Consider the following 125914-nt stretch of genomic DNA (forward strand, 5'->3'; position numbering starts at 1 on the left):
AAGTACAGATGCTGGAGAGGATGTGGAGAAATAGGTACACTCATTCATACTGGTGGAAATATAAAGCAGTGCACCCACTGTTGAAGAGAGTTTGGCCCTTCCTTAGAAAACTGAGTATAGAGCTATCATTTGATATAACATTCCCTCTGCTAGGTATATACCCAAAAGAATTGAAAGTAGGGACTCGAACAGATATTTTCACACTGATGTTCATTCTGGCATTATTCACAATTGCCCAGAATGGAAGCCACCCAAGTGCCCATGACGAATGGATAAAGAAAATGTGGCATATATACACACAATAGAATATTATTCAACAATAAAAATGAATGAAATTCTGATAATGTGACTACATAATGAACCTTGAAGATATCATGTTGTGAGAAATAAGCTAGACACACAAAGGCAAATATTGTGTGATCTCACTGATACAAAATAATTTGAATAAATAAACTTATAGAATCAGAATCTAGAACATAGATTACCAAAGGATGGCATAGGGATAGGGAATAGGTAGATAAGGCTGAAAATGTACAGATTCTCTATCTGAGATGATGGTAAAATTTGGTAACGGATGGTGCTAATGGCAGCACAATATTGTGAACATCATTAACAACACTGAATTATATATTTGAATGTGATTAAAAAGGGAAATTTTATATTGTACACATATTACTAGAATAATTTTTAAAACCCATGGAACTGCACAATACAGTGAAACCTAAGTTAAACCATGGACTATAGTTAATAGTACAATCATAAAAATGTACTTTCATCAATTTTAATAAATGCTCCATGCCAGTGCAAGATGTAATAATAGAGTGGTATATGGTAATCTTGTATTTTATGCATAATTGTTCTATAGACCCAGAACTTTTCACTTTAAAAAAAAAAGGAAGGCACAGACTGATTGAGAAATATGAAAGGAAAGGAGCAGTGACAGTAATGAACAAATCAGATTTCATGCTTATTGCTCTTAGGTAGATGTTGAACAGTTACCACTTTTGAAATCCATAAAACACTAGGTTTTAGGACCATTCAGGGGAGAATGTTTTCTAAAATAGGGGGATATCGGTATACAGGGTATACAGGTAATGAAAGTATCAGCTCATTTTGATGTAAAAAAAAAGTTACACGAAAATAATTCTCCCTCAATTTAGAGGGATACTTCAGAAAATTTATCATGCAATTCTTTCACTGGTGTTTTGGTTTGCTAAAACTGCCAGAATGCAATATACTCAGAAACAGGTTGACTTTTACAAGCGATATTTATTAACATACAATTTATGTTCTTAGGCTGTGAAAATGTCCAACTGAAGGCATCAACAGGATGATACCTGGTCTCTGAAGACAGGCTGCTGGCATCTGGGATACCTCTGTCACATGGGAGTTGGCTTCCTCTCTTCTTTTCTGTACATCCTCTAACTTCTTCAGGGCTTTTCTGTAAACTTCGCTTGGACTTTATCCTGTCTTTTATCCTCTTAGAAACCCAGTAGGAGGATTAAGAACCACCTTACGATGCGGGTCATATCTCAGGTGCAATAACCTAATCAAAAGGGTCCCACACACAATAAGTCTACACCCATAGGAATGGATTAAAAAACATAATCTTATTTTAAATTTTCAATTTTTGTGTGAGACCAAAGGGAGATACATTTATTTGGTGCAAAATTTATATTTTAGGTAGCATATTACCTAATTTAACTGGTATGGTCAGTTTAGTTGAACACCAAAGGTACAAGGAATCTTAAATAGAGTATCAGCTCTTGGTGCTTTGTCCAGGTTAGTAATGACCCAATATATCCTAGAGTAATTTTGACAGTGAATAAAAAAGTATTTACTAAATCCTCTTGGGGGACTGGAGAGAAAGGAGGAAATATTCAACTTCCCCATTTAGAAAATTCCTGAAATTCTCACAAACAGAGGGGATAACCAAATCAATAGGCTGAGCCATAAACCTTGGGGTTCACCCCTTTGAAACTTATTCCTGCAAAGGATAGGCTAAGCCTACTTATAACTATACCTAAGAGTCACCCCCAGAGAACCTCTTTTGTTGCTCAGGTGTGGCCTCTCTCTCTCTCTAAGCCAACCTGGCAGGTGAACTTAGTGCACCCTGGCCCCCAACATGAGCCATCACTCACAGAAGTGTAAATCTCCTTGACACTGTGGGACAGAATTCCTGGGATGAGCCAGGACCCAGCATCATGGGACTGAGAAAGCCTTCTTGAAGAAAAGAGGGAAGAGAGAAATGAGACAAAATAAAGTTTCAATTGGAATAGCTAGAGGGAAAGATCTGAGAGGATCGTGCCGTGGCCCAAGACAAACTCTGGGATCTGTCCTATAGCTACTTGTTGAGGAGGGCTTTGAAAACTATTATGTTTTTATTTCTTTACTTTGTATGTATGTTATATTATGCAATTAAAAAGTTTTAAAAATAAATAAATAAATAAAGTTTCAGTGGCTGAGAAATTTCATACAGAGTTGAGAGGTTATCCTGGAGGCTATTCTTATGCATTATATAGATATGCCTTTTTTGTTTATGATGTATTGGAGTGGTTGGTGGGAAGTACCTGAAACTGTTGAGCTGTGTTCCAGTAGCCTTGATTCTTGAAGACAATTGCATGACTATATAGCTTTTACAATGTGACTGTGTGATTGTGAATACCTTGTGTCTAACGCTCCTTTTATTCAGGGTATGGACAGATGAGTAAAAAAATATGGATAAAAATAAATAAATAATAGGGAGGATGAGGGTGTGTTAGTATGAAAGCTGCTGGAATGTATTATAACAGAAATGAAATGGCTTTTATAAAGGAGAATTTAATAAGTTACAATATTACAGTTCTAAGAAAGTGAAAATGTGCAAATTATGCCACCAACAAGAGGTTACCTTCACTCAAGAAAAGCTGATAGGTCAGGAACACTTCATTCAGCTGGGTAGTCACATGGCTGACATCTGCTGGACCTTGCTCCTGGGCTCAGTTGCTTTCAGCCTCTGTTCCTGTGGGGGTTCCTCACTTTACTTCTCAGGGCTGGCTTTCATTTCTTGGCTTCTCTTGCCTCTCTCCAGGTTCTGGGTTCCTTAACCTCTCATGGCAATGTCTGCTGTGCTCTATGCATCTCCATATATCCATGTCTCTGTTCCCCACCTGTCCACATTTGTGTCAGTTCTGCTGCGAAGTTTCTGTCGGCTCTGAGGCTTGTGTCATTTCTGGGTCTCTCCAAAATGTTTGCTCTGTTAAAGGATTCCAGTAAACTAGTCAAGACCCATCTCGAATGGGTGGAGTCACATCTCTGTGGAGATAATCTAATCAAAAGGTTCCAACCACAGTATTGAATGAAGATTAAAAGAAATAGCTGCCCTCACAAGATTGAACTAGAATTAAAACATGGCTTTTCTGGGGTACATGATACTTTCAAACTGGCACAAAGGGATAAAAAAGTTGGGGTAGACTGAAATACTAGTGGTCAATAAGAAGAAGGCATAAGGGGCATGAGAAGTATGGGTTTTTCTTTTTTCTTTTTATTTCTTCTTCTGGAGTGATACAAATGGTTTAAAAATGATGGTGGTGATTCATACACAACTACATGATGATGTTGTGAACCATTGATTGTACACCATGTATGGACTGCATGTATGTGAATATTTGTCAACAAAAATATTAAAAAAAAAAAAAGACCATGATTTCTCTGGGGTACATAACAGCCTCAAACTACCACAACTGGTATTATGTTTTGTTTTGTGTTTTTTTTTTAACTTTTGTTAAACCCCGATCCAAAAAACAGAGTGTCTGTTAACCCATACATTTTTTTTTTTTAATTTACAAGTGTTGCTGTGAAGGAAACAAAGTGATTAGATACACAATTTTGGAAGCAAAATGACCTATTTTGGCAAAAGAAGATCACATGAAAGACAAGACAAGAGGAGGAATAAGAACATTATGAAAGGAAACTACCGGTTCAAAAGCCCTGAGACTGAAAATTGTAGTGTATTTGGGTATATTCTGGAATGTCAGCATGGAGGAGATAGATATAAGATGTAGTTGGGCAGATGGATAGGAGCCAAAATCTTCAAGGAGAAGAATTTTATTTTATTTTAGGTGCCAGAGAAAATCATTAAATGATTTTGAGAAGATAGTCAAAATTATCAGATTCACGTGAGATAGAAATTATCAGATTCACATGGGATAGCAAGTAGGAGATTGTTCAAGTCAAATATGGAAGAAATGATGGTGACTTAGACAAAAACGGTGGTGATGGTTATAGAAATAAAATGAGAAAACTATGGTTATGGCTGAAGAAAGATTCCAGAGGTACTGATAGATTCTATGTAGAAACTGAGGAAAGATAAGGAATCAAGGATTATGCCTTGTTTTTGCAATGAGTTAGTGTGTTTGCAGCTCATCAAAAAAGAGATTTGCAGGCATTCATGGTGGCTCAGCAAGCAAGAATGCTTACCCGCCATGCCAGAGGACCCAGGTTCGATTCCTGGTGCCTGCCCATGTAAAAAAGAAAGAAAGGAAAAAAAAAGAGATTTGCAGGGCCAAATAGTCCTAAAGAAGGAACAACTGAGATTTGTGTTTTAGGCAAAGTAATTTTGAAGACGTCAACCAGTGTTTCTCAAAGTTTCCCAATGAAAAGAATCACCTGAGGGAACTTATTACACATATGAATAACCTGTTTTTTCTGCTAGAAATTCTGATTCAGTAGGTCAGAGCTAATTTCAAGTACTGGGTTTTTAAGCCCTCCAGGGATGTTATACAACTATAAAAAAGAAAGACAAAGATTTCTATCAACCAAAATATGATTTCTGCAACACATCTAAGTTCAAAGGAGTATCTATAGTATAAAAAAAGGTGATATGAGAAAATGCACCTGTATCTTCTCATTTGTGCAATAAGAAAGGCAGGAAAGGTAAGCCGGAAACAATGCAATTTATTATCTATAGGAAGCAGATGAGAATCTGGTGGAAAGAAGGGAAGAGTGGGGATGCAGTCGAAAGGATGAGGAAGATCTATGTGCATGCTTTTTTTTAATACAGTTCTGATTTTAAAACTGTGGCAATGTTTCACATATGCAATTAAATTAATCATTCAAATCAAGCAGGATTTGGATGGAACCCAAAATGGATTACAGACAGTTGAAAATAACCCAATTTTATTACAAACTAATAATAAAATCACACTGAAGGAGCTGGGAAGAACTAGACTAAGTAATGTTGAAAACCAGTATTTTGACTACACATATATATCGTAAGGCTAAAGACATAAAGATCTGCATGAAAATATTGTATGAGCTATAAAATTTGTTTTTCACACAGGTATGAATTAGCAATTTTAAAACTATTCTATATATATTCCAGGATTGAGCAAATAAGTAAATATACTGTGGCTAATGGGAGCAGGTAAGGAAAAGAGCTACAAATAAAGGAAGAAGGGAAGCCCAAATAAGCCCTATGGTGTTGGATTGGAATTATGTAGGTATCAGTTTGAGGTCATATTTTTAATACATATATACATATAAATAAATTAAAAGTAGATAAACATGTGTGTGTGTGTGTATGGTGTGTGTGTGTGTGTGTGCATACATGTAATGGCAATGAGTACATTTTATGCCAAAATACTGGTTTCTTAATACGATTATTCAATAAAAAAGAACCAGAATTCCCTGGAGAAATGACTGATTCAGAGCTGGGACAAGAGAATTAAAAAATGGGACTGGAGAATTTTGAAGTAGAAGGAAGTAGGGTGATACTCAAAAACGTATAGGGTCATATAAAAAGATGGGAGCCAATTGAAAGAGGATCAATGACCAAAACTGGAATAATTTTAACAACGTATCTTAAATGATTCATACATACCAATTGGTAAGTAACATGAAAAATCCCAAATTATTTCATTCTTAAAGAGTGATTGTGTTATATACTTATCTACAGTGTGCAGGCAATCTGTAATTTTCTTTCTACTCACTGTTTTGTGGAGGGGGGGAGGTATGTGTGTGTGCTGCTAACAACGATATGCATGCGAGATAGTCTGCTATGAACTAAGAACTGATGTATCTGATGAAATTCTTTGTTCCCAATACACATACACAATACATTTTTCTCCATCCTTCAAGTATTTTTCATCTTTATTATTCATCCACTAATTCCTAAGCACATTCACTAAACAATAACATCAAAGTAAATTACTTCACTTTACTTTTTATGAGATCATTATGCTTGCCAACTAGCGTGTAGCATAACCTTAGTGTAAGTCAGTAAAATCTAGAGGTTCAGAGAAAAGAGTCAAATTTGTGCAGACCTAGATTTGGACAAGTTACTTAATTTCTCTAAGACCTCATTTACTTATATGTAAAGTGAGAATAACTTCATACTGAACCCATAAGTAGATGGTAGAAAACACTTAAGTACGACTTATAAAGAGCTTACTTAGATTGCCTGGCAATGATTCTTTCACTAATTGTTAGCATGATGATAAGGGCAATGATGGGGAAGATGAGGTTGAAACTTACTGCACCTGTAAGAGTGGGTGACTATGCCACACCACCATGCTTGTGTACATTTGCTTTCTAAGGCTAGATCATTTTTTGCTTTCCAGACCATGGCTCCTATTCATTTGTTTAAAGACCTTCCATGACAGTTCTAGTCCTCTCTTTTATGAAGTTTTTCTGAACTACTCCTCTAGAATAAGTTGAAAATCTGTTGCTTCCATTTCTATCATGTATAAATTTCTACAATGAAAATTGCACATTTTCAACTTCACATCAGATTGAAATTCCTTTGAAGAAAGAAACTGAATCTTATTCCCAGAATCCAACACAGCACATAGTAAATTCTCACTAGATTTTTTTTATGAATGAATGAATAAATAAAAGAGCAACTGTTATAAGAATCTCCTTTCTCTCAAGAGTCAAGTCCAAAAAGCTTAGTGTTTCAAGTACATTGAAGTTATTTTTACTATGATGTTATAGAAAACGCTTAATGAAAGGTCAGGCTCATTGATGTTTAAACAACTTCAAGTACAGACTTTCGTTTAATTGGTATAATTCTATATGCAACTCTAGCAAGTGAAGATTAATCAGTGGCAAATTCTCCTTTATTTATATAATCTTAAGCCAAGTTAAGGAAAGTCACCTCATCTTTCTCAGTTAAGTTGCAAACATTAGTCCTGAAATAAGTGTGAGAAAACTCTCCTTCATAATTCTGTATTCTTGTGTTTAAAAAAGAATGCTGATTTAAAAAAAAAAAATTTAAGTACCATCTTCTTCCGGTTTCATTTAAAGTCCTTGACATAATTCCAAGGTTGGAAACTAATAGAAGAGAGGGGAAACAATGATTTGAACCTCTTTTGGTCGGTCAGTCTCAATATTTCTCTAAAAATGATTCACATTGACTACAATATCTGCACTTTTGGTCTTATTTTCCACTGGAAAAAAAATCATGGTGACAGTTCCAGGATCATACACAAGAGGGCAAACAAGCATCATGTGCACAATGAAGAAAAAGTTAGTGAAAATAAACTAGTTACACTGGAGAAGAAAAATGTAAGTGGAGCCAGTAATAATATTAGGCTCATGTTAGAAAGAGAGCAATGCTAACAGAGCTCTTTGAAGCAATGATGTGTTATTAATTTTAATTTTTATCTCTATTTTCAATGCTGGAGGAAGTCCACTTGAAATTTGGAGTCAGGTAAAAGCAATGCGATATAAATATCTCTTTAGGCAGAAAAGCAAAGCATTTGAAAACACTGCAAACTCTGATATTGTTGTGTCTATTTTGACAACTTTAATATTAAAAAGTATGTTTGTAACATGCATTTTGACATTATCAACAAGGCAGACCTCACCTAAGATGATGCCATTGATTTAAGAAATTACAGGTAGGAATTCAGCTAAAAGAAAGTTGGAGAATGCCTGTATAAATAGAACTATGGGGATTCTAGTTGTGTTACTGTTAACAAACTACTGTAAGTTAGGGTTTTCATACCACATGTAATCCAACAAAAGTTAAAATCAGTTGCAAGACTAGTGCTCGCAGGCTGGTCCTCATTTCCGTCCTTATCCAAATCAGAGTCCGTGGTGCACATTGAAATCATTCCGCTGTGTGCACGCTGACCTCCCTCAGGCCTCACTCTCACTTGTACTGGGTGTGCAAAATGCCAACCCTGATGAAGTAGAACCCTATGCCAAGCAGTAACCAACAAGCTAAACATGGCTGGAGAAAAAGCATCAATCTCACGAATTGGTCTCATTTAAATTCACAATCTTTAATTTTGTGTGAACCCTTAGTGTTTCCTAGAAATCTGACTACTAATCAATTCTCTCTCTTGCTGTCCTAGACAACTATTTCAGATACTCTCTATCCTCAAATCTCCAACATAATTTTCTCACTACAAATCCTCAGCTGTTTCTTATTTCATGGAGACTACTAGTGAGGCCAGAGTAGAATTCATGAGCTCCAAACACCAAGTCTGCTAACCTTCCTGGGTCTGTCTTCCCTCCTTCTTTGGCTGATGAAATGTGTACTCTCAGCATTGGACCCCTTTCCTCTGGCCCATTCAAGGACTTCTCTTCTACAATTGTCTCCTGCTTCCTGCATTATCAATGATTTGCTTTCTACTAAATCTTCCCATCACACAGATGGGAAGATTTTCCATCTAAAAAAAAAAATCATTGGTACCATTTCTCATTCTAATTAATGCACAATTGCTCTGCTCCTTTTTAAGATTATTAGCTATCTCTATGGTGCCAAATTCTCTACTAAATTTTATTTCTCATCCTATTCAATCTATTAGCAGCATATAGCCATTAACGCTTCTCCTTCTAACACCTTTTCTTTTGGCTTCTGGAACTGTTTTTCTTAACTATTTGATCACTTTCTTCAAAGCCTTTTCTTATCCTCCAACAATGTATATTCTATATGTATATTTACTTTTTAAAGTGATTTCATCTGGTCTAAAGATTTTTAATTACACTGTGATTCTCAATTTTGTATCTACAACATGACTTCTCTTTCTCCTTGACTCCAGATGAGTATATAATTGTCTAGTTCACATCTTCACTGAAGACTAAAACAAACTGCTAAACCCATAAAACTCTGCTCTGAACCACTGCCTTCAAGGCCCTGAATGGTCTTTCACACACTGACCTCTCTGACCTCATCTCCTAACCATTTCACCTTTTAATCAGTTACTACAGAAAAACTAGTGCTCCGTTTCTGGAACACATAAGGTACTTTCTCCCACCTCCTTTCATATGCTGCACATCTTCTTCAATGAATTCATATGGCTTGCTCCCACACTTCCTTCAGCTTTCTGCCCAAATGTCTCTTGGCTATCCAATATAAAATAGAACCTCCCCCACCCATCCCCCTACTCTGCTCTAATTTCTTTATGGCCCTTCACACCAATTAGCATGCCACATTTATTGGTCATCTTCCTCCACTAGAACATACGATCTATGAGAGAAATTGTGATGGTTTGAAGTTGTTATGTAACCCCAGAAAAGATTATGTTCTTATAATCCATTCTTATAGATCTATTATAGGTGGAAACTCTTTTTTTTTTTTTAACATGAGCAGGCACCAGGAATCGAACCCGGGTGTCCTCAGGCACGGCAGGCAAGCATTCTTGCCTGCTGAGCCACCATGGCCCGCCCCGTAGGTGGAAACTTTTGATTAGGTTATTTCAATTGAAATAAAACCCAGTCATTCAAGGTGGGTCTTAATCCTCTTACTGGAGTCCTTTGTAAGAGGATAAATGAGAGTGAGAAGCTGACAAAAAAAGTCCCAGGGGAACTGAGAAAGGACATACCGAAAACAGAGAGGAAGCCACTGAAACCAGAAGCTGTAACCCTGAAACTCAGGAAAGGACCAGCAGATGCCAGCCACGTGCATTACCATGTGACAGAGGAGTCCAGATATTGTCTGATGATGCCTTGATTTGGATATTCTTATGCTTCAGAACCGTAGACTAGTTTAACAAATCCCCATTGTAAAAGCCAACCCATTTCTGGTATATTGCATTTTGTCAGTTTTAGCAAACCAAAACAGATGTGTTTGTTTTCTGCTGTATCTCCCAGGCCTAGAATGGTAGCACATTTGAGGCACTCCATAAATATCTACTGAATGAATGAATATCAAACTGCTCACCAATCATAGTTCATCGAAACTTACTGTTTTCACTAAACTTAAATTTCCTTTCTTTTTTGATTAGCCTAAATCAGACATAATAAGGAATTGAATATTCTTTTTTCATGCATAAATGAAGACTAATAGAAAAGGACATAATTCTTTGTCAATATGTCTATTTAATAGTCTATGCATTGAAGCAGAAAAGTTTTCATTAAAGTATACTTTTCTGGAGAGGAGATTAATCAGCTTCATCAGATTTTTTAAAAGGCTTTAATATGAAAATATATTAAGAGCACTGTAACTAAGAAGTGAAGATTTAGGGGATGATTATGATTATGATTACTGAATCATTATATGGATACTCCTTTTTACTCTCTGGTATATTAGAGTAGACAGAGAGAAATACCTGGAATCTCTAAACTATAATCCAGCTGCCTGATTTCTGATCATGATTGTATAATGATATAGCCTTTATCTTGTGATCTTGTGATTGTAAAAACATTTTGACTGTCCCTCAATCGTACCCCTTTATCTCATTTTTCAACTTTAGATTCTTATGATCACTAAATACAGCCCCTAATGTTTATTAATGAAAGGTCTTGTGTCATCCCAGGACTAACCCACCCCAAGTCCACATCATCTATAACCTGGTTGTCTCAGGCCATTGTGCTCATTATCCTAAAACCTGCCCATTGTTGTTTTTAAAAAATTTTTTTTTGTATGCTGTATGGTGGGGGTCACATTTCCTTCTTTTAGCATGTGAGTATCCCATTATTGCAGCACGAATTGTTTATTTTGTTTGTTTGTTTTCTTTTTCTTTCTTTGCTTGTTTGGTTTTTGGGATGGGCATGGGCCAGAAATCAAATTGGGTCTCCGGCATGGCAGGTGAGAACTCTACCACTGAGCCACCTTTGCACCCCCCTGCCCATCTTTTGATAAAGACCATCAGAATTACTGCGTTTGGAGAGACAGATTTTTTAGGTCGATAGGCCATCTGATCTCCTAGCAATAAACTCTTTTTCTCTTCAAAAGCTCAGTGTCTCAGGAATCAGACATTTTGGCTGCATCAGGCAGATAACTCACTGATTTTGACTGGTATCATCAGCATTGCCTACATGGATTCTTTTACCTGATGACTTCGTAATGAGGATTTTTTTGCAAAACAGGTTTATGTGAGACTTCATTATACCTCATTATTGAATTTATCATGTGCCATTTACTAAGCATTTCCCATAAGTAAATATGCATTTCAAGACACAAAATTCCAACAGAGCTTAGTAATAGTACTATATAGATTCAGTATTATACGTCAACTCCTTACCAGTAAAAATAAAGTGAAATTTTTAGCAAATGTCTAATGAAACAGTTTATTGTATCACTTCCTCTTCTTTTGTTTTCTTATTTCTGGTGTATCTGCTGATGCTAGTCAATATCTGATACCAATCTTCATATAAGTTGATGATTTTCTTGTATCAATGCTTTTATATTAATGGACAAAATTCTTAGCCTATATAATTACTTAAATCCAACTCTATTTTTATTGCTCTAGCCTTGTTATCTCTGACTTCCATTTAGGGAAGTCATTTGATTTGTACAAATTTTAGATGATATATTTCCTCACCTTATTAAAGGAGTAGATCTTTCATTTAAAAATTATAAAAGTTGTATAGGGCATGATTAATCAACCAAAACCTACCAGCCACCACCCTGCCCCTGCAAAAAAAAAAAAAAAAGGAAAAGTTACTACAGAAATTCTTTCTTACCCGTTCTCTTAAATCAAATTTATATACAATATTACTGATGACCATGCACTAAGTGCCCAATTCTTTCCTGGTACACCAGCTTTGGGGAGACCCCTCTGGAGTGATAAATGCAGGAGAGCTGGCTGTCAGTGAGGTGACAGATGCTGGGACCAAATCACTCTAACAACTCCTCTCAATAATAAATCTGAGAAGCTCATCTCTGCTAAATTGTTAATGGTTGCTAATGAGACCCACAGTCACCCCTTAGCACAGTGTATTTATATCTAAATGAGCCCTTTTGGAAGAACTCCCTTAATCTGAAAGAGTGGTTCAAAAGCTGACAACTCCAGGCATAGAGACCCCGACTCTAGTTACAGATTATCTCTTGCCGAGAACCACATTTTCATTAGGCCATTTGATCTTTAATTCCAAAAAAAAAAGTATTGCCGGTTTAGAAGTTATGGTCCAAAGATTGGTTTTCAAGAAGGGTTATGCAATGAAAATCCAGAGAGCCAAGAATAACCTTTGTCACCCCACCCTAAACCATACTCCTTAAATTAAATTCTCTGGCTTCCTGGCATACATCAACTTCCAGACATATTCAAATTCTGTATGTTGAAATAAAATATTTCCTATTTCTTTTTCCATTCATTTCACTATACTTCTTGCCATGTTATCTGAAGCATTTAATTCTGCTGGGCCATTTAGCAGCTTTTATTTTTGTCTTTCCCTAGCATCAGAAACACACAGAGAAATGTCTCCGGCGAATCAGAATGGAACTATATGATTAATAAACCATGTCCTGGGACTGTCCCAAGTCACCACATCTATACCCCTCCTTGTCTCAGAGAAACTGAAGAAAGAGATCAACACCTACCATCCCTCTTAGTGATACTGACCAAAAGCAGTGGGTTCTCTGACCAATGTGGATGTAGTCAAATGACTAATTCCCAAGACATTGGGGTTTCACTGAGACTTCAAAAAGAGAGTTTATTGCTAACTGTGAAGCAGGAGATCAGATGATCTATTGCCTAAGAACCTGTGGTAATTCTGATAGTTTTATAGAACGAAAAGGTGTGCACAATTTAGGATAATGAGGACAATGCCTTGAGATGACAAGGTTAGAGATGATGTAATTATGGAGCATGCACACACTGACTACATGCTTAGTCAGAGAATGTATGTAAGAAAGTGGCATATCATATTAGATGATGGATATGACTTTTAGCATTATAATGAGATATAGGTCATTTGCAGGTTAAAATTTAAGCTACTATGCGTGTCAGGAGGACTGATTTTGATTAGATCCAACTCCATCTAGCAACACAGTTTCAGAATCGGGATGGGTTAGTTCTGGACTGAATCAAGGCCCTTCATTAATAAACATTAGGGGCTGTCTTTACTGATCGTAAGACTCTGAAGTTGAAAAATACGATAAGAGGGTATAAGTAAGGGTCAGTCAAAAGGCTTTTACAATCACGAGATAAACGCTACATAGCTATACAATCATTATCAGAGATCAAGGCAGCTGGATTACAGTTCAGAAAATTCCTAATACTCTAGAAAGTAGAAGAAATATCTATATAATGGCTCAGTAATCATAATCATTTATTAAACCCTAACTTCCTGGTTACATTAGGGCAAATCTGTATAAATAGCCACCATTCTCCCCTTTGCAGAAATGAGATAAAGTCAGGGTGAGTGGAAGAATCCAAGCTCAAGTCTGTTCAACTACAAAGCACCTGACGTTCAAAGTCATCTGGGTGTTCTTGTTTCCTTTCATCTTTTCATCCTCTCACCTTTTTACTTTATATGGATATTTACCTCCAACACCAGATACCTAGTAAATCCTTAAAATTATAAATTATTAGTATGTTCATGCTTCCAAGATATTTAGAACTTTAAAAAGAGATGGAACTCTGCCCAAAGGTAATAACCTTTATCAAGTGTGAGTACATCCTAATATCTATACTAGGCAATTTCACATCACATAATTGCATCCTCATAATAATCCTCTGTGGCAGAGAACCTAACTTTCTTTGTGCCATGGACCCCTTTTGCAATTTGGAGAAGCCTATGGAACTCCTTTCAAAATAATGCTTTAAAATGCAAAAATATAATATCTAAAATTGCCAAGGAAGCTAAATACTGTATTTTGAAATGCAATTATCACAATATTTAAGAAAACAAAATTGAGATAGAGAAATATACGGACATTTAAATTCATTAGACAACAAGATGGAACAGTGGTTGAAATATTATAATTAAAAAGTAGTCACGTTGGAGGTACAAGTTGACAATTTTGATGCCACCATACATGTATACCGGAACTGAGCAATTAAGTAAATCATGGCTGATGGTAGGATTCAGGTTTCTCACTTTGCAGTGAAAATTTACAGATAAGAAATATTCCATGTGATAATGAAAAAACAACAACAACAAACAAAATATTCCATGTGGTAATGTATTAGAGTTGGAGTCATAAGTATGGATTCATGCTTGCTGTAATGTGTATACACAATTATTTATAGATATGTGTATATATGTTACTGAACAAAGGCCATGGATTCTTTTGCCCGACATACTCAACAATCAGTTCCTGAGACACCAAGATTTCAAAGAGAGAAAGAGTTTATTACTAGGTACGTAGCAGGAGAGCAGATGATCTAGTGGCCCAAAATCTGTCTCCCCAAATTACAGTAATTCTGATAGTTTTATTAGAGAAAAAGATGGGCAGGGTTTAGGATAATGAGTACAGTGGCCTCAAATGATGTAATTAGAGTGATATAATTATTGGGCATGTGCAGATCGATAACATGCTTAGTCACAGAACATATGTCAGAAAATGGCAGAATGAAGTATAGCTGACTTGTAGGTTGAAGTCCAAGCTGCTGCTCATGTCAGGTGGGCCCATTTTGGTTAGATCCAGTCTTGGGTATCAAGATTACTTTGGTCTTGGGATGGGTTAGTTCTGGGCTGATCCAAGACCCTTCACTGATAAACACTGGGGGCTGTCTTTAGTGATTACAAGTCTCTAAAGTTGAAAACTTGGGTAATTGGATACAAATGAAGGTTAATCACAAAGTTTTTACAATCCCAGGTGTAGAAGATAAGGTCTATACACTCATTATCAGAGATCAAGGCAGCTGGATTACAATTTAGAGATTTCAGGAATTTCTCTCTGTCTACTCCAATATACCAAAAAGCAATATATGATGATTCAGTAAACAAAATCATCCCTTAAATTCTGATTTCTTGATTACATATATAGGGGTTAGAATATGCACATATTTCTTTGCACACTCAGTTGAGAGGGCTAAAAGGAATGATATCCTAGTAGCAATGATTACATCTAACGTCCAGATCTTGATTCTGGAAGAAAAGAAACCAGGGTTCCTTGGAAAAAAGGCTGATTCTAGAACTTGGGCAGGAAATATACATGATGATCCTGAATCATATTGTAATGCCAGAAAGTAAGGACATGTTAGAAACAAAACTAAACTAAACAACTCACAAGGATGAGGGATATGTCAAAAGAGCACAGGAGCCAACTGAAAGAGATCTCAGTTGTCAAAGCTGGAACAATTTAAGTAACAAGTAACTTTACAGTGGAGAAATCTGACAAAACACTACTTTATACAATTGATGCAGCCTTGGTATGATGTAATGACAATGGCCCTTTTCCTCTTTGATCTTCCTTCCAATAACCCATAACCCAAGGCTTATTGTGAGAAAAGCATCAAGCAAATTCCAATAACGGGTCATTCTACAAAAGAACTGTCAAGGTCATCAAAACAAGGAAAGTCTGAAAAACTGCCACCCCCAAGAAGAGTTGAAAGAGTCACGACAACTAAACGTAAAGTAGTATCCTAGCTGGGATCCTAGAACAGAAAAAAAGGACATTAGGTAAAATCTAAGGGAATTTAAATAAAGTATGGACTTTAGGTAATAATAATGTATTGGCGTTAGTTCATTAATTATAACAAATGTACCACACTAGTGTAAAATTTTAATTTAAGGAGAAACTAGATGTAGACTTTATGGAAACTCTGTATATTATCTTTTCAACTTTTCTGTAAATCTAAAACTCTTTTAAAAATGAAGTTTATTAAATAACACCAAAAAAACATTATTGGGTAATTTGATTGTAACGTCAGCATAGTAATATTCTGAGATATGAAATGATCTATGATTTTTTTATGACAAAGTCACAGGTACTGCTAATAGCTTTGTGCTTTGTTACCTACACTTGTAATTAAAGGAAATGCTAAATGGGGAATTTCAGTTAAAGGTCAGTAAAACTAATGATATAATTTTCCCATCCAAATTCCATACCCTTGAGTTCTATTCACATACTCCTTAGATAAATATTAAGAAACCCTGCTCTGTAGCAATATTAATGGACCGAATATTTGAAAGTAGGCTCAGATAGATGAATTAATTGTTCCAACTCTCAAAGATTATACATTCTAGAATCAAGAACTCTTGAGTTTTGCCTGGACATGTTTTTGCTATACTACCTCCAAATTTGGGAGTTAGCAATCAGAGAAATGGGAACATTTCTTTGAGCAAGTGTGATTCCCTGGCCTTTGTGCAACTACATTGTTTAAGGACAACTTTACATAGTTAAGTTGACCTGGACCTAGTGATGGCAATTCCAAATGCAAGGCAAGTTGAACGAGGAAGCTCCACTCTCACAGCATCCTAGAATCAAGGAACTACCTATTTAGAAATATCTCCACGATTGGGGAACAAATCCTTATTCAACTGCTTGGCTGCAGAAAAGAGAGCGAATCCCAGGTCTATCACTCCCTTAACCTCCCAAATTGTTGATCAGGCCAGCAGTTTGGACAGGAAACAAAGGAGAGATGAGAGAAAATTAGAGAGAGAGAGGTGGGGGAAGGGGGGTGGGGGGGACAACCTTGTTAGTAAGTGGTGCTAATTTAAAAGGGAAGGGTCGATTCATATTCTCATCTTATTGTTCAGATGAAGGAAAAAAAGGGCTATGTTTCGTCCCAAATTCTGATCAATCTTTTGGGGAAAAAAGTGATACAGCCATCTGTTAATGCAGATTCTACTTCTTGGATTCCAAGTGCTATAGTGTCACCAGCTCAGTCCACCAAATTAGGCGGTGAGGGGGAGGGGAGCGGAAAGAATTAGAGGTAACATCTGTCCACTAGAGCGCCACTAAACAGCAAAAACCTGGGGCGATCCTTCTTTGTATCCTTGAATGCTCTCTCTGGTCTACCCCACTTTTCCACTCCTTTGGGAATTTCCCGTTTCCATTACGTAGATGAGAGGCCGAGAGGTTCCCGGTTTTAATAACTAAGTGGCTTGGTTGTGTATGTGTACTTGTGTGTATTGGGAAAAAGGGGGACACTTAACGTGCGACAGGGGCCTTAGAAATACTGATTGCCAATTTAAATTATTTTCGGAGTGTTTGAATGTTTATCTTAAAAGACAACCCTAGCTCTCAAATTCGGTGAAATGAACAATACTGATCAGGAAGATGTAGAGGGTGGGAAACCCACAGTCGCATGGAGCTATCCATCCAGCGGGAGTGACAGGGGAGAACTGGGAGGCAGGACGCTATGCAGAGACAGACTTTCTGCATCTTTTCTTTCGGTCCACAATCCCGCGACGCTTCATTTCTAAAAGCGTTACTAAAAAATAAACCCGGAACCCGGCGGGGTAGCGGTGATCTCGCGCACATTCCAGGAGCCCTTTCCCAAAGCCGAGAGAGATCCCTCTCCCCCCGCCACTGCGGCGGAATGCGACGATCCGGCCCGGGGCGGGGATGACTTCATGCGGCCGGAGCTCGGCGGCGGGAGCAGCTGCTGCAGCTGGCAGGTGGGTGGGGGCGGACGGGAGCTGACCACGCACTCGGCCCGGCTCGTCGCGGCGCGGACTGCGGCCTCGGGGCAGCGGGCGCCGAGGACATGCGCTGACTTGGTCCTGGAAAGGTAAGCGGCCCGGCTATTATTAGCCTCGGCCACACTGCGCGGTGATTTCCGCTGGGTTAATAATGGGGCTTGCTAGACGGAAGGCAGAAGGGAAATAAGGCTGCTGCGTTCTGCAGTGGGAAACGGAGCACAACTCGGAACGAAATAAATCAGCCAAGAGCCTGAGATTGAAGAAACCGTGTTCTTGGGCAAACAAAGGAGGCGTTCAGCTTCTATACTCTATATAGAAGAATATAAGTTCTTCTATACTCTTACCTTTTTTTTTTTTTTTAAGATAATCGACCATTTCAATGCCAGACTTGCTTAAACACTGAAGAGAATTCAAAATGTAAAATAATTTGGGTTGCTCTTTTACTTCTCCACCATCTATCTACCTTCACTTGCTTATTTTCTGTTAGGGGCACCAGCCTGGGGAAGTAATTAGCAATCTTCCCTCCCCGTCTACTGTTCTCTGTCCTATCCCTTTCCAGTTACCAGAATGGGTCTGTGTTCACCTCAATCACAAATCACCGGCCTCAGTACTGAACCTTTAGAAAAAGTCTCTAGTTGGAGCAAAAACTTCTCTTATCTCCTGGAGTTCGGCTTGGGTTGAGCAGCACTTCACTCGACTTCTTTCATCTACCATCTTCTCTGTCAATCATTTCATTGATCTTTTTCAGGGATGCTGGGATCATTCCAAGGCCAACTCTTGTGAGCTCCTATTTGCTGCTTCTGTTTCCTGACTAATTTTGTCAAGAGCCTTGCTTTATGCTGGTTTCAGTACTTTCTCTATGTACTGTTACCTATGCCCTTCGCCCAATACTGGGGTATGAAAATCCCTACTTTTAGCCCAGAGCCAACATGGTTTCCTATAACTCTCTTCACTGTAGTCATTGTGAAGAATTTCACAATTTCAATTCAGAAGAATTGAAAAGACAAGCAGAATTTCTGCAGGTGTGAGAGAAGGGACCATACCTTATATTTTGCTCTGTGTGCACAGGCTTAGGTGGAAACAGAAATCTGAATGCCAGTCTATCCAGTTTTTCTTGAAGCTGAGTCGTGAGACATCTAACTGTTAGGATTTGGTGCAAGACCTTCCCTAAAAAGCAAGCAGTGTATTAGTCCTAGGATTTCCCAGTGGTCTCAAAGGAGTTTCCAGAGAGGCTTTTCCCTTAGGCAGTTGGAAAGCTAATGCCGCTGCCCAAATCAAAACCTCAGGTTATTTGAGCATCCTTAAGTCAATACCCCATTCATCTGTTCCTACCACATGTACTAGGATTTCCCCACAACCCCCTTACTGCTGAGCTCAGGTGCCTACTCTTGGTGCCCACCTAGGGATGTACATTTGAATAGTATGCTATGAAATGGTTAAGATGGCTGTTATAGAAATTGCAAAATGTGCCACTTCGCTGACAGAGAACAGTTGCAATAAACCAGACTGTGGAGTGTCTGTATGCCAATATTCTATATATATGAGATCTGTTATCTTTAAACTTGAAATTAGAGACAGTCTGACTCAACAGCCATGTCGTTTGATTTTAGCAAATGTTAACATAGGACGTCAGTGAAAAGAAGGGGCAGTGCTTACAGCTAAAAAATTTACCTCTGCTTACCTTCTTTTTTCAATACTCCTTTTAAACAAAGATTCTGATTCTAAAAATTCATGTTAATTCTATTATGTATTGTTATTGCTTTGCAGATTACAAATTCTCTTTTTATAAAATGCGTTTTAGAAAAATTTGAATTTATTCTTTGTCTCCACCTTCAGTATATGAGGCAGAGGGAGTGCCCTGGGTTCGCAAAACCTGCGGCAAAGTGGCCCGCTATAGAAACTATCTCCTGGGATCTTGAAAATCTTAGAGGGATTTGGTATTTTTTTGTTTGTTGTTTTTACTTCTTGTTGTTGTTTGTTGAGATTGACTTGGATTTGAAATATTGAATTTTCAAGACTGTAGGATTTTGAATTTTAGACACAGCAACTAGAAGAGGGAACAAAGAAAAAGAACAACAAAACCTTCTATTCTACTACCTTTCTTTCCTAATATTAAAATATTAGGAAGTAAATAATTATTCTGAACAACTGTGGTGATGAATATTAATATAATAATTCATTTTTAAAAATTAGCCCACGGTAGATGAAATATGGACTATTCCCATCTATGTTAGAAGTACAGTAAGAGTTTCTGTAATATTAAAAGGCATCCTTCTGATGCAAAGCAGTGCATTAGAAAATCCTAATAATCTGTAGAATTAGAATATGTCCATTGTTTAGATTCTTATGAAACTGAACAGTTTGGCAAGAAATAGGGCCAGAATCAGGGGCCTGGAAGCCTCTGCTACCATAGTATCTGTCAGTGATTTTGCAGCTGAGGTGAATCCCCAAAGACGTGGACTGGGGCTGGAGATACCTTGTGGAGAAGAAAGAAAGAAAATTGGAAATTGGAAATTTTCATTTAGATGCAATTTAAGAAGATAACTGAATTTAAGGGACTTTAGAATTTGAGCACTTTGATGTTTAAATAATTTCTGAGTTTCTAAATTCAGAACCCAAAGAAGAAATGTATTTATGTGCTTATGTGTGATACTGATTTATGACTTTATTTCCTTTTCTTTAAATACTTTCCAGAGAAAGGTAAAATGAGTGGGCTGTATTTAGAAATGGAGGAAGAATGAAAAATGGAAGATTGTACACTGTTGGGCGCTAAATTAACCTCAGGAACTTTTGTAGATTTGACAAGATAAAATCAAATTCAATCTATTGCTTTGCAAACATGTAAAAAACATATTTATTCTGACAGGTGGACAGTGTTACCAGCAACTTAGAAAGTACAAATTTAAGAGTCAGAATGGCTGTCTCATAACAAAAGATTGTCCTCTGGTGCCCCGTTACTGCCATTAACTGCAATTGAAATAGCTCCTGCAGATTTTTAAAAATGGAAAAAAATAAAAAACTAGGAAAAATAAGCCTGAAGAAAAAATGTCATTTGTATTCAACCACTGCCTCCACTGAGAATAGATAGGAAAAGTGCTATTTTGAAACTTGCCAATGACCTCTTAATTGCCAGATTTCTGTTATATTTCATCCTTTTCATTATATTTCTGTTTTTAAGTTCTCTCATATGCTTTTGTGTGTGTGATTAAACTCTTATTAGACACCAACTGTGTGTCAGGACCTTTGTTATATATTTATCTAGTTTCTCACTAAGCTCCTTAAAGAACCCCATGATCTAACTAAACCAAGTGGTCCATATTTTCTGTTTGTGCCCATGATGTTATTCCTATATGTCTTCATTTGCGCCTTTCTCCCATCTTGCTGCATGTTGAAGGCTTGCTCACATCAGATACAGCCTCTTCCATGAAGCCTTCCCTCAACTTAAACCCATATTCCAGCTCCCACTTGTATATACTTGCTCCCGTTCTCTAAATGTCTGTTGCACTTTCTCTCTTGAATTTCTTTCTTGAATTATCCTTATTTGTGAGCAAGCTTTTGATGCTCTTTCAAACTAGGCCTTAAGAGCAAAGTCTGTGGCTGACAACCTTGTATAATTTGCAACCCATAACAGAGCGTCTAGCCACCTATATGCACAATAGATTCTCAGCACTTTGATTTTAGTGCAAAAATAAGTTATGACTTCTCAGATATATAGATCTACCTATCCTTCTCTAGCAACCAAGTCAGGCTTTTAAAATATGTACAGGTATCAATTTCGTTTTTAAAACATCCTTATACAATAATATATATCGTGTGAATACATTTAAATAATTGTATTCAACAAATGGTATGATGATCTTCCATGTGCTTAAGTAATTATTAGCTCATATATGCTAAAAGCATGGTAAGCTTAACAGAACAAATTTTAAAGAAGACATTGTACCTGCTTTCAGGATGCTTGCAGTCTATTGAAAAAGATTAAGCAAAAAAATGGACCATATATATATATATATATATATATGAGCACCTATCATGTTTCTAGATACTCTGCTAGGTACTTTCATAGATGGTATCTAATTGATCCTACCCTTATATGCTAAATTTACCATTAGGAGGACTGAGGCTCAGAGATTCCACCAGACCCTTTCCACATTACCATGCTCTTCTGTAAAGTGTAGCAGAGTGAAGGAAAGCATTATAAAAACATAAGGGCAGAGCTATCAGGGTACTTAAAAATTGTTTTGTGATCTTTTCAGGGCTTCCTAAATTTTGGGTTGTTATAATCTCTTTGATAATTCATTAATGGCTAGATATCCTCTGCCAAATACACACACAAACATACGCACATATGTAACTTTGCATACTATTTGCTGGTGTTTAAGGACCCACTAAAGCCCATTCTTAGTGAATGGTTTAAAAATATCTACTCTGGGCTCACTCAGACAATTTGTGTGTTCTTTATTAGCCTATACATTTCTGGCCTCGATAGGTCCTCCTTCTATAGCTTTCACTGATTTTGGAGCTGAAATGGAAACTTCTCTAGCGCTGGCACAAAGGCAGCTGAAGTCACTGAGAAACAAGTGCCAGTGAGAACAGCAATTTAGAGAACCTTGATTCATAGGAAAATAACCCCAGTAGAAGCTCTGAAAGTTGCACATTCTGAGTAATTTGTTAAGGCTTTTCCAATCAAAATCATTCTTACCAAAAAGAAATAGCCCTCAGACTTAGATTACTGCACTGCCGAATATGTAGAACGACATTGCCAGCAGTGGAGTAGCGCTGTGTACTTTGAAAGGTTTTCGGTTCTCTTAGGATGGAATTATATCGACCTCAAAGTTACTATTTCTTACTGGGTAGTGCTGTCTGCGGTAAAATAGTTGTTTTTTTTTCAAATTAAGGAAAGAATGACAAGTTATGGTCATCTTCTAAAACAACTGCCAGCTTAAAAGAGCTACACATCATCATAATAGATGCATAAAAGTACATAAAAATCTTTAGCTGATACTTAAGAGAACCAATCCTGGCATGGTTCTTGCTAATGCTAGTTTTCAGTGAAAGGTGTGAGAAGAGCCGCATTATCTAGAAAAAAACATAACAGGGAGAGATGGAGAGATAGAAAACTCAAGAGGGCAGAAAACTTAACCTATTGACCTCTTTACAGTTCCTCAAATATTTTATTTTTACCTAAAATATGATAACTATTTCTGATCTGAAATTAAGTGGAATTTTATGGAAACTATGCTCATGTAATTTATTAAAAATGTACTTTATTTTATAGTAGATTTTTGTTACAATTTCTAGTTGCAAAACGTATTAGGTACATTGTCTTTCTGCCTACTGTATTAAACATCTAGCATTTAATGGTACCATATTATCTTTAATAGATGCCTAATAAAATGTGCGGTATGCCATAATTTATTCGATCAAAACCTATTGACAAACATTTATTCATTTCCAAATTGTTTTGTGGTTTCAAGCCGTATGGGAATGGACATAGTGGCACGCATGTCTTTATGTGTTGGTGCTTTTACTTTGGATGGAAGAATTCTTAGAGTAATGTCATTGCGCCGAAGAGTATACAAACACATTTATAATTTGAATACATACACTGATTTTAAAAATCGAACCCTTTTTTAAACAGATATTATTTATATATTTTATGAAGCCATTTCTAATATCGTAAAAAAATGAATGCAAGTAACATAAGGAAATCCATTTAATGTAGTCTGATCAAGGAAATAGTCTCATTTTTTTCTGTGTATAATTCATGATGTAGAAAATACTAAAGATAAGTTTTGGAAGATTTGAAGCCTCTCAGTCATACATTTTGTCACTTGAAAAAATTACAGTTTGCATCACAGAGATCATTCAAGTCTTATAAAAACAATGTAGAAATGTAGAAACACCTATAGGTAGCTTTAAAAAAATTCCAGCAATGGGTCATCTGTATCCAACCTAATCTTAAATTTTGTCTATTTTTTAGTTCAAATTTATGCACCTGCATTATAACTGTGAACCTTTTAGCAATGATTATTGTTTTTTTCTTAGTTCCTTTTAATTGTATCCTTTCTTATTCATCCTGAAACAGAATAAAACCCAATGATGAGTATCTTATTGAAGGAGAACTACAGATTATTTGGAATATCTTTGAACTATAAACAGAATTGGGTGGACATTTAACTCTTCTTCTCAGCAGAAGACTATGTCTTGATTTGCAGTGTCCAAGAGAGGAGAAACAGAGGGCTTGCCGGGGATTGCATCATGTTTCTAAAAGCCTACTCGAATAAGACATTAACGTGGTTAAAGGGTAAGAATGAAGCAACATGTCTAATAGCAGATTGTTGAGACACTACTTAAAGCTAAAGGGTTGCAAGGCCATCTGTTTAGACGGATTAACACACTTCACAGCATAGAAGGCCCTAGAAATATCACCACAGTATTTTAAAGTTCGCTTTTTCTTCGGGAAATTGGGCAGAAGGGACAGCTAGAAGACGGATTTTCTCCTATTGTTGTTCTTTGTTTTCATTGTGGTCTGAGCAAACCCTCTTGAAAAACAGGTTTAAAACAAATAAGCGTTCTCACCTTTGGCTGAATATGCAATAATACACCCCCACCCCCTCTTTAATGATGTACTGCAGTGCCTTTGGCACCAAGGGTAGAAGTATCAGTTTTTTGGGCATTGTGGTATAGTAGCCACATAATGTGATGCATTCCTTCTGTTGTTATCACAAACGCTGAATAAACCTCGAAAAGTCAGTAACATCTTTAATTTCATTTTATACATTCCTCTCCATGATCTTTCACAGTCAATTTCTCTGATAATTGAAATGTAGTAAAAAATAACCAGGACCTTGCTGCCTTCTATCCATTTTCAAAGCTTAATCTTTTTAGAACTTGGAGAAATAATGTTGAATCTGAATTGGCTGTCACTCGATGGAACCATAAAGATAATCTATCAGACACACCCAAATTCAAATTCAGATTTAAGTACCATCAAGTTTCAAAGAGTAATTATGATAATATATTAAAATTTTGGAAAACTAAAATGGTATGTATGTACTTCTAATTATAACTTATACTCACAGAAGGATAATACATTTCTTTTCATTCCAACTAGACTGCTTGAGCACTGTTTTACACACTACCCTCAAAAACAAATTTTGACAAATCATTATTCATCCAAGTTAGTGTCCCCTCTGCTTTCAAGGAAGTCAGTAGCTGTTGGGGAAATCTCCTTTCTCAGATATGTGCTTTCCTGCAGAGAGTCACGTTGAGGTGAAATGGGGCTGACATTCTTTTGTGACATACCCACATTTATTAGAATTAACCTTATGATCAGTCTGGAAGGATTTTAAGATAAATGAAAATGTACCCATTTAGACTCTCCATGATAAAAATTAACTTAGACACAGCTGGTGAGCCAATAAAGGAAAAATCTAAATTACACTTCTTTCATCTTCTACATATTAGAGAACAGCCCAGGATTGTAAAGCAAGAAACGAGATACTAGCATTTAATATATTTTATAAATGTGAGGATTTCTGGAGAGCTATCAGTAATATATACTATGGTAAATACTCAACAAATGTAAACTATATTATTGTTTTATAGCAGTAAAATATCTAGGGATAGATGTCTCAACAAATCTGGTGGTCAGTGTGGAATCTGGCTTATTTATTAGCATTTAAAAATATTTGTTGAATAATTTTTTTAGTTGACTTTCTAATACAAAGTAAATAGCATTATACACAAATCACTGTGGTTATTTTTGTAAGTGTGGTGCAGTGATGGGACTGCCATTTCCCTAATTTCTTCTCCCTGAAGATTCACTAAGGTGGGAATTAGATGATGCATATTAGAGATATAAGAAAGTTAGAGATAGATCTAGTAAGCAGATTAAGACAGTCAACCAAACACAGTCTGCTCAGGAAAAGAAAAACATATGACATTAGCTTTCCTTCTCCAACTACAATAGATCTGGACTTATAGAAAATTCAAAATGCAGGATAAGATTTTAATTTAATTTAATAAGATTAAATATAAACAATGTTTTTTTTTAGTCTATATATCCTTTTAAATACAGTCTATAATGAAAAACACAACTATAGAGAAAGCAAAATCTCCAGTCATTTGGAAAATCTGACCTATTTCTGTTCCCCCTGCTTGTAGGTTTGACATAATGGACCTGTATAGCATTTTCACGAGGCTTTATGAAGTCACTGTTTCACCACAAATTAAAGTTGGCATTAAAATGATCAGTTGAATAGATATAGTCCATTGACTAAGGAGATAGATGAAAGATGGCATCTTGGTCATCTGAAAAAGAAAAAGAAAATCACTAATCTGCTCAGGAAAAATACTTAGATGTTTCAATTTTCATAAACAAAATGAGAAATGAAATAAAATGGCATTATAGGCAGAAACAAAAAGACAAATATATTCATGCCTCACTCATATGGACTAACTATAATGTACAAACCCAGAGAATTGAAGTCGAGAGCATGGGTTATCAGGCTGGAGCCTACTGTGAAGGTCCCTAGATTGTGAGCTCTTACATCAGTCACAGGTATTCAGGACTTGTAACTATTATTTCTAAATTAGGAGATACTGAGGCCGAGTATAACTTGGTTATTCTCAGAGACTTTGGGTATGTATGTGACACCTGAGACTCTGAGTTAGGTCTCTGAAACTATGAAATCAGCATTACCCCATATAGCAACTGTTGAAAAAGTTACTGTCCAGGTCAGCGTCAATTAGAGATATGAATGAAGCTGATCTGGATAGAGCTAAGGTAAATCATAATACAGATAAAGGATGATATGGCCCATATTTTAAAACTTCCACTTCTGAGTGAGATCAAAGGAAGGGATGTTTATTTGGTGCAAAATTCATATTTTGGGTAGTGCATTTTCTAATTTTACTTGTATGATCAGTTTATTTGAGCACCTTAATTACATAGAATCTTGAATAAGGCATGAGGTTTTATTGGTTTGTCTAGCATAGTGTGATGCCCTGATACATCCCAGAGTAATATGGGCAGTGAGTAAAGAAGTATTTGCAAAGTCCCTTGGAGGACTGGGGAGAAAGGAGGAAATATTCAACTTCCCTATCTGGGGAATTCCTGATATTCTTGCAAGCAGTGAAGACAACCAAATCAATAGGCTGAGCCCTCGATCTTGTGGTTCATCCCTATGAAATTTATTCCTGCAAAGGAGAAGCTAAGTCTACTTATAATTATGCCTAAAAGTCACCCCGAGAGAACCTCTTTTGTTGCTCAGATGTGGCCTCTCTAAGCCAGCTTGTCAGGTGAACTCACTGCCTTCCCCCCATATGGGACATGACTCCTTTGGGACTCAATCTCCCTGGAAACGTGGGACAGGACCCCCGGATTGAACCAGGACCTGGTATCATGAGATTGAGAAAAACTTCTTGACCAAAAGGGGGAAGAGAAATGAAACAAAATTAAGTTTCATTGGCTGAGATTTCAAATAGAGTCGAGAAGTTATCCTGGAGGTTATTCTTATGCATTATATAGCTGTCCCTTTATGGTTAATGAAGTATTGTAGTGGCTGGAGGGAAGTACCAGAAATAGTTGAACAGTGTTCCTGTAGCTTTGATTCTTGTAGACTGTATGATGATAGCTTTTACAACCTTGTCCTGATGCTTCTTTGATCCAACGTAAGGACAGGTGAGTAAAAAAATAAGAATAGAATATAAATAAATGATAATGGGGGATACAGGGTAAAATATTGGGTAGCTTGCAATACAAGTGGTCAATGAGAGAGAAGGGTAAGGGGTATAGCATGTATGAGTTTTTTCTTTTTTCTTTTTATTTCTTTTTCTGGAGTGATGCAAATATTCTTAAAATGATCGTAGTGATGAATACACAACTATGTGATAATATTGTGAGCCACTGATTGTATATCATCTATGGACTGTATATGTGTGAAGATTTCTCAATAAAAATATTTTTTTTAAATGTCACTGTAGTGTTAGACTGTTAAACCCTATGAAAGTAAAGCAATTGGGTTGTTCTCAAATGTTTGTCTGTGAAATTACTGCATTTTTTTTATTAAATAAATAATTTTATTCTTAGAGCTCTCAGGAAGCTTTGGTCATTTTCAAGATCAATTAAAAAGTAGGTCTAAATACCTTCAATGTGTGTTGATCGCTGTCTCTCCTCTTCCCTTTCTCTTGTTATTTTAAATTTTTTTACTTTTTGCTTTTTCAGTGTTGGCTCTTTCTTAGGCCAAAACCATGTCTTTTATGAAATGTCAAGCTTTGGCTTTAGAACCCGTTTGCATCTCACCTTAATATTATTTATTATTTACTAGCTATGTGACTTAACGATACATTACTTAACCTTTGCAAGTTACATTCTGAGCTGCATGAGGATGATAATAGTATCTAAATCACAGGATGATTGTGAAGATGAAAGAAAGTAACATAGAAAGAGAATGTAGTGCAGTTGCTGAAGCCTAATAAGGGTTAACAAATGTTTTCAAGTTTCAGTGATTTTATTCTCATGGGCAATTTTCAACCAGACCTCATTACTACCTCTTTTTCCAAATGTTTATGAACTCCTTTTTCACTTCTCTTCATGTACGTTAAATTAAGCCTTGAAATGACTGAATCTTACTGGAAGTAGGCTCACTGCACTTAACGGCAGCACTGGTGGGAGAAGGTGAGGCTGTGAGAATTAGAATCTAGCTGTGGCTGTGAAAATTAGACTTGGCTTCTATTTTTAACTCTGCAATTGGTTGATTGGATGACCTGGGAAAAGTCAATCGGGAATTAGTTCTGCACCTTTTTTTGTTTCTGAATTGTACCATCTGTCTAATTACTCTTTTCACTGACTCATTATCAGAAATGCTATTTAGGTTGTTGAATAAGCATGTTGATTTCAGATGCAAAGTGCCATAGAAAATGTGAATGCTTCCTTACTTAGGAGCAACAGTTGGCATTTTATTTTAGTTCCAGTGTTGAAGAAGTTCTTGGGAAAGGAGTACTTTATAAAGACCTTTTAACTTTCACTTTCTCTAACGCAAGCCTCCTAATTAGTGATAACTCTCTAGCTAATACACAGATAGTTAAAAACAAAATGCATAACTATGGAGAAGTTTCCTATTGTTAATCAATATCATTAAGTTGTTAAGAAAATTAACATGTAACTCCATTTTGCATAATAAATAAAGAATGCTTTTTGATCTGTGCTACCTTTCTATTTTACTGAAACCCAAAGGATTGAGAGACCATGTAAGCATTTTTTTTTTATATACTGTATAGTGGGAGTCACATTTCACTCTTTTTCCATGTGAGTTTCCCGTTATTGCAGCCCCATTTGTTGACTTTTTGTTTGTTTTTTGTTTGTTTGTTTGTTTGTTTGTTTTGGGGAAGTGCATGGGCTGGAAATTGAACCCAGGTCTCCTGCATGGCAAGCGAGAATTATACCCCTACACTACACTCACAAGCCCAAGACCATGTAAGCATTTTAATACTCAAGCCCTTGGTCCTTACTAGGGTACCACTAACTAAATCTGATCAGTAGCAATGTCTTCAAATTGAAGAAAAAAATAAAGCTTCACTTTATGAGGAAACTTTAGTACCAGAAACATTCTCAACCTCTAAAACCAGCATTTTTAATGCACATATGCTGACAATTTTTGTTGGGTTTGAAAAGCATGTAGTTTTATGTATTTTCTTATATAGCTTTCTAGTATTGATATGGGCCATTGTCATTTAAGGAGATTCGTACACTAACTGCCTAAACCATAAGTTTATTATGTAAATCACAGTTCTTCACAAGTGAGAATTTGGTGGTCAATAACTCCAGCTAAATTTGCAATAATTTATTGGGATTGATAGAGTCTGTTCACATGTAGCCTGTGAGTTGAAATAATTTTACTCTTTCAAGTAAAAAGTGTAAAGTGTAGGTAGGGGTAAGTTTGTCCTAGATTTCCAAGCCAATATTATTTATTAATTCCTATTTGAATACTGAATTCATTAGCTATTCACCAAAAGCTTGGAGCTTAGATTTGGGGCAGAGTCTGGTTCTAAGATGAGAGGTCACAAGTAATGAAATTGCATGTTTTAAATATATGTATACATATATTTACATATATTTATATGTTATATGTTTATATATTTGTACATACATTTATCATTATAAATACATTTATATGTTTTATATATATTATATATTTATATTTAACTAATTATGTATTTTTATATATATTCACATCCTGCTACATGATGTTTTTGATTACCTTAAAGTTGGATGTAGTTTAAAATGAACAGACAAGTGTTTGGGGAAATATTCAAAGAATCTTTGTTTCCAAAGTCAAATTTTAGAAAGAAGCCTCATTTTTTCACTGCCAAATTGCGTGGATATGAGAATAGTGGTATGGTTTGAGAAATGCACCTATTTCATTAGGTTGTTTGTTATGTGTAAAGTCCTGCAGCCCCCATCAGCTCTTCTGCTCTGAGGGATACGTTGTCTAGGGCGTGACCCATTCTCATGTGCATCTGCATGCTCCACGCCATACTCTTCCAGCCCTCAGGAAACCCTAATTCAGAAGGCTCAGATTTGGATAGTGTTTCGAATAGAGACTTGTCTCATTGTGACTTGTCAACTCTGTTCATTGTTTTTATGTTTGGGGAATGACAGTAGAGAAAGGAGGGAAGGAAACTGTTTTCACTCCAGGGTATTCCAGCTCTTTTCCTATGCTACACTAATAAAATGCTTCCTCCTAGTAAAACTGGAAACGTGAGAACAGCAGTTACATTAGCCCCACATTAGGACTTAGACCAAATAAACTGTAAATTTTTCAAGTAAGAAAACAAACACAGTCTGGCATGCACTTCAGTCTTCTTCACAACCCTAATCCTAGTAGTATACTATTAACTAGGTTTTTAAAAAATTACCATTTGTGGATTAAATATGTTTTGGTTTTGCTTCATTTTAACTGTCATAACACTTCCATACAGAGGCTTATTTTAATAAGCATGATGAGCTGCGTTGTTGGTCTTCTCCTACTTTCTTTTCTGGACATTGTCTTCCTGCTTTTTATCTGATTAACTCTATGATTTAAAAATAATTAATGTCTAGAGGTCTTAATTAGAAGATGTAAGCACAATAAAGGCAATGTTATTAAAACTAATTCTGGAATACATTTCTCTTTATATTAAAGACATGGACTCTTTTATGTGTGTGTACATTTTAACACTTTATAAATAAAAGCATTAGGATTTATCATGTACGGGCAGGAAGCATTCAACAATAAAATATACCTGATAATTTACTTTTGCAAATTCATCGTACCATATTATATTCTTAAAATAATTGACAAATGACTATTAATGTTCAGCCATTCTATATAGCATACTTTCTTAGTTTCCTGGTTACTAATACAAATACCATACAGTGGGAACCTATTGGCTTGTGGCTTTGAGACAAAGTCCAAAATTAAGGCATCAGCAAGGCAATACTTTCCCCCTGAAAACTGTGGCATTCTGAGGATGGCTGCCAGCGATTATTGATCCTTGGCTTTTCCATTACATGGCAATGGACATAGTGTTATCTCCTTCCTCTTCTGGGTTCCCTCGACTTCCAGCTTCTAGCTGTTCCCAAGGCTTCTCCTTTGTGTCTCCTTTCCTTTGCTTATTAGGACATTAACCAATTGGATTAAGGCCCACCCTCATTCAGTTTGGGCACACTGTAATTAATAACATCTTCAAAGGTCCTATTTACAAATGGGTTCACACCCACAGGGCAAGGGGTTGCCTTTTGTGGGGGATATGATTCAATCTCCAACACACGCATGTAACCAATTATGAAGAGATGTGCAGCAGGAGGCAATTCTATAGACTTTATTCAGATTTTTATTTAAACTCAATTGTGGCCTTTATTTCATTGTGCTTTTATATCTATCACCTCACTCAAATTTAACATGTGAGACACTATCACTCTTGAAGTACATTTATGCAAAATGGTACCAGGTAATACCAGTATCACACAAAACAGCAATTCTGATTAACCACAAAGTTCACTGGGTAATGACTCTGGAATCTCCTTCTGATTATAAAAATTAGAATAACAGGGTATATAGTGACATTGGTGTGGAATGGGGCAAAATGTTATTCAATGATTTGAGTTTTCCACCTATAAATTGCAGCGTTCCATTTAGACAAACATTAGACAAATCAAATGTTTGGATTAAACTTCAAAGCTGATTATTGTAAGATTTTTTTTTTTCCGTAAGCACATTTCATGCACACATTGAATAGAAAAGATTCTTACCTTTCTGATTCAATTTCTAAGCTTTATCTAGAAATCATATAATGAATCACTCATCATTGATTAGCCGTCATGTTAGTACACTTCTGACTGCCTTATAGGGCTTGAAAATTGAGATGTGTGACAGCATTTTCCAATGTAATTTTGATATCACACAATGAAAGAAAATGGAAAATAGTGAATTTTGAATTTTGAGAGGTTGTCTCCTATATAGAGTTCTTAGAGCCATTTAATTCAGTAGAATAGGTTCGACTGCTGAATACCAAGTTTTTTTTTAAGACAAATCATTTCAGTTTATTATAAAACTCATAATGTTTTCCAAGGTATTCCAACCTGTTTCTAGAGTTTTCTTTTAAGCTATATTTTATATAAACTATTTTCATAAATAACCAAGATTTTCCAGAACTCGTTCTTTTTTCTAAACAGTAAATGGTTATTTTTTAGTTTATTGAATAAAGCAATGTTTTTCTCTAAAGGTATTACCTATAGTTGTGGTTTTGAAAATTGCTTTGGCCATTTCCCTATTCATTTAATTTAATGAAAACAATGCTAAAATGCCTGTTCAAAATGTTTGTTAATAAAAATCCATTCTTGTGAACAAACTGTCTGTAAGTTTTCAATTTTTAAACCTACTTTACAGGACAGATCTAATATGAATTGTTTTATTTAATGTTTGATTATAATTTTAGGGAGGAAAGCAAGCATAATAGTAGTTTGGAGCTTGCTTTCAAAGTAAGTAAAAGGAGCTTTTCTGGAGCTTTTATGTTGGCTTTCAAGTGGCACCGTCTCTTAACATTTTTATTTTAAAATTCTAAATGACATTTTACATAGTCTTTAATTAAATATAAATATTGGACTAGTTTGTGGAACATTTGAAATAAACAAACAAAAACATGGGGGGATCCTCTAAAGTACATGGATTTCTAATAAATTACTTAGGTTTTCTGTGCTGGTCTTCATTTTATTTATGTACATGGTTACTCACAGGTGTTGCCTTTATTATTTTTTTAAGTATTGTAAGATGCTTAGAGTGATAAAGAGTATAGAAGCTACTTTAACTGCAAAAAGCTAGCAATTAAACAATAAATAAAGCATATTCCATCTTAGTTTCAATTATCACATACAAAGAAGAAAAAAGATAAAAGTAGTTATCCAGTTTAACTCAAGAAGTAGAGAAATCGGGATAATTTTTACCTCTTCATCTCATTCCATATTTCCAAATTCATTAAATTTTTGTATATTACTTTTGGAAACTTTTAAGGAGAAATGTACAAATTGGGATGTATTCTTTAACATCTAAACATTGCTAAAATGTTCAATTTTTATGTAGATTTCTGCAATATCTATGTCCCTTGAGACTACTGGATATATTATGGAAAGGAAAGTTTCCCCTAAGGCTGGAAATAAAAATGATAAATTTTCTTTAAAACAACTATATAATTCTCAAAGCCCTTTTATATTCGTTCCCTCATTTAGCCATCCCAACTCTCTAAAGTTAATAGGGCAAGGGTTATCCTCATTTTGAGAGGAGAAAATTGAAGTTTGTGAAATGAACTCATTTGCCCAGTTAGCTAGTGAACAATTAAGTGGCGGGGCTACGATTCAAATCTGTTTCCTGGGAAGGTCAGGCTAGTGCTCTCCTCTATGCTTTGAGAGGTAAGCATGTTTGAGAAGAGAGCATGAAAATAGGAATGGGCCTGGATCCGCTGCTAGTTACAAGTTTACCTGTAGACCTTACGGGAGCCTGAACTAAGAAAATCTATATGGATTACTGTCATCAACTCGAAGGCATGGGCCTATTAAACAGGTTCCTAGGTTTAATAAAAATACAGACTGTTGTTTTGCCATATTCCAAATATAACTGAAGTGTACTATTTTGGAACATTGTTTAGAAGATTTGCAACCTAATCATAGTACATGGTAGTTTGTTTAATCTACCATTCTAAAACGTAATAACTATAATTCACAGAAAATTTCCCCCTATACCAGCGTTGAATGATTTTAGCCATTCTTCCTAAATTTCTAAGAATAAAATTATTTAAAACAGGCCATTTATGAGATCTGCCTTAGCTTTTCATGCTTTGAAATACCACCACTATAACCTGTTTTTAAAAATAGTCTGACACCTACTGAGTCCTCTTTCACCTCCTACAAGAAAGCAAGAAAAAGAAAGCATTTATGTTTTTAATTCTAGTGAAGGGTTTTTGATTCAAGCATTAGTCATTTGCTGTCAGTTGAATTTTAAGTATGCTGTGAGCACTTGAGGTTCTTTCTGTATGACTTTACTGCAGAGTTTTCACATATTTCACCACTGATTTCACTTTTCACTTGGGTGAAAAGTCAAAAAAGTTTATTTTCTATTATTTCCTGTTGCCCTTAATTTCAAGTATTAAGAGCCTGCTCAAAAATAATTTTATGGTTTGGGGGTGTTTATCAATAAAATAATGCCAGGAAATGGTGATTTGGGTTTTCAGTTAAAAAGAAATCAAATAATCAACAGTGATTTTTTTTCCCTCTAGCTAATCAGCTGTTCATGCCACCGAATGCTACATTTTGATACTATAGATACAAGTACAAAATGTTTTACATTTTGATACTATAGATACAAGAGAAATGAAAACTAATACATATTGTTTTTATCGTGTATTAATTTGCTGTTGTAAAATCAAATGGCTTTCCCCTCACAACAATCCTAAGGGATATGCACAATTATTACCTATTTTACAGATGGGCAGATTGAGGCACAGAACCCTTAAATTGGTTATGATCACAACCAACTAGTAAGGCACGCAGGTAAGATTTAAAGCCAGGCCATCTGTTATTGTGAGAGTCCACATTCCTAACCCCTACAATGAATATATGGATTTGTTATAGATGTTTACTTGCTTTGTGGAAAGACAAAGAGGGAGGGAGAGAAGGAGAAAATGGAATGGGAAAGAGAGATAGTGAGGAGAGAATAAAAATATCAGAATTTTGCCAGCTTGTTAGTATTGTGTGCTACAATTTATAATGATGTCTTAGGGTCTTGTAGAGACTTTAATAGAATACTTTTAAATTTAATCAAGAGACGGCTCTGGTAATATTAACAGATGGTGACAGCTTGTGAATTTCTATTTAATTATAGCCATAATTACAATGCTGTAGCAGTTTCATATTTGGAACAAGAAATTTCTGGTAATTTTACAGCAGTGGTTCCACTTCTTCTTAAAATTATTATGTATTTTTTCACCCTCAACACTCCCAGCTTACTTGATTTTACTACCTACTCTTTTTTAAAAATTCCACAAGTTTAGTAATGTTTTAAGTTAGACAAATCATAGGAAAATTGAAGAAAAATTAGGTTTTGTAGCAGAAGGAAAACATCTTCCCTCCCAAGCCTACCAATGTCCATTACCATTAGAAATTATAATGTTTCCATTATACATTATAATTATAATGGAAATTATCCATTACAGCTACTCCACTATTAAGCAGGAATTATTCTGATTGTTTGTACTTAGTTGAACATTCCCTGAGCTACATTTTACTATTATGTAGGGTCACAGTGTATTCACAGTAATGATTCTGAAATTCTTTCTTGCCCACTGGTCTTATGAGAGTAGGTGAGGAGGGTGAGGGCCTTATTGACTGAACCCCGGGCTTCAGTCTCTTCTCTCTCTTCCTTTCCTAGCAACAGGTTTGGGCTTAATCCAGCAGAACCAACTGACTGTTCTCTGTCTTATTTCAGATGATCTTACATGCCCTCCCCTCAACTTCTTTCTTTCCAGAAAATGGTATCCAGAATTAATTGCAAATCTCAGATGCATACCATTATCATTTTCATCAACAGAAATAACTTGTGCCTATGGTTAAGACATACAATGAATTATTCACGTGTTCTTATGGACTTGGAGCCTATTTCTGTCTTCATGTTTTTAAAGGTAGGGTAGGTACGGGCTTTTATCAAGATAATTTGGACATTTGTACTGTGTTTATTATGTACTAGACACCGTTCTAGGTGCTGTGGTACAGTGTCAAAATAGAGTGGTAACTATTCTAATCTTCAAACAAGATTATTAAGAAAGGACACTACTTTATATTAAAATTCACACGGAAAATGGTACAGTAAACACTGATAAAAAAATTTCAGTTTAATATACTTGTTTGGCACTTTAAGGCTAGAAAAATCTAGCCAAGTCAAAACAAAAAACCACTGAAGGTAATTAACCAACTCTCTAGTCCCTTATTTAATATAGATAGGGTGCTTTATGCTAGCATTATTCTTTAGAGAAATTAAAAAACATTTTGAAATGAGATTCTATAGTTGATAAAAATTCTAACATTTACACATCAATTTTATTACTGTCTCCAAAAGCAGATTTAAGTGAAAAAAAAAATGACTTATTGACTGTTAATTTTAGGGTTCCAAGATTCATCAAAAGAAAAAGTAATTGAGAAGAATTCCTAGCTCGAAAGAATACCCAAATTCTAATTCTGAAGCTCTTTTGACTGTTTGGTAGATAAATTGGCATTGCAATGTCATCTGCAGTGACAGAGAACATGGGCAAGTTGTTATCAGCCTTCTGTCCAACACTGGGTTGAGAATTTCATTGTTTTAACCCCCTTTGCTCCTCCTCCTGTATCACAGGACATCTCCAACTCTAAAAGTGTGTCTCTCATCGACTCACATGCATTCAAGAAATAGTTACGGAGCATATACTTTGCTGAGCTTGATGCCAGTTAAAGATGATTTAGGCCCAATCATGGCTCTCAAGGAGATGCAAATCTGCACCTACCCCAGGGAATCAGAGGTTAACAGGAGGAAGTAGCATTCTTACCATATTTAAATGTAGGTTGGGTCGATAATTTTTGAAAAATCAGGTTCAATCATTGAAAGAACCTGAATGTTCTTTGGATTTGCCCTTGATGAGTATCACTATTTTTGAAATATAATAACAGAAGTCAGCAAATGACCCATCAAATATAGCCCAGTGGGAAACAAAACGAGTAATTTTTTTTTTCTTTCAGTAATTGACTTTCTACAGATATAGTCAAGGCACTTAAACTTTCCCTACCAAGAAATCACCAGTAGGCAGCCATGATATAGGTACGGGCTACCTACTGCCATAGGGTTGAGAAAGCTAGTGAACTACCTTTGATAGCTTGTCAAGCATTTTGACTTTTGGTGATGAAAAAGTGCTTTTTTAAATAAAGGGTATTTTGTGCTGAATTGCTGTTAAACTTCCCTATGAGTAGATGGACTCTAAAGTAAGAAATTGGGGTGGAAGAGAGGTGCCTTGACTGATTTCTGCTAGAGTCCTTTAAAGGAACTATGTGTTTCAATATGTGATTGCTTCCAGTCATTTGTAAATTACCCATACTAAATATTCAATGTTAAAAGTTACTGAGGGCAGGCCACAGTGGCTCAGCAGGCAGAGTTCTCATTTGCCATGCTGGAGACCCGGGTTCGATTCCAGGTGCCTGCCCATTAAAAAAAAAGTTACTGAAATCTACTTCCCGACCTACTCTTTTGGGCATTTCCCCCCCCTCTCGGTTTCTCTTCTCCACCAAAGGGAAGCAGTGGTTCTCATGCTTTAGTGTGCCTCACAATCGCCTGGAAAGCTTGTCAACACAAACATTGTCTGATTCTGTAGGTCTGAAATTTACAATTCTAATAAATTCCCAGGGAATGCTTTCCCTGCTAGTCAGGGGTCCACACTTCCAGAACCACTGCTAAGTACAAAGATTTGGGGAGGGGAATGGGAGCTTTATGGAGAGCTAAATCCCGCTCCGATCTTGCTAACAAAGCTACCCATGCTGTTGGGAAGATAATCACTGCTGACCAGTACCATTTACTTTTCAAATGGCCCTCTTGTGAATGGGTGAGTGGCCTGGGGTAGCAGGCAGAACACTGCTAAGCACTCTGAAGCACAGGTTCACAGATGATGAATCGTTTGACCTCCCTCTGCTCCAGCTTTTTCCACTTCAGAATAGCAATAGTAATTTCTGTTCTCTGTTATTAAAAATCAAAACAAACAAACAAATAAAAAATCCTTATAGATTGGTAAATTAAGCTCTGTGCTTTATTTTTAGCTTCACAAAAACTCCCTCGATTAATATTTAAAATTAGGTGTATGTCTTTTCTATTTCAAACATGTAATAAATATGATTGGCAATTGATACATGTTCCTTACCCAACATTGGTTATAAAGGAAAAAGCAATGCTGAAGAAAAATAATGACAACAAAACATGAAAAACATATATTCTGTGAAATACATTTATCTGCCTCAGGGACCATGAAAGACCATTAAAATACTGCAGGAAACCCTTTTGTTCTCTGGTTAGAGTTCTCCGAGGTAGGAAAGATAAAATGCTTTGAAAGAAAAAGAAATAAGAGGACTCTGATGCAGGTGGACAGTCCAGTTTGGTTCTTATCTTTGCTTATCTAGACTGGTCCATATTCTAAAAATGCACAAATACTTCTAGTGATCTGAAGAAATGGTGACAACTGCATCTAATTCTGAAATAGGAAAACTGCCAAGAAAAGTTAGAAGAAGCAATTGAATGAGAAATAAATTAATCTTTAAATTTCAGTGTTTCAAAATGTTTTGAACTTTGAAACAGCACAAAGCATTTTTATTGACCCCAAATATTACATAAATTTTCCCATAAATATTTATGTATCTAGCTAGGGTAATGGATTGCAAAATATATTACAATCCTAATGTATATAGCAAAATGTGTCTTTATTAAATCTATAACTGAACTGGGCTACTATCTACTGAGTAGCTGGAAAACACACACACACGCACTTTTTCCCAATCCTGGCATCTCCTCTGATTCCCAGATCTGAAGGGCTTTGTTAGGTAAATGCTTCAGAGTCTCACTACAATCAGAAATTAAAGCATTGTAAACATCATTAATATCAAAGTTCAACTACTATTTTTTCTGCAATGATTAATACTGAAATAGTAGTCTGTTTCTTTCCAACATTTATTATATCTCTGCTAACTGCCAGGTTTCATTTTTCCCCCACAAATAATGACTTTTTTCTATTTGTTTTCCAAACACAGAATGACAGCTCAGTAAAGAATGTTGTTGTTGGCGCCAAATACCAAGATGCTTCCTGCCCATTTCATGTTTTGTATTCCCACTCACAACGTAATTTAGACCGTTGTTGCTTTTCAGCTCAAACTTTTACAGTAGTCTCTGTCTACTCACTCCTGCCTCTATCCTTATGTTTCAGTTCCTGAAATACAGTGATGACCAGTTGTGAGGGGTGATGCTCGTCACTAGATGGCTAGTTGCTTTGTTTGAGGACACTTCATGATGCAGAGTTCTGGACTGTTCTTTCAGGGAAGGACAATTCCCATCACCTGATGCCTAAGGTCTCGGTTTGGATTTTCCTTCCTCTTTCAGAAATGGGGAGATCCAACACAAGATTGGCATGAGGAGAAATTAAAAGGAGACAATACTTATGAACTTTAAATGTCTTCTCAGAAAATGTCCATACACACATAACATGTGTACAGAATTTTCAGTATAACTTTAAAGGGGTTCTCAGAACCCCTATGTTTTGAACACTAGCTTAAGAACCCTGGTTCCACTTATTCAAAAATGTACTTAAATAATGTAACCCAGAGGCTGTGCTTTTGGACCAAAATGCTTAGATCACTTATACTATTGCCTCTATGAACTGCTCCACCCTTATGCCTTTGGCTTGCACTGAGAGACAATTGATGTCAAAAAGATGTCTTTTCTGTCTATTGAAGAGATGCCATTGAGGTCATCCTGATAGCATCCTTTATGCGTAGACTGTACAGGTGCACACACATTTTACACAGTGTTTCACAAGGTAAGAGCTATTCAGAAATCCTTCTTAGAGGTCCCTGGACTATAGGCTAAATAATAAACTAGATTTTTGTAACCCAAGCTGTTCATATATTTCTCATATTTTGTATTTCCCAGTTATTCTCCCCTATCATTTTGTAAATATTTTTGAAGTTTCAGCTATATCATACATATAATAGTGAAATAAATTAAGATGTTGCTTTTGTAGAGTTTGCCCACACCTAGACCAAAGTGGAAGCCTAGAAGCTAGCACGGTGGTGGCATTAATAATCCAAAGGGGAGAACCTCCAAATGGTTTTGGTATTCCTCTTTCATCTACCCAGAGAGTATTTTACAGTGGTGGAACTGGGAAATTCTAAATTTTGTTTTAATTAAATGAAAACTATTCCTTTTCATTATGATTTCATTTCCTCTAAAATTTTTGGTATTTCATTATCCATTGAATAAATCTAACGTGATTTTCTTAGCTAGAATTCAAGGCATTTCTAGTGTTCCAACTTATCTCTATTTCCATCACCTCCTCTTCTCCTACACATAGGCTTGTGCTGCTGCCAAACTTCACAACAGTCCCTTCTCTCAACAGCTAGGGAGTTTTCTAATTTGTGTGTCTCTGTGTATGCTATTGAGTGTGCCAGGAATTTAAGTTCCTCAGATGCAATGCATATTAAAGTAATTTTACTCTAATATACTTATAAACCTTATAAATTGGACAAAAACTGTTAAATGGCACCAATAATGTCTATTATGTTTAAGACTGGTATACATATATACTATATTCTACCCTTTGGCAAACAGGACCTTTATGTTCTCGCTCCAGCTTACTTTTCCAACCCCACATCTTTCAAAACTTAACCTCTCATTTTATATCCTCATATTATTGAAAATCTCTGGATGTGCCTTGGTCTATATTTTCCAGGCCCTTGTGTATGGAGCTTTCCTTGCTGGAATTCTCTCCTTACTGCATACCTCACCTGCCTGCTGCCGCTTATCCCATGTAATGACACCCCTTTGGGGAAGGCTGGTTTCTGCCCTTCCCTTGGGTTCCCATAGCACCCCATTCTGAATCCTTTTACATTACACTGTATTATAACTCCCTATTCATTGATTTATTTCATCATTGTAACCTCAATGCCTATTTGAGAACCTAGCATGTAGAAGGCGCTGAAATGAGTGAATGTTGGTGACATTGAAGTAAAGGTAATACTAGTTTTGAAGAGTTAAATGATAGCAGTTATTGAAATTCACAAAAGTATTTATACCTTTTGCCCAGTTAATCTGGGGTCAAAAACAGAAATACCTTCAGGAGTAAGGCAGATAATGCAAATATGTAGTGTGGCCTGGATGAAGAAAATGAAAGTACAAGCCACTCTAAACTATTCTACTACCTGTTCTACATACCTAACGTGTTCAGTGTTACTTTTTTTTTTTACAAACACTATCCAGGCCAAACAAACTATAAACCCTATCTCAATAGTACTAAATAATTGAAGAAACACTTCTTTAGAAGGAAAAAGATATATTCTTTTAAAAGGTTGCCTGTGACTTTATCTGTAAGAAAGAAAATAAGTGAACACCATTCAATAGCTAGTAATAAGGGATTTATTAAATTAAATATAAATCATATATAATCAATGTAATATATTCCTTAACATTAAAATAATTCCCCATGCTGTAAAATACGAAAAATACTTTTACTATTTGAAAGAGTGGAAGAATAAAGCAAAACTGTCAGTTTCCTGTAATTGCAACCACATAAAAAAAGTTGCATCCGTGTTAAAAAATTTGAAGGGATTAAGCAAAATAAAAATAAGATTCTATAGTAGGGTGATCAGACTAGAAATGAATTTTTTAAAGTTTGACATTTAATACCGCTATTGTTTTTCTAATCCTAATCTTTGGAGTAAACATTAGGAATATCTTTTAGAACTTTAGGAGATAACACCTAGCAAATAACCTGGTTACTTTGGATAAGAACTGAAGAATATGAATTGTAGGCTGAGATAGAAATACCATTGTCATGGCAACCACCAAAGATTTCATAGAAAAGGCATTTCTTGAAATTTTTGTAATGGAGATGACTAACGGTATTGAAGCAATGAAGAATTAGATATATGAAGTTTGATAAAGGTTTTCCTGGAAAATTAGGATAAACTTGCCATGACCTTAAGATTGAAAGTTAGCATATTTTTTTTGACTGAGTCGCTTTTATTGACATAATGCTGGTAAGATGTCAGGCTCTCTTCCCTGCATCTGATAATTATATATTAATATTAAATTATTTAATAATAAAAATGTAATTATATAATCATAACAGTTGCTGTTACGATGAACAAAAAGGCTCAGTTCTCCTTGTCAAGAAAAATGTAACTTAATTTTCTGATTCTTTATGAAGACTCATTTATGTTTTTTCAGAATTCTTCTGTGATACTATTTATGACCTCCCAGAAACAGGCTTGTGGAAATACTGACAGCATCAATAGAAATTATTGTGACTTCCTCCTTGGAAAGGCATATTCGAGCAAGCCCATCACCTCCCTTGTTAAGCTGAATTGCCATCCATGTGATGAATTTTTTCCATCTCCAAATTTCTTGCCAAGATGTATGTATTTAATCCCATTCTGGTTTGAGTTTAGGTAGAGAATGCCCCTTAGATTATTTTAGAGCCCAGGTTTGCTATCCTTCGCAAAATCTGGCCCAGCCCACAGGGCTGCATATTAGTTTTCCTTAGACAATGCAGGTTGCCTGAATAGTGAATGACACCCGTGGCACAGTCCAATGTAACAGCTAATGCAGTAAAACTGCTAATTTTGCAATCATGCTGGAGCCATGAGTGGTTTCTTTGTTTCACTTGGAAAAGCTGCTTCTTTGCTGACATGCTCCTGTGGCGATAGCTTTGGTATCTTGTATAAATAAGCCTCCTAGACATAGGGACATATGGTTGAAGAGAAAGAGATTGTTAGTAATTACATGTAAGGAGAAAATTCTAATTAGCGTTTTTTTTTTCAGTTTGAGGTAAAAATATGCAAATCTGGGTTTATCATAAATAGCAGTATACCCAAAGTATGATATTTCTCGTTCCACTTACAAATTTTGTCTCTAGTTTTTGTTTCGCTCTGTGTCAACCTAGTAAATTTATAATTAGCACTAAAAAGTAAGAAACAGTCGAATCACCTTTACTTCAATATAAGGGGCTCCACACCAGCGTCAAGAGCCATTGTGAAGCAAGCCCAAATTAAACAAGGTAAGGACCTAGTTTGAGGCCAGCACAGTTCACACATCCCTCCAGTGGCCTCATCTTTGTGACACCTGACTGTTGTTAGAAGTCACCCCTGGCTCACTCAGCTGTCACACCAATTCAGCATACACCATAAATACCTTTGTTCTTCTAACTCATTTAGTATTTGTCTACTGTTTTCTGAAACCATGGTAAAACTATCCTTTCTGACTAGCCACTGGAGGACAGAAGTCATGTTATAAATCAAATTGGAGTATTGACATTACATTCCTTTTTAAATCATCTAACCACAAAATTAAAATTTGGATTCTTCAAGAAGAATTCAGTCTTTATGATGGCATGTCAATCATATTGGTTCATTCATTCATTCAACACATATTTATGGAGCTTCCACATCATATATAAGACTGCACTAGTAGGTTCAAAAGTGGTCTTTGAGGGACTCACTGTCCAATTAATCAATACAACTAATCATCACTCTTGCTGAAGTTTTGAATCAGAAAGAAGAAAAGAATTGAATCAAAATTTGTTAAACATTGCACGCGAATAGCCATAAGGAAGACATTTTTCCATTGGAAATCATATGCTTTTTCTACAACAAATGAATATATATCTTAAGCACCTATGTTTCAAGAAATTGAGGAAAATATTAAATGCCCTAACAACCTTTGGTAATGTACCACTTCCTTCTTAACAGTGGTTTTAATCATTCAAGTCATATGAAAACTTGTTGCTAATTTGAGGCTTTCTAAATTTAAAGTCATAGGATAAGTTGAGTAATTAATAACCTTGTGTAACTGGGAAAGTGACTGAGATGGACTGGTCAGGATGTTGTTATTATGCTGCCCTAGTCACTTCTTTACAAATCAGCCAGACAGTAACAATTCTGCACCTTCAAATGAATTTTGAATGTGATGAAAGAATGGGGGTAGTTTCCTTAACCCACTGATCAGCACTTATCTTGTCCAACTGTAGGATCTTCGTATGTACAGTTTGAATCAGAAGAAATACCTGTGTTGGTCCACTTGTTTTCCAAAATTCTAGAACTAAATAAAGTATTAATAGATTATTTCCATCATGGGAAAGGGGAAATATATGAACTCTCTCCTTTCTGTACAATTTTCCTGTAAACCTAAAACTGTTCTAAAAGTCAATTAATTTTTTTAATTTCATAATTATCTCACAAATATTTTGAGATTAAAATCTATGAATTAATGTAAATTTCTAAAAATTTTTAACAACAAATTATTACAAAAACATCTCAGTTAAGGGTATTAATGTACAAGTATTAATGTATAAGCCACTTTCTTAAAAGTTAAGAACATGCTCATATATATCATAAATATATAATATGTTAATAACTCCATTAAGGAGTTTAGATTCAACAAGAAACAATTGGGGATATATGAGGGATGCTTTACTTTTTTTCTTTACCTGTATTAGTATGGCATATCCTATCATGGTCTCATAGTGTAATTGCATTTAAAGTGACCTCTTAACCAACAGAAAGATCCAATTGAGCTTGCTAAGTGATGTAAAAGTAATAAAACCTGCAACTCATTGGAATGTGGTATGTAAGACAATTTTTGTACATCCAGCTCTTAAATTAATTTGTTTTGAATTCTGGCAAATTATTGGGTAATGTGGTTAAGGGGCTTGTAGAGAAATTTTGATATATGCGTCCACTTCAAAATGAGCTAATAACCATGTGTTTGCAAAGTTTTTTGTGGCAAGAAAGAATTAAAAGTCAAGGAGAACTGGATTTCCTGAAGAACACCGAATTGTAATGTGTTTATAAAGACTGGGAAATTACTATAAAGAAAGATGCTCACCAACAAAAGCCAAATACTTGCAATTCCCTTCTGCTGAAAATCTGTCTTGGCAATTTTATGTTAAATTATAGGTTAAAAGAATACTTCATTTTCAATACTGCTATTGTTATAATGCAGGGGATATGTTTCTACCCAAGATTGTGCATCCACAATATATGATTAAAGCAAAGATTACTTATAAAACATCATATTCAACTCATTTGAATAGGCAAAGTATATTATAAGTCCCATATAATGGACAAACATATGGCTGTAAGGTACTTACATGAGTGCCTGGTAGAATTGAAAAAGGTGTACATTTTGATATTAAAACCACATTGCTACTATGTCTTTAATCATTACTTAAAATTAACACATTAACCTTAATTTTTTTACCCCAATATAGGTTTTTTCCTCTAAACAAGTAAAGCGTGTCTACATGGGTGCTTGTGTGAATTAAATGACTGGCCTCTTTTTAAAAAACTGAGGAAGTTTGCAACAATGCACTGTTTTATAAATAAACTACAGTGTAGCATGGGGAAGTAATCAAAGTCATTCTCTCATATTTCCTTAACTCTATGGTGCCATATATTATATGCTTTGCTCTCAAATTAATAACTTTTTGGATAGGAAAAAAAGCCAGTACAGGAAATGTACATATTTGAAGGTAAATTCTGGCTTCATAAATCTAAAAACGACAGTGTCAAAGTGGAGAAAATATTTTTTTAATCTTATAACTGAATTCAAAAATTTTAAAACTTTTTTATTGTATAATATAGCATAAATACAAAGCAAAGAAAGAAAAAAGCAGTAATTTTCAAAGCATTCTTCAACAGGTAGTTACAGAATTTGTTTGATCCCAGAGTTTGTCATGGGCTACAATTCCATCATCAGAACTGAATTCAAATTTAAGCTCAACTTCTACAGCAAACTTAAGAAATTTTTATATACAGTCCTTCTTGAAGATCCTTTATAATTTATTATGTTTGGTTTGGAAAGTTTGTATTAATTGTTAGAATCCAAAATTTGGGACAAAACCTTCAAATACCTGTAATCATCTCTCAATCCAGATCATCCATGATGCTTGGTGCCTGAGTTGATTCTATAATGAGCTTCATAGAGAATACAGCAGGGAGTGTGTTTATTAAATAATAGATAAATGATTAACATGGTGAATTGTTCCCAAGTCTACTCATGACTCCAAACCCTTGAAATCATTCAAATACTAAGAGAATGAGCATAAAGCTACAAGGAAAAGTGAATACTTTTGCCTGCAGCCCTTTGAAGCAAAGCCCATTTCTGTGCATAAATGTTAAGAAATATGCATTTAGAAAAGTGATTCTAGTTACAATTAGAAGATGATGAACTCTGATATTCCATTTATGGCTGATGAAAGCATTCTGAAGCCATTGTAAATTGTTCCCTTTAGACATTGCTTATTTTCATCAGCAGTTGCAAAAATGAACAAAATTCTAAGCATCAATGAGTAGAATATTGGGCAAAGAAACAGAGAACCTCCCCCTTGGACAAAAACTTAAGGCATCTGAATCTGGATCTGCCTGCCAATGAGAAAGAAAAATCTCAGAGGACAGGAGGCGCCCCTGAAATCTCTCTTCCTCCTTAATGTGATTTGGATAGTTCACTTATGTGTTCCATTAGCAGCACAGGCTTGCCAATATCGCAAAATTTATCAGCCAGCATTGTAATTTTTTTTTCTGTTTACTACTCTTGACACTGGACTATAAGCTTCAGAAGAACAGGGATCTGTTCACATTTGAAACCTCAGGACCTACTGTAATTGCCTCTCACTTCATAGTCAGTTAACTTGCTAAAATAAACTGAGCTTTTTAAAAATCAGAAAAATGTTGTTGGGTAAATAGCAAATGAAATGGTGGGAATGACAAAGGAATTAAGAGCCTTTGGTTTGGTAAAATGAAGATTGTAAGGAAATATGACCAGAGACCATGTATTCCTGGAAGCTATGAATGTTTCCAGTAACTCCTAGAAAAACTAGAAGTGAGCCACACCCAATAATTATAGAAAAGATCATCATATTTAATATGCACCATTGTGTTAATCTTTGATCTGTGAAAAAAGCATAGTGATCCCTATTTTAAAACTGAGAAAACTGATGGAGCAACCATACAGCTACAATACAGTGGAGCCAATATTTAAACTTTCCCCCAGTGGCCCAAGTCATAAAGCCAATAAACCTGGCTGCCTTAAAAGTAAATTATAACAATTTAATTTTGAGAAGGGGAAACATAATCAGAACTTTTTATTTTGCATATGAGATGACACCCTTAATAGTGGATCACTCCAAAATTATAAATAGAATCAATAAAGTATTATATTTATCTACAAATGCTATAGCTATGGAATGTTATCAAAGAAAACAGGTGACATTTGGGGGCACATTCCCAAACCTTTGAAGGTGCTATCAACAAGGAGCCTGTCCCTTGACAGCACCATCAGTGTGCAATACCAGATTGCACAGACATGAATCTGACATTATGGGACTCTTTTCCTTAGAACATGCTCTGTAATTTTTTAGTGATGAAATATCTCTGGTTTTTTATATTCCATTATCACTGAAAATAATTCTTTAAAGGAACAACAGTTTTTTGGTTTTTTCTTCAGATATGCATTGGGAATGCTACATGTTAACTCATATTATGTGCCGAAGAGGTGTTGACAATCCCCTCATACACTCCTGCCTATCTGGACAGGGAATATTAAACAGGTCCCAGTCCCATGTGCCTAAACAAATGGTTTAAAAGAGGACATCAGGGTCTGAACTGAGGAGAGGTGTTTTAAGAGAAAAGCAAGCAGTGTAGATAGAATTTAATTGAAAGCCAGGCCCATATGGAACTTATGTTTTCAAAATAATATAGGTTGACAATTTTTCTTAAGAATTTGGAATGAATTGAAGAAAAAACCAATCTGGTCAATAAATGAACTCTATCTTTTCCTCACATTTCTTTGAAATCCTTTGGGAGAATTCCTTGACTTGTCATCTGACTGGTTTTATACCTTTCCAGAAAAAAAAAAAGCACGTTAGGAGGAAGACCTAGTCCTTCTCTGGTGCACTGTTGGCATTCCCCCAACTCTTCTGGAAAGCCCCATTTGGTCATTTATATTTCCAGAGAACTAGGGGTTGAAGTGAAGAGTCATGTACAGCTTCTTTGACAAAAGAATCAGGATATTCTTAAAGAGACCATATCCTAAAAAGTAGATGGAAAATAATTATTAGTTTATCATCATGCCCCAACAAGAATGTGAGGTTGCCTAGCAACAGAATCAGGCAATCTTGGCAGAAACACGTACGGGAACAATGAAGAAAAGTGATCGAAACTTAAATAGACAAATTCTTTTAACTAAATCTTTATGAAAAGATAATACATTACCGGAAGAATGAGTTCTTTGACCTAAGAATTGTTTTCTTATACTGGTACAACATTACATTATAGCTAAACATGAACTGTTTCCATAAAATAGATGTAACAATGGTACATTTAGTCTTTATATAATTTAGAACACTTACAAGGGTGTATCAGGGTTAGCTCAAAAATTCATAGTGACAGCTCTATGCTGCCCCATTAGTTATCCTTAAAACTGTAGCAATTGCTAAAGAAAGAAAAGTATTGGCATGCTGCCAATACCTCAGCTGAGAAACTGAGGTCAACACTGAATTTGACAACCCTACACAGCATATATTTCCATCTGAATATGTGCCGATTAATTTTGACGACTGCACCAGTTATCCTGGTGGAGAACTGTATACTCTAGGACTTTTTCATATTGCAGGGCAAGAGGGTTATGACAAGATTTTGACCATGAGTTATCTACAAACAGATCCATTTCTAGTCTTTTTGCCAATGGTCTCTCCATCCTCATTTGAAAATGTGAAAGAAAAGTGGGTACCTGAGAAAAATCACCACTGTTGATTCCTTTCTTGCTTATTGGGACCCAAGTGGATCTGAGAGGTGACTCCTCTTCTATTGAGAAACTTGGCAGAAACAAACACTATTATTCAAGAGACAGCTAAAAAGCTGGCCTATGACCACAAAAAAGTAAGTGGAATGTTCTGTGCTCACCCAGTATGGCCTAAAGAATTTCCTGAAGCAATATTGGACACCTGGAGCCTCCAGAACCAAAGAGCCCTAGATGTGTGCTGCTCTAGAGCCCTTCCTGCCCCGCCATTGTCATCAAACTAAAACAATGTTTTACCCTTTCCAACGTAAAAAATTTCTTTTGAGCATAGCCCAAATACCTCTAAAGATTGGGAAAAAGATCAAAGGAGAAGGTGGAGTTAAAAGGGAAGATAGGATTTTTAAAATGAATATGACTGCTGAATCGTTGTATTGATATTTCTTTTAGTCTTCAGTGTCTTGGTGCAGCTAGAAGGAAAAATCTAAAATTGTAGAATTGTAACTCATACCAAACTTTGAAATTTGTTCTATAGCTAATTGTTGCAGTGTGCTTTGGAATTTACTGCTTTATTGTACATATCTTATTTTTCAGAATTAAAAAATAAATAAAAGCAGTGTTTAAATCAAACTAGAGTTAAAAATTAAAATTCCTTTTTGCAGTAATGATGAGTGCCCTGCGTTTTCTTATGGCACTCTGTTGAGTCAACGCCCATAGATATGGCTCCCTGTCCCCTCACGGTACTCATGAATTTTGAGTAACTGTATTGCCAGAAAAGTTCTAGTTTCTGTTTTGTTGTTTCAAAATAATTTTTCATAAATTAGTAAATACTACAACTATATTTAATTAATTAAAAGGGTTCTATTCTCATGGCATCACATATAATCAGCTACTCAAAAATTGTATACTTATCTTCTCAATTTGAACAGCATGTAATTATAAATACACACACATAATCCGTCTATATATCTTTTTTCTCTATCCATTAGTTATTTATCTTTCTAATTCCAATTTCCAGTAAAATCCCTACAAAGCATGTCTCTTTGAATGCACTAAAATTTACTATTTTGACAGAGTGGGCTGATTTTATACTACAGTATCTATGCACTCTTGAGGAGAAGAACTGACTTGCTTCTGTTACTAACAAGGAAACAGATCTTTTACATGTGGGCACAAACATCAAAAAAATGCAGTCAAGAATGAACTCAGCGTCCTGGGGGGAGGCAGAAAACTCCAATTCTGCAACCAGTTCTATCTCTGGCTTGGACTAGACACTTAACTGTTCTAGATCTCATATTCCTCACCCATAAAATGAGACTTCCAAGACCCTATTAAGATCTAATACTTTCAAAGTCCATATCCATCAACTTTTAAGTATTGCCATTTATTGTTTCTCATGGAAAAATTCATTGTTTTATTGAATTGAGTAGTTGGCCACTATCTTTAGGTGGACATTGGACATTAGAAGTAGCCAGACTATTCATCAATTATGTTCATCCATCAGGCAGAATAATTTCACTTTTTTTTACTTTTCTTCATCTGATTGTATGATGCAGAGCTGATTTTTTGTTTTCTGGGAGCTGAAATCAAACAGGTGCAGATGCGATCTGTTGCAGCCCTTTCTATCCTACCTTTTTTTTTTTTTTTTTTTTTTTTGTTAAAGCAATTGGCTTTTTGCACAATCTTTAGAAGATTAGATTAGCAGTTCTGTTTCTTTTTCTCTTGAGAAGTTTTATAATGTCACCAGAAGGTTGTCCTTAAATAATTAGACATGTTCAATAACAAAATCTTGGGGATAAAACCAATCTACCCACAGCTTTACAAACTTTAAGTTTAAATAAATTGTAGAACACAAGGAAGGGGGAGAAATACTTTAAGAGGTAGCAAAGATGGAGCTTCAAGAAGTGCCCCGGTGACATTGAACTGCTGGGAATCAATATTAACAAATAAAGCTGGCCCCCAGTAATTGGTGAGCAGTGTATTTATAAAGATATTGGAAGCAATAAGTCTAAGGTCGTAAGTCAGAGAAACAGAATCATGCCATGGCCATACTGTTCTACATGTTACTTTTTAACAAAAGGAGAAATTGCTATAAAACATTTAAATTGCAAGGAAGTGAAAACATGTTTTTTAAACCTAGAATTTGATGCAGACTAGGTTTTTGATGATACTACCCAAGATGTAACCCTAAAGTAATACTGATAGCTAATTATTGGGGAAGATGTTCTTACCTTTCCATCAAAATACCACTGCCCTTACTAATGAATCTAAAGCATTTAAGAGAGAACACATTGCAAGAGAGCCATAGATATTTAAATCCAGGAATTTAACATTGATCTAAGAATCAAGCCGGCTTAGGAAGAGAGCAAGCTACAGATAACATTGATGAAGGCTTTGCACTTTGAATTGAAATCTAAGAATTTATTAATAGAAATGGAAAATTAGCTTGAATTCGTATTTTATTCATGATTCAAGGAAATGGCCTATTAGGAGTTTATCAGGATGTTTGAGAATGAAAAGTAACCTACTGGAGAATACAGATGACACAGATGTAGAAACAAAGATCTAAGACAGAGATGCATTTTTGTAGCCAAGGACTTCACCAGCGTCGTAGGAGATGTCTTTACAGTTGACATCATAATCATATTGTTGTTACACCAATACAAATTTTAGTTTATGGAATACACAAATATAATACTTAGGAGAAGTAGTCAATAAATTGCACATAATGTATTGCAATAGAAAACATTAAGTACTCCTTAATGAATAACTTCATGTCTTTTTTGTGGTCTTTTCAGTGAGCCTAGTTTAAAAAAAAAAACATGTTTCAAGTTGGGGAATAAGAAGTTTAAAATAACAAGAACCCAATTTCTACAATCCGGTTTTGATGCTCAAAATGGGCAGGCTACAAAGTGGTGCCTAACTGAGGTATACGGAAATGTGTGTATTCCTTGCTTGAATCATTACATTCTGTAATATGCAGGAGTTCTCATAGGTTATGCTTATCAAGTAAACTTTTAGTGGAATAGTAGTTGCCTTCAGAACCTGCTTTTTTAACTAATTAGAATAGGCCTTGGACTAAACTGTGATGATTGCTTAAGTTTTCTTAAGCTCTACTTGCTGAGTTCCTTTCCCATTTGAAACTATTTATGACTTTATCCTCTCTGTTACCTAATACCCTCTGCAGAAACCTTACGTCCCCAAGTTTTGCTTCCTCCTCCACACCATCAAAACTTGCTTTCAGATCGTTCAGGCTGAGGCTAAAATGACTAAGACTAAAGTATTTGAATTTTAATGGATAAGAAGATGAAGCTAAAGGGATGAGGTTCTGAGCTAAGGGAATGAAAGCAGACTGCAAGCTTCAGTTAGTAGCTGGGAAAGAAATGTTTGGGCATCGGAACTTTTCTGCACCCTCTTATCTAAGACTAGTTCTCAGGATATATATTTGGGTGCGAGTAATTGTACAAAAGGCTCAAGCGATCAGAAAACAAAAACAAAAATAATTTCTCCTTAGTTCATAAATAGGATATAGATTCACTAAAGAAAACATTAAAATTGCTCCCTGTTCCTTGAACCCAAACCAGCTAGCAGGGAAAGAGTTGCATAAAGTTGCTTTGGTGTTGGTGACTGGCAAGGAAAACACAGTCTAGAATTACAAAAGAAAGATGATGGATGTGTGTGTGATCATGTGTGTTTGTACAGAAAAAACTCATTTCTGTCATCTAGGAAAAGACATTTAAACCTGCTAGTTATTAATGCACTGAGATGAAACTATAAACTTCAACATCATTTTATTGCTAAATTGGGTCATAGTTGAAGGATGAATCAATAGAGATGACTTCCTTAAAAGGTCTCCCAAAGCTATTAATTTTTTTATAGCATTGCTATGCAAGTTCTGAGAAAACATAATCAAAGAATATTAACTGCCTACTGCATTTTGGCAGTAGTTGAGCAAAATAAGCTATGATAGAAAGTACAGTTGCTTTTCTTTGTCTCATATGCAAGTTAAAATGAAAAAGGCCTAAATTTTATGATTTTATATTTAGCAGTTATGGAAATTAAACAAACTGATCTTACTGTTCACTGATTTTCAGTTACCAAAAGAATACTTGCTTTGAAAATGATTTCTGAAGGGTACATTTTGTTTAACACATAGCAAAAGAAGCCTTCCCTGTATGTGCAGAAGTGAAAAGTATATAGGACAGTACTTAGTAGTTATTGACCATTTTTCATGGAAATTGGTAATTTTCTTTTCTAACATTCCAGCAGTTATTATCATTTTTAACAAAAGAGGGATGTTTTTCTCATCAGAATTTGTAATCATTTGGAAGTGAGGAAGAAAGCACTTTCTTATTCTAAGTGAGTTAGCTTCCTGACTTGCCTGATGATTATGAATATGAATAAAGGCTTTCTCCACAGTCTGGTAGGTCTTAATAAAAACAAAAAGACTGGTGTTAACATATTCTACAAAGGAAAGTGTGTCAAGACATAGTCAGCAATCTTTTAATTTTTGAAGGTTAAAAAAATAACAGCGTTTGTTTGTGTCTTTGCCCTTACACAATAATACCTAATTGTAAAGTAATCATGTTAAAACACTGAATGAAGCTGCATCTGAGCTATAGGTTTTTGTTGTTGTTGTTGTTGTTGTTTTGTTTTTTGTTTGTTTTTGTCTGTCTGGTTGTGTTTTTTTTGTTTTTTTGTTTTTTGTTTTTACTATTATTATTACTTTTATTTTTTTTCTCTATATTAACATTCTATATCTTTTTCTGTTGTGTTGCTAGTTCTTCTAAACCGATGCAAATGTACTAAGAAACGATGATCATGCATCTATGTGATGATGTTAAGAATTACTGATTGCATATGTAGAATGGTATGATTTCTAAATGTTGGGTTAATTTCTTTTTTTTCTTTTTTCTGTTAATTAATAATAAAAAAAACCAGCGTCCTTTCCATGAATTTTACATTTCTCCTAAATTTTTACCTAGAATTTATGATGCTATAATACTAAATTTAAGAAGAAAGTTTATAAGCTTCACATATCTCCAGATTTTACAGTGGTAACATTTAAACTTGAACATTAAATTGTTGTTTCATACACTAGTAAATAATTGCTCTGCTATCATGCAGAAGAAGCTGGCAGGAACGAGAGATTTTCCACCCATTGATTTCAGTTGTTTGTGAGCATTAATTGACTCGAGTTGGCCAATTAGTTGCAACACATGACAAAATTTTCCTGACTACTAATTAACTGACTCCAATTTCACTAGCTTTGTTACTGACAAAGCTTCCACTAATTCTATATGGAAATATCTTACCCTACTAATCCTTTTCTTCCTCTCTGACCTTTCTCACATTGAGATAGGATTTCTAATAGTCCATCTCTAAAATGTAGAGTCTGATGATATTTGTAACACTCAAGGAAAAAGCAAAGAATGAATGCAATGCTGACCAGTCTTAAAAATTAATTAGACTCCCTACATGGAACATGACTCCCATGACCCTGGCAACATGGGACAGAACTCCCAGCATTTGCCGGGACCCGGCATCAAGGGATTGAGAAAGCCTTCTTGACCCAAAGGGGTAAGAGAGAAATGAGACAAAAAGTTTCAGTGACTGAGAGATTTCAGAGTTGAGAGGCTATCCTGGTGGTTTTTCTTACGCTTTATATAGATATCCCTTTTTAATTATGGTGTAATTGGAGTGGCTAGAGGAAAGTACTGAAACTGTTAAGTTGTGTTTTAGTAACCTTGATTCTTGAAGCCGGTTGTATAAAGATATAACTTTTACAGTGTGACTGTGTGATTGTGAAACTTCGAGTCTGATGCTCATTTTATCCAGGGTATGACAGATGAGTAAAAAAATATGGACAAAAATAAATAAATAATAGGGGAATAATGGGTAAAATAAATTGGGTAGATGGAAATACTAGTGGTCAATGAGAGGGAGGAGTAAGGGGTATGGTATGTATGAGTTTTTTCTAATTTTTTTAATTTCTTTTTCTGGGTTGATGCAGATTGTCCTAAAAAATGATCATGGTAATGAATACACAACTATGTGATGATATTGTGAACCAGTGATTATACACCATGTCTGGCTGTATGTGTGTGAAGATATCTCAATAAAAATATATATTTTTTAAGTTTAAAAAATTAATTAGAAGCAACCTTTTCAGGGTATTAAAACAGAGGAGGGATAGGAATGGTAATAGAATTGTCTTTAGTTTTAGGAAAGCCAGAGTATACCAATGGAACCAAAAATGGCACCACAGAGAATTTTCTGGAGACTCAAAACATATACTTAATATATACACTTACCAATTTGTGCCTAGGAATAACGAGATAACTAGTAGTGAAGGCAGGTCAAACCATGCCCATATTGTCCAAATTGGGCTATCCAAATGAAGTAATAATAGCCCTGTTTGCCTCAGTAATCGCTTTGGCTTTCTTTATTATTGTAAGGGAAGTTACGTGAGATTATCTGAGTGAAAGCACTGAATGAATTCAGCACTATGGGACATGAAGCCAAAAGAAACATTAGGGAAGGGAACGAAATGAGTACAGAAAAAAAGGGGAAGAGAGAGGGGAAAGAGCTGAAAGATTTATTACTTAACTGTCAGGTTCTAAGTGAGTTTGTTTATGTTCTGTTATTTAATCCTCAAGATGCTTTTGTCAAAATGGTATTAACATACTCATTTACCCATTTCACAGACAAATGACTGAGGCTTTTCAACAGTAAGATGCTCTTGGTTGCCTGTGATGGGGCAGTCATGTTAGGAACGTCAATCCCAGTCAAACCAAGATCTGGTGGGGACGCTATTATGGAAGCTAAAATACGGGTAATCTAAGAATACCCATATTTTGACCAGATTAAAATATTGCTTGTCCTTCTCAAGGAATGTAGTCTTTTTTTTTTAGAAAAACTACCATTCCATCCTCAGAAGATATTTTCTGAATCATTTGTGCCAATTAAAGACTTTTATTTTATTTTACAGTTTGACCTATCCTTATATGTATACATACAACTGAACATACATTTTTATGTAAGTTGAGATCACAAAGAATGTATCATCTTTTTCATGAATATTTACCAATTCAGAGTCCCAAAGTCATATGTGTTGTGATAACCAAGAATACATGAGACCAATTCAATCGAGAAAAAAAAATGCATTCCTGCCTTTCTTGGGGACAAAAATTTCATAAAAGACAAAAGTGGCAACAGGCCTCTATAGATATTGGCAGTTACAATTGCCGTATTCCCTTAATATACTCAATTTAAAATGAGACATAAAGAGTGCAATAAGTACAGTGCATCGAAGAGAATTCATTATCAGAGCTATACTGAAATATTAGCAAGAAGGTATATTTCCAGCCAGTTATTTAACAATGTCTTCCTTTGGTTCAGCCAAGAGACATGCACCATGTATGATGGTTACATCAAAATGGAAAAATTACCACGTGTGCATATATATCCCTCCCCCTGTGCTTCCTTCTGCCCTCTGCAGCCAAATTAATGAACAAGTCCTGTTGCATACTGCTCAAGGTGGTTTAACAACTCCATGTCAAAGATGCTTCTTTTCTAGTAATTTAACAAAAGCACACATACATTTAATTCACTGACTATTTTTTATCATATGCTGTCACCTCAAGATATCTAAAAATATTAGATGTTGTGAAATAAAGAATGAAACTTATCCACAATGAACAGGTATTTTACAAAAAATGCACATAGAACTATAGTTATAATCTAAAGCTGTCTTCTAGATACAGAGATGCTAGCAAAGAGTCCTTCCTTTTGCTGTTCATTTTCTTCCTCTTCCACCATTTCAGTGACTAAGTATAGAAATAGGTCTAGTGCCAACAGGTGAATTAACAAAGGTCACTCCAGAGGGCAGTCCTTGCTATAAAGTAACACAAGAGCATTTATATAGGGATTATATTACTACCTCTATTTTTAATATACTTTCGACACTGGTGCTGTATAGAAGAATGGGCAGACAATTTAAACTTGTCTAGCAATGCACCGGCAAAGAACCCTTCCGTCTGCACTGCCTTCCCTGCCCCCGTCACCACCCCATCAGCATACTGCTCCAAGATATCTAGTTTAGCAATGCCGTTCTCAAAACAGTCATTCCTGTGTATTGAGAGAAAAATATTTAAAGAGTTATTTTACACTCACTACTTATAACATATGTTGTATGTTTTTAAGTATCTAGAAAGACTAGATGTTTCAAATAAGGACTTAAGTTTGTCCATGATATTAGCATTGAATACACCCCACACATTTAATAAAGGGTATAATCTGAAAGTGTCTTCTAAATAGGAACATTCTGGCCTAGACTCCTTCCCTTTCTCACCTCTGTCAACCCAGTGGTTGCATATGCAACTAAAGATTTTATTAGTTTCATATTAGCAAAGCCCTGGAATTACATGCACGATACTGTTAGGAGATTCTCAAACTTAAATCAAATAATCTAATATTTTACAATAAAGGAGATACTGAATGCCTCTTCTGGTTCCAAACACCGTTTTAATTATGCATAGCCCTTACAATATTCCTGAAATGATCTGCCACCTCCAATTGACAGTAAGGAAACTGAGGAGTAAAGAGGCCCAAGTAAGTGATAGGGCTGGCATTCAAACTTAGTCTCTCTCAGTCTTAAACACCACCAATTCTATACCCTAAGCTGCTTTTCACTGTAGATAATCCATAAATGTTCAGTTATTTCCCTTATCCCACTTGGGGACAAAAGACCACAGATTTGTGAAAGAAACCTAGAATCATAAAACAATACCTGCACCAATAACAGATTAGTTTAATGCAAATAATATAACATGAGTTAGCAGTTACTGGATGTTCATGTTGCATTAGGAGCTGAACACAAAGCACTTCACAAGCATTCTTTTGTTTCGATCCATATACTACCTACCCTAGAAAGGAAGTTGTAAAAGTACACGAAGACAAAAGATATGGAAACACGATCAAGTACCAGCCCTGAAATAGGAAAGAAGTTCCTGGGCTCCTGGTTGAACTTTGATCAGGAGTTCACGGCGAGAAGGACGAGTGGGCAGACTGGGCAGACTGACAGCTATTCACAGGCCGGGGAAGCACCAATGTGAGCATTAAAAGAACCGTGGACCCACCTAACCCAGAAAGTGTGGTAGCAATGAAAACCAAGTTGACTTCTTGCAATTTGTGAAAAATTAAACTGGTATCTATTTCATATCATGGTGGTTGATCACAACTTTTGTCTTGTGAATGTTTTGAAATGGTTGGTCTCAAGTTGTCTTTCAGATCTGGAATAAATGTCAGTGCCATGGAGGTAGATCCATCGAGCAACTTTCCCAAGTCCATAGATACATAGATGCTCCCCTGCCCCTTTTTTTTAGTGTTTTACATGATTGGGGCGGGGGAAAACCAAAAACACATTATTTTTGTCTTTACTTATCATTAATATAATCAATAAAATGCAATTTGATATTTTTATGCAGAGGTACAAGGGAAATCTTTATTCGATTAGTCTTTCCTGTAAAATTTTGTTCATTCCTATCACATGGTATCGTGTACAGATTTTTGGTAGTATTTTAGGATCAATGTGGTAATGTAGATGACCCGGCTTCTGCATTGTGCTGGTTTGAAAGGAAGTGTGCCCCCTAGAAAAGCCATGTTTTAATCAAAATCCCATTTCATAAAGGTAGAATAATCCCTATTCAATACTATATGTTTGAAACTAATCAGATTATCTCTCTGGATGATGTGATTTGGTCAAGAGTGGTTGTTAAACTGGATTAGGTGACAACATGTCTCCACCCATTTGGGTGGATCTTGATTGGTTTATTGGAGTCCTACAAAAGAGGAAATGTTTTGGAGAATGAAGGAGATTCAGAGAGAGCAGAATGACATAACCACGAGAAGCAGAGTTTACCATCCAGCGACCTTTGGAGATGAAGAAAGAAAATGCCTCTGGGGAGATTCATGAAACAGGAAGCCAGGAGAAGAAGTTAGCAGATGACACTGTGTTCGCCATGTGCCCTTCCAGATGAGAGAGAAACCCTGACTGGGTTCGCCATGTGCCTTCTCACTTCAGGGAGAAACCCTGAACTTCACTGGCCTTCTTGAACCAAGGTATCTTTCCCTGGATGCCTTTGATTGGACATTTCTATAGACTTGTTTTAATTGGGACACTTTCTCAGCCTTAGAACTGTAAACTAGCAGTTTATTTAATTCCGCTTTTAAAAGCCATTCCATTTCTGGTATATTGCATTCCGGCAGCTAGCAAACTAGAACATGCATTTTCCGTTTAAATAAAAATGTCACTCAATTTTTTCAGAAGGAATATGATAATAAATTCTCAAAGGTCATTTAAAATTCTACATGCTCAGCTTTCATACATTTGACATCATTTTGACTTTTGGTATTCTTCATTGTGCTTGCAGCCTTTTGTTAAAATAGCTGGTGCACATATAATTTTCTGATTGCCACATCTGGGATACTGATTTTATTTGCATTTTAGACTTAGGCTTTAAACTGGAAGAGAATCTAGGTACTTTTGCAGACAAACAATGCTTCTTTTTGGCACTTTCAGAAAAAGATATTTGTAATTTACATTGCTTTTTAAGAAAACCCAATTTATTTGTCATTCAGAGTTTATGTAACACTTCCTTTTAAACCAATTATAAACATGCAGATTAGACCAACTATAGGCTGTGTTGGTTTTCCCCCCCACCGGACGAGATGACAAAAACATTTTGCACTGAAAGAAACGTTTAATCTGGCCACAACTTGAATCGTTGTTCTCCTCCTATTTGGAAGCTATGATAACTAAAATGTATTTATATGTCATTAAAATCTTTGACAAAGCCAGTTTAATTGTCCTTTACAGTAATGATTTATCTCACATTGAGGTATCTTAAGCATATAAACAGTAACATTTCTAATATGGAGGATAGAGTCATTAAGAAATAAGTAGAAAAGCGGATGAACTGTGAAGAATCAAGAATCATTTCTAACTAAACATTCCCTTAATATTCAGACCACCGTCTAGGAAAGATCATGAAGAATGCGAGAATAAGTTTCAGTCATTTTAAGGAAGCAGATTATTTGCAGATCACTTAACATTTACTCAGTATGTTCTAAAAACCTAGACAGTATGCAGCATTTTATATGTGTCATTCAATTTCACTACATCTCTCTGTGACAGATACCATTATTATTCCCATTTGCACATAGGAAACAAGCCTAGGGAAATTAAGAAGTTAGCCTGACTCTAGTGAGTAGTATAACCTAAACTGATCTGATTCCAAAGAACAGCTCTTTCTACCGCATCAGTGTGGATCTTTATCTCTTTGGGACTGATGAAATCTACTGGCCTTTTTCTTTAGGAAAATTGCATAAATAAATTACATGAGTAGTGGTATATAATTACAGATCTCACTAAATGATTGGTGTAGTAAGACTTGCTTCTTCTAGCAGATCTTTTGCAAAATTCCTATCTTCTGAGATAAGGGACTTTGAATATTTTTCTCTAAAGATACTCCTAAATTATGCATATCTGAAAATGATCTTGCTTTAAGCTCAGGAAAAATGAAAGTTTATTTAACTACTCCTGTGTGCCGGCATCATACTATATATTGTACATATGCCAGAAAGTATGTGAAGGTGTGTGTGATTCCTAGGACCACAAACTCTCCGTTATACTTTGATTTCTTTCTGATACTGTGAAGTGGATAAAATTGTTAAAAGAAAATAAGAAGAATGCACAGGTGGCTCAGTGGTAAGAATATTCGCTTACCATGTGGGAGACCTGGGTTTGATTCCCGGCTCATGCTCCAAAAAAATAAATAAAAGAAGAAGGAAAACTCTTTGTGCAACTTAGCATCTCGCTAGGTTAACCTACCCTATTACCTTAGGTTAATTCTCTGTGCTTCTCCTGTGGACCCGTACTGCAGAGGACGCGCTTTTACTACCCTGTCCCTACATGCAGTCATCTCCAGTCCAAATGCATCTCATATAAACTCAGAGTTTCCCAAGCAGTCAATTTGGTCAGTCAACCTTAGGGTCAGTTGTTCCCATCCATGGATCATTTTGAGCTTCACAAATGGGGTCCACGCATTTAGTCAAGCACACTGATTAAGAGAGCTGATGCTAATCTCAGAGCTGAGTACAAATCCTGCTATACCTTGTTCTAGTTTGCTAGTTGCCAGAATGCAATATACCAGAAATGGAATGGCTTTTTTAAAGGGGGAATTTAATAAATTGCTAGTTTACAGTTCTAAGGCTGTGAATTTGTCCAAATTAAAACAAGTCTATAGAAATGTCCTATCTAAGGCATCCAGGGAAAGACACCTTGATTTCAAGAAGGCCAATGAAGTTCAGGGTTTCTCTCTCAAGTGAAAAGGCACATGGTGAATACGTTCAGGGTTTCTTTCTCTGCTGGAGGGCGAACACGGCATCATCTGCTCGCTTCCTCTCCAGCTCCCCGGGAGTCGTTTCCCTTCTTCATTTCCAAAAGTCGCTGGCTGGTGCACTCTCTGTTTCGTGTTTCTGCCGCATTCTCTGGCTTTCTCGTGGCTCTGTTGTCCTGCTCTCTCAGAATCTCCTCCTTTCTCCAAAATGCTTCCTCTTTTATAGGATTCCAGTAAAATAACCAATACACACCTGGAATGGGTAGAGACATGTCTCCACCTAATCCATCTTAACAGCCACTTTTGATTGAGTCACATCTCTAGGGAGATGATCTAATTACAGTTTCAAACATGCAGTACTGAATAGAGATTAGAAGAAATGGCTGCCTTTACAAAATGGGATTAGGATTAAAACATGACTTTTCTAGGTACATACATCCTTTCAAACTGGCACACCCCTATCTGTGTAACCTTGAAGAAATTACCTTAACCCTTAAAGGCATCAGATTTTTCAACTGGAAAATGGAAGAATAAATGTAACTACTTATTAAGATTAAGGTGTAAATAAATGATTGTAGCATGATGTTAAGCATTAGCACAGAGCCTGACTCTTAATAGTAACAATTGCTCTTATTAATTGAGCATCTTTTTATATCATGGAAATACTCTGTGTCCCCAGTTGAAGCACAGTGACTAACATGTAGTAATCGTCAAGCAAATATTTATTGCATTGAATTAGGTCTGAAATCTTGGCCATGCATCAATAGCAAAGTAGTCGCTTCTCCACTCTGCCCAGTGCCTTTCCCTGTAGAAAGAAGGAACACAGAAGCCAACCATCATACCCTCATTTCCTACCCTAACCTCTTTATCCAGCCCCAGTAATAAACATTCCTGAACCAAAAACAAGTTTGGGGATTTTAAAAAGCATGCTAGTTTGAAAATAGTTGGGTTTCCCTGATTTAAAATGTCCCAGGACTCCAGAGTCACCAAGCTTATATTAATGCAGTCTAGTTGGGACTAATGGTGACAATTAATAAGACACTTACTTATAAGTTCTTTGGGCTTTTTAAAAAAAAAAAATTATAGTTCCATCCATACTCTATAGAGGCAAACTATTTTCTTTTTAAGAGACTCAATGGTAATCTTTTAAAAAGCACAAATCAAACAAAACATGCTTGAAATTTCTAAAGGTTGTAAAGAAACTAAAATGCAAGCTACTTACCAAGGGCTTAGAAAGACCATGTACTCTGAGCACCTCCTAACTTCCCTCCCCAACCTTCTCTTGTTTTTAGGCTCATTTGCATTTTTCAGGCCTCAGTGTAGCAGGCTTGTTGCTAGCTCAGGGCTTTGTATTTGCTGATCCTTCTGTCTAGACCCCTTTCTCTCTGCCCATTTAGGTCTCAGTTTCCCTACCATCATGACTGCCTTGGCCAAGGAAGTCTGCCTCCATCTCATTAATTCTTTCATCATATAAAATCTGTTCATATGTGTATCCTTATCGCCCATCCCTGAAACATTTACTTAAGAACTAGGACTTTGTACTTGTTCACTGAACCTTCTAAGGCTTTCCACAGAGACTCCTATATGGTGAGTGCTCAGAAAGTGTGTTGAATAAATGAGTGAATATGTGAATGAATGAAAAAATGAAAATCACTATAACAAGATTATTTCTCTTTTGAAAGAATGGAGTGGTGACAAATAATTTCATTCAATATGAATCAATTGTATGTGGTTACTAAGTCATATGACTTAGTAGTCACATTAAATACAAAGTGTTGTTATTGATTTCTGGTGCTTTATCATTGATTAATTAAAATTTACACAACGTAAAGTCAAATTCTATGAGACATTATTTAACTTACCTGCTGTAAAACTTCAACATTAACTCAGCCAGGAGTATCACCAATTACTAGTTATGTGACCTTATGTCTTAGTTTCTTGGCTGCTAAAATAAATACCATACAATAATTTGGCTTAAATAACAAGGATTTATTGGCTCATGGCTTTGAGGCTGGAAGAAGGCCAAAGTCAGAGCATTAACAAGTTGGTGCATTCTGCCTGAAGGATGTGACTTTCTAAAGTCGGCTGTCAGAGATCCTGGATCCTTGGCTTTTCTGTCACATGGTGATGAACATGAAGATGTCTTCTCCTATTTCCTCTGAGTTCCCTCCACTTCCAGCTTCTTCCTGCAGCTTTCTCTCTCTGTCTGAAATTCATTCTGAAGAACTCCAGTAATCTAGATTAAAGCCCAGCTGATTCAGTTGGGTCACACCTTAACTGAAGTAACATCTTCGAAAGATCCTATTTACAATGGGTTCACACCCACCAGAATGGCAGACCAAGACAAAGAACATGTTCAAACTAGAGTACACGACTGAATCCACTACACCTTGGGTAAATTATTCTTAGCTTCTTGGGATCTCAACTTTCTCACTTGTTGTATGGAATTAATAATAAGATTCGTTTTACATGTATATGAGGAGGATAAATAAATTAATGCATGTAAAGGTCTTAGAATTGTGCCTGGCACATGGTAAACAGAACTGTTGACTACGATGTCTCTGGTAATTATGTTCACTGTTGAGAGTAATCCTCCATAAAGTTTTACATGTCATTGAAAGTGAATGAAACTAATGGAATATCTAGAAATCAGATTAAAGGAGGGGAGAAAGAAATAGTTACTGAGGAAGACTATCAGAGTATAAAAACAGAAGCATAGAAACAAATATATATGTTTTATATATGTAGTTTATGTATATATATTTATTGCTTATAGTTTTTATATATTTTAATTTATATATGTATGGTTTATATCTATTTACATATATAAATATATATATAGTTTTTAAATTTTTTTTTAAGAAGGAAAGATCCTAACATATGAGGACAAAACTATTTATTGGTTGTAGTGACGTGAAGTTTGCTGGGGACCTTCATAAGTGAAATTTTAGGGCAGTGGGTAAACGGATTGGAGTGGGGAAAGCCAGATGGAAATAAATTATAGAGTAAATGAAAAGTGAGAAGCTCAGCTATGACTGGGTAAAGAATATATGTGAGGGTCAAAGGAAGATTTTGTGCTGTATGTATACATTTTTAATCTGTTGTATGTAGCAGTTACTAATCTAGAATAAATTCGAATTTTGTTGGGAAAAATCCACACATGGGAGGAGGGTTGAAAAGAATGCAGTATTGTGAAGTCCTTGATGTGAGAAAATGGAATATGTGAGAAAATGGCCATGGTTGGTGCAAATATCCTTTTAGTTTTAACTCGTGTAATAAAAGGAAATAAAAAGCTCAGTGCAGATGTTAATAAATTAATGGATTTGATAGTGGGCCATTTACTGACTTGTATTTTCTTAATGAGATATGAAGTAGCTCATCAGCCTAGAACAAAGGAGGTAGGGAGGAATGTGGGAAATTTGAGGAGAGTGGGAAAGGTTTTTTTTTTCTTAATAGTCTTTTAGGAAAATGGCAAAGAACTTACTGGACATCTGAGTCTTAAAAGCCCATTTGAAGTTGGCAGTCAATTTATTGCAGTGCCGATTTGCCTTGTCACATGATTTTCTCCAGCTATATGGTCTAAGTTATGAAGAGGCAGAAAAGAATGGGGAAAGACAATTAACCAAGAGAAAATACCATTAGTATTACATATATTATGTTCAATCTCAGTTAGCAAAGAATTCAAAGAGATGGAACAGCTTATTAATTTAGCAAAATAAAAAATTCTGATATACTGACATAACCAATATGTAAAATATATTATATATATATTGGTAAAGTTCTTTGCAAACTAAATTGGCTTGATCTGAAAAGTAATTTGGCGATATCTAGCAAGATAAAAATATTCAGTTTTTTATACATTTATTCTAATTCTGAGACATTAATCTAATTAGAAAATCATCACATTATCATATTACAAATCATGACTTTTTTGTTATTACAAAAAAAAGGGAACACTTTTAACTGTCAACAATAAGAAAAATTGTTTAGTAAAGTAAATTATATCCACTTAGTAGAAAATTGTGCGGGCATTAAAATTCCGATTACAAGAATATGCAATAAAATAGAATAATACTTAGTGAAGAAAGATTTCAAAATTGTGCCTACCTTTTGATAATTATGAAGCCATATGAATATTGATTTTAAAATAAACTAAAATGTAAAAAACTGTGTAAAGGTAATGGAGATTATTTTCTTTGTTTCAAAATATTGCTTAAAATTTTTTTGATTTTGTTTTTTAAGAAGAGAATTGAAGAATTTCTGACCACTTTTTAAGACTTTTTGATTATTACATCATTACATCTAATACTTGCAAATAATGTCAATGATTCTATCATTAGAGAAAATTAGATTTATTTGCCAGTTCCTCATACCTCCATGTTATTGGTACAAAAGACCACATGTATTTTTAAGTGCTTTTAAAAAATCATTTCAAAATTTTTTGTTTTATTTTTATTTTATTTATTTTTTGCTATTATTCTTGATATAAGGATTAAGCAAACTACCTAAAACTGCTAGCCATTCTTTTCCACTCTTCTCATTTTTATACATTTATCTTGCCCTTTGCAGAAATGATAACAGAAGAACTGCATTTACCTCTGCCAATTTCTTGAGCTCCCTAATATCCACATTAGAAACTCTGCTGATATGCAAAACACCCAGTATTGCAAGAACTATTCAGTTATTAAATTATTTGGCCTACTAGTATTAGGATCTTATGTAAGTGTAAAATTTGGACTCTGCTTCTGGAAGACTTTTGATCTGTTAGTTCAAAACTAAGATCCTTAATTCAGTCCTGTGATGCACAATTATTTACATGGTTAGAAGCTCTTCAATTATTTCTCAGAATTTCTCTACTAGCTTCCCCCACCTCACACACACACACACACACACACACACACACACACACACACACAAACAAACACTCAATGACATAAACAGACATATTGTTAAAAGAATAGGTTCTGGAACCAGAAAGTCTAAGGTTCTAATTCCAGTTCTGCCATTTTTGGTCCATTTTACCTTAGGCAGCTAACTTAATATATCTGAGTCTTTTTATTTTCATCTGTAAAATGAAATGAATAAATGAATGCATGAATGAAGGGTTAAATGCTGTTCTTTGAGAAAGTAGAACAGAACATAGAAGAAGAGAGTCCATGGAGGAAAATGACCAATTAACTTACATACCCAGGGCCAGCTAGGAAGAGTTGGTCCATTTTGAAAAACATGATGGAAAAATATGTTGAATAACCTATTTTTGAAGTTTTTATAAATTAAGCACACAATTCACTGATGATTCCCGTATTTGTCATCAATAAGAATAATGTGAGATTAGCCATATGCAAGATAGAATGTTGACCTACAATTGCATTGAATTACATAGTCTAAATTTGTGGAACGTTTCTGAATTGGCTGATAAAAAGCAACATAGGTAGCTACCTTTGAGTAGCAGAGAGAGAAATATTTTCTACATTCTATTGTACCTCTGAATAAATGTTTGTAATCTAGCTACAAAGCTATAACTCATGTGGCTTTTGTTTGACACCTACTGTGTCAGATATTTCCCCTGAGGAGATCAGATTTTGCCATGGAAGGGATTTGTTAGAGCAGCTCATGTGCCAATATCAGTGACAAACACAGGTGCCAACAAACTGAACTCCAGTTTTTATTGATGATCATGCTATTTGATAGTACAATTTTCTTGAGATTTTTCAAGGGAAAGGTGGGTAAAAAAATGTATAAAAATGAAGCTTTTTCAGACTATAATAACAGTACATCACTTTGAAATATAAAATGTGTTAGCTAAATTTATTATAGTAACTTGCATTAATATTTCACTGTACATTAGACCTTGCCTACAATCACAATTTATGATCATCTCTGCCCACTAAAGTAGAATCATGCCCATGGTACACATTAATCACATAAAAGATCAAATGCTGGAAATAAGTGCAGCATTTAAAGACAATTTGCTTTGATTTATTCAGTGGGTTATTTCAAAAACATGATCCCAAGAATTATTGCTTTTCGCATTGGAGGTACAAACCCACTCAGGGTTATTTAGTTCTTTCCTTCAATATCAGAATCAGTGAAGGGGAACCAGATTTATATAGTAATTAAAAAATACAAGCGCATAATAACAAAATAAGAAAACAACAAATTAATAAACTTTATTTTTCAGAAAACTTTGTTTTACAGAAAAATTGAGAAGATAATACATAGACTTCCCATGTATCCCATATCCAGTTTTCCCTATTATGTTTCATTTGTTTCCACTAATGAACCAGTATTGATACATAATTATTAATTGAAACCCCTAATTTAGTTAGATTTCCTTAGTTTTAACCTAGAACCCCTTTTCTGTTTCAGAAGCCCATCCAGGATGCCACATTATATTTAGTTGTCACATCCCCTTAGAGTCCTCTTGGTTGTGACAATTTCTCAGATTTTCCTTGTTTTTGAAGCCCTTGACAATCTTGAAGAGTACTGGCAAGGTCTTTTGTAGGATGGCCCTTTGTTGGAATTTGTCTAGTGACTAGATTATCTCATAATTAGATCGGCATTATATGTTTTTCGGATGAAGGCCGCAGAGGTATTGTCATTTTGTCACATCACAATAAAGGTACATAATTTATGACATTGATCTACCTTAACCACATGGCTAAAGTACGGTTTGTCTCTTTCCCATTTACTTATTTTTCAGTCATTTATTTATATCAGTATGAACCCAGGGATATTAATTTTATATTTTGGATTATAATCCAATACACCTTATTCATTTTGTGGTTCAAATTGGTCGTTGACCATTGTGTGCCCTTTCAGTTAGTTCCTTTGGCAACTTTCATACCCCCATCACTATGTTGTTTTTGTTTTTAGCACTTTCTGGGACTATGGAATGGCCCAGGATCATGTTGTATATTCCCTGCCTTGTCTAGAATGAACCATTTCTCCAGGGACCCCTGGTTCCTTTTATTGGAGAAGGGTATTAGAAACCAAGATCTGAGCATTAGCTGTGTTCGTCACTAATGGTGCTTCATTGCTTCTAAGCCTTTTTAGCTGACTGAGCAAAGAGATAAATGTGTACATACTAACCCATGCATGTATGCATATTTATAGTTCATTTGACATGTAACCACTTGTATCTATAGTAAGCTAAACATGAATTCATAATGATATCTTCAACTCTAATCCATTACCACATGGGTCTTTCTAGCCTCCTTCTTTTGGTTATCTGTAAATTTCAACTCCAAAGTACACCTATTTTCTAATAGAGAAAACATCAAATTGTAGCACTTTTAACTCTTGGGAAACCACATTATCTAATAGAATAACACTGGAAGATCATGGTTTAAACACTGTCAAACATCAATTTACAGCCCAAAGCACTTTGTTTTAATTAATAAAACTCCAAACTTCCAATTCTACCAAAACAAAGCATGCCCATTCCTCTCAGTTCCTGCCACTAACAGCTTAAACCCTGTTCATAACTCAACAAACAAGCATAGGAGAGACTCTGAAATGTGAAAAGAAGGCAGGCCTACTATGGACCTTAGGAAATGTCAATCATGAATTCTCTATCTGCTTTCTTGTTTGACTTAATGTATTAATGGGCTACTAACTAATCTTTCTGTATCTAGGCTTGCCACCATTTTTATCCAGAAATCCAGTCACACTATTTGTAGAGTGATCTTTCTAAAACTAGAACAAATACAAAGTTTTAAAAAAAACCTAATCATGTTAAATAAATTAACTTTTCTCTCTTCTTTTCTTCTATTTGCAATTTTCCTGTTAAAATCTTTCAATAGCTTCCTATCTTCCTTAGGATAAAATCTCACATACTTAACATACAGATTCATGATCTGGCTTCCACCACCTTCTTCTTTGTCCTTTTAATTTATACCTGAATACCTAAATAATATTCCCTATACCAGTTGCATATGAGCTCCTTTCTGTTTTATTCCTCAGCCATTCCTTTTCTTGCCACCATGAATTTGCCTTTTTTCTCTGCCAGAAGCATCCACCCTTCTTTAACACTGAAGAGCCATTTCTGACATTGCCTTCTACAGGAAGTCCTACTAGTATTCCTAATTTATCACTGCCCTGTGGCATAAATTAAAGTCCTGCCTGTGTCTTCTATAGCACTCTGTAATGGTTTGTACTATAGTTGGGCAATTTATCTGGTTATCCCAATACATTGAATTCTAGATGGTAAGAAAATTATTTTAATGATGGCATCACTGGGGCCTATAATTATGCCTGGTATATATTAGATGTTCAGTAAATATTAAATAAATGAATGAATGGTCACCTCAAAATCTTGCTAATTTCACTTTTAAAAACTATGGCTCTGTCAAAGATCCCCATAATTTTCCAAGAGATAATTAATTAATTTAATTTCCAAGGAATTTAAGATCCTAGGCTTTATTTAATAGAGGAAATTGTTACTGATACATTAGTGCTTAAACACCTTAAAGTGAAACCATTAACTCAGGAACTTAAAGTTTCCATTTAGGCCTGCTAACCAATCATTAATAACCCAGCACCACTGTATCAGATGCTGTTAGTGCCTCCATGCATATCTTCCCAGAACTCATCATTCCAGACATACTGATAAAATCATTCTACCACTTGCAATTATCTGTGTTAGGGGAAGCAAGAAATGTCTGGAAGCTCACATATCTGGAAGTAGCTCTCAGCTAATGACAGATGGGAATTGTAGTATTAAGTATTTCCACAGTCCTTGATTGGGATAACTCTGAGACATGCTCTGTGAGTCTCACTGAACTTCTCTGCAGGATTGAGCCTCAGCTCTTTCCCCAAGAAATCTATTAGTAAGGTACCTCTAGTTACTTTGTTTCATTCTTTGCCTCAGTTCTCCACTCCGCACTGAGTTTCCTGGCACCACATCCCAGATAAACGATCTGTATTCACATTCTTGTGTCAGGGTCTTCTTTTGGGGGAACTCAACCTAAGACAATCTCAAACTCTTTCCACCCTCCTGCAATCCAGTGCTCCTGGCAGGGACTTCACAGGTCCAGGTACTAAGTCACATTTAGTGTCACTTCTCCTAGATTTTGATATTTACATCAAAAGAGCATGACTGTGAGAAATGAAATAACTTATATGAAAATTGCCAGTGGTTGGAGGGAAGGAAAGATACTGCCATTTGCGTTCCATTTCTGAGAGTATAGAATTTATGGGCGGATTTTCTATAGCATGTGACTACAATTTAAAGGGACTGCTCCCTTAGTTACTCAGGCAAATTGCTATTAGGATTTTAGATTCATAACCTCAGGACCTTATTGCTTCATTTGCTCTCAATATCTGTCTCTCTGAATCACCGACTAGTTATCGGAAGATATAGCCTACTTCCACCCCCCAATCTCAAAAAGAGCTACATGCACATACACACACACACACACAGAAAGATGAAAGTTCACTGTGCATGTAGGAGATATTGTACATTAAAGTCTTTGTGTAATATCCTTCTGCAAGTTCTTATGTTTATTTTGTGAATAAACTTTAATCAAATTAATAATTTCCTGAAGATCTTAACTTACTTAACTAGGCAAAGATTGATGAAAGGAAGTGAATTTTGGAGAAAAAGTCAGAATATTTTCTTTTTTTTTTGCTCTTACCTTTTGTCTTGATTTTAAAAGTCTAACTGGGTTTCTTTTGAAGTCTTTGCTTGACTTGAAGGCCCAGAATGCTGTACTCTTGTCAAAAATTGTTCACTTTGTAAGTACTCAAACTTGCAAGCCATATATTTCCCTTAAGGTACTATACTGTTTGGAAGACTTATGCTTAAATATTTACTTAAAACTTAAAGTGAAAACCATATGTACATATAATCTCCCTTGCTCTCTCCATTTCAGTTTCCTGAGTTTCTGGGAAGGCTGGTTTCCCTAAGGCAGCAATTTCCTGTAGAAGTTTGAAGGTCTCATCATCCAAGGGGGAAAAATCCAGGATAGCCAATGAATTAAGGACAAGAAACTTTCCAGTCAGGTAGGGACACATCAAACCTCCTTAAATATAGTGTACTGATAATTGGATATGATGTGACTCTTTGAAAAAAGTTGTATATCTAATATCAACTACTCTACTAGGAAACTGTTCACAATTCCCTTGGAGGTTGTGGTGTTTATCAGAGAATACCTTGGAGGGAAAAGAATACAACAACAGTATGATGCTTTTTTCCATTTTTAGCTCTCTGTTGCCAAGTCCAGTTAGTGATTCTTGGTGCCTGTGGTTTAATCCCTGGTGGTTAAGCATGTGAAGCAGCAAATTAATGCTTTTGATATTTTTCTCCTTAAGATAAATCATTTCTATAGGTTATGGCTAAGATCCTCCGGTTGCTTATCAAAAAGAAGGGCCTGATGGCATTAAGTGTCAAAGTGAGGAACAGCTTCAGTTCAGTGGTGCAAAGAAATCAAATTGTCTCTTGTTGGGACACATCTAGGCTTGGTTTGGCACAATCAGAAGCGTGTGCACATAAGGAGTTAGAATGAAAGGAATGAGACATGTGCAAGAGGTCTCTGGTTTCATTTAACTATGCATGTCAGGAACCCCACTGACCATTTTATTCTCATTCCCAATTCGAGATCAAAGCACGGAGGAAAGGAAATAATGAAGACAATCCATTATATGACAAGAAAAAGAGTAGTTATATTGAAATCAGATGCTTTGGTCACATTTGCAGTTAAATATCCAGTGTTTAGCATAGCACTCAACACACAGTGATACTCAACATGAAGACATATATTGAATGAATGAATGAAAAAAATGAATATGGTAGAAGAGGGGTCAATCCTTGTGCTTCAGTGTATGTTCACTTCTCAGACCCCAGTGCTATACCTGACACATAGTATGTAAAAAATAAAATTTATGAAATGAATGAATGAGCTTCCATGATGCTAAGTACCTTTTAAGTCAGACACTGACTTCAATCTTGCAAGTGTCTGTGGCAGAAGAATACATGCAATGAAAGCCTTGATCTCAGGTTAGTGATATAGCTGACAGAATTTATTTAGTCTTGAGACAGAATTTTTAATCATTTACATATAATCCATTACATTTAGGCATAGTACCAACAGCAGAATACTATTAAATGACTTGACTCTGGGTAGAAAATCACCCTGGTAAAGTTTCTGTACCATATTATTTGCAAAACATGTTTTTAGAGCATTTTTATAATGACGCAGTTAAGGGTAATTTCAGAAACACTAGCTGCTAAAATTGTTATTTATACTCTTTCTGCAGGTAGTACAGCCATAGCGCTGCCACAGCTGTTTCTTTGCAGTTTGCAGCTGCTATCTCCTGCACTCCCAAGGGAGAACAAAAGCCATTTCATTAAAGAAAGAAATGGAATGTTTAACATAATGCGGTTATCACAAAAACAAGACCCACACATGCTATCCCAGAATGAAGGCGAAGTCATCATCCAAAATAACACCCTGGAATTTATTTCTAATTAGAGGAAATCTGCTCAAATTTTAATATTTTATTCCTTTATTAATGTGTGATGTTAATATTCTTCTGTTCTTAATAAAAACAATTCTGAGTTGCTAGATAGGGGATTAGCTATGCATCTTTTGTGTCTATGTAAACGCGTATGTATGTATGAGATTGCCCACCTTGCTTCCGCCTTTTCCTATATTCTCTTGGGGGCAGGAGATGGCACTTTCAGTTGTTTTTTAAAATGTCTGAATAGCCAAAGGAAGACTATCATCTAAATATGGATGGCAAATTGCCCCAAAAGAGCAAGCTTCATTATGGGACATCTGTAAAGGATCTTTAAATATCAGAATCTCCTAAGAGAACTTTTCGTCCTCCATAAAGTCCTCATTTGAAAGGGAAAGAATTTCAGAGTTGAAGGTGTCTGATTACAAAAGATTTCTGAGAGTGAATATATATCTGTCATTTCAAAGTGGACCCTCTTTCTATAATTAATGTCTATGGATTATCATTGGTATCTAGAAGATTCCAATTGTAAAATGATATGTAGTATTAGACACATGCAAAAGTATATATATAAGTGATGATACATAATAAGAAAATAAACTCTTGCAAACTCACCACCAAAACTAAGAACTAAAACCAAAACTGCTGAATCTTCTTGCATGCTCTGTCCTTATCCCATCTTCCTGTCTTCACTAAAGAAGTAACTGTCATCTTGGTTTTTTATAGTCATCATTCAATCTAATTCATATGTATTTTTTTTTTTACTATATGTGTGATTTTTTTTTAACTAGAGAAGTTGCAGGTTGTAGAATAATCCTGCAGAAAATACAGGATTCCCATATACCACCCTATTATTAACACTGTATTGGTGTGGAGCATTCTTTACAATTGAGCTAGCACATAGTCCATGGTTTAATTTAGGGTTCACTGTGTTGTGCAGTTCCATGGTGTTCTAGTTTGCTAGCTGCTTGAGTGCAATATACCAAAAATGGAATGGCTTCCAAAAAGAGAAATTTAATAAGCTTTTAATTTACAGCTCCAAGGCTGAGAAAATATCCCAATCAAAACAAGTCCACAGAAATGTCCAATCTAAGGCATCCAGGGAAAGACATCTTGGTTCAAGAAGGCCGATGACATTTGTTTCCCTCTCAGCTGGGCACATGGCGAACATGGTGGCATCTGCTGGCTTTCTTGTGGCTTTACAAAAAGGACTGTCTCCAAAATATTTCCCTTTTAAAGGATTCCCAAGCAACTCCACCTTCAATGCGTGGAGATACACCTCCATGGAAATCATCTAATCAAAAGTTACCACCCCCAATTGGGTGGGTCATATCTCCATGGGATCAGTCAAAATGCTCTCACCCAGCAACATTGAATGAGGATTAAAGGACATGGCTTTGCCTTTATAAATACCCACACATGCTATCCCAGATATGAAGGCGAAGTAAACATCCAAAATAACACCCTGGAATTTATTTCAGATTTCTCTTCAGCATTTCTCCTCTCCAGAAAATACCCTCCTGACCTAAGACAGTCTTTGAAATAGTCCAAAGTTCCCATTTAAAATAAATGTATAGAATATCCTTAAAATAACATCTAATGGTGTCAGGGAAGAAGAATATTAAATATTGTGTTAAAGAGCATTCCATCAATAAAAAGATTAATCAATTATTCTAGCAATGAATCATTTTTCATCAAAACATTAATTATAATACTGAGCAATGCCCTATTTAGTAGATGAGAGGTACTAAATTGATATAGGAAACTAACATCTGCAAACTGAGTAAATTGGCAATGGTTATACTTATTTGAAATATGTTGAAACATAGTCATAGCAACTGTTTTTCTTTTTGGCTGAAAGGAGGCATATTGGAGTGTTCAAGCACTATTTCAATAGGAATAGATATTTAGACATCATATAGAAAATACTTGATGGCAGAAAAGCAGATACTAACGCGTGAATGTATGTGTTTAATCAATGAGTTTTCACTCATTCAGAAAAGAAAAGATTGTGGAATTAAATTTAAATATACTAAATGAAATGTCAAAGAGCTAGTTGTAGACTTTAAATGTTGCTGTTCCCTTTGTACTCACCAAATAGCACCATCCTCTTATTTTTCCAAGTTAGAAATCTAGAAACAATCCCAAGATTCTCATCCACAGATCCCCTTCCTTCATCCTCCCCATTCACCAAATCTAAATCTTGGTTCTCCTATACCAGCTTGCCCTCTCCAATGCTGTGCGCTCTCCTGCTCCCAGCCAACTTCTCTGCCTCAGCCTGCCTATCAGAGTCCACTCTTATTTAGTTAATTGTGAGCAGGGCCATTTTTAAACCTTCCTCAGTCCTGCGCCATTTACTTTTAGAAACTTTACAGCACAACTTATCAAATACATTAAAACATTAAAATTTACCTAAATTACATTTAATATAATATGTAGGTAGCTATCTGAGAGTTGAGTGGAAATGCAGTTGAGGAGCAATAATATTATTAGTATTGAAAATATTAATTAAACATGTTTTATCTCAATTTTTCAGGGTCTTTTATTTTCATGTTTTGGAACAATTTTCCAAATGTCAGATATTTTGTAGGTCCTCTTCAATTTCACAGAAACCTAGAGAGAGGGCTTTTACTGTCAAAAGGCTGAATGGAAAAACAATTAAAAAGGCAGTGCAACGGTGGCTCAGTGGTAGAATTCTCACCTGCCATGACAGAGACCTGGGTTTGATTCCCTGAGCCGGCTAATGCCAAAAAAATAGAGAGTCTGAATGGTCCTGACAATGGGACATTTGGACCATCACCTGGACGATTAGACCAGCCATACGAAGAGGGGGGAGTGTGGTTGGATTAGGAAGTGTTTGTAGAACAAATATAGGAATCAAGGAAGAGGTGGTGGTGCCAATTGATATTCTGCATATCAGAGATAACATTAAAGAGTCCAGTCTTGTGAGATGTCAATAAAACATCACCCTAAAGAGTAATATTTCAGAACAATATGTGAACTGCTTACTTATGAAAAGAAAAAAAGAAATATTGATGAAAAAGCACTGACAGAAAATGAAGTAAATTTAGTCTGTCCCCCCCAAAATGCTGGTAAGTGGTTAAATCATCTATTAGTTTCATAACTTAAAGACTGTAAACTTTTGTTATTATATCTTTAAAACTGAAATGATAAGCATGTCGCTTTAATAAGGTTATAGGAAAGTTATATAATTCACATTAACTGCTCAGTGCTGTATCTGTAACACATTTGATATTTTTGTTATTGTTAAAGCACTAATAAGCAATAATTGTCATATTATTATGGTCATTGTTATACATTGGAGTAGGCTAAAAATAAGCTACTGATTTTGACCCTTCTATATGACTATAAAGAAAGAAAAGTTAATATTGAATTATTCTGAGGAGAAATGTGCGCTTTGTGATTTTGATGTGAATAAACCCAAAAACTTATTCTAATGGCAGTACTACCACTGACTGTGTGAGACATTGGCCAAGTCGATTTACCTCTCTTGACTTGTCTTTTCATTTGTAAGATGCAAGTAAAATTACTTGTCGCTTGCCAGCCAGCAGTACTCCTTCAACTAATTGACTGTCTCAGTAGGGGTGTTGCAAAGACTAGCTGATAAATGATTTATAAGACCTTTGAAATATTAAATAAGTGATGTAAAAAGCCCTAACCAGAGAACAGAACAAATTATTCCAAGCACTAATTTGCTACTTTAGTCCTAAGGCGTTGATGAATACTCAAAAAGAGGGAGCCCTCGATAATGTGGAAAAGGGATAGATTGCTAGGAACTCTAGAGTGTTCTGTTTTAAAATCCTCTGTTGCAGTTGAAGATATACAGAAGTGTACTAGAAGAAAAGAGTACAGTGCATTTCCTTAAATGATGAAGTCTCTTTTTACTAGGGAAGAAAATGAACTAAATAAGGGAACACGTTTTTGCAACCTAGTTTCTTTGCTGACAAATGTATGACCTTGACAAAATTACTTAACCAATGAGGACCTTGAGTTAGATGATCCAGAACAAAATCTGCAAAATACATTTTGTGGATGTAAAAATAACATACAAAATTCTGTGCCAAACATTGTGAGAGATTAAAAACTCAAAGAAATGAATCTCAAGGAAAATATACTATAAGGAAGAAAGCGAGATGAAAATAATTAATTCTCACATCCTGCAGAATTAAATAAACACTAGAATGAAGTCATTCATTTCGCTCGGCCCTGGGGATATGGGGATATGTATGGCTTATGAGCTGAGCTTGAAAATTGAGATCTTTTGTTGAAATTGAAAAGAAGAGCGTCCAGTTTGTAAAAACAGCATGCGAAAACCAACAGACAAACCCCAGGGGTATTGGAATAATAAGCTATGATTGAACCTTAGTATGCATGTGAGAAATATTGTGGGTACACAGAGTTTGGTAAAGTAGCTGGTTGGTGCCAAACTACACAGGGCCGTGCAAAAATGTTAAACTCTACTTTACACATTCCTAAGGAGCCACTGGAGATTTTTTAGTGTATTTACATTTTATAAACTCAGTTCTGGTGATAGTGTAAAAATAAGAGAAGAGATAGGTTTAGGTCAGTGTGAATTGTTAGCCTAGAATTCCAATATTCAAAAAAGAGATGATGAAGGTAGTGGCCAGAATAAGAATGGAAATGAAGACTATTTAATGGACATTGAAGGGAATGAATGAAAACAACAAAGTTTCATAATTGATTTGTTGTGGAAAATTAGCGTGATGGAGCAATGGAAGACAATTCTGACATCTCAGCACAGGTGAGAATGGTCATAACATAACTAAAATAATGAGGAGGTGGAGGTAGAGATGGAGGGAACAAGAAAGTCCATTACAGACTTACTGAATTGAGTTTTTAAGGACATCCACAGTGTAATACCCCATAGTCAGGAAACATTCTCAAAGCTTCAGAAAATATGAAGCCCCAAAACTATAGAAGTGAGTGTCATCGATATACAGGTGACAGTTAAGGCTATTGGGGAAAATGAGATTACTAAACAGAACATCAATAGTAAAAGAGATCATTTTCTTTAAGAGACTAAGTGGGGAAAAGGCAAGAAGTACAAGAAGCAGATTATGGGGAGCAAGAACACAGTCTCTATAGTAGTTAGGGGAGAAGAATGTTTCATGAAGAAAGGAATAACAATGTAAAATGCTTTATGCGGTTTGACATGGATAACTACTGTGAAAAGGCTGTTGAATTTGGTGATTCATCTATAATGATTTTTCTTTGAGAAAATAATCCCCATGAATTGCTAGAGATGCAAGTCAGATTGCAAAGAAATGGGAAATAAAACAATGGAGAGGAATCATGAAAAACTAGTATCCATCTCTTTTCCTGTAAATTCAGGAGCCATTGAAAAAAAGAGTTAAGTATATCAAGAAACATTCAGAATTAAAGGATGAAAGAATTTCAAAATAGGAAGGCATTAGCAATTTGACAGGCATCAGAGAAGTAGCTAGGGAAAAGCAGAGACTCCAGAAAAAAAAGAGGCAGAACTGAAGGAATAAAAATGAGGCAGAATAAGAAATCAAAAGTACCAATCAGGGAGTAAGATGAGGCAAAAGCACTTAGAATAAAGAAATAGACAACTTTTGATGTGAAGATAAAAAAAGGCGAGTTGAAGAAATCCTTGTAATATGACCTTGATCTTCTCCAAAAAGTTGTTAGGCAAAGTTTGGGAGAGTAAGAAAATGAGATATAAATAGGATTAAGTATAGAGAAAGAAAGAAATTACTATTGTTGGGAATGGTAAAGATATTAGCAGATTTACTAGTAGCTTGAGGTCACTTTTGTTGCCGAATTAAATGGTAAAATTATTTCTTAATAGAAGATAACTAGTACTTCTGATTTTATAAGCATTTGCAGGACTAGATTTCTCACTTTAAAGTTATTTGCTATGTTCTATGGGGGAAAAAAGAGAATTTGAATCTGACTCAAGAATATTTCAGAGAAGATATTAAATAATGATACAATTGGCCAGGTCATGAATTTACAAAAAGAGTATGAAAATGTGCCCATATCAAAAAATATATATTTATATAGCATCCTGAACCAAGACTTCAGAGAGACAATTATCATGTCATCTGGGGATCAGAGATAAACCGATCAACAGGGAAAATCTTGAGAAGAGTAATCATTATTGCTAAGTATTGGAACCTTTTTTGAATTTGAGTGTTTTTATTTTCCACTGAAAATTGGAGAGGTAGGTAGATGAGATATTATCTCTAACAGTATTAGTCAGAAATATCTTGGGAAAACCATCAACATCCAATTTCTTCTTATATTGGACAAAATTTAATCTAGAAATATTTTATGATTAAAAAGCTTGATGCCTCAGATTTAGAATTTAAAAGAGAGTTTGACTTGACTTACCTAATACGTGTTAGCATATCTCTATGTTACTGTCCAGTATATGACATTATTTTTTAATATTTTTCGATACATTAACCAAACTCTTCCAGATTGCAATATGGATCCCTAATACATATATATATCCCTAATATACTGAATGCTAATGTAAGGTATGTGGTGTCATGAACTGGTGCAGGCATTATAATTGCTCCTTAACCGAGTAGATTTTGTGACAGTTTTCAAAGCAATGTGTTGCTAGTACTAGGACTGTTCTTTTTCTTTTCTTTTTACCAAATGGGAATTTAATAATACCTGTTTTGTACAAGCTTATAGTTCTAAGAAAGTGAAAGTGTCCAAATTAAGGCACCAACAAGAGGTTACCTTCATTCAAGAAAGGCCGATGGGTCTAGAACACCTCTGTCAGCTGGGAAGACTCATGGCTGGCATCTGCTGGTCCCTCACTCCTGGGCTCCATTGCTTTCAGCCTCTGTCCCTGTGGGGGTTCCTCACTTTGCTTCTCCGGGATTAGCTTTCATCTCTTGGCTTTGCTTGCCTCTCTCCAGGTTCTAGCTTGCTTAACATCTCATGGCAACATCTGCTGTGCTCCAAGCATCTTCAAACATTTGTGTCTCTGTTCTCTACATGTCTGCATCTGTGCCAGCTCTGCTGTGAAGTTACTGTAGGCTCTGAGGCTTCTCTCATTTCTGTAGGCTCTGTTCTGAAGTTTCTGTTGGCTCTGTCGTTTCTGTCGCTTCTCCAAAATGTTTCCCCTTTTAAAGACTCTAGTAATTAATCAAGAACCACCAGGAATGGAGGGGGTCACATCTCCATCTAATCAAAAGTTAATACCCACAATTGGGTGTGTCACATCTCCATAGAGAAAATCTAATCAAAAGATTCCAACCTACATTATTTGACTTAGGTTTGAAAGAAACAGCTGCCTCCAACAAGATTGAGTCAGGATTAAAACATGGTTTTTCTGGGGTCCATATCTTCAAACCAGCACATTCCACCCTCTGGACCCCAAATAAGACATATTTTTTCCATATACAAAATGTATTCATTCCATCACAAATCACAAAAGCCGTAAACATTTCAGTAATAATAAAAATACAATACAAAGTTAAAACCGTACAAAATCACAACAAAGTCTGTTACAGGCATGGTCTATTCTAATGCAAAATTTTCTTCTGGCTCTGGACCTGTAAAACTCAGAACAGATTATCTGCTGCCAATATCTAAAGGATGGACAGTCACAGGATACATGTTTCAATTGTCATTGGGAGAAACTGGAAGGAATACAAGGGTCACCACACCCAAACAGTTCTGGAAATCTGCAGGGCAAAAGCCACTGGATTTCAAAGTTTGAGAGTTATTTATCCTCCAGTCTTTGGAAAACAGCAGTACATCCCTTCCAAGGGCCTATGTTGTAGAACTGTTTCTTGATTTCCTCTTTGCTGTCATTTACTCCAAAATGTAACTAGGAGATAGTCCAATTCAATAAAAAGGAACTGGGGTACTATCAAATTCTAAGAAAACCATTGTTTCTGAGCTCATGAGACATCTTGAAGACCTCCGATTTATGAGCTTATGCTTTTATGATTTTTTTTTTAGAAATAAAGTACGAGAATGGTTTTTAACCTAAATTAGATATGTTTGTAGTATCCTCACACAGGAAAAGAAAAGAGAAAAAGATGGATGGTAATTGCATGGAAATAGATTAGCTGATATTTCCAGAATACCTTAGGAATCAAAACGTAGTTAAATTCTTTAAAAAATGGTTCCCTTCTGTATATAATGCTATAATGTTTATCTTATTTTATCTCTGATGTTTATATAGCTTTCTATTAATATGTAGATCAACAGTTCTCAAAATTTGATTCCCAGACTCCTATTTGTCCCCAAGACCATTTCAATCTGTTTCTGACCAACTTTCAGTTGATCTACAAGTTCAAAATAATTTTCATAATAATACTAAGATGTTATTTTCTTGTTTTCCCTTGGCTGACATTTGCAGTCATGATGCAAAGGCATGGTGGGTCAAACTGCTGGTGCCTTAATCCTAATCAAGTCAGTAGCACCAAGTTGTACTAGCAGTCCTTGCATTCTTCACCACCACACACTCATAGTTATTTCAAATGCCAGGCTTACCTAAGAATGTGCTTGTTGAATCAGTAAAAAATATTGATATTGCTAAATCTTGATCCTTGAGTGCATATCTTTTTTAATATTTCTGTGTGATAAAGTGGAAAGTCACATAAAGCGCTTCTACTGTGCCAAAGCATATAATGATTGTCTCAAAAGAAAGCACCCGTGCAGCTGTTTGGGTTGTGAGCTGAACTAACCACTTTTATCATGGATCACCATTTTTATTTGAAAAAACAGCTGACAGATAACCTAGATTTTCAGTCGTGGGCTTTTGGCAGAGATTTTTTTGAAAGTGAACAAAGTAAGTCTGTCACTTCAAGGAAAAAAACCAGCAGTACTTGTTGCCAATGATTAAATTTGAGCTTTCAAACAGAAATGAAAATTTTAGAAAACTTATCTGTCCCTGTGAACTTGACAAGCTAGCAGCCAATATTCAAAGACTTTTCTGATGAACTGTGACCTTCTTAACAACTATGATATTGCAAGATGAAATATGTTACCATTTGGAAGATTTGCCTAATCCAGTGAACCAATATTTTACAAATGACCAATACACGATATTAAAAAACATGCATGGACAAAATATCTATTCATAGTGCAATGGATTTTAAGAAAACTGCACTGAAAGCATATTGATATGGTTTCAGATTTCACAGGGCAAAAAATAAATCCACAATTATCTGAAAAGGTTATGAAAATTCTCCCCCATTTTTTTGCTATAAATCTGTGTGAAGCCAGATTTTCTTCATTTACTTTAACTAAAACAACATATTGAGACATTGAATGCACAAGTGGATATGAAAAATGAAATGTCTTCCATTAAACCAGCCATTTACAAAAAGTCAGCCAATTTGCAAAAAGGTATAAAATCCACTTTTTTTGCTTCAGAAAATAGATTTCATTTTTATGAAAAATGTATTATTTATGTAAATTTGGTCGGTTTATTATTGGTATTTTAAATGAATTAATAAATACTGAATTTTTTTTCAGTTTTAATTGCTCATATGGCAGATATAACCCACATAAACAACTACTCATTGGGGTTCTAAATAATATTTGAGAATGTTAAGCATTTATGAGACCAAAATTCTTGAAAGATGCTAATGTAGACCAAGCACTAAAACTCAAACACTTTTAACATATTTCACATAATTTCCTAAAATGGAAGTTGAGAAGTTATAAATTACATTTGGAATGCTGGGTCATTAAGAATTTCTTTCTTTTTTCTTTTAAAATTTAAGCCATACCATTTATATTAGAGAGAAGTCTTCAGGGCATGCTGATGACATTCTCTCCGTTCTTCCTTCCAAGTCTGCATGTCTCATTCCATGTGTCCCCATTTACAGGAGTAAAATTAGCATGTTATTTAGTCACCATTTGGCTTATGACTCAGTGTCACTATAAAAATCATTTTAGCAGCTTCATAGGCCCAACTTCTTCCAGGATGCATCTATGTGGAACTCTCCAGTCTGTTTAATGTAGGAAACGTAAGTACATACTTCTCCTAGCCTATAAAATCTGTCTAAATCTGTAAATTCTACTAGAATAAAACTTTCTGGTTTATTTTCTCAAACAATTTGTGTGTATGATATTAGAAAAGGTGAAGAACAAAAACAGGAAAAAGATCAACAGGAATAATGAATCTTATTTCAAAAATTAGTTATACAAAGGAAGAATTCTCAGAGCACAGTATAATGCTTCTTTTGTAAAAGTCTGAGAAAATGGGGCTTTTTTAAGAAGTTGAAAAAGAAAGAACAAACTTATTTCACATTCATAAGTTTTTATTGAAATTTTAGATGCCAATTTTTAGAGATTCATGCTTAAAAATGTAATCTAACTTTAAATATGTCCAGGACTTAAATAATAAAAGGTCTCTTTCCTTTTCCATCAGGCTTTGAGTATTAGTATAATTGGGTCTTTGTATAACTGTACATGAGAAAATAACATCATGTTATTTTGTGTTTATGCAATACTACCATTTTGTCATGACTAGTCTAATTATAGCAGCATAAACAGGAAATTAATGAAGAAGCAAAGTCCACTTTAGGTAAAACTTTCAGGTTTTTTTGTTTCCAAATGGTTTCTTTTTATAAGGTCCAAATATGTGTTAACTGCTGTTCTATTAAACTTCTATTAGCTACTGATATTTATTTGATTTTGGAGGGATTTTTGGCATTTTCGGGTGACATTGTCAGACTATAGTCATTTGGCAGCAATTTCCCCACAATTTCAAGGCAAAAGTGTGAGTCATCTCTGCAGTGGCATCTTTGGTGTAGAAGATATCTGTAGGTTTTTGATAGTCATATCACTAAATAGAAAACCTGTACCTAAAAGCTAAACTGGAAGAAAAATGACATAGCTTTCATGAAATGTAAAAATAACGACTTCTGAACACCTAAAAGGAACTTACTAAATAGACTGCAATCATGAAGGGAGGGAGAAAAATAAAGAGTTCATAGCATCTATATATGTTGTTACAAAATGTAATTGGATACATTCTTCATTCATATATTCATTATGTACAATTTGTCAGTTATTTTTCTTTGTACTGGAAAAGAAATCTACTGTCTGGAGAAAGAAAACAATAAAAAATGAAATATTTCTTTGATAATAATAATAATAATACTCATAATCATAATGGCTACCCTAATTGAACATCCGGTATTTCATTTGTATGCTTCTTTAAAGGTTCAGAACTGGACATGCACAACAATTTAGCAAATGTATTTCATAAATGCTTAAGAGGAGGTGAAGTCACTGAGAATAAACTCTTCTCACAATTGTTGTTACTGTTTTTCACTCAACCCAAATGAAAGCTACCTATAAACATTTTAAAGGGTCACTGAGTGCAGCATACATTTACACCTTTCATACCTCTTTTCTTCCTCCATATGCTCATTGCTTAGTACACTAAGTGAAAATTCAAATTAAGTTACTGGGTCTCCTTTTATAAATAGAATTGCCACCAAGATCTTTTAGCATTCCCACATATACAGATCATAACACAGGACACAATCTTTTCATTCATATCCTTTCATGGAAATGTCACCATTTTTGTCTGCCTCTTGGTATTCCAAATTTCTATAAAACTATTAACAGTCAAAGTGAATTAGATGTAAACCTCACATTCACATGCATTACTATGATAGTCTGCATATAAAAATGACAATGGCAAGGAACAAGGACGTTTATTGTAAAATATAATGCCCTTTACACAAAACCCACATGCTTGGGTTTAAATCATAGTTCTTTATGGTGTATTTTTTAGCCATCACTTGTAACATCTCTGAGATGCATTTTTTTGATCTGAACAAATGAGTATATTTCTATCTAATTCATATCATTGTTATCAGATGAGAAATAAAAGCAGTTGTGTGTGTGTGTGTTCTAAAAGGTATGTTTTAAAAAGCCATAAGAAGACTGAGAGTGAAAGACAATAGCAATAAGAGGTTATTGTGTGTAACTTTACCCCCCCCTTAAAATAGTTGTATGTTTTATATATTGATAAACATGTCCAATACTAAGCCTTTAAAGTAACCTTGAAACTAAATACTGTGTTGGTTAATGGTGATGGTGAAGGTAATAAAAATACCTTTATATCTAATAGCATTGAATTATGTCAAGGTCAAAAATTATCAAAAGCCTAACTTACTCTTAGTACAGGCAACCGCATATAGTTGAAAAAGTTTGCTGGAAATTTGAAAACCTAAGTTCCAGGGACATAATTAATTAACTGTGTGAAGATTGGCAGGTCTCAAACTATCTGGTCCTCAGAGTCTTCACCTCTGAAAACTTCTGAATTAAAGTAAATGAAGTTTTAGGATTTAGAAATTTAGTATAACGAAGGAGCAGGGAATTTCTCTGTAGTTACTGATGGAAGATGATTAATGCATTTCTTCCTTTTATTCAATATACTTTTGTTTGACATTAATTGTGTGCAAGGGCTCTGCTAGGAATTCTGTATGATTGAAACATAAACAAAATGCACATTTTGTACTGCCAGAGCTATAATCTATTTAGACAGAAAAATAACTAATGCTAATTCGAATTTAAGTGCACTAGGCAAACACAAATAAAGGTCTGAGGAGTGCTGGCTGAAGAGATCGGGAAATGACGTCAAAGAGAAGATAGCATTTGCTGAATTTTGAGGGCTAAATCCATTTCACCTAGCAAATTTCTTGGGAAAAGCATTTCAAGTGGAGTAACAGAATTGTCTGAAAGCATCAGCAGAGAAATTCAGGAAAACTATTGTTCTTTATTCTGCCACATAGCAATCATGAGAGCAAGAGTTTGAAGTGAAAACTGCAAAAGTGGGTTCTTTTCAGATTGTGGAAGGCCTTCAATGAAATGCTGAGAAATACAATAGGGTGGGCTTTGAAGATTTTGAGAAAAGTCAAAAAAAATGACTCTGGTGGCAGGATTTGGGACACACTGTGACATGGAGAAATCTAAAGAATGGAAATACTCAACAGTTGTCCTGGTGAGAGTTTTTCCTGTTTTAGTGGGAATAAATGTGAGTGACAGAAAATAAAAAAACAATACGAGCTGGCAAGCAACTGGACATGGATATCAAGAGAGAAAAATAACAAAAATATGCTCTGGTATGGTATGTCAGTTTACTGGAAAGGAAGAAAAATGAGCAGGTAGGATTTAAGCCATGATGAGGAGGCCAGTTTTCTGTGTTGGTGTGTTTTGTTGCAATCTTATTTTGTTTTATTGGATATGAAATGCTTGTACAAAATCAAATGGAAATGACTATATAGCAACAGCTAGCCATGAGTGCAGAGCCTGGGATAGCAGTTCAATCCAGAGTTATTCATAGTGAGGAATCAGAAGCCATGGGATTAGATGAGGTATTTAAGTCAGGAAGAAAAGAGGGTCAAGGACTAATCCTTAATTCTGACAGAATGTGCCCTTATTTAAACAGGTGACCCTAGGAAGAGAAATCTTGCAAGAATACAAAGGCCGAAAAGAATGGAACCAGGATAGTGCAGTGTCATAGAAGTTAAGAAAGACATGATAGCTGGTTTTCATTCAGCACCAACATTTCATTTTCCAATTAATGTAAGGCTTTATTAAATGCATAATCCCAGTAAATTCCCAGAGCCACCCTGTGACCTGCTATATTTATAACAATTTATAGATGAACAACCTAGGCACAGAGAGAATATACATAATAAGAGGCATGTTTAGATTCAAATACAGATTAACTGAATCCAATGCCAGCAATCTCACCTCTATAACTTGTAAGATATTTCAAGGAGAATGCAATCAGCAGTGTCAAAGTACTGTGGAGAGATTAAACAGGATGGGGGGTGCAAGGATAGTTCAGTGGTAGTATTCTCACTTGCCATGCAGGAGACCCAGGTTCAATTCCCAGTCCATGACCTTCCCAAAAAACAACCAACAAGCAAAACAAACTAACAAAAATTCAACAAATGGTGCTTCAATAATGGGATACTTACATAGAAAAATAATGAAATGTGACCCAAACATACATACAGCATACAAACAAAAAAGATTAAACAATGGACACTCACAAGAAATCTTAACGTTAAGTAGTTGTATGTCAGCGATGTATACAAAAGTAATCTTCATAAAACATTGTACACAAGCCATTGGATAATTAAAAATTCCAAAGATTTTTTTTTTTGTCACGGAAAATAGAGAAAATATAAGTAGTTAACCCACTTTGGGAAGTTTAATGAAGGAAAGAAATTGTAGCACAAAGTATGTATGAAGGTTGAGGAAAGGATTTTGTTTGGATGGTTGGTTCATTTCCTTAAGGAAGACTAGGAAAATGCTTGTAAACTTAAGGGAGAAAGAAAAGAAAACTCAGATTATTAGGAAAAAAAAAATGGATGGCGCTAAGTCCTAAAGAATGCAGTAGGAAATAGAATAAATAGCATGCCTTAAAAAAAAAAAAGCCTACTCAGAAAAGAAAGAACAGTTATAATAGAGAGAAATATTATTTAGTAGAGGAAGAAATTATAGTAGATGCCCTGTATATTCTCAGAGAAGAAAGTTGTAAAGTCATCTCTGAAGGCAATGCTTAGTTGGGTCTGTAGACTGGAACTGATTTGGAATACTTCTCATAGAGGAAAGTATACAGTGAGTCAATGAGAAGTGAACAAAAGGATTTATAAACAACTCTAAGTGTATGCTAATAATAGAGTCAAAAATTTCTACCTGAGCCAATTGGCACTATTCTGTAACTTTTTCTGGTAGCCCTTAGCTATCCAGTAATGAGATCAGAGAAAGTGTACCATGATGTTTTTCAGTGTTGAAGTTACCAAGGCAGAGATGACAATAGATCAAAGGGACTTCTTCATGCTAATAAGAAGCTTCATGAAATGTCAGGTAACTGATCCAGGCTGGACCTATAGGAAACTAAAAAAGGGTAAAGAACTAAAGAAGGCATCAGTGTAAAGAATAGATATGCTGAGTAAGAGGAAATAGAAATAGAGTTGTTAATAGCCAGAAAAAGGAATTTGAAAATTTAAGAGTTGGGAGATGAGACGATTTTGAGTAAGCATTGTGTTTTCCCTCTTCACTGGGAGTGCCATGGATGATCATCTTATCCAGCTGTCCCACATACTAGGAAATGGAAGACCGATGAAGTCAAGTGATATTCTATGACTCAGTGGCAGGTCAAGGACTGAAACCAGGCTCTTCTGAGGAGCAGTTTGAAATTTTAAATAAAATGTTAACAATCATCAAATCATATCTCCAGAAAAAAAAAAGATAGAGTCAAGTAAACAGAAACTAGTGTTGTTCAAAATATTATAGTCACAGAGAAAGGGTGGGCCATGGTGGCCCTGCAGGCAGAGTTCTCACCTGCCATGTTGGAGACCCGAGTTCAGTTCCCAGGGCCTGCCTGTGCAAACAAATAAATAAATAAAAATTATAGTCACAAGGAAGAATGCTGTATACATGTATTTCCTATTTGAAAACTTGTATTATGCTATGCCTCCCTTTTTACTATTTCAATTTTCCCTTGAAGAAAAGAGAATATACAAATTTTTTTCCAGATGAAATTAACAGCTCCCTCCTCAATCTGCAATGGGAGAAGAATTGAAATTAGACTGAAAGGAATATGCTTCTGACTGTCATCCTAAATTGTAAGTGGCATTAAGTAATTTCAGAGTGCCACTCTGTGAGCCCATGATGATGTATGGGCTCCACCAATTTAGCCTCCTACATAGTTCTTATATTGTGAAAAGACCCCTTTCTCTTGTGATTAGTCTGGGTTTTTAATTTTAAACTATAATAAAATGGAATGATTAGGAATAAGAGGGAAAAATCTTTTCATTCTGAAGTTCTGTTTAAATGAATTAACCCTTATAGAAATCATCATTATTTCAAATCTCAGTATTCATTTCTCTTTTGACCTTCAGGGAAAGCTATACATTTAAATACAGAAAAATAATTTAAAGATTCATATTCCATGGGTCTTTTGTTAATGTCCATATCTCATAGTTTACCTTGAAAGTAGTTTTAAGACTTTGATTATGTGCATCTCTAAATTTATATGGGAACACTCACCTTCACTGGCTTCTGTGGAAATTTACCAACCACATTGATTGTATTTCAAAGATTCAGTCAATAGAGATTATTTCTCTCAAGCACACCAGGGTGGGCACAGGGGAACTGTCCTCCTAGACTTGGAGCAGTTCTTGGTCACTGACATTATTTAGAGCTGCTGGTGCCTCATGGTAACAAAAAGCACACTGGATTCCGCTTAATTTCATTATTGTTCTTAGACTGTCTACAGACAGTGCACTCACTGCTTACCTCTAGAATGGACACTCCCCACATACCCTACATCTTGATATGCTACTGATCTCAAGTTCCCTCTGGTGTTAGATTGATGAAAACGGTGCCAGAAAAGGAGAATTTTATGATCTAAGCCAGGTGTCAATAAACTATGGCATGTGGACCATATCAGGCCCTCTTCCTATTTCTGTAAAGAAATTTTTATTTGAACACAGCCTTATCTATTCATTTAACTTATTGTTAGTGGCTGTTTTGCACTATAACACAAGGATTGACAGTAGTTGGGGCAGAGAGCATATGGCTCACAAAGTCTAAAGTATTTACTATCTGGCCCTATAAAAAAACATTTCCTCTCCCTTCATCTAAATACTTAGGACAAGAATCAAAGCACTACTTGCTTTGTGGACATGCACATAAACAAAACAATTACTGCACATTCATATTTTCAGATGTCTTTGCTGATGTTTACTTTTGACTGACATTATATTTGCCTATTTATTTTTGTTTCTTTTGTAGTCCCTGCTATGTGGATATTTGTTAGCAATGACTGATGTGGAAACTACATATGCAGATTTTATCGCTTCAGGAAGAACAGGTAGAAGAAATGCAATACATGATATCCTGGTCTCCTCTGCAAGTGGCAACAGCAATGAATTAGCCTTGAAATTAGCTGGTCTTGATATCAACAAGACAGGTAAGAAGTCGTCTAACACACATGGAACCATTTTAGCCCCAAACTCTTTCTTATACAAAATAATATATTAAACTATTATTGACTTTTATTAAGGCAAAATAATTCAGCTTATCTTTATGCTTCCAAGTGTCTTCTTTGCTGCACATTAATTATAAATTCTAGGCCCTTAGAAAATTTTGTTTCTTTTTCAAATCATGAAGTCCAGAATTAGGCAAAGTAGAAATAGCACTGACTTTATTAAGTACAAAGAACTAAAAGGATAATTATACAGTATGAAAACTTAGAATATAAAAATGACAACTGTATAATGGCAAATTAAGCGTTATTGACTGAAAATCGTGAGAGATGTCCTTTTTAAATTCCTGAGTGTTTCAGTCTCATTTTATTTCATAGCAGTTTTGCTCTCCTTTAGTTATCTTAATTTATTAACACAAAAATGCAGAATTAGCCATAGCTCTGTGTTGTCAATAGTATGCTAAACACTGAGAAGTCTCCCCAGATACCTAGAAAGTCCCAAGCCCCATGGGAGTGAAGTTTCTCTATTTATGCAGTCACTGTCATCCTTAAATATTCTACTGTCTTACATCTGCCCTCATTTGGCTTCATTCTTTTGGTTACCAAGAACATCTCCCATTTATCACATTTTTGTTGCATGCTAATGTACACGTTTCAGATACCAGCCATCTGCATATCTTGAGAGCCTACCTGTTCATTACTCTAATAATAAAAGTAGTGCATGAAAATGATACGTAATGCCTAGCCATATCCTTAGAAATGCTTAAGAACAGAATGGGATTTTCATGCAAAGGAACTGCTACTAATTTCCCTAAAGATTTAATATCATTGGAACATAGGGAGATATTTTGTGTACACTGGTTAAGAGTAGAAGAGAAATTACCTTTCAACATTACAGTGCGATGAACGGACCAGTCCACTTACTGCCATCCATTTCAATGATGATAGCAAACTCTTAGCAAATATTGATATAATTTATAGTATTGCAACTCCCAATTTGTTTGTCCACTAGTCATATTGGTTGCCTAGTAGCCAAGTAACACATGCAAATATTTTAATCCTTGAGTCAAGAATTGCCTACAGCTTACACTCATGTAAGTTAACTTAATATGGAGTGAAAGCATTGTTCATTTCAGTACTGCTATGTTGCTGAGATTGGTGCTGAGGGTGCAGTTATAAGGGTGGTTTTATTGGAATTGCGCATATGTTCTCTAAGTTGAGACCAGAGGCCATCCTAACCATCCATGTCATTGATCAGCTGACAAGAACAAATGTCCTTTTGTTTTCCACTCTTGCTTTTAATTTAAACTAATGAAGCCTGTGGGATAGCAACTGGATTTTATCATCAAATGCCACGTAAATCATGGAAAAATGTAGTTTTTAATATTTCTTAAAATTAGATAGATATTAAGAAAAAAGTAAACTTGCTCCCCATTTCTAGATTTCAGCCTGTGAAATGATATTTAAGTATCATGAGCTGACTGTAAGATTTCCTAGTCATTAATCCCAAGCATAGATGATCACTAACCACTCTAAAAATCCATTACTGTTTTGGCACCATACCATCCCAAATTTACAGAATGAGAATTAGCCAGCCCTTGAAACATTTGAGCTACTTTCCTTAATGTTGGTCTGTTTACCAAGACAATATATATATATATATGTCTCTGAAGATTTTACAATTCTTGAGTATATCTGAAGTTTCCAGTGTGATATACTGAAAGTCAGTAAATAAAAGTGTTTTTCCTTTTTTCGTTGTCTCTTACAGAAGGTGAAGAAGATGCACAACGAAATTCGACAGAACAAAGTGGGGAAGTCCAGGGGGAAGCAGCAAAATCCGAAAGCTAACACCCCACTTTGACCTTCAACAACTCCTGAGGATGTCTCAAATCTCCAGGCCTGGCTGGAATGCATTTGCTTCCATGAGTGCAAAGGGGAAAAAGGAAATGGCTGCGCTGCATTGCAGGCACCTGCTCGTTATCATGTTAAAAATGGGGGCAGAGGCTGTGGCTGCAGACAGACTTTTCTCTACCTCTGTCATTAGCAATGGTTGAAAATTATGTGGCTTGTGTTTGGATGTCGTTTTTGTATGGATCCTTTCACTTGACCATATGATGAGATGCTTGTAGAGAGTAGCACTGACACTAGATGATGATTCTTCCTGTAGCTCTGGCCCCTCACAATGTCAGAGGATTTAATTGTGTCTAATCGCAAAGGGTTGATTGAACCCCAGAGTTTAATGATCTCTGGTGCAAGTAGTCACCCAGTAAAAGAACCATCAAGAAAGCAGTTTTTAGAATTATGTATCCGTGTGTTACTGCTGTGTTCTTTACACTGTTTTGTATCGTACAGTATAGATGCTCAGCACTGCCCCCTTCTTTAATTGCTTATGAAAAACAAAAATGATGTATGTTACTGTGAATTTTTATACCACTCATTTTCCAAAGGGCTGCCTTTTTTTTTTCTTTTGCATACTGTGGTGGTGTACACAAGATAGAACGTACATATACATTTTTTAGCTCAATCTTTCCCCTCAATCCTATGTGGTGAGTTAAGTCTGACCGATTTATCAGGACCCCTTTGCTTTCTTACACAAGCATTAAGAAATATCCATTAATGTGAATATTATCTGAATTCAGTCTGTCTGATGACTGCACAGACAGGAATTCAACCTGTCAATTTTGGTTTCTTCCTAAGTGGAAAGCTTTCCTCAACTTTTATTTTAATCATGAGAATTTGGGGGTAATGGGAAGCTGGGAAAGAGAAGCCAAGATAATACTGTGCTAAGAACTGGAAATACTTTGTTCTCATGGAATCAAATTTCTCACAATGCTGTATGCTATAATTCACATTTGGAGGGCAACTTACCTCCTGAGGCTGCAAAAGATGGAAAAAAATGATCTCCTTGCAATCATGTGGACACCAATCACAAAAGTAAAAGCCCTTGTATTGTGTTTTTCATGTCTTTTTTCAGCCCTATCAGATCCAAATGTTATAATGCACTTTTTAATGTTTGTAAACTTTTACTAATAATTAGTGTGAATTGCATTCTGATACAATAATAATCATCATTAGAAGCTGACAAAATCTTCCTTAATACTGTTGATGGCCTCTGCTGTGTTTTGACATCATGGTACTTATTATATGGACATTTTCTGTGAGCTGTGTAATTCTTCTGGTCAGTATTATGACATCATTTATCAGTGGTAATAAATAAGGAACCGATAATACACCAATGGCTCATGAATGCCTGGACAAACCTCAGACAACAGGAAGCCCCTTTATAATAAACAGCCCATTTGGCTGTTCTCAAAGTTACAGATACAGTTCCAGATGAAGTAGCTAGAGCAGCGTTTCAGCAGGTCATCTATGCGGACCTGCCAGAAACCCAGTCCCCTTTTGTAGTCTCATACAGATGAAAGAGATGCGTGTGCCTACGTCTCCCTTTTCAGTACTTGCCAACTGATGGATAAGACCGTGGATCTCATTTGGTCCTTAATTGGATATTACTCAAAAAACATATTAAGGACTGTGTGAGTCTTTCAGAGAACAGAAAGAGGAAAGATAACATTTTAGAGTACTTCCTTCTATCTGGCCCAGTAGGGCTCTAAATGCCTAGTTAAAATTCAAAAATTACATCTATTAAGGCCTATGTCACAAATGTAAAGAGTTGCATGGGGTTATTTGAGACTATTTCTGGTAGTTGATTTAAAACATATAATTGTTTTTTCAGAATCCTCATTTACTTTCCTTATAGCTTTCTTGTGAATCTCGGTAAAATTCTCCTCATTCTTGAAGTTGTGGATTTCCAAACTGATTTCATGTAATTTTGTAAAGTTTAGGACCAGTGCTGAGAATATGTGGAGGCTTTATATTTCTACGTGTTATGTTATTATTAATGCATGTGGTGTCATGCCTGTCTTTGAATATATAATAGTGCTAAATTGCAAAGTCATATGGAGCTTTTGATTTAGCTTGACCTCCTACTGCTACTTTAGCTGCTTTATGAAAAGCCAGAGGCATTCCTAACCTGGCAAGGTAAAAATATATTTCCCAAATCATCAACATTTTACAAATTCTGCTCTACAAAAGTGCACCGTACCTTCAGATTTTTTTTTTACAATTTCCTTTATTTGCAAGTCAATACTACACATGGATCTGAATTTTTAAGGAGACAAGGAAAAGGTAGGAAACCAAGGCATCCAAGGCTTATTAACCAATAGACATTATGCTATTCACTTTGCAGCAAATGTTCTCCCATTTAATCCTCAATCAGTTCTGTTAGAGAGGTATCACTATCCCATTTCACAGGTCAGGAAATTAGAGTTCAATAAGGTACAATTATTACCAAGCTTAAAAACCTAATGGAGTGAATTAAGATTTAAGTCCTTTTTGTCCATCTCCAAGGACCTTTCTCCTGTACTTACAGTAGAAAAATTAAAGTAATAAAATTAAAGGCAATTACAGAACATGTTTAACTGGGAGGGAATTAGGAGATGAACTGATCTAGGCTCCACAATTTAGAGATGGAAGAAACCAGTTCCCCAAATAGGGGAATTGTCTTGTTCAAGGTCACCTAAATGGGTGTTGATACAGATGTGACTAGATCATAGAAAGTGCACTTTTTTTAGAAATTCAACTATGACTTATATTTTGTGGTTTACTTCCAAGAAGATATTTTTCTGTCATGTAATCTATAACTTTAGCATAGTTTTGATATTTTATGTTCCATGCTACTCATTTTTTAGAAACCTGAAGCTTTCAGTGTTTGAACTAATTTACAACACATGTGAACTTGTCAAATTCATACCTTTTTATCAATCGTAAGCATCCTATGCCAACATATTACCAAAACTCCTTAAAAATATTTTTCCGACAGATTACAGATTGTTCAGCCTCCAGTTTTCAGGCAACAAGCCCAGAGCTGCACACTCTAACTGCCCTACATCTGAGTCTTACCCAGGCACAGCGGCAATGCACCATTTTATAGGAAGAATGGTGTTTTACCATAATGGGTAAAGAAATCTAACTGTGGGACAATTAAGCTTCTGAGTGAAATCTCTAGTGAGAGGGAAAAAACTGCACTAGTCATCAAGTGAAAACAGAAAAGGATTCATGATTTATGTGTTAGTGAGCCCTAAATTGTTCTTTAATTAAAACTGTGGCAGTCTCTGAGGTCATTTGTGAGCTTGTATGACTTTTGTATTTAGCAATGTTGCATGCTCACATAATTGATATTAAAAATAACACATTTTTCTGAAATGTACACAGTCTATTAAGAGTATTTATTGAACACACACTATGTACTTCACACTAGAGAAAGTGCCGTGGGTGAGAAAAGAGAAATCCAAAGCCTCAGCCATCTGGTATAGTGGGCACCTAGTATTTTAATCTCCCTATTTCTGACCTTTCCTCTAGTAATTTTCACCAGCATCCCACTCTAGTAGCTCACTTCTTGTACTTTATCAACAACAAAAATCATCATGCCTCCCAGAACTTAACTCTCATATCACATCTGTGATTCTTACAGCTCACCTACATGACGGTGTCTTTCAGTCAGGAGAAGGAAAGGTGTAGATCAGAACCCCCTAAAACTTTTTACAGTGGCCCCTCCCCTGCAATACACATGCACAAACACTCAGATTCATTCAACACACCTTCTCCTTGAAAAAATTCCTCACATGACTTTAATATCTTCTTTCCCTCCCACCCTCTCCAACTTGAGAACCCAGATCCAGAAGAAGCACCTGGCTTCCTAATGCGCCTCCCTATTTACTCCACACCAAAGCTTCAAATGAGTCAACAACAAAAGGCAGTCCTCAAAGACACATAAGGATAATACTTTGAGGTACAGGAACGAAAAGAGCTCAATTTTTTTCTTGATGTTGCTTTCTTTTCATCATATTACTTTTATCACATGCAGAAAGTAAAAACCAATCTCAGGTGGTGCTCAGAAAAAGTAGGCATGAAATTGTACTCAGCCTGAGTCTAGGCAAGGTGTTAAGTCAAAATGGCAGAAGAGTGCATAGATATTTAAATTCATTTTAGTCCGAGCACAAGGGTAAAATACTAGATAGGGACTTGGGACTTTTGCATTGGCCTCTAGTGTCTCTCCTCCTTGTATATTTTTGTTGTCTAGTCCTAGATTTGGGGTGCTGTTAACTTTTATTTAAAATCAAAATTAACAAAACTTTGACTGTAACCTACTAACTTTTTAATCTGCACCACACCTACTTTCTAACCGTATCAAGATACATGTTTCCTCAACAGTCCTCCACCTAGCCCGAGTCCATTGTTAATCTTTCTCCTTAGTGCCCACGACTTCCTTAATTTCTTGTCATTCTGCCTCCCCTATCCAGTCAAAATCAACCAAACCATCTCCTTTCTCTTTACCTGTCTTCAAGATAGTAAAGATTTGTAAAAAAGTTAGTAACATTGCTTATTCATTTTTTGCAACCTCAGTCTGAACTGAGAAAGTGCAAAACAGCTTTCTTTTTTAATGTCCCTGAGGACAGAGAAAGTTTCCCATTTCATGTCTAAGATTTATTCTTTCATCTGGAGGTTTTTTAACCATCCTCTTCTGGCCTCAATAGCAGGTCTGTTAATTATCTTTCCCTCGTCATTAACTTTCTCCTTCTCCACAAACATACTCAAGTTCGTCTCTTTCTTTCACTATTTATTTTTCTCAAAATAGCAATCTGTGCTCCCTGTTTTCATGCTTCTGCTCCTCTTTGTTCCAATTCTTTTGTAATTTGACTTCCAATTGCATCTTTCTCAGTATAGTCACCAGTGACATTTTTAATAGCTCCTGGACTCTCAATAATTGTCACTGAAGGCCGTCAATAATTGTCACTGAAGTGTTGGCCAACATGAAAATTAAAAAATGGTGATGATTCAGATGACTCAAGTATCACCAAAATAAAATTTAATGTTTTATATTCTTGAGTAATATTAGCATGCCAGAATATCACCTCATAATAAAGTTCTCCTAAGAATGGAATCTACAAATTCTGAGTAAAAGTGAATTTTCTCCTCTAGGATCTCACATTCCTTGGTATATAGCTGTATCCTTGACCGTCAACTGCAATCTTCATAATGCTTATTTATTACTTCCTCAGATGCTTAGTGCTTATTTCTTCATAGTTTCATTTGTCACAAAATAGTCACTAACTTGTAGAGATGGACAAGATTATCTCATGATGTTGGTGAGTTCTGTCTTCTATTATATTCTGAGGGGACTGCCAATGGTGTCACTAATTCCTTTCAGCAGCAGCCAGGCACAAGTGAAAACACAACTTCCTTGTACTCAGTCCCACTATACCTCTCGACATCAGGTCTAAACAAATATATCTATTGATAAATACAATAGATAGTATTTGTTAATTTTGCCTACCATGTAGCATTTAATGTTGCCCACCATGGAATCATTTTTGAAATGCCTCATTTGTCTTCCTCTTTTTTTCAAGTGTTTTTTTTTTTTTTTTTCCATTCTCAGGCTCCTCACTCTCCTGAATTAGTTCCTCCTTCTCTACCTTCCATTAAATACTCAAGTTCGTCTCTTTCCTTAGGGTTCCATCCTTATTCTTTTTCTCTTATCCCATTCTCTGGATAACCTCTTCTACTCCCACACCATCAAACCATGTTTACCATGATGAGTCCCATATCTTCATCTCCAGCCCGGAAGTCATCCCAGATCACCTGGCCTATACTTCCAAATGTCTATTAGTATATCAACATGGATTTCCCAAAAGCATCTTAAAATCTAGCATTCCAATGCTAAACTCAATATGTGACCCCATTCCCAAACATACCTTTTCTTATATGTTAAAGATTCCATAGAATGATACTACCAATTTCCCAACAACTTCAAACCAAAATATTAGAATTCTGTTGACTCCTCTCTTTCTCAAGTTTGTTTTTCAATCAGTTCAAATTCTTAACTGCTCCTTGAAACTGCCCACTTCTTTTTGTCTGCACTTCAGTCCTTCAAATCTTATCGAATACAACACAATGGCCTGCTCACCAGGACCTGCCTCCCTTCTGGCACTTGTCCCATCCATCTTGCCACTAGATACATCTTTCTATTACATAAATCTGATCATTTTACTCCCCTAATCTAAAAATGCTTAAATCTAATCAGACAAAACTTTGTACAAGCAGCACGTTTTACTGCTGCATTAACTCCTTGTTCCATTTTTTTTTTTAAATGTTCTTTTTGTGCTTGTTGACAAATTCTCACTCTTTCCAGACTGTGCTCCATCACATCCTTTCCTTCAGATCCTTTTTTTGACTTGCATTTCACCTTAGGATATTAGTTGCCCCATAATCCTTGCTTCCTTAACATGTTGTCTGCAAACATATCTCACAATATCATACCCATTTGCTTATGTGAAAGTTTCTCTTCAACTAAAATGTGAGCTTCTTCAGACCAGGAGCCTATCTGCATTCATTTTTGTATCTTCATTGCCTGTTACATGTTCAATAAATATTTGTAATGAGCAATGTCTGCCCTTCAAATGCTCACAATGTAGTTAAGAGACAAAATTTACACAAAGATCACTTAGGAAGAATGCAATCAGATATAAAGCTGGTGGTTAAAAATAGTGAAGACTGCATAATATTGCATTATGAAAGGGAAAAACTTGATTTATTCCACAGCTTTTTCTAGTTTATGAAATAAAATCAGTCATTTAAAATTTGTATCTCAAACTATATGCTGCATGCACACATGCACACACACATAAATATTTGCTGTGACTTACAAAGACAAGATGCATTCATCCAATAGGGCAATATTTAAATTACATAAATAAATGATTACATAAACAAATGATGAAATCAGGGTAAGCCATCCAGCTAAATAATTACTCAAGTAAAGCTATTTATTTATTTACTTATTTTGGCATTTTGTGGCAAGAATTCCTTTCAGTTTCCTGGAACTGAGATTATCCCAAAAGGAGGTTTTTATCTCATTCTCCTTGACTAGGCAAAACAGTCAGAGAGGAAGACCTCCTGGGAGATTCTTGTAGACCTGGAATAAGTTACACTGGAATTTCTAAGAATGTGCTTTACAGAAATGTAGTCTAACGTACTCTGCTAGTGTAAAGAAATGGAAGGGGTGATAAGAACATAATGAACTTCAAGGGCAGGAATTCACAAAACAAAAGGGAAAAAATAATAGAAAGCAATGAAGAAGTACATTTTTATATATTAAGAAAGAAAGGAGGCCAGTATCTATGTATGGAAACTTAAAGTCCTTTTTTTCTAATCTAGTAACTTTTGGAACTCATATTCAGACAGGAAAAAAAAAAAAACTAGTAAACAAATCAACACTAGAGACCTAACAGAACTGAAAGAGAATTGTGTATTTTTTACTGTGAAACTAAGAAATAAGAATTTTAGGTAGGTATCTCCTAACAGATCACATTTTTCACTTTGGCAGCTATGATTCATTTTATGCATTTCATTTAAATAGGATGGTGTGGCTAAAAGGACTGTCCTGTTAAATTTCTAAGTTTTATTCCCCATGATCTTTGGCATTCATAAGACAATATATAACTATGTATTCTAAGAGCAAAAAGTCATGTAAAAATAGCTATAGTTGAGGAATGACAACTTTAGCAGAATCCGCCTTCCCAGATGGTCCTAAATAAAATCCAATATGTCACCAAATTTATTTAGGAAATATTTATTGAAAATTAATAAGTTTAAGCCTGTTAAGTGCAGTAGGAGTGGAATAAAAGAAGACCTCAAAATCCTTGACCAATACAAACTGAAACTTGCAATGGGGACCATACATTTTTCTATCAGTGTTCTCAGCCTTCCCCCTACCATCACCCCACCCTTGAAAGGAATTTCTCCCTCAACTCTCCTCCCTAATGATAATTTGCATTTTTGTTGTTATTGTTGTTCGCATGGGCAGGCACCAGGAATCAAACCTGGTCTCCAGCATGGCAGGCGAGAACTCTGCCTGCTGAGCCACCATTGGCCCAACTGATTCCCAGGACTTTTGAAACACAGAATTGGGAAAATAGGTAGACATAGAGTAAAGTGGTAAAAGGAAAACGAATACTCTTATGAAAAGATCAAGGCCAGGGTTTTCTTTGTTGGGAAAAACTGAAGTAATGATTGAAAAAGGTGAGAAAAATTATAAAGCTAGCATGTCTAAGTCAATTTGCATAATAAAGAGCTAAGAATTAGAGGAAGAATTGGAAAAGCACTGAAATGGGTTTCTACCTGTTTTGGGGAAATTTAACCAGAAGAAGCTCCAATAAAGAGACAAAGTGAAAAAGAATTAAGAAGGAGAGGACAAGCATTTTTGTAGATTGTGAACTAGACTTTCTTATTATTTTTTGAGTGAAGTAAATAAATACTAGGATTCCCTTTCAATTATTTCTGTGTTTTAGTTGAGACTTTTTTTAAAAAGTGACTTTCTACATAAACAGGTCCATGTGAGACACTGAGGTTTATTAAAGTATACTCATGAGGAATAGTAAGACAAAATAAATATGTATTGTAATAAATTTCTAAATATGAGAAACCATAATAGTTGACTATGGTACATCCCATGCATATTAGGAGGGGAAAATGTCACAACAAGAAATATCCTGGAGAAGGATGCACTGGAACTATTCCTTGAAATATTTACTTCATTGAAGAAAGAGAAATTAGACATTCTACATAGAAAAAATGATATAAACAAAATGAGCCCAGGTAGGAAAATATAGAGGTCACAAATTTTTCAAATAATCCAAGTTAGGTGGAGTACAGTATATAAGTGTGAGGTCTGAGGAGAAACACTGAGCCAGGTGAAAGGAGAAATCTGAGGTGCTAAGGAGAAGGACCTGGAAATCCCAGAAGCTGATGACAGTCACTCAAGACCTGAGGGTGTCCTGAAATAGTTCAGCAGTGGCAGACAGGCCAACACCAAGAGAACAGCTAAGGAAGGAGTGTGGACATCACGGTATGTCCCAAGAACAATGACCCAGAGCCACAGATGGTATCTATACCAGGGAGCCTGACACAAGAATAGAAAAATTCTGAGAGCAAGAGTTCACATTTTGAAGGTAGGTTAAGGGCTAGAGGTAGAAGTAGACAAGAAAAAATTCCAAGTTTAAGAATGCAGCAGTCAAAAAAAGCCAGCAGAGATGCAAACAGGGAGGCACAAGCAGGACTCCATCTGGCAAAGCAGCTGCTGCTGTCCTTTATCCATACTTTCTACTTATGCCCTGATCCACTCCTCAGTTTTTAAAAGCACTATACTTCTCTGCAGATAACATGTGATGCAAGCATAAGAGAAAAATCTCTATTTATACCACGATAGAAAGGGTATAAAAGACTTCTTTCCCTTTTTTCAGGGTAATAACTATCTTGTTCTGAACATATATGAGATGCTTCATTATATTACCTCTATTATTTATAATTACTCTACATTATAAGGTTACTTATCTCCTTATAAATGAGTACCTAAGACTCAGAGAGTTTAAGTGACTTGTTCAGGGTCATGCAGGTTTAGTGCTGCCAAGCCAGGATTGAAATTAAAGTCCACCTTCTCTGATGACAATTCCTATGCTTTTTCAACTACATCAGAGCTGCCCAATAGAACTATAATACAAGCCAAACATATAATTTATATTTTCTAATATCCATATTTAAAAAATAAAAAGAAAGCCCCTGACCCAATCAAGATGATGGAATGAGACACTTCAGGGTTTCATCCTCCCACAAAAGCTTTGAACAACCAGCAAAAACAGTCAGAAACATTTTTCTCAAAGCTCCAGAAAAGAGTTAAAGGTCTGCAGTGACAGGACAAGCACCAAATCAAGAAAAAGGCCACTTAAAAGTAGTAGAATTTAGGGAACATTCACTAGCTCTTCCTTCACTCTTCACTCAAAGTGGAGCCAGCCTGTTTTTTCAGTGTGGATAAGGTGATAAGTAGCAAAGTGATCAGAGTAACCCTTGTGCACATACTGGGAGAATGTATTTCTGGCCCAATCTGTCTACTGGTGTCCTAAGGATTCACCATCCCAGAATTTGCCCTGCCTGGAGAAGGCAGCTCACCAGCTTTCTGAGAATGCTGTGGGTGAACAATCAAATAGTATTGCTAGGACAAGGGATTGCTGGGAAAAGGACATATAGTCCAGTGCCTGTGACCATGAGAAAACTGTTTCCTAGGAAAGAGTAGATTTGGATCTGTACCCACAGGGACATTCCTAGGATAAGGAATGTGCAGAAAGCATCCAGGAGGCCTCTACACTTTGGCCTGGAGCTAGTCCCTAGATTCATGTATGGATAAACACTGAAGAACACTCACAGAAGTCAATCTACAAAGACTGCAAAAGGTGTTTTCTTTTTTCCTTCTTATTTCTTTTGGTAGCGCCTGGCATTTAAGAAAAGTTTTGTCATAACATAAGCCAGATACAAGCTTATGAAAAGATGCCTCAGAGTCTAAATTCAGCAATAACACATTAAAATATCAAAATGTCCAAGTTTCCACAAAAGGTTACAAAACATACAAAGAAGCAGGAAGTGGTGGCCCAGGCTCCAGGTAAAGGAGAAGATTAAAGATTAAAGGAGCAGTGGGCCACGGTGGCTCAGCAGGCAAGGACGCTTGCCTGCCATGCCAGAGGACCTGGGTTTGATTCCCGGTGCCTGCCCATTTAAAAAAAAAAAAAAAAAAAAAAATTGGAGGAGGACCAGACCTTGGAACTACCAGAGAAAAACTTTTAAATAATGGTCTGAAATATGCTTGAAGGACTTAAAGGGAAATATAGACAAAGAACTAAAGGAAATCAGGAAAATGATAAATGAATACAAACAATATCAATAGCGAGATAAAAATAATGAAAAGGAGCCAAACAAAGCTGAAGAACACAGTAAAAGAAATTTAAAATTCTCTAGAGGAGTTCAACAGCAGATTGGAGCTGGCAGAATAAAGAATCAGAGAACTTGAAGATAAGACAACTGAAATCATCGAGTCTGAGGAGCAGAAGAAAGAAAGAATGAAGAGAACTGATCAGAGCTGAGGGACCTGTGGGACATTACCAATATACAAATTTACACGCTGTGAAAGTCTCAGAAGGAGAAGAAAGAGAGAAAGGGCAAAAGGAATATTCAAAAAATAATGGCAAGAAAAACTTCCCAAATTTAACAAAAGACAGGAATATACATACACATTCAAGAGGCTCAACCAACCCTAAACAGGATAAACTCAATTTGCCAAAACCATAGAAGAGAAGCAACACAGGAGCCTCAATAAGGTTAAGTACCCTGAATCATTATATTGATATTTATTTTGGTCTCCTGTGTCTTGGAGCAGCTAGAAGAAAAAAGAAGAAATCATGGAACCGTAACCCAAACCAAACTTTAAAATCCTTGTTAAAATGTACTTGGAAATGAATGGCTTTTTTGTATATATGTTATATTTCACAATTAAAAAAAAAGTTGAAACAAACAAAAAAGATGAAGTACCAATTTCTCATTGAGAACTATGGAGGTAAGAAGACAATGGTATGGTATAATTAAAGTGCTAAAAGCAAAAAATTACCAATCTGGAATTCCGTATCTGAAAAACTATTTCAAAAATGAGGGATAGATTTAAGATACTCCCTGAAAAACAAAAGTCAAGGGAGTTTTTCACTACTTTACCAGCCCTATAAGAGATGCTAAAGAGAATTTCGTAGGCTGAAAGGAAAGAGTAGACAACATTTTGAAGCCTCATAGCATTACCCATGTCCAGTGAGGGTAACAGCAAATGTAAATACAGATGCCAGGACTAGTGTATTTTTTGTTTGAATTTCTACTTTTTACTTTCTTTTTTTTTTTAACTTTTTAATTGTATAGTGTAACATATACACAAAGCAAAGAAATAAAAAAGCAATAGTTTTCAAAGCACTCTTCAATAAGTCATTACAGGATAGATCCCTGAGTGTGTCATGGCCTACTATACCATCATCTCAGATTTTTCCTTCTAGGTACTGCAGAATATAGGAAACTAGAAGGCTTAAAAATCTTTTTATCACCACAATTGACTTCTTCTCTTTCTTTTTTGTGAAAAATAACATATATACAAAAAAACACAAAAAGTCTCAAAGCACAGCACCACAATTAGTTGTAGAACATATTTCAGAGTTTGACATGGTTATGATTCCACAATTTTAGGTTTTTACTTCTAGGTGCTCTAAAATACAGGAGACTAAAAGAGATATCAATTTAATGATTCAGCAATCATATTCATTTGTTAAATCCTATCTTCTCTGTATAACTCTACCATCACCTTTAATCTTTCTATCCCTCTCTTTAGGGGTGTTTGGGTTATGGCCATTTTAACTTTTTCATGTTGGAAGGGTATGTCACTAATATGGGGTAGGGAGATTAAACTATCTGATGTTCTGGAGAGACTGGCCTCTCTAGGTTTCAGGACCTGTCTGGTCCAGGGACCCAACTGGAGGCTGTAGGTTTCTGGAAAGTTACACTAATGCATGGAACCCTTGTGGAATCCTATATTTTAACCTAGGTGTTGTTTAGGATTGGCTGGAATGCTTTGGGTTGGGGGTTGGCAGGTAATGATAGGTAGCAATGTCTAACTGAAGCTTGCATAAGAGCAAACTTTAGAGTAGCCTCTCGACTCTATTTGAACTCTCTGTCACTGATACTTTAGTTACATTTCTTTTCTCTTTGTTGTTCAGGATGGAATTGTTGATCCCAGGGTGCCAGGGCCAGATTCATCCCTGGGAGTATCTCTCACATGACCAGGGAGCTTTCACCCTTGGATGTCATGTTTCACATAGAGGATAGGGCAATGATTTCACTTGCAGAGTTGGGCTTAGAGAGGTCTACGTTTTACTTTCTACAGGATGCAAAGTGTAAAAGTACTGATAAATCAGTAGTTTGGGACTCATAATGTATAAACACATGATTTGTGACAAGACAAACATAAGGGTAAGAAAAAAGAGGGGTATAGGAACATGGTTTGTATATAGTATTGACGTTAAGGTGGTATTAGAGCAAAGGAGATTGTTATAGATTGGGGATGTTAAGTTTAAGCCCCATGGTAACCACAAAAAAAAATATTGGAGAATATGCAAGCTCACAGAGATAAAAATTAGAGTACAGGTTGTCAAGATCAGGGACCAGAGGGATGGTATAATGGATGCAGAGCTTCTGTTTGGGGAAATGGGGAAGTTTTAGTAATGGAAGGTGATAAGGATGCCATAATATTGTGAATGTGATTAATTCCACTGAATGGTATGCATCAATGTGGTTGAAACTGAAAAGTTTATGTTGTATATATGACAATTAAGTATATGATCATGGATGGGATGAAGCAAGGAAGGAGAAAAGGCTCAAAATGGCATTTTTGAGGACATATGAAAAATTGCAATATTAACTCTAAGCTTTATATTAATGTTAAATTAATTCAACTTGGTAATTGTACTTAAAGGTGGTTACATAAGTGAATATCATCATTCTTAGGAAATACTATATGTATTTCCTATATGTATATGACAGTATTTAGTTTTCAAGGAGCATGATACATACAACGTATACCCAAATGTTCAGAAAATAAATTGATAAACAAAGAGACATAGATGATAGATGATTAGATAGATAGATAGATAGATAGATAGATGGATAGATAGATAGATAAAATGATACAGCAAACGTGGCAAAATGTTATTATTGGTGGATCTGGGTAAGTGAGGGGTGCAGGTATGTTGGAGTTCTGTGTATGGGATTTTATTTTTGCAACTTTTCTATATATTTGAAAGTAGTTCAGAAGAAAAAGTGTAAAAATCAAAAATAAATAGAAAATAACCCAATAAATCCAATTTTTTCATTTAACATATGATTGATATAAAAATTTAAGTTAATATATATTTTTATATGAATCTTTGAAATCCAATGAATTACTTACACATCTCAATTAGAAAGAGCTGTATTTCAAGTACTCTGGCTACTATATTGTACAGCAAAAAATTATACCATATTCTGCTTTCTAAAGATTGAGCAGAGGAAAGATTTGCTTTTTTGGTGTACGTGTGTGTGTGTGTGTGTGTGTGTGTGTGTGCACGCACATGAATGTAGCTCTTTCTCAGTGATTGTCAACTCTGGCTTCCTATCAGATCACCTGTAATGCTTTGCAAATATAGTAATGACTACAGTATATTTAAATTACACATAAATGTAAACAGATCCAGATAAAATCAGCATACATATTAAAAAGTCAGAATATTCTAGCACTCTGGAAGACCCTGTCTTCTAGACACACTCCCTTCTAGACTCTATTCCCTGCAAAGGGCTACATCTTTTTAGACTGGTAAATGGTGACTCTTCATCTGTCCTTACAGAGCAGGACTTGGAATTCAGCCCAGAACTGTCACCCAATACATGAATATTCATTGCAGGTTGCCCTTTTGCAGAGTTCTATTCTTAGATTTCTCAGGTCAAGTTGTAGCCCTGGAAATCATAACCCGCATGTCAACCCACCCATCTTCTAGCCATCTTCTAGTACCCTTCTACCCAAGACAAGACAAATTCTTCAAGCCGCTATGTCCCTTAGGGCCGTGCAGGTCCAAAATTCACTCAGCATTGGACTACCCGGTTTTTCCCATCGCCATTCAGTCCTTTGCAGCTGTATGATACCAGCCCAGGGATTTGTTTTTCCTTTCTTCCCTAAAGATGTCCACTTTTTCCCAACTGAGCCTTACCTCCCTTCTTCTTAACAGATCAAATGGATGGTAAACTTGTCAAGCCAGTAACACTAATTTCAATATCCTGAAGAGGTTTCAATTTAAATCCTGGGCTTATCCCATTTTTCCTTGCTAAGTAATTCCCCTGCCTTTTATTTCAGTCCTTCTCATTGTCACACAGATCCTCTAGTCCTATAGATTCGGTTCTTTGAAAACAGCATTTGTTTTTTCTGTTGGTCATTTAACTTCCCCAGCTTCAAGTGATTTTTAAAAGCATTTCTAAGATAATTCAAATGTGTGTCTTCATTTACTATGTATGCCCTTATTAGTTTATTCAGGAAATAAGCCTTCACTTAAGACATTTCCTAATGCTATCCAAACTGATCAAACCAAAAAAGTGAATTGAATCCTCAAGACCCATGCTACTGTAAATGCTAAGCAAATAGATATGTTATGTTATAACATATCTAGATATTTCTAGATATGTTAAATGCCCAGTAATATTTGGCCTGTGATTTGTGGGAATTAGAATTGTTTCACAGCGTTTCCCACCCCACCCTCCAACCCCCACTCTCAGAACAGTTCATTGTTGTACTTCCAGCCCATACAAGAATATTTTGAATGAGTCTGACTTGGTAAAGACAGCATTTGCAGTTGGGAAAAGCAAAACATGACCATCTGCTCTCTCCCTTTATGGTTCAGCTGACAGTATCCTGGCACAGCTGTCTTTCTCCTTGGCGCCATTCTATTGGGCCCACCACGCTATTCTGCCATTTCCCACTTGAGCTTGCCACTTACATTGTGTCTCTTCAAATTCCTTTCCTCCTACTCACATATCACTCTTTCTTCCATTTTATCTCTTCATGCTCTTATAATCATTAAGAATCCCATACCCAGCCAGACATTCTCCATTCTTCATCTCCCCACTCTCAGCTTCCTCCCTCCATCCCTCTGCTAGTACTTTTCTGTAGTCTCCTCAGACACTACCTAACTCTATGTGGGAGAAAGGAAATAAAGGAAAGCAGCTCCATCCCTAACTGCTGAGAGAGGGTTCGGCCTAAAATAAGTGGGAGGTATGGATAACCCCGTCAGATGGTGGACAGAGGAGGGCAGAAGTGAAAGGGGGTATGGAGCAATGTAGAAATACCATGACAACATGAGCAGTTTTCAGTCTCAACCATTTATAGATTTCTGCTGAGAAATCCATAAATATGAGAGAGGTGACATAAAGTTCCCAATCCCACCATCTGTGACCACCAGAAGTCAGAACTTCACTAGATACCTCAGGACACCGTGATTTCCCATCTGCTTATGCATTAGAACTCCAAATGACTGACCACTTTAAAGAACACTTGGAAATTTTATATATGAGGTAGTTTTAATAGCATGATCATGGGCTCAGCACTCGGAGTCCTTACTAACTAAATGTGTGACTTGGACAATTTACTTAACCACTCAGGGTGTCATTTTTTTCATATGTTAAAGGAACTAATAATACCATCTCTTAAGAATGTTGATTTTTCATTAAGACTGCAATTAGCTAGGAAAAATGTTAAAATGTTGGGATTAGTTAATGCATGTAAAGCCCTGAAAACAGTGCCAGGCCCACAGTATAAATAAATACTAGCTATTACTGTTATTGTTGTTGTTATAAAAGATATATATATAGTAGTCTTAAATAACTTCAAGAGCATAGTCAAATGGCTTTTGCCTCTCAATAAATAGTAGGACCCAACTGCACAGGGTTTTTATTTATTCACATAGTCAACAAATATGAATGAATTCCTTCTATTTGTCAGGCATTTTAGGATGCTGAGTATACAATGGTTTAACACAGATAGGATCACTGACCATGTGTAACACACAGACCCAAGTGAAACTTGGTTTAGTGGGAACCCAGCAAACCAATACTTAAATTCATCTGAGAACTTCTCCTAGTGTACTTTGGGAGAAGCAAATTTTCAGGAGGATAAAAGTGATATTAACTATTCTGACTAAGAGAAGAAAGGGAGTGAGAGAGAAAGAGGGGAAAAAACCATTTCAGGACCTTGCAGGGTCAATGCAAAGTTCAGCTCCAACTTTTTCTTACAACTGTTAACTTTGCATTTCTATGATGCCAGTACAGAGGACAACATAATAAAGGGACATAGATTTTCTTAATGAAGTAAAATACAAAGCCTTCAGGGATTGGCACTAAAAAGACAGAAAGGCGTTTTAGACAGAGCTAGTCATTTGATGAAATTGTTTTCCTTTGCTATCTCCTAACTGACACCTCTGGGAGTTGCTTCTTTTTAGTCTTCTGCTTCAAGTGCAGAAAAAAGCCCATTATTTTTGTTACCTTTAGTAAAACTGGGACCAGGCAAAAAAAAAAAAAAAATCTGCTAAAGACCGTGAAGGCCAAAAGGAAGAAAAACAGAGAGAATATAGATTAGCTTACCCAGGAAGATTTCTCAATTTAACCTGGTTAACCTCAGTGCAGTGGCTCCAAGCCCTCCCATTACTCAACAGATACCCAAAAAGGAGATGAAACACTGTCCAGAAAATTCCCCATTTTCATCTATAGACTCTTTTTCTTGGCTCATTTCTAAACAAAGAGAGACTTCTCTTTCACTAGTTAGATTAATCATGAAAGCTATATTTAAATAAGAATCTACTCCATGCATAGGGCATTCATCATATGATTAATATAACTCATACATGTTATTCATACATACTCAAGAAGTATTTTCTTGCTGATTAAAGGGAAAAAAAAGGTCCTGTAACCCTCATAGTTTGAAATAGCATATATGGGGGTGATGATGCTTATCAGTCTATTTATTCAATCAGGAAAACGAACATTTAAATTTTTTCATAACAATGACAAAATAAAAAGCATTTTCCTGTTAGCCCCAAGCAAATTCACACTACAGGAGTTTTGGGTTAATGAAATATTTACTATAATTTTCCTTAAATGAATATTTCTATGTTAATCAAGGCACATTTCTCGATCAGATGGAAAAGCCAAGTTACTTTACAATAATTAAAGTCTTTCATATATCTCAAGTGAAAAATAAAAATGTCATCTCTATTTCTATAAATATTGATAGATAATCAGTAATACATATCTGCCTCCTGGTGGCCATATGCAGTTCTAAGAAAAAATATACCTTGTATCTCTTAAAACAATAGCAAAGTCTTAGTTTTAGTAAAAAACCACTGTAGGTCAGCTTGGTACCAAGAAAGAAAAGTCAGCAGTAACAGCCAATGTGACTGCCTTCAAGGACATTTTGGAACACAACAAGCCACTTTAATTCATTTGGCGTGTAAGCCATAAATATATGCACATAAGCTCCAAAGAGTCTTCAGGAAAACCATTTTTGAAAGAACTAAAATGAGTGAGTAGTAATTCTAATAAATTCTGTTACAAATATCTTCCCATAATTCCTAAAGCCCAGATGGTACAGCACATCTTGCTTTCATTACTTTCAGCCAGAGGTCTACAACCAACTGGAATATTCTTTATATAAGAGCTCTCCTGATCTAAAGTTTTGTTTGTCAATCATACATAGCCAAAGAAATGTACGCTTCCTTGTGTGCTAAAGTGCCTTTATTTGGGAACAGAAAAAAATCTTTTGGGAAATACTGAAAATGCCTTGACAGGAATACTGAAATTATGTGTTATAAATGCAGGAAGCTTGGCCCAAACAATTTCCTAATGTGAGTTTTAAAACTACAAGTTATCAAAATCTGAGCTAAATTTCAAAACGTTGCTTCAGTAGAAATAATAGTAAAATATGTTGCATGTCCTTTCATTGATGAACATTTAACTAAATGCTTTTAAGCTTTATGATGCAAAATACTTCTTCAATTGAAGAAACATAATTTCAGTTGATAGTAAAAACAGCTAGGATTAACTTGTAAGAATTTGTACTTCTGAAATTTTTAGATGTATTAACTCAAACTAAGCATATAAATCACTTTTTACCTGGAATATAAGGATTTCGTTGGGCAAGTGAAACAAATTATTTATATTTTATTCTAAATATCTCATAGTGTTCCTCTGACTAGTGCTGATCTGCTGGAAGGGAAGGAAGGAATGGAGATTATTTTGCCATAAGTAACAAACAAGCTAACTGAACCAATCACTGAGCAACCTGGTATGCAATAGTTTTTGTTAAACTCAAACAAAAATGATTTCTTTTTTTCTTATTTTTTTTCCAAACACAACAAGGCTATATTATCATAGAATAAAGCCCTCTTAAACATTTGTAGAAAAATGAATTCACTAGAAGAAATAACACATTTGACTCTCAGTAAGAATCAGTCATTTATTCACAGAATCTCTCTAATATGAATTTTAATTTAAAAATATTACAGAAAATTTTAAGCATATAACAAGACATAGGATAATGAACTTCCTTGCAACCATTACCCACTTTCAACATTATCAACTTTCGGGGAATCTTATCTACTGGATTGTTTTGAGGCAAGTTCCAGACATCATATCATTTTAACTTAAAGTACTACAGCATAATTATTGATCTGTTTATTGAATTTCTTTTACTTTTTTTTCCTAATAAACTTTATTTTTTTTAACTTTTTAAATTGTATAATATAACATATATACAAAGCAAAGAAACAAATCAGCAATAATTTCCAAAGCACTCTTCAACAAGTAGTTACAGGACAGATTCCAGAGTTTGTCATGGGCTACCATTCCATTATCTCAGATTTTTCCTTCTAGCTGCTCCAGAACATTGGAGGCTAGAAGGAATAAATATTTTTTTATCCATCACAATCAACTCTTTTTTGCATATGAAAAATAACATATATACAAAAAAGCAATAAATTTCAAAGCACAGCACAACAATTAGTTGTATAACAGATTTCAGAGTTTGGTATGGGTTACAATTCCACAATTTTAGGGTTTTACTTCTAGTTGCTCTAAGATTCTGGAGACCAAAAGAATTATTAATATAATGATTCAGAAATCATACTTGTTTGTTAAACCCTACCTTCTCTGCATAACTACACCATCACCTTTGATCTTTCTCCCACTCTTTAGGGGTAGTTGGCCTATGTTCATTCTAACTTTTTCACATTGGAAGGATTGTCAATAATAACGGATAGAGAGATGGAACTAGCTGATGTTCTGGAGAGGCTGGCCCCTCTAGGTTTCAGGATTTGTCTGGTCTAGGGACCCATCTGGAGGTTGTAGGTTTCTGGAAAGTTACCCTAGGCATGGAACCTTTGTAGAATCTTATATATTGCCCTAGGTGTTCTTTAGGATTGGCTGGAATGGTTTTGGTTGGGGTTTGGCAAGTTATGATAGGTAGCAATGTCTAACTGAAGTTTGCATCAGAGCAACCTCCAGAGTAGCCTGTTGACTCTATTTGAGCTCTCTCAGCCACTGATACTTTATTTGTTACACTTCTTTTTCCCCTTTTGGTCAGGATGGCAGTGTTGAGCTCATGGTGCCAAGGTGAAACTCATCCCTGCGAGTCATCTCCCACATGGCCAGGGAGACTTTTACCCCTGGATGCTAATAGACTTTAATTATTTAGAGTTTTAGATTTACAGAAAAAGTAAATAACTGATAGTCCAGAGAGTTCCCAAATTTTGACATTTTAAATTAGTACTTTAGCACATTTGTTAAAACTGATGAACCACTACTGATGTATTATTAAAGTCCATACTTCATCCAATTTCCTTCATTTTTACCTATCATCTGTCTATATCTTCCTGGATCCCATCCAGGATACTGCATTACATTTATTTGTCATGTCTTCTTAGGCTCCTCTTGTCTATAATAGCTTCTAAAGTTTTTCTTTTTTTTTTTTTTGATGACCTCAACAGTTTTGAGGAGTACTGGTCAGGTACTTTCAGGTACTTTATTGGATGGCTTTTTATTGGAATTTATCTGTTTGTTTGGTTTTTTTCCTGACTAAATGGGAATTATAGTCATTTTCTAAAGTGTTGTAACTCTTTGCTCTTTTGAAAAACTATTTATATATTAGATATATTAATATTTTGTTTGTGATATAATCTGCAAATATTATTCCCAGTTGTCTTTTTTATTTTGAATTTGATTTTGCTGTTTTTGCAATGATGCAAAAAAAAAAAAAGAACTTTTCTTTTATGTACTCAAAGGTATCAATCTTCACAACTATTACTTCTGGATTTTGAGACACAAGAGAGTTTTTGCCATTCCCAATTATTGAGGAATTCACTGATGCTTTCTTCTGATTCTTTTGTGATTTCATGTTTTACATGTACATCTCTGGTACATTTGGAATTCATGCCATAACATTAAATTTTATCTTCTTTCAATTGGCTATCCATGTATCCAACACCACTTATAAATGTACATCTTTACTTCACTCATTTGAGATGTCACCATTATCATAATTTAAATTTTGATATACAATTGGGTCTACTTCTGGATTTTTTTTTCAGTTTTGTTGTTGGCAAGAGAAAAAAAGTAATCCAAATCAGAAATGAGGAAGTAAAATTATATGTTCACAGAAGACATGCTTTTATATAGAGAAAAATCCTACAGAACCCTCCTCCCCCCTCAAAATTAGGGTTTATGAATGAGTTCAGCAAAATTGTGGGATTCAAGATCAAAATATGAAAGCATTTGTATTTCTACACACTAGCAAAGTGTAGAACAATCCAAAAATCAAATTAAGAAAAAAATCTCCATTTACAATACTATTAAAAGAATAAAATAGTTAGGAATAAATTTAACCAAGGAGGTGTAAGAGTCGTATACTGAAAACTACAAAACATTGTCAAAAAAAAAAAAAAAACTAAAGAAGACCTGAATTAGTGGAAAGATACCCCGCATTCATTGATAAAGATATTTAATATTGTTAGTGGCAATGCTCTCCAAAGTGACTAAATATTCAATGTAATTCACACCAAAATTCAAATAGATTTTTTTGCAGAAATGAACATGACAATACTAAAATGCATGTGGAATTGCAAGGGAACCAAATATCCAGACCATATCGAAAGGGAAGAAAAATACTGGAGAATTCACACTCTCCAATTTCAAAACTTGCTACAAGGCTACAGGAATCAATACAATACAGTAGTGGCATGAGACTAGACATATAGACCAATGAAACAGAATCAAGAAGCCAGAAATAAAACTCAAACATCTGTGGACAATTGACTTTTCAACAAGGATGTCAAAGCCATTCAACAGGGGGGAAGTGGAAAAACACATGCAAAAAAACGAAGTTGGGGGCAGGCCATGGTGGCTTAGCAGGCAGAGTTCTCACCTGCCATGCTGGAGACCCAGGTTTGATTTCCGGTTCCTGCCCACGCAAAAAAAAAAATGAAGTTGGACCTCTACTTCACATCATGTACTAAAATTAATTCAAAATGGACCAACATAACAAATAAAACTATAAAACTATTAGTATAGCAGTTTAAAAGTATTATGTACTAGAAAAGCCATGTTTTAATCCTGATCTGATCTTATGGGGAAAGCTGTTTCTTTTAATCCTGATTCAATATTTTATGTAGAAGCTTTTGATTAGATTATCACCACAAAGATGTAACACATCCAAATGTGGGTGTGATCTTTTGATTTGATGGAGATGTTACTCACCCATTCCAGATGGGTCTTAGTTTACTAGAGTCTTGAAAAGGGGAAACATTTTAATAAAATGACAGAAGCCTCAGAGCTGACAGAGAGAGCAGATGTAGATGCCTGAAGAACAGTTGTTTCAGAGAACAGAGACATGGATGTTTGGAGATGCTTGGAGCCCAGCAGACATCACCATGAGATGCTAAGCAAGCCAGAACCTGGAGTGAGCCAACAGAAGCCAAGAGTTGAAAGCCAACCCAGAGAAGCAAAGTGAGGAACCCCCAAAGGAACAGAGGCTGAAAGCAACGGAGCCCAGGAGCAAGGGACCAGCAGATGCCAGTCACATGACTACCCTGCTGACAGAGGTGTTCCTGACCCATTGGCCTTCCTTGAGTGAAGTTAACTTTTTGTTGATGCCTTAATTTGGACACTTTCATTTCCTTAGAACTGTAAACTTGTAAATTACCAAATTCCCCTTTTTAAAGAGCTATTCCAGTCCTGGCATATCACATTCCAGCAGCTTGCAAACTAACAGATGGAAACTTAGGTGTAAAATTTCATGACCTTGGATTAGGCAATGGTTTCTTAAATATGACCCCAAAAACATAATCAACCAAGAAAAACAAAAATTAGACTTCACCAAAATTAAAAACTTTGGTGTATCAAAGTACACTATTAACGAAGTTCATAGACAACCCACAGAATGGAAGAAAGTATGTAAAATCATATATCGGATAAGAATCTAAAATCCAGAAAATATAAAGGAATCTTATAACTCAACAGCAAAAGACAAATTCAACAAAAATGAGGAATGACTTAAATAGGTATGTTTTCAAAGAAGATTTACAAAAGGCTAATCAGCACATGAAAAGATATCAGCATCTTTATTTATTAAGGAAGTGCAAGTCAAAACCACAATGAGATACCACTTTAAACACACTAGGATGACTATAATTCAAACATCATAAATCGTGCATTGCTGGTAGGAATGTAAGAACATGCAGCCACAATGGGAAAAATGGTTGGTGGTTCCTCAAAAAAAGTTAAACATAAAATTATAATACCCAGCAATCCCATTCCTAGGGACATAACCAAGAGAACTAAAAAACAGGTGTTCAAACAAAAATGTGAGCACAAATATTCATAGCAACATTATTCATGATAGTCAAGAAGCAGAAACAACTCACATGCTAACTGAGTAAAAGATAAATAAAATATGTAATATCCATACCATGTATGGCTAGACTATTACACGACCACAAAAAGGAATGGAATACTGATGCATGCTACAATATGGGTGAACCTTGAAAACATTATGCTAAGTGAAAGAAGCCAGACATATTGCGTGACTCCATTTATAGGAAATATTTAGAATAAGCAAATCCATAGAGATCAAAAGCAGATTGGTGATAGCCAGTGACTGGGGGTTGGGGGAATGGGGATTGACTGCTTAATAGGTAAGAAATTTCTTTGGCGGCAGATGAAAATTTTCTGAAATTAGATAGTGGTGATGGGTGCACAACATTGTGAATGTACTAAAGCCATTGAATTGTACATTCAAAATGGTTAAAATTGTGATTTTATGTTATATAAATTTTACCTCATTAAGAAAATATAATACACTTGAGCCACATTATCTGCATTTCCCATAAAATTATGCCTTCTAGAGTTAGGATTATCTCTTCTACTCTAAGCACTAAGAAAACACCAATATCAGAAATCAACTATAATAAATTTTTTTCCGTATTTTTATCTAAAATTAGAGTTGAAAACAATGAGTAACATCCCTTCTGCATGGATCTATAGAATAAATTCTTCCTGTGAGGTGAGAAAAGAAATGCATTTTCTCAAGACATTAAATTTACTTATCTTCTCCCTAAAAATAGAGCCTGAGAGGTAGGTGGAACTTTTTGAAGATTTTAATTAAATGAAAACAACAGCAAAAAAATATCAACTATAACCATAAAAACAACAAAACAGCAAGTCATGCAAAACCAAGTAGAGTCAGTAGCTCACGGGACCTTTGTGACTGGCCAACACTCCCTGACTCCAAAACTCAAATAACCGCTTTCCCTAAAAGGATTCTGTATTCTACAAGTTCTACAATTCTACTAGCTCTTTATGACTATTATTAACACTAACTCTAATGCGATGAATGTAAATTGTTTGACACCTCCTGGGTACTCAAATTTTTATTCTGATCTTCACTGCCAGTGTGACACCTCCATGTTGACCAATGTAAAGTAGCCCATTTGGATGACCAAACCATTTACATAGCCACAGACTTGGAAAGTTTCAAATTTATGGAAAACTAGTGAAAGGTATGAAAAATGTCTTCTAAGATTCGTAACTCCTCTGCATTCTAGAATTTTAATACCATTGGCACTAATTCGTAATCTTTCCTCATCTACCTCTTCTGCAAAATGTAAGAAATGCAACTGCTAACCACAATTTATTTTCTCTTCACCTAGTATACTCTATTTATGTCACTTTATAAGTGACATAACCATTAGATCTCACATTTTTGAATACCATTATACAGTTTCTGCTGATATGAAAATGGACACTGCTATACTGTTGAAAAAAACTGCTTCTCTGCAAGTGCCAGGGTAAACTCCGGCTGATTCTGATAAAATGATCTGAATTTTCAAGCTTTACACATGTCAGCATTCCAGTGAAGAACAAAGACAGAAAGGGAGTTGTTTCCATTCACCCAAAAAATCCACAGGCTTGAGCTGACTTGTCTTGTATGGTTAACGAAACCACAAATGGTATACTGCTGAGAGCAAAAATACCTCCTGCTATTCTTAACAGAATTTAAATTTGTTTCCTGGCTGTTCTGCAGTTGTCTATGTCTGTTCTAAGAAACAAGACAGCAAATGGCCCCTGCACGTACCAATTTGCCAGTCTGGACAGGGTATCTTCTTTGGGGATAGAATGCAGCTTATTTAAAAGAGTAACATTATTATTCTTTCCTGACTTTGATTGAAAGTGACCACATATTTCATTTTTAAAATAACAACAAAAAAAACCCTCATTGTTGAGAATAATACAGGATTTAGTTATGAAGCTTTTGTTACAAATGCTCAATGAACATTCCCCCTGGGAAATAAACTAGTGTCCACATTCCCAAAGTAGAGTTACCTCAAAAGATTTACTATCCCAAGATATGGGATAAAATATTAAAGGTCTGAGACAATTAACTTGATTTTTAAATTGTAGTTGATGTATCCTGTAATATTGCTCTGAAATTGTCAAAGATTAAATATTTGGCAAGTTTTATGGACTATAAGATTTTATTTTAAGCAGAGCCGTCCACTGGGTGTTACTGGACAAAATATGGAGTATGTTCTTCTTCTTAGCCCCTAAAATTATACAGATGAAATCAGGCTAAAATAGAATATGAAGGGCAACCCTAAGAGAATAGGTATGTTACAAACAGGCAATTAAAAAAGTCAGAAGCAGGAGAGGGGCCAAGATGTGTTAAAGGTTTTCTCTGCACCTGGTGATTTCTGATCCTTGTCCTCTTAGCAGCCTTGAGTGTTGAATGCTCTTACCCGTATTCATAAAGGAGAAATTGAGTTCTAAAGAAATTATATCATTTTCTCAAAGCTATCAACTCTGAGGTGGTCTAATGCACATTTTCAACTCATTCTGTTAGAAACATTCTTTTACCTGCTTCCCAGAAAGGAATTAAACAGTTGCCCCGACTCTTAGTACCATGATTGTATAAGCCTCAGGTTTATATTTAGCAGCAACTGTTGCCATCAGTTTGTCAACTCAGTTCTGCCACCTTGACTCCACAACAAACTCAGGCAGCGTGATAAGGATTCCTGGGAGAACACTTGAGCATGCCATAATAGAGCAATAATTTTGGCAACGGGAAACTAACATGATATCCAATTTACAATCCATTCAGTGTCTTTCAAGGTTACCCTTGAATGTGACAGTAATGCAACAACCCTCCATTTTCAGCTTGCACACTATGTACTGTACACCAAGTTGGGATTTTTGTTTTCTTCAGCTGGTCATTCAGGTCCACACCCCTTGATTCCCCCATCACATCACAATAGATATGAGAATAGCATTATTTTAAAACACCTTGTATATAATAACAATAAATGGTAACTATTTTTATTCAAGGATAAAAGGAAAATATAGAGCAATAGATAAAGAAAAAAGGAATTTAATTATAATTTGACTTTATTCTTTTTACCATAAACTCCTATAAGGTATAGCATGTTCCTTTTTTTTCTTTTTACAGCTTTTAGTAATATGACCATAGCTTTTTGTTTCTTTTTCTTGCTTACTTTTTTCAGCACAGACCTTCCTAGAACTACTCAATTCTCCTGATATTTTTTTGAATTAAAGTTCCTGCAACTATCCTCTCAGACATGCTTATGTCATGCATGATTAATATGGGAAAACATTAAAATGGAGGTGCTCTAGTTTGCTAGCTGCCAGAATGTGATATACCAAAAATAGAATAGCTTTTAAAAAGGGGAATTTAGTGAGTTGCAAGTTTACACTTCTAAGGCCATGAAAATGTCCCATTTAAAGCAAGTCTATAAAAATGTCCAAATGAAGGCACGGATCAAAGGTTACCCTCACTCAAGAAAGGCCAATGAAGTTCAGAATTTCTCTCTCAATTGGAAAGGCATGTGGTGAACAGGGTGCTGTCTGCTAGCTTCCTCTCCAGGCCTCTTGCTTCACAAAGCTCCCTCAGGGGCGTTCTCCTTCTTCATCTCCAAAGGTCCCTGGCTAGTGGACTCTGCCTCGTGGCTCTCTCATTGTTCTCAAAAAATGGACTCTCTCCAAAATGTGTCCTCTTTTAAAGCATTCCAGTAAACAAATCAAGACCCACGTGGAATGGGTGGAGTCACATCTCCCTCTAATCAAAAGTTAGTACCAGGTGGGACACGGTGGCTCAGCAGGTAGAGTTTTTGCCTGCCATGTTGGAGACCTGGGTTCGATTCCTGGTGTCTGCCCATGCAAAAAAAAAAAAGTTAATACCCACCATTGAGTGAGTCACATTTTCATGGGATCAAAAAGCTCCGGGGCAGCAATACTTGAATGAGGATTAAAGGACATGGCTTTTCTGAGGTCGGCTTAGAGTTTAGGGGGAAAAACTCTAAGTCGGTTGTATTGTTATAAAAAGATGTTTTATCTTGGTTTATTTCCTTCCATATGTCGGGAGAAAGGTATTATGGGAATACAATGTATTTTGTTTTTCAAATTCTAACACAATAACTTTGACTATCCTTGTAGCAAAAAACCTTTTTCTATTAATATGAATTTACCGCTAGTTACAGTATTTCTTAGTAATTCAAATTGTTTTATTTTTCTTAGAAATTTGAATTATTCTTCACAACCATCTGGCACATAGGAGCAGCTATATCTGGTTTCCAAATCAAATGGCCTTCCTGCTGTAAATTCAAGTTTATGGCAAGCAGAACTTTTTAAACATTTTATCAGCTCTTCATAGATTCTAAAATTGATTTTCAGAATAATGTTGCCATAAAGAAGAACAGTAGAATATATTGAAGTTGATTATGGTTTCCAGCCCCTAAAAACAGTACTAATCACTGACAGAATTTGGAAAAAGTTCTTCTCATAAATGAGAAACACCTTTTGGGGACTCTGATGCATTCAATATTTAATATATTTTGTTTTGGAGGATATGCAGTAGAAAATGTCCTCTAAGCAATCAGAAACAGGAGTGCTTAGAGTTCATTAATTCAGCAACTATGTTGGCTTTAAGATTGCGCTTTACATAACCCTGAAAATTGAGCATGTGCCATTGCAGTAAGTGTTAACGATTACACTTTTTAAATATCTTCTGTACATCAGTGGATTTCTAAGAATAAGGCACAGAAATATACTTCTAAGATCTATCTATATTCTTGTTAACACCAGGTTCCAATTTTCTTTTTCTAAGATAAACAATAATTAATAGAATAGTGATATAACTGTAACATCTAAATTATTTTTCCACTTTCTTCTTTTATAGTTGAAGAAGAAGTTTGCATACCTAGTTCTACAACCTTTTCTGCTTTTTCCTCAAACACTCCTTATTACCAAATCTCCTTTTTATAGGAAAGGTCCCAGATTTATGGAACGACAGAATATTTTTTACACGACCTTGGAAACTAAATCATGGCAGACAAAACAGAAGTCTACTTCATATGTATCTTTCATAGCTCTTTCTGGGCAAAGGCTAAACAACACTAATTAAAGATAAGATAAAAAAACTTAAAGATTCTAAGGAGTGAAACAAATCACTTTCTTAAAAAAAATAAGCTAACATGAATTTTAAAACTAAAGGTAATAAAGATTAAAAAATGCATTCAGAAAAAAAAATCCTAATATTATCTTTTGGGCTTCTGGAAAGTATAAAGTACTTGACCTTTATTATATCTGCTTCTCATGAGATGAGCATTTCTGTTTTACAGATGAGAACACAGACATGGAGATGTGTAGTGCTGTTATTTGCCTGAAAAAAACGTGTTTGCCTCAAAAGAAAGTGTTCTAGTTTGTTAGCTGCTGGAATGCAATATACCAGAAACGGAATGGCTTTTAGAAAGGGGAATTTAAAAAGTTGCTAGTTTACAGTTCTAAGGCTGAGAGAATGTCCCAATTAAAAGAAGTCTATAGAAATGTCCAATCTAAGCCACCCAAGGAAAGATACCTTGGTTCAAGAAGGCTGATGCAGTTCAGGGTTTCTCTCTCAAGTGAGAAGGCACATGGTGAACACAGTCAGGGCTTCTCTCTCATCTGGAAGGGCACAAGGCAAACATGGCATCATCTGCTAGCATTCTCTCCTGTCTTCCAGTTTCATGAAGCTTCCTGGGAGGTGTTTTCCTTCTTCATCTCCAAAGATCACTGGCTTGTAGACTCTCTGCTTCGTGTTGATGCAGTATTCTCTGCTCTCTCCAAATCTCTTTCATTCTCCAAAATGTTTACTCTTTTATAGGACTCCAGAAATTTATCAAGACCCATCCAAATGGGTGGAGACACAGATCTACCTAACCCAGTATAACAATCACTCTTGATTAAATCACATCTCCAGGGAGATGATCTGATTATAGTTTCAAATATACAATGCTGAATAGGGATTAGAAGAAACAGCTGCTTTTACACAATCAGATTAAGATTAAAACACAGCTTTTCTAGAGTACATACTTCATTTCAAACCAGCACAGTAAGTAACTAAAACAAGATTCAAAATCCAGACTTTTGACCACCATCCATAAATGCTACTATGAACTATCAAGTGCATCTTAGAAGATACAATATTAATAATAATTATGATAAACAAACACAAAATAAATTTGACTTTATTTTCAAAACGTAAACATTTATTTTAGCCATGTTGTATACCTTGATTAAGAATGTGTGAAATTCAATATACATGTATAAAATTGTACTGTAAATTAATTAATTATCAAAAATCTTGAAAAATAGGCAGATGCAACAAATAACATCACAGTAAACTCTGGTTATATTATTAAAATATAAAAATAATTCATAAATATTTTTGATATACCATAAAAATTAAAAATAGGTATAAAACATAAAAATAAAATATAAGCAACATCCTCAAATCATCATAGATTTAGAGTAAGATTACTCCTTCTTCACGAACAACTGTTAGAAGTGTTATTTCCGAAAGGAATATTAAAACTAACTTTTTGACAAAACTCTCTTTTTAAGTTCTTATCTATTTCTACAGCTATTTACTTACATCCTCGAAGATGATGCCGATTTAAGTGTACACTGCCAATAACTGTAACTTTTATACACATATTAGATAAATATCACCATTTTGATTAAACAAATTTTGCACATACATTTTCTTTTTCTGTGGTTCCGGTTCTAGTGCAGTTTCTCCTAGCTTTCATTCTCCTAGTTTTTATTTCTAATAAAAAAACCACTAGGGGGTGACCAAGTATCATTTTCTTTCCTTCTCTTCCTCTAAATATTATTTAGATAATATTAACATTGTATTTATATTTAATATAAATTACTTCATTCAGATTCCTGAAGATTTTCTTAGTAGAATTGTTTGAAAAAAATTGAATCCAATAAAATTAGTCACAAGAGGTTTAAGTATTTCTAAATCCCATTTTGTCATAGTCAACAAAGCATCTGACTAGGCAGTTGCAATCATCTTTTAAAATTTGAATAAAAGCCAAATTTAAACTATGAACTGTTTACTCCAACAGAAGTGGGGCTTTTTTGTACTCTTTTGGATTATTCCTTACATAAATTAACCACAGTTTTGGAAAATAAAACATATAATCTGAAGACAATGACGGAGGAGCATTTTTTGGCATTTAAAAAATTGTGTTAACAAAAATATAATAAATTATCATAAGTGATAAGTCTATTTTGAAAAAAGTAATCAACTGACTGGCGTACTGTTAAATTTTTGGCTTATTCTATGTTTTCATGAAGTTTATACTGAGAAATCTTAATAAAATATGTTAATAATCACAAATAAGAATTATAATAGTCCTTATTTTAAAGGTAGTAGCTTTGAGTTTTAAAGATCTGAAGTTTAATAAAAAAAATGGGGGCGAATACAAATTAAATTATCCACTGATATTTCTGAAACAATGGTCAACTATACAATAAAGAAATATTTTATTTACAAAAATGGAATCATTAATTTTTATTTAAATCAATGACTGCAGAAAAAGAATTGTTTAATGAAAGCACTTACCTGTCCATTCTCCCCATCTTTGGGCCAAGAAGTAGCTATTATAACTATGCAAGTGAATGCCTTTCTCTTATGTTCCAGGAGGAGTGTGTTTCTGGAGTCAAACTACAGAGCTCTGAATCCCAGCTCTGTCATTTGCTCATCATGTGACCTTGGAGAAAACTAGTTAACCTCTCTAAACAACAGTTATCTCAACTCTAAAATTGGGAGAACAAATAGCTTCTACCTGATGGGATTGCTGGATGGATTAGCTGAGATAATGTGATGGTGCTTCAAGCAGCTTGCTGGCACAGAGCTCATAATCAATAAATGTAAAGTTTTTATTACACAAGGAGCTCTGTGTCTTGATGAGTGGGTTGGGCAAAATTCATCATCTTCACAGTCCTTCTGCCACTGTCTCACAGAACAATTTGGTTTCCTCTCTCATATACCATTCCCTCCTCTCTTAGCTTTCAAATTCTTCCTCACGGGTTTATTAAATAAATATTTATGGACTTATAAAGAGGTGTAATTACTATAATTCATCTTTCACACCTGGGCTTATGCTGAATTCAATGAAGGATTGAAGTAAAATCTAAAAATCATAGGCTCTATGTTTATCTGTCAGGCTGTTCTGATAACTATCACACAATGGGATAGTTTAAATGGCAAGAATTTGGTTTTGAAGCTAGGGGAAGTCTGAACCTGAGGATCAGCAAGATGGCACTTTCTCCCCCAAAGTATGTGTTCTAGTTTGCTAGCTGTTGGAATGCAATACACCAGAAATGGAATGGCTTTTAAAAAGGGAATTTAATAAGTTGCCAGTTTACAGTTCTAAGGCCAAGAAAATGTCCCAATTAAACAAGTCTATAGAAATGTCCAATCACAGGCATCCAGGGAAAGATACCTTGATTCAAGAAGGCCAATGAATTTCAGGGTTTCTCTCTCAAGTGAGAAGGCACATGGTGAATACAGGCATTGTTTCTATCTCAGCTGGAAGGGCACATGGTGAACACGGTGTCATCTACCAGCTTTCTCTCCTGGCTTCCAGTTTCATGAAGCTCCCCGGGAGGCATTTTCCTTCTTCATCTCCAAAGGTTGCTGGCTCGTGGACTCTCTGCTTTGTGGTGCTGCAGCATTCTCTGCTCTCTCCAAATCTCCTTCACTCTCCAAAATATTTCCTCTTTTATAGGACTCCAGAAACTTATCAAGACCCACCCAAATGGGTGGAGACATGTCGTCACCTAATCCAGTTTAACAACCACTCTTGATTAAATCACATCTCCAGGGAGATGATTCGATTACAGTTTCAAACATACAGTATTGAATAGGGATTATTCTGCTTTTATGAAATGGGATTTTGATTAAAACATGGCTTTTTCAGGGGACATACGTCCTTTCAAACCAGCACAGTATGTAGCATCCTGGTGGTGGCTATCGTGCCACTTGGGTTCCTTGGCTTGTGTTTCTGCCTTATGTTGCATGGTAATGTCCTCTCCTTTCTGTCCGGGTTCGCTCGACAACTGGCTTCTGGCTCCTCCGTGTGGCTCTCTTTCTATCCTTGATTTCTTTTGCTTATAAAGGATTCCAGTAAAACAGATTAAAACACCCACCTCATTCAGCTGTGCCATGCTTTAATTAAATTAACAAATTTGAGAGATCCTGTTTACAATGAATTCACAGCCACAGGAATGTAAATCAAGATCAAAAGCACTTCGAAATTGGAATACTTAATTCAATCCATGACTGTTGCTATCCTCAAATCTGCCCTTCTTTAACAATCTGTCTTAATCCCCAACAGATTGGCAAAAATTATAATAAAACAGCTATTGATGAAATATGGGGAACTAACATTCTGGTGCACTGCTAGTGTGAGTGTGCACTGGTGCAGCCATAGTAGAGAGCAATCTGGGTGTACTTAGTGGGAATGATGCGATCTATTAATCCATTCAGGGGATGCATACCAGAGAAACTTGAGCCCAGGTTCATAAGGGGACAGGCACAAAGATGTTCATTGTAGCAAAGTGTGAGAGGCAACTGGGTGCCCATCATTCCAAGAACGGGGAAGTAAAATGTTATATGTGTATATAGTAAAGTACTATGTGGATTTAGAGGCAATGATCTAGTTGCACAAACAGCAGCATGGATGTATCTAAAAATTAATGTTGATTAAAAAATTACAATCAGAATGAAGGCTTTAGTACCATCCACTCGAAAAAATAAAAAACAGATGCATATACAAACTAGCACCATGTATATTTCAAGGAATCATATATATTCAAAGACATGTGTGAGCTTAGAGGCAGTAAAATACTGCCTGCTATGGGGAAGCTGGAAATAAGTTAAAATGGAAGATGAAATCAAAATAATAAAATGAAAAAATAAGAGATGTCTGTGCATGGACAGTTGATGACAATGTGCTATAAACTATGCAGCACAGTTTTACAACAATCTGCACCAGAGATTTAAACAGTATAAAATAGTCATAATCCCTGTAACTTAATGAGAAAAAAAAGTCATACGTGAACAAAAATATATACAAATATTCTCCTTGCTTCATTACTGACTGTCCTAGTAATGCATTATTTTCTTAAGATGGTTTATGAAATTTTCCTGTCATTCTCAGTATTCTCTATACAGCAACACTGTTTAAGACACAATTTAACCTTCATATTGCTCTAAAACCACTTAATTCTTTCAGTCATATGTGTATTTCTGAAACTCAATTGTTTTTATAAGCAGTTTCACAAAAATCTAAGACTTAGTAGAATATTGTCTTCTATTGCTTTCTATTGTCTTACCCAGAGACTCGCTATTAGAGTTTAAATTCCTAGAGATCAGAGGTTTCTTTGGAGCTTCTCATTGTGCTTGTTGCAATTCTACCAATATAAGAAGAGCTTAGTAAATATTCAGTTGAGATTTGGAATTTTGGCAGCAACAAATGGATAGGTAGGATCAAAAAGAAGGTTGAGGAAACTCTATTCTTTTGCATCTGGCAGTTGGTTTTAAAACTGGAGGAGAATAGAGATTCGTTTTGGAACTGGGGAATAGAGGTAGAATAATTGCTATCACATTGTGAATGGAGCAGCTGTCTGATGAATGGAGAAGACATTTGCTTTAAGTCTCTCTTCTTTTCAAAGCCCTCTTCCTTTTCTCATAGTTCTCTTGTCCAAGCCATCCTTCCCTCAAATGTCAGTCTACTTGTCTTTGTTTTCTAATT

The 125914-nt window shown here is 35.5% G+C and overlaps 1 protein-coding gene across 3 annotated transcripts; it reads left to right on the forward strand.

Moving 5' to 3' along the window:
* The first annotated feature begins 17709 nt into the window (after positions 1-17709).
* PKIA (cAMP-dependent protein kinase inhibitor alpha) lies at positions 17710-94989 on the forward strand. Of its 3 annotated transcripts, XM_077167045.1 has the most exons (4): positions 17716-17837; positions 71128-71257; positions 89531-89708; positions 91492-94989. In XM_077167045.1, exons 3-4 carry the CDS (start codon positions 89558-89560, stop codon positions 91569-91571), a joined length of 231 nt encoding a protein of 76 aa, XP_077023160.1. In that variant the 5' UTR covers positions 17716-17837; positions 71128-71257; positions 89531-89557; the 3' UTR covers positions 91572-94989. The 3 variants fall into 3 exon arrangements, with proteins under 3 accessions (XP_077023161.1, XP_077023160.1, XP_077023159.1); XM_077167046.1 differs by lacking the exon at positions 71128-71257 and having other exon boundaries at positions 17710-17837; XM_077167044.1 differs by lacking the exons at positions 17716-17837; positions 71128-71257 and adding an exon at positions 82603-82725.
* The last annotated feature ends 30925 nt before the right edge of the window (positions 94990-125914 follow it).

The sequence above is a fragment of the Tamandua tetradactyla genome, chromosome 6, assembly GCF_023851605.1.
Source record: "Tamandua tetradactyla isolate mTamTet1 chromosome 6, mTamTet1.pri, whole genome shotgun sequence".
In the NCBI taxonomy this organism is placed as follows: domain Eukaryota; kingdom Metazoa; phylum Chordata; class Mammalia; order Pilosa; family Myrmecophagidae; genus Tamandua; species Tamandua tetradactyla.

Excerpts from the sequence above, each read along its gene's own strand:
- PKIA (XM_077167046.1), top strand. The coding sequence starts at position 89,558 with ATGACTGATGTGGAAACTACATATGCAGATTTTATCGCTTCAGGAAGA. Across the intron at positions 89,709-91,491 it reads TCTTGATATCAACAAGACAG|AAGGTGAAGAAGATGCACAA; the intron begins GTAAGAAGTCGT and ends TGTCTCTTACAG.